Below are 144,179 nucleotides of genomic sequence, written 5' to 3'. Positions count from 1 at the left end.
TAAATTGCGGGGTGCCTGGGTGGCTCAGTCGGTTAAGCGTCTGCCTTCAGCTCAGGTCATGATCCCGGAGTCCTGGGATCGAGCCCCACATCGGGCTCCTGGCTCGGCGGGGAGCCTGCTTCTCCCTCTCCCTCTGCCTCTCTCCCTGCTCATGCTCTCTCTCTGTCTCTGTATCTCTGTGTCTCAAATGAATAAATAAAATCTTAAAAAAAAAAAAAGTTAAATTGCTTTGCAAATACCTGTACCTCTGATATGATTGGGGGTACATATACCACTTAAGGTATGTACATGCTCCAATTTAAACAAGTATAATTAAATTAACCAAATGAGGGGCGCCTGGGTGGCTCAGTCGGTTAAGCATCAGACTCTTGATTTTGGCTCAGGTCATGATCTCCTGGGTGGTGGGATGCTAGTCTAGTCTAGTCAGCCTCCACGCTCAGTGGGGAGTCTGCTTCTATTCTCCCTCTTCCTCTGCCCCTCTGCACACATGCTCTCTCTCTTAAATAAATAAATAAATCATAAAAAGAAAACTTTATAAATTGACTGAGGCTGATGGTGTGAACTAAACTATCAGAATAAACAGCAGGTGAGGAGACTTGCATTACAATAGCTTTACTCACTGCAGCATGGTCTGAAGTCAAAGAGAATGGGAGGAAGTAAAATAATTGCAGTAATTCATACCGTAACAAGATTGTTGTGATTTTTCACTTGATGATTTCTCATTAATTTTATGGTATTTCTATAATAGTTGGGATTTATAACCAAATACATTATTTGACCCATATTTCCTTAATCATCACTTCTTCCATCCCCTTGGAGGCTACATCTCTGCACTATTTCCCAAACACATTATATACTTTCATGTCTCTCAGCCTTTACTTATGCCTTTCCTTTGTCTAGAATGCCCTCCCCCCAACTTCTTTGTCTGGTAAAACTTCGGTTCATTGTTGAGGATCCAATTCTGATGTCACCTGTTTCTTCCTAGACCATTCCAATCCATTGAGTCACTCTTGTCTATGACCTCCCCTGCTTTTTTTGCTTCAATCTTCTTTTCAGTATTTATCACACTGCGCTGCTATTACCTATTTGCTGGTATTTGTACACTTGTATTTTGTGGATCCCTCTAGGAAGAAACTATGTCTTACTTGGCTTTGGATCCCTGTGCTTAGCAGAGGGCCTTACACACATAGATGCCTGTTGAACTAATCATGAACAATGATTGAATAATTTTTAATGCTGTTCCGGTTAGCTTTTGCTATACAACATGGCACCCCAAAATTTCATGGCTTGAAACATGTTTAATTAGCTCATGATTAGTTGGTTGGGCTATTCTCATCTGGCTTGACTTGGCTTGGTTGGCTCACACATCCATGGTCAGCTGATGGGTCAGCTGGAGGTTAGATGATCTAACAGAGCCTTACTAACATGTCTGGCAGTTGGCGATCTTTGGCTGGTGTAATGGGGATGATTAGGCTACATGTCTCTCATCATCTATCAGGCTAATCCAGGCTTATTTACATGGAATAGCTAGAACAGCAAGAGAGTAAGTCCCAATGTGCAAGCCCACTCCAAGTCACTGCTTGCCATATTTGTTAATGTCCCATTTTCCAAAGCAGTTATATGTCCCAGTCCAGATTCAAGGAATGGAGAAATAGACTCTACTTCAATGGGCGAAGTGGCAAAGTCATGTTGCAAATGAGTGTGTGTATGGGAATGGGGAGAATCGTGCCCATTTTAGTCTACCACAAATGCTTAGGAAACTTCCAAAATTTGGTAGCCCCTCCTTCTCTCTTTAGATTTTTCTTATAAAAACCCTTGAATATTTAAAACTAGGGACAATTAAAAATCAAAATTATCCTCTGCTCTTTTTCTTTCTTTTTTGCAAACCAGAGAGAGTAAGAAAGTATTGAATTTTGTTCTTCAGCAAAATTTCAGAATTTCTTGAGAGTGATGGAGTCAGAATAAAAGAATCACCTTCTTGAAAGGCCTCTATGTTTCACTCCTCTGGGCTCAAGGGAGGACCAGGAAGTTATCAAATCCTATAATTTCCCCATACTGGTCCACTGTGTTGCAGAAATAGTGGCAAGGTTTTCTCTCAAGGATGCTGGAGTAGTATGGGCTAAACATAGAAGGCATAAAGAAAAGATACCAGAACTGGAGAGTGGAGAAAAGTTCGGGAAACTTTGGGGTCCAGAGTACCAGAATGGTACCCGAGATCTGGGGAGGAGAGAAAAGGTTGTTTTGAGAAATGTTAATGTAGCTTATGTTGTGGAATTTGTTGATGTTCTTTGGCAGAGACAAAGTGTGGAATTCATATTCTAAAAACTCTTTGACTCATGAATCATGCTTCCTTGAATGTAACTCAGTGTAATGACTGAGCCACATAGAACACCCATTACGTTCAGTTTACAAAATTAGAATAATAGCCCTGAAGATATAACGTTGATAAATTAGTAGGCTTCAGAAGTATGTTATGAGTTGGGGAATTTATGACCGAAATTCATGTGTGGGGCTAATTCTGAGTAACAGTGCAGTTGGGGCTGGAGGAGACTTCATTCCTGAGGGCTGCCTTAGCAGCTGCAAGTGGTGGAAGACCATGTGTTGTGGGAGCAGGGACAAGCTCTCCTTTGCCCAGGGGAGTTGTGCTAGGAAAGGGACTCCTTATCACACTTGTGTTTACAGGATTTGCAGTCATGGCCCATCTTGCATGGCGGATATTAGTAATTTGTGTATCCTTTTTTTGTTTTTCTTTACCACTTTTGACAGGAGATTATGAATTTATTAATTTTTTCAAAGAACCAACTTTGTCTTTCTTAATTTTCTCCCTTGTTTGTTACATGAGACTGACTTTTGCCTCTTCTCTTTATTTCCTTTGTTTCTACCTTGTGTTTAATTTGCTCTTTTTGCCCTTTTTTAAAAAAGATTTATTTATTTATTCATTTATTTATTTGAGAGAGAGAGAGCACGTGCACGCATATGCAAGTGGGGGAGAGGGGCAGAAGGAAAGAACCTTCGAGCAGACTCCCTGCTGAGTGCGGAGCCTGACTTGGGACTTGCCAGATCCCATGGCCCTGAGATCATGACCTGAGTCAAAAGCAACAGTTGGATGCTTAACTGACTGAGCCACCCAGGTGCCTCTAATTTGCTCTTTATTTCCCAGCTTCTTAGTGTGGAAACTTAGATCATTGATTTTAAGTCTTTTTTCTTTTGTAATATAGGCATCGAAAGATAGTAAATTCCCTCAAATCACTGCTTCAGTTGCATCCCACAAATTTTGATGTTATTTCATTATTATTTAGTTCAAAATACTTTTCGACTTCTCCTTTGATTCCTTCTTTTATTTATTTAGAAGTATGTCATTAAATTTCCAAATCGGGGAATTTTATAGATAATAGTTGTCACTGATTTTCTAATTCCATTGTGTTCAGATTTCAAAATTTTGAAATTTATCATGGCTTTTATTTTACAACCCAGCACATGGCCAATGTTGATGACAATCCATGTGCACTTGGACAGAATGTGTATTCTGCAGTTTGGGCTGTAGCAGTGGGTAAATATCATGCAGATGTTATATTTTCTTACTGATCTCTTTTAGCACTTGCTCTATTAGTGATTGAGAGAGGGGCATTTAAATCTCTGACTGTGACTGTGGATTTATTTCTGTTTTCCGTTCTGTCAGTTTTTGCTTCAGGTATTTTGAAGCTCATCATAGGTGTATACTTTTTTATTATTGTGTCTTCTGATAAATTGACCCTTTTACCTTAATGAAATGTTATGCTTGATCTCTGGTAAAAGATAGCCTATGGAAAGGAAACTCTATGGAAAATAAAAATAGGAGAAAGAAGAAACAGGAAGGAGGGGATGAGAGATTTTGTAATTAAAAAAAAAATGATCAGAGTAAGCCTCCTTAAGAAGACAACATTTGAGCAAAGACTTGAGGAAATGAGCAGAGTGGCTATCTAGGGGAAGAGTGTCCCAGGCAGGTGGTATCGGCAAGGACAGATGCCCCCGAGACCAGTGTGCTAAATAGCTTCAAGGAAGGGCAAGAAAGCCAGTGTGGCTGGGGAGGAGTGAGTGGTGGGGAAATAGCAGGATAGACAAAGAGAGAGGTAATGGTGAATAAGGAAAGGGTTAAGGTATAGGCAGGGAGAGGTGGGGGGGTGGGGGGCCCTGGCTGGGCTCTGAAACTATTCCTGGCAGGCAGAAGCACTAAGATGGAGTGAACAAGAGATAAGAGACTAGGCCTCCTGGCCCCCGATGTGAGGGAGTATTTTTCTTTGGCGGCTACACTGTAATCACAGAAAATGACCAGACCTCAAATAAGTAAGTCATTAAGGATGTTATCAATAGTCCTTGCTCAAACCAAGACGGCCCAAGAATCTCAAGGCCACAAGCTTCCTGGTCAAGTTTTCAATAAAAGACCACCATTAAAAGCCCTCGGTGGCAACCCATTCAGGACCCCTTTCACTTTAGAGAGCTTTTTCTTTCCTTTCTTCTCTCACCTTCACCTAATAAATTTTCACTTCACTTCACCCTTTTGTGTCCACGAGATTCATTCTTGGACTCCGTGAGACAAGGACCCTGTAATCCTGCAACAATGGGAAACCAGATCAAGAGCCTTGGTTTTTGTGAGACTTTGGCTTTGACGTGAAGTGGGGATTCATTACATGGCTTTGAGTCCGACTTACTTCATGCTCTAATGTCCTCTTAAAGGGATCATTCTGGCTGCTGGAAGAGTTTAGGTTATAGTGGAGCGAGGAATAGAAGCAAGATGAACGTAGGGGGGAAAAGAGAGAGAGAGGCAAACCAGAAAATAGTCTCTTTTTTTTTTTTTTAAGATTTTATTTATTTATTTGAGAGAGAGAGAATGAGAGACAGAGAGCACGAGAGGGAAGAGGGCAGAGGGAGAAGCAGACCCCCCGCTGAGCAGGGAGCCCGATGTGGGACTCGATCCCGGGACTCTAGGATCATGACCTGAGCTGAAGGCAGTCGCTTAACCAACTGAGCCACCCAGGCGCCCCTATAGTCTCTTAAATCTAGACAACACACTGGGGGGTGTTGGTGGGGAGGTAGGCTGGGAGATGGGCTAAATGGGTGATCAGTGTCAAGGAGGGCACTTGTGATGAGCACTAAATTCTACTCCTGAAACTAATATTACAGTTGGTTAACTTACTGGAATTTAAATAAAACCTTGAAAAAAAAAAAGAATAGCTGTTATGATGGTTGTGTCTGTGACTCTCAGACAATAAAGGTGCGTCTTTGGTCGAATGCGGTAGAGGCACTGAGGGGCATGCTTTAAATGAAATACTGCGTGATGTGGGCAAAGGAGGCCAAAATGGCTTAAGTGAATTCTTTTTTTTTTAAGTTTATTTATTTATTTATTTGAGAGAGTGAGAGAGCAAGCATGGGGGGTGGGGGGATGGGGAAGGGGCAAAGGGAGAGGGAAAAGCAGACCCTGAGATCATGACCTGAGCTGAACACAGATGCTTAACCAACTGAGCCACCCAGGTGCCCCAGAAATTAAGTGAATTCTTTAGCTAGTAACAAAGATGTCTAATATTATTTGTAAGATTGCCTTAAAATCCATACAGATTATACTACCAAAAAGATAATGAGATTTACAAAGAGTCAGTCTCACTCATGTGCTTTGGAGAAAATATGTCATGCATAATGTAGGTATATTTGTGGGAAGTTTTGAAAGTGAACATCATAAAATACATGTTGTTGGGCGCCTGGGTGGCTCAGATGGTTAAGCGTCTGCCTTCGGCTCAGGTCATGATCTCGGGGTCCTGGGATGGAGTCCCGCATCGGGCTTCCTGCTCCTTGGGAGCCTGCTTCTCCCTTTGCCTCTCTCTCTCTCTGTCTCTCATGAATAAATAAATAAAATCTTTAAAAAAAAAAATACATGTTGTTAATGTGAGAACGTGAGATAAACCTGTTATTCTAAGAGGTAGATGTTTTAAAATGTTAAAAAAATAGTACATGTAAAATATAGGAAAACAGATAATATAGATAAAAATGAGAAATATTAACATCAGATTTCTATCACCCAACAGTAATCATACTTAACATTTTAGTTTTTATATTTCTGGATTTTTCCTAAACATACTTTTAAACCAATTGATACTATACTGTAAATATCATTTTGTGAATTACTTTTCCCAATTAATGATTTCTATTTTCTATTTCAGTAAATTTTTGTCCTACCTACACCCAGGCCATATTCAATAATACCCAAATCTGCAAAATGTTCTTTATAGTTGGTTTGTCCAATGCAGTATCTAATCTAAGCCCACATATTACATCTGGTTGTTATATATTATAAGTGTCTTTTTAAACTAGCACAATCCCTTTTTGTGACACTGACTTATTGAAAAATCCAGGCCAGATTTCTGTGAGAATCATCTCCTGCCTTTGTCTGATTACTTCCTCATTCAGCTTTTTCCAGCATCCCTTGTATTACCTGAAAACTGAAAGTTAAATTGAGTTAACCATTTTTTACAATATCTTAGCAGATATTGTATTTATGATGCCTCTAATCCTTTTTAAAAAAATATGACAATTAACATAAAAAATTACAGATAAAGATAATTCAAATCTCTCATTTAGTCATCAGACTCAACTCTATCTTCATGAAATTCTTTACCACAGCAACCCAGGAAAAGTGAAAGATCAATTTAAGTTTTATATACTTTGCTCTTCTTTTCTTTCTAGTGGAGGTGCACACGAGCAATGAAATGGTACAGTTGAAGAACATGAGAAAAGAGAGAAGAAAAGCAAAGGATCTTTTCATTTACAAATTATGTAATATGTGCTATTAGGTCATAAATTTATTTCATTATTTAAGATTTCAAGATATGAAAATGACATTATTGAGAATATCAGAGTAAGGACCTCTGATATGTAATATCCTCTTCTACATAAGAATAATGAAAATACTGGCAAATAGAGGCAAAATAAACTTTTTTCAGAACTCAGGAAATTAACCAAAGACTTGCAACAATCCAGGGAACATTTATTCAAGAAAAATGGCCGAGTCTCAGTAAAAACAGCAAGCTTTGTGGCATTTTGACCTACCCCAATCCCATCTTCCTCTCCTAAGCTCTATGGAAATCTTGAAAACCAACAGCTTATAATTATGGTGAGAACTGGCAGCTTAACAGCAATGAGAGGGTCAGAATGGGTTTGGAGGTATTTCAAAGTCCCATTCTCAGAGAAATGTAATTATTTAACCTATCTGGCAGTTCCCTGGAAAATTCCACTTGCAATGTGTATCTTTACTTGATTTGAATGAGCGATCACCCAATGTGAACAGCCTTTACCCAGGGGCATTTATTGGAAATAACCAGTAATAGTTTTAACTTTGTAGCTACGTGAGGCAGTGATAATAGCTGGGGCAAACAATAGTCTAACGAAAAAATGTAAAAGGAAAGGCTGAGGAATGCTATGTCCATGGAGGGTTTTGCAGAGTTCTGATATATTATTGGGAATCTGTAAGTCTATGTGCTCATGTAGCACTGTATGCATGCTCCATAAAGACCTGAGAAGGCCACAAGTCCTTACCTTTGGCTGACTTCGAGGCTTTACATTGAAGGCTGAATATTGAAGTCATGTCCCCCACCCACATGGGGACCTTTGAGAAAGAGTGGACTTCTGAGGAAGACCCTAGACAGTAAATCAAATCCACATGAGGAAATAAAGAACACTAGTAAAAGTAACTATGCAGGTAAATATAAAAGACAGCATAAATGCAATTCTTGCTTGTAAGTTTTTTTTGTCCTAAAAGACAATTGTATAAAGTAATAATTATAAATCTGTTCCTGGGCAGACAATGTATAAAGATATAATTTATATAAAATAACAGCGCAATAGAAGGGGAGGGAAAAGAGATATACAGGAGCATAGTTTTTAATGCTCTTGATACTAAGATGGTATTAACCTGAACTAGCTTCCTAGGGTTTTCACATCAAATTACCGCTGAGTAGCTTAAGAATGTAGGAATTTATTCTCTCATAGTTCTGCCGTCTGGAAGTCTAAAATCAAGGTGTCAGGAGGGCCATGCTCCCTTGAAGGCTCTAGAGAAGACTGCTTCCTTGCTTCATTAATAGCTTTTGGTGACTTCTGACAATCCTTGAAATTTCTTGGCTGTGGTTGCATCACTTCAATCCCTGCCTCTGTCACTACATGGTCTTCTTCCCTGTGTCTGTTTCTGTGGGTCCTCTCTTCTTACAAAGACACCAGTTGTTGAATTTAGGGCCCATCCCAATCGGTCTGATGTCATCTTACCTAGTTGCATCTGCAAAGACTCTATTTTCTGATATTCTGGGTTCTGGGTAGACATTCAACCTAATGTTAATTGTAATCCATAGGGTAACATTTTAGTTGAAAAAAAAAACCCCTAAAATATAATAAAAGAGACAAAAATGGAATAGAAATGGTACACTGGAAAATTGCTCATATAAACAAAGGCAGTAATGGAGAAATAGAGAAACATATAAGACATTTAGAAAACAAATAATGAAATGGCAGACACAAATAGTCAGAAAAGAGAAATTGACAAAATCAATAGAATCCAGTGATACGCTGTTTACAAGAAGTACCTTTAGATTTAAAGAAATACATAAATTAAAGATAAGAATGCAAAAAAAAAAAAAAGATATATCATGGAAACAGTAACCAAAAGATAGCTGAGTGCCTATCAGACAAAATAGACTTAAAAAATTGTCACTAGATACAAAGAGGGAAATTTTATAATGATAAAACGGGCAGTCCATCAAGAAGATATGACAATAATAAGCATATATGCATTTAACAAGGGAAGCACAAAATAAAGGAAGCAAAAACTGTCAGAATTAAAGGGAGAAATACACAATTCAACAATAATAGTTAAACCTTCAAAAATCTATTTTCAATACTAGATGAAACAAGTATTCAGAAAATTAAGGATATAGAATACTTGATTAATATTATTAATCAACTAGACCTAAAAGACCCTTACAGAACATTCCACCTGGCAACAGCAGAATACCTATTCTTCTCAAGTGTATAGGGAGCATTGTCCAATGGAGATATATCAAGCAATACATTTAAAGATGTGAAGCATACATAATATATTCTGTGACTACAATAGAATGAAATTAGAAATCAATAATAGAAGAACATTTGGGAAATTCACAAATATGGGGAAATCAAGCATCACACTCCTAAATGAATGAAAGAAATCACATAAGAAATTAGAAAATACTTTGAAATGAATAAAAATGGAAAAAAAATATTAAAACATGGGATGCAGCTAAAGTAGGGCTAAAAAAAATGTATAGCTGTAAATGTCTACATGAAAAAAGAAGAAATATCTCAAATTGATAAACTACTTTAAGAATCTCAAAAAAAAAAAAAAGAACAAACTAAACTCAAAGAGTTTATAAGGAAATAATAAAGACTGGAGGGTAAATAAGGAAATGGCAAAGAAATAAAAAAACAGGCAATATCAACCAACCCAAAAGTTAGTTCTTTAAAAAGATCGACAATATTGATACACCTTTAGCTAGACTGACCAAGAGAAACAGAGATGAGTCAAATTACCAGAATAAGGAATGTAAGAAAGGACATAGCTACCTCCCTTACAGAAACAAAAACAATTATATTGGGAACACTGTGAACAATTTTATGGCAACAAATTAGAAAACCTAGATGAAATGGATAAATTCCTAGAAAGACACAAGTTAAAAATGATTGAAGAAGAAATCGGATATCTGAATATATCTATAACAAGTATAAGGGATTGACTTGTTATTTTAAAACTTTCCACAAGGAAAACCCAGCCCAAATGGCTGTGCTGCTGAATTCTACGAAATGTATAGAGAAGAATTGACAATAATCCTTCACAAAGTCTTCCAAAAAATAGAAGAGGGGAGAGCATCATGAGGGCAGCATTACTCTAACACCAAAACCAAATAAAGACATCATAAGAAAACTATAGCCCAATATCCCTTATGAATATAAATGCAAAAATCCTCAGCAAAGTACTAACAAACCAACTCCAGCAACATATGAAAAAAACATGCACCATAGCATGTGAAATTTACCCCAGAAATTCAAGGTTCATTCAACATAAGAAAATTATTTCATGTGATACACCATATTAATAGAATAAAGGACAAAACCCACATGATTAACTCAAAAGCCACAGAAAAAGCTGGATTTGACAAAATCCAGCACTCTTTCATGATAAAACTACTCATCAAACAAAGAATTGAAGGGAACTTTCTCAACCTGTTGAAGGGTGTATACAGAAAATCCACATCTACCATTAAACTAAATGGCAAACACTGAAAGCTTTTCTCCTAAGTTCAGGGACAAGACAAGCATGACTCGTCTCATCCCTTTTATTCAACATTGTATTAGAGGCTCTAACCAGAGCAATTAGGAAAAAAAAGTTTAAAAAAAAAGTTTTAAAAAAGAATTTGAAAGGAGTAAGTAAAACTCTTTATTTGCAGACTGATAAGATCTAGTATATAAAAAATTCTAAGGAGTATACTACAGAACTATTAGAACTAATGAATGAGGTCACCAAGTGTGCAGCATACATAATCAAGTTTAAATAAATTGAATAAAAACTTTAAAAATAAATTGTATTTCTGTAAGTAGCAACAAACAGTCTAAAAATAAAATTAAGAAATCAGTTTAATGTATAGTGGCATTAAAGTAAAAAATATACTTAAGAATAAATTTAACCAAAGACGTTCAGCCTACATGCTAAAAGCTACAAAATATTGTTAAAAGAAATTGAAGATCTAAATAAACAGAAAAACATCCCATGAAGACTTAATATTGTTAAGATGGCAGTAGTCCCCAAACTGATCTATATAATCAATATAATCCCTACCAAATCTCCAAAATGTCTTTTTTTATGGAGATGGACAAGCTGATCCTAACAGAATAGCCAAAACAATCTTGAAAAAAAACAAAGTTTTTTCTCACCTTTTCCAATTTTGAAGTTTACTATAAACCAACATTATCAAGACACTATGGTACTGGCATAACGCTAGACATATAGATCTGTATAACTGAGAGTCCAGAAATCAACTCTTACAACAATGGTTATACATTTTCAACAATCATGCCAAGAAAATTCAATGGGGGTAAAAATAGTTTTTTCAGTGAATGGTTTCGGGACAAGTGGATATTCACATAGTACAGAAGGAAGTTAGAGACTTTCCTTGTACTACACACAAAAATTCACTCAAAATGGACCAACAATCTAAATGTAAGAGCTAAACTATAAAACTTTTAGGAAAAAAAAAAATAACAGCCTAAATATTTGTGCTTTTGGATTAGGCAATGTTTTCTTGTTTATGACACCAAAAACTCAAGCAACAAAATTTAAAACAGATAAATTGGACTTCATCAAAATTAAAAATTTTTCATGTCTTATCTTGACATTTTAGAAGCCAAACATTCCAAAATTATTAAACCATCCTATGCTGGCATTAAATTTTCCAGCTTTAGATTCTTCACCTTCCTTTTACTTAAAGTTGTCATATATTGATTTTGCTTTTTCTAAATCATGTCAGAGTCTATAGGTAAGTCTTTCTTTTCTCTTCATTTTTTTTTTTTTTAAGATTTTATTTATTTATTTGAGACAGAGAGAATACACATGAGAGGGGGGAGGGTCAGAGGCAGAAGCAGGCTCCCTGCCAAGCAGGGAGCCCGATGCGGGACTCGATCCCAGGACTCCAGGATCATGACCTGAGCCGAAGGCAGTCGCTTAAACAACTGAGCCACCCAGGCGCCCTCTCTTCATTTTTAAGTAGGCTCCACACCCATGAAAAAAATTTCATGTCAAAGTATACTATCAAGAGAGAGAAAAAACAATCTACAGAATTGGAGAAAACATTTGCATATTATATATCAGGTATCTGCAGTATCAAGAATATATAAAGAACTCAAAACTCACCTCTAAAAAGACAACCCAAACAAAATATGGGCAACACGTTTGAATAGACACTTCTCCCATGATGATATACAGATGGCCAGTAGCACATGGAAAGCTGCTCAAAATCCTTAGTCATTAGGGACATGCAAATCAAAACCACGAGATAGCACTTCGCACACACTAGGATAGCTATAATTAAAAAGTAGAAAAATAACAAGCATTGGCAAGGAGATGGAGAAATTGGAACACTCATACATTGCTGATGAGAATGGAAAATGCTGCAGTAAAAACTAGTAAAATTCTGTCTTAATTTTAATTTTTTAAAGTTTTTAATTTGAAAAAGTTAAAAAAATAGAGCTACTATATGGCCTAGTAATTCTACTCCTAAGCATATATACCTGAGAGCATTGGGGACACAAAGACTTGTGCACAAATGTTCATGGGAGCTTTATTCGTATTTGCCAAAAAGGGGAAACAACACAAATGTCTGTCAATGAGAGATGTAGAGAAAGAATATGGTATGTCCATACAATGAAGTGTTATTTGGCGATAAAAAGGGATGAATTATTAATACATTCTAAGACTTGGTTGCACCTTGAAACATTGTGTTATGCGAGAGAAGCCACACACAAAGTGCCACATATTGCATTTGTCCATTTATATGAAATGTCCAGAAAAGGCAAATACATAGAGAAGGAAATTTTATTAGTTGTTTCCAAGGGCTGAGGTAAAAAAGGGTGTGGGGACTTACTATTTCTGAGTATTGGATTTGGGGGATAGGGAAGATATTTTGTGAATAAACTGTAAAGCAGTGAATTTTACATTTAAAGAGAATGAATTCTATGGCATATCCTACAAATATGTCTCAATTTAAAATATCCAATATAGGGGTGCCTGGGTGGCTCAGTCGGTTAAGCATCAGACTCTTGATTTCAGCTCAGGTCATGATCTCAGGGTCATGAGATGGAGCCCCGCGTCTGGCTCCATGCTGGGCATGGAGTCTGCTTGGGATTCTCTCTCTCCCTCTCCCTCTGCCTCCCTGCTCCCCCCCCCACTCTCTCTCTCTCAAAAATAAAAACTAAAATATCCAGTATGTAAAATTCACAGGGTTTAATATTGTTAACTTAAAGAGAGTTTTGAAAATTTCACCTGTGCCTTGTTTTGTCTGTTTTTAATTTGATCGACACTGTGTTACAAACAGAAATGTTCACAGCATGAATCTCATTTGTGTGCTGCAGAGTTGATCTACCACTCATAATTTCCTCATTTATCCTTGCTTTTATCTGCATTAAAAAATTTATCCATGTGTAAAATTAAAAATAAAACAAAACTGATTATATCACAACTCATAAGCACTTTCAATAATTCATTAATCCTGCAAAGGAAAAGGTTCAGCAGCCATAGCCACTCATTAATGAGTGGGGCACAGAAATAGACTTTGGCTATTTACCATTCTCTTCATGTTAACTCTAACATCCTCTCCATTCTTGTCCACTCAACAAAACATTTCTGGAAAGCCAGTGAGTGGAAATGATGTTTGTATGGGGATGAACTTTAAACAGTGCATTCCTGTCAAAATTCAGATCTTTGACACTAATAGAAATTATTATAAGAGACGTTGGAGCTGAGAACTTGAGAACAATGCAAATCTTAGGTTACTGAATATTAGCCTCCTAAAATAGCCTCCTAAACTTAGTATCTCTGTTTTGGATATATTCATATTGCCACACTACCATTATTCATCTCTCTTTGACCTTTAATCAATGCTTTCTTGGAGTTACAGTTGCCATCTTAGGGAGTTAAAGGTGGGCCTTTAGAAGTCCTGATATCAAAGGGTGTGCGGGGACTTATATCTCATTGTTCTCATTGCGTGCTGTCAGGGTGCTAAGACTGAATGCCAAAAAAGTATTTTCTAGACAAAACACTAAAAGGAATGCAGAGTCACCCAGCCACTCTGTGTTCCTGAACTGTCTGGAGCATCTCCATCTCTTCTTTCTCAGCAGGGAAACTTGGTTCTAACGTCACAGATAATAGAAGACTCCATAAGACGACCCAGCATTTTCCTACCCATATTTATTCCAACCTTTTCTGTGTGTGTATTCATCTTTATTCCTCTTCCCTTTTTTTTTTCCTCCTTAAAACACTCATTCCTACTCTATGACAAAGTAAATCCCCTGTACCAGTGCTTGGGATTCCATCTTTCTCTCTTACCCCTTAGTGGGAACGTGCTCCATTGACCAGCATTTATTGCTCTGTACAATCAAATTCTGTCTCCATACTAACTTTCCCCCAGCGTGAAAATATGATTATCTTCTCCATCTTATTTTATTTTATTTTTTTTATTAGCATATAATGTATTATTTGTTTCAGGGGTACAAGTCTGTGATTCATCAGTCTTACACAATTCACAGCGCTCACCATAGCATATACCCATCTTATTTTAAAGCAGAAACCTCCACCTGTGCTTCACTCTCCTCCTCACTTCTGTCCATCCCAATCCATCTCCCGACTTTCTGTCGAGCCTCTTGAAAGAGCAGTTGGCTCTTACTGTGCCTTAGCTCATGTCTTATTCATTAACCACCTTGAACAATTTGATTTCCCTTCAACCCAGGCAAATAAATCATTCTCAGCAAAAACATTTTGAATTGCCAATTCCATTAGGATATTTTCATGTTCTTATCTTACTCAAATTCTCTGTGACACTTGACACTCTTGCTCCTATATCTTCCTTTATGCTACACCCTCCTACTTTTCCTTGTATTTATTTTGGCTGCTCTTAGCTGGACTTCTTAATGGCATGGACCACATCTTATTTGTCTTCCCATTATCATGCTCAGTGCATCAGACAGAGCAGACACACAAATATTTGTCAAATAAATGAATAAATGCTCCTTCTCCATCTCAAGGCTCTTCTCTAATACCAGGGCACACCAGAGCTTCATCCTTGGTCCTCTTCTTCACTCATTCTGCCCCTTTAACTGGGTAATCCCATTTACTTTTCACCTTCAGGTATACCAGGTTTGGTAACTCTTAAAGAGGTTTACTCTTCGAAACTCCATAGTGATTGACCCAGTTGTCTTTCAGTTAACATCTTCTGGATGGCTGCAAATACCACAGTTCAACATGTACAAAGCCTTCCTCATCTTTTCTGCCAAAAGCACTTCTTAATAAGAGTATTGATCAGTTGTTAGCAGCATGGATGCTGAGGCCAGACTACCTCTGTTCCTATTTAGTTGCTCCCTAGGTGGGGCTGCTTTGCTTCGTTTAGTTGTCAAAGAGAAACATTCATGAGAGAAAGCTTTTTCTTACCAATAGACTGCTTTTTTATAGTATAACATGAATGGGTCTCTGAATCTTTTCTCTTTGCCAAAGCCTTAGATTCCCTCTTTGATTATTCCAGTTTGGGATGGACTAGAGCCTGAAGGAATCAGTGGGAAGAGGGCGTGTGTGTGTGCGCATGCATGCATGTGTGTCTGTATGAGACCCATTATGTGAAAAAATTTGATAAGAAAAAATTCCATTTTGCCACATATGTAAAATAAATATCTTTAAAAATCTTTTTATTTACTTAGAGATAGATATTGAGCACCAAAAAATTTTAAAATCTTTCAAGCACAAATGTAGTAAGTTTATCTTATAATCACATTAGTAGCTCCTGACAATTGACAGTTGCTAAGTAATTTCATTTTCTAAAACCTATTCAGCTGCATGTCATTGACCTATCTGCTTGTCTAGAATTGCCTTAGATATTGATTATAAATAACCACTGATTTAATACTGATAAACCCAAAGTTTTTGCCACTTACTTGTTTAAGTAAAAAGTAAATTTGTTCAGGGGTGTCTGGGTGGCTTAGTCAGTTAAGCATCTGACTTGGTTTCCGCTCAGGTCATGATCTCATGGGTCCTGGAATTGAGCCTTGTGTGGGGCTCTGTGCTCAGTGGGGAGTCTGCTTGAAAGCTTCTCTCCCTCTGGCCTCCCCAGTAAATCAATCAATCAATCAATCAATCAATCAATCAATCTTTAAAAAAAGTAAATTTGTTCACGGTTTATAGATTTGTACAATGAACAGTTGAAATGTATCATTGGTCCTAGAATATTTTACTAGTTACAGCATTTTAGTTTATTCAATGGCTTTTTGCTTTGATACTAAACCATCAAAGTGTTAAAAATGAAAAGATCAGTAATTCTAAGACCACATTTATTTCGTGTGAAATATATTTATAATGATGCAATAGATGGTTATGTGATTTGGAAGTCAAGATCAATGAAGAACAAAATGAGTCTTACGGCTGGGAATCAGCGTCTATTCATCATGCTGTGAGGCAGGCAGTACAAGTACCATGCTGCTGCCATTGTCCCTGCATTAAAGATGATGCGGCCGAGCCAATATTACAGAAGATGAGAATTCTTTGGGAGGAAGTCTCATGAGTAAGGAGTACTCCCCGAAGTACTTCAAAGGTATTCAGCCATTCTCTGGCTTCCATCTTTGTTGAGAGAAAACACCTGTCAGTCATTACCTTTCTTTCCTATTTGCCTTTTTTCTTCTCTGCCTGCTTTTAAGATAAACTCTTTGTCACTGGTGTTCTTTGTTTTCATTATGAAAGATCTAGGTATGGATTATTCATTTATCCCATTTGGGATTCATCATAATTCTTGAATCTGAAGATTTAGATCTCTCAAGAAGACATACTATAAATGGTATCAAAAATATGTGAACAGCAAATAGAAGGAGATGGAGAGAGAGGTTTAGTTAGTTTGTTTTGAAATGAGAGACATAGTAGCATAAATGTTACTGATGGAAAGATCCAGTAAAGGAAGAGAAATTGGTGGCGCCATGGGGAAGGGCTGTTGTCATGCCCTTGAGTAGCTGAGAGGAGCTGAGATCATGCAGGGTTGGAGTTAGCCTTAGCTGGGAGGACTGACATGTACCGTGAGAGTGTTTGAGTCCACGTATGTTTTATTGGGTAGAAAAGGTAGAAGCAAGAGCATGTAGTCCTTTTCCATTATTTCTATATTTTCAATAAAATTTCTTCAAATTGGCTTTTTCACATGTCGCTATGCAAGTCAACATGAAAGAACAATTTATGTCAGAAACTTGTAGGGAATTTAGAAAAGGATACTTGTCTAGAGTCCTGGTTCTCCATCAGGGGTGTTATTACACCCCGGGGGACATTTGGGGACATCTGGAGACATTTTGGTTGACACAACTGCAGATGTGCTGCAGGTGTCTGGGGGTAGAGGCCACAGATGCTGCTAAACATCCTACAGTGCAAAGAAAGCCCCCGAAATAAAGAATTATGTGGGCCCAAAGGTCAATAGTGCTGAGGCAGAGAATAGCGCTGGTGTAGAGCAGTGGTGGACAAGCTTTTCTGGAAAGGGAAAGATAGTATACATTTCAGGCTTGGAGGCATTTTGGTCTCTGCTGCATGTATCCTCTGCCAGGATAGTGTGAAAGTAGCTGAGGACAATATGCAAACGAGTGAACCTTCCTGCGTTCCAACAAACATCATTTACAAAAACAGGTGAGTGTCCCATTGACCAGTTTCCTGAACCATGATCTAGCAGAAGCCTTTTCTTTTTCTGCAAACACCTAAAACATAGAAGCAGAGTTTGGACTAATCATCGTTGGCAACCATGATGAGAGCCTCTGCATTCCTGCTGAATATTGGTGCTGTGATACGTTGGCGCTGTACCTAGTTGGGCTTAGTGAATGCTTTCAAATCCAGACAAATAATTGTAAGTCGGTAAGTTACCTATCTTTTTATTTTAAACATTAAATATCTTCCTATCACTATTTTTCCCCTGAGATGATCTCCTACTAGCCACTGTTCATATCCACATCCTTGTGATTTGGGGCTTCTCATATCTGCTTTTCCCGACTAGAGGGATCTCTCTCCTCTATCCCCAGACCCATTAGTGCTCACTCACACACACACACACACACACACACACACACACACACACACAGCTGAACTACATTGAAAGGTGATGATTTATTATTTACTCATTACTCATCTAATGGTTTAGTTTTCTTCTAATGTTATTAATCAGCACACACATACATGCTAAACAGATACAGTTTTTCATTTTATTGACAAAGACTCACTAATTCCCTTTAGGATTTGCCAATCCCAAACATTATGATATTATAGTTTAACCAAATCTTTAAGTCATTCAAAGTCAAATCTTCACTGATCAGGCATTGAAATGATATTCCTTATAGAACTATACAATTAAATGTACTTTTTACTTTATAATTTTAGAAATCAAGAAAAATGCATGCTATCTTTTATCTTTTTTTAAAGTCATATAAGTTTCATAGAAATCTATCATTCTTGGGCGCCTGGGTGGCTCAGTTGGTTAAGCGACTGCCTTCGGCTCAGGTCATGATCCTGGAGTCCCTGGATCGAGTCCCGCATCGGGCTCCCTGCTCGGCAGGGAGCCTGCTTCTGCCTCTGACCCTCCCTTCTCTCATGTGCTCTCTCTCTCTCATTCTCTCTGTCTCAAATAAATAAATAAATAAAATCTTAAAAAAAAAAAAAAAAGAAAGAAATCTATCATTCTTGATTTTGAGACACTAAGTTACAATTATTGTCCAGAGTATTCTTCGTATGTTATCTTTAGCTTAGCTAGCAATAAAAGAATCCCATTTAGATAGCGAGTAGAAGAGTTATCCTGACATTTTTAATATTTTCCACTGAAGATGTGGCTTGTATTATGTTTGGGAACTTATATGTAATTCTACAATTGAAAACTTTTTTCCTCATACCATAGTAATTACTTTTGTATTTATTCTCAGCAAGACTAAAGTTCATAATACATATAGATCTTTAAAGTATGACCTTTTTTTCTAATAAAAGATTGTTCCTAATAAAGGATCACTTTTAATGTATTGTGAAGGAAGAAAGACAACTAACACAGTTCAGGCATTTCAACAGAGTTTGTTAGAAGTTAAAAACTAAGATAAATAAAAGAAGGTAGGCCAGAGGGTAAGAAGATTAGAGGAAAATAGTGATTAACTTATGGAAATTAGATGGAAGATAAAATAAAAAACACATAGAATTCCTATGCATGATGGGCAATGAAAACCATCAGAAAGAATACTTTTTAAATCTTCTACTTTCGGTATATCTTGAAAAGGTTAGTTTGCACAGGAGCATTACTCCAAAGATTTCAAGTTTTCTGCTTCAGAATAATGTCAAACTCATACAAGATAGGTTAAAAATTTCTCCACCAAAGTGTACTTTTATCATAGCAAAAAGTGGATAGACTTGAGAAGCAAACAGAAAATACCTTACCTCAATGAATTTGGAGGTTAAATTCCTCCTACTTGATTATCTACATTATTGTACTAATTAATACATATTGCTCCCCTAAACTGACGTTGCTTAAATTGACTTCCAAGAATGTGGAATTCAACATTAAAAAAATAGGGTTTTTTTTATACTTCTTAGATTAAGTCAACTTCTTTAGTGTTTAAATATTAATAATTACTTTTTTTAGCTTAGAAATACATTTTCAAGGAAGGCATAGCTTCTATTTTTTAAAGTGGGCCCCCAAATCTCTACTTATATCATTTTGAATTGTTTTTACAACATAATAGCCTCACATCTCAGTACTATATTTGCTGTGACAATTAATTTAATATCATTTGAACTGTAGCATTTTTTATGAGGTAGCAATAAAATCGAAACCTCCAAATATTTTATAAAAAGTGTAAGGCCTTTGGAGTCAAAAACTTTGGATTCAAATATTGACTCAGCCACTTGCTAACTTGTAACAGACAAAAATTTAAGTAACCAGTTAAGTTTCAGTGTCTTAACCAGCAAAATGGAATCCTAATTTCTAGTTAAGGGGATTTTATTTATTTTTTATTTTTTTAAAGATTTTATTTATTTATTTGACAGAGAGAGAGATAGCAAGAGCAGGAACACAAGCAGGGGGAGTGGGAGAGGGAGAAGCAGGCTCCCCGCCCAGCAGGGAGCCCGATGCGGGGCTCAACCCCAGGACCCTGGGATCATGACCTGAGCCGAAGGCAGACGCTTAACGACTGAGCCACCCAGGCGCCCAAGGGGCTTTTATTAGATAATATAACCAAAGTCTGAAACTCAGTGACTACCACAACATAGCTCCCACTAAATGATCACTTCTATTATTACCAAACTATTAGAGAACATCCAAGTATTTTGAAGCAATTAGACTTTTTCCTAAATACTTTGCATTTTTATTCAGATGTTTTGCTTATCTAAACAATGAGTTGCATTATAGACTGTTTTGTATAAACAAATAGAACCCTGTGAAATTTCTTGATGCCTAAAATAGTTTCGTTTTGCATATTTCTGCTTGTAGAAAAATGTCACACTTTCAGTTTTCCAAGTACAAATTGTCAAACAGGTCCTATCTAAAAGAGAGCTGTTTTCTGAAGCCAGTAAATACAAGGGAATTTGGTAAAACTTTCCCGATTTTACCATTTTTCCACTGTTACTTAGCAACCAGCTAATACTTTAGAAAAATCTCCTTTTTGTACTAAATTACCATTGAGATTTGTGTCTATTGCCAAACTGAAAATCAAATATGCAATCATAATTTCCCTGAAGGACACAGTAGAAACCTAGCTGATATTACCTCATCGCCACTAAGAGCCCAGTGTTTTACCCTTCCTGTTTAGAAATATCATTATGTGTTGTTATTTATGCATAATAAATTCATAATAAAGTCTCTAGGCTGGGGCTATAAGTGGGAACACGTCATGTAGCCATCCACGCCTCTTTAATACTTAATATGTGCCCATCCTCCAGAAGCATTCCTTATTTGCTTTGAGAACACATTAAATAAAGTGTAATATGAGTAAGGTAACAGTTCATTCTGGTTTGCCTAGGATGAATCTAGTTTACATCTGTTGTAAATCAATTAACACTGTTAATTATTTTAACACCTCTTTTCAGTCTCAAAATTTATCTGCTTTGGACAACAAATTCCATGGTCACCCTGGATTTGAAAAATTTGGAGGCAGTTCAGAAGAGAGCAATGGAAATAATTAGAGGCATAAGAAAAGCTTCTATGAAGAAATGACTAAAGGAGTTGGATTTATTTATTGGTTGAAAAAAGGGTAAACTTAGGGAGATTACACTCTTCAAGGAGAAAATCCAGGAGAAGGTACTCTAAGAGGAATCAAAAGCTTCAGCCTGCCTTCCAACTCAGTTCTGCATAGAATTAAAACTCTTACATTGAAGATATGCTGTGTAGAAAGTATTGAATCAGAAGATGTACATACTGGATTGCACCCAGTAAAGGTTATTGTTTCCTATTTTGAATGTTATTTAAAGAACGAATAGAATATGAGCATACTCTATGGTTTAGCAATTCTACTTTTACAGAACTACTTATATAGTGATAGGTCCTAGAGAAACTTGTGCAAATGTACATCAGGAAGTACATACCAGACTGTTAGTAGCTTTATGTTTGTAATAAGGCCATACTGAAAATAATTCACCTATCTATTAACAATAACATTTATAAGGTATGGGATATTCAAACAATGAAGTATGCTGTACAAGAACAAAAATAATTAAGCTATACTTAACATGCCACAGTATGTACGTGTTTCAAAACCATAGTGTTGAGCAAAAGACTTCAGTTACACAAGAAAACATGCAGTATAGTTTCATTTATATGAAATTAAAAAAAAAATAGGTGAAACTTAGTTTCTCTGTATGGGTGCCCTAGAAGCAAATCCTAAAGCAAGGATTCAGGTTCAAGGATTAATTTGAAACTTATGAAACTACTGATACTTAAGTGTTTGTGACTTACACAGATGGGAAATATGGTTCAGTGAAATAGTTTATTTGGGAAAGAAAGAAAAAGAGCAGTAGAGGTGGGGAAATAGACAAGGAAAATGTCAAGATTGCTCTTGGACATAACCCAGGACAATACAGCTTCCTGGAAAATCTCAAGGGAGGGAGTAGGTTTAAAATGCGGATGATGTATGGAAACATTACCTTTAAAGACTAGTAGAAGATATTCTAAAAAAGCCCTATAATTATATTGTTCACAAAACCAAAATATCACTAATATTTATTTTCTTGAGGAAAATCACTTTTCTCAATCATGGGATTGTGTATGTTCTGGTGGATGTATCATCGACACTTGAAGTGACCACATGGAGTAAGAGGAAGGGCATGGAAACAAAAGGAAGTGTGTCTCTCTGATAATCCTTTATGTTTTGGAAATTTATTTATTATTTTTTTTTTTTAAAGATTTTGACAGAGAGAGAGAGAGCGAGCACAAGCAGGGGAGCAGCAGAGGGAGAGGGAGAAGCAGGCTTCCTGCGGAGCAGGGAGCCCGATGCGGGGCTCGATCCCAGGACCCTGGGATCATGACCTAAGCCGAAGGCAGCCGCTTAACGACTGAGCCACCCAGGCACCCCATGTTTTGGAAATTTAGATGTATAGATGAAAACAAATAAATGAGAGATATAAAGATGTTTTTATAAGCGTCCCGGTTTCCTCATATATCAAACAAAGGAACTTGGTGCTCCTCTGGTTCTTAAAACTCTGCTGTTCCAACGCCAATTGTTCTTTCTTTGAATTTTCTAACTCAGGGCAATGTGGGAAACCAACTATATTAAACTGACTGACCACTAAAGGCATTAATCTGGTGAAATAAACTATGTTTTCATTTATTCTATGGAGGTGTTTCTAAATTGATCATAGAATCAATTGCTCCTCCACCTGGGACAAACGAACTTAATTAAAGCACAGTATTTTTCTTCCAGGTGAATTTACTGGCCCTGCAATGACTATGTCAGAGCTGGACATTTATTGGAAATGAAAGATTCTGGAAAATCAATCCTTTCTTCAAAGTGATAATAAATCACACTTTCTAAAAGGAATGTTACTGCATCCCAAAGATATTTACTTAAAAAATGCAATCACATGTACCTAACGTAATACTTCAGGAAGTTTGATAGCTAAATGAGATTATTAAATATATATTAGCCTTGCCATGATTAATACTGTTTGCCTGGTAAGCTTGTGGGTGGTGTACTCACATACTCACTGGCAACGGTAATAGCAAATAGATTATATAACAACTTACAATATACTAATTTTTGCTATCATGAAATAGCATAATTGAACTCATGTCTTCATATTGAACTAAAGTGTATGAAATGGTTCACCTCTTGATTTTAATAAGTTTGATATTCTTTCTTAGGACAGTAAACACCCAAGACATTTTTTCTCTACTTCCCATTTCTTCATTATAGAACTATCATAATATGCTTGTTTCTTTATTATTATTTTTTTTTTTACAAATTTTATTTATTCATTTGAGACACAGAGATACAGAGAGAGAGAGAACATGAGCAGGGGGAGAGGCAGAAGGAGAGGGAGAAGCAGGCTCCCCGCCGAGCCAGGAGCCCGATGTGGGGCTCGATCCTAGGATCCTGGGATCACACCTGAGCCGAAAGCAGACGCTTAACCATCTGAGCCACCAGGTGCCCCGTTTCTTTATTATTTTTAATAAATATTGTGAAACATATAAGTGAGAGCGAAGAGCTAGTCTAACATGTAATTGATTATTGCAGAATATGTCATATAGTTATCTAAGAAAAAATATTTCTGGGATCTGTATCCTTTGTTAATCTAACATCACTTTACATTAAACATGCTTTGAGATTTTCTGCGTCTCTGCTTTTATTGCTGTGGTTACCTGACGTGGAATACCAGTGTCCCTTCACCCCTACCTCTTTCTTGTTTTCTGTCCCTTCCAAGCTCTGGTTGCAAGTCCTTCATGACCTGCTATCAGACCCAACCCGCCCAGGTCCTTGGTGCTTCAATCCTCTTGTGACCTTTATAATGCCTGTCGCTTGTTGTTAGTAGCTGCTTGGTGACAAGTAATTTAGTATTGTTAAATTTGAAAAAATTAATTTTTGTGCTGTAACAGTTTTTCATGTGTATTTATTTCCAGCAACTATACCGATGAACTCTTTGAGAGCAAGAATCACATTTTATTATTTGTTAGTGAGTTCCAAGTCACCTACCCAATGCTGTATACTTCAAAAGTATTTGTATATTGGGGTGCCTGGGTGGCGGAGTTGGTTGAAGAGACCAACTCTTGGTTCAGCTCAGGTCGTGACCTCAGGGTCGTGAGATCAGGCCCCATGTCGGGCTCTGCGCTCAGCTTGGAGTCTGCTTAAGACTCTCTCCTTCTCCCTCTGCCCCCCACCCCGTGCTCATACTCTCTTTCTCTCTCAAATAAATAAATATTCAAAAGTATTTGTATATAGATTGTCTCTTGTGAAATAGTTACCTTTTTTAGAAGAAGTTGAAAAAATAAAAAGATTATTCTTCCTATCTACCACTGCAAATCAGCACCTTAATGTATGCTGGAGGGAGCAAATCCTCCTCTTCCAGATTCTTAGGAATCAGGTTTATGTGCATTTTCTTTTGAAAAACAGGGGTTCGGGGCACCTGGGTGGCTCAGTCAGTTAAACGTCTGCCTTTGGTGCAGGTCATGATCCCAGGGTCTCGGGATGGAGCCTGTGTTGGGCTCCTGCTCAGTAGGGGAGTCTGCTTCTCCCTCTCCCTCTGCCCCTGCTCGTGTGCTGTCTCTCTTGTTCACTCTCTCTCTCTCTCAAATATATAAATAAAATCTTTAAAAACAAAAGCCAAAAACTCCCCCAAGCCCCCCAGGGGTTCAAAACCCCAATGACTTCAAGAGGCCCACAGCTGGTAATAGTTGACTTGCTGTTTTTGGTAACAGTTTTACTGAGATATTATTCATATAAGCCATCTATTTAAAGTGTACAATTCAGTGGTTCTTAGTATAATCACAGATTTGTGCAACTATCACCACAATCACTTTTAGAATCTTTTTAACACTCTCTCTCCCAAACCCCATACCTTTATCAGTCACTCCTCATTTCCCCCTATCCTTCCTATAGCTTCTGACCTGAGACAACCACTAATCTCCTTTCCGTCTCTGTAGACTTGCCTATTCAGGACATTTCATATAAATGGGATCACACAATATGTGATCTTTTTTGACTGGCCTTTTGACTCAGCATACCATTTTCAAAATCAAGCCATGTTATAACATACATCAGTACTTTATTCCTTTTTATGGCCAAATCCAGCACATTTTGTTGATTTAGTCATCAGTTGGTAGAAATTTGAGTTGTGTTCAATTTAGGGCTATTAGCAATAATGTTGCTATGTACATTCACTTGCAGAGTTCTGAATGGACATATTTTTTCGTGTCTCGTGAAGGAGTAGGATTGCTAGGTCATATGGTAACACTATGTTTGACCTTTGGAGGAACTGTCAAATTGTTTTCCAAAGTGGCTGCACTATTTTGCATTTTCATCAACAATAAATGAAGGTTCCAGTATCTCCACATCCTCGCTCCTTCCTTTTTAATGCTATTGTGAAAACTAACAAACACTCCTGGAGTATCAGGATAAACAGCAACTTGGCCCCAATTTCCGGGAGACGATGAGGGCGTGGCAGAGACTGGAGTGTCAGGGGTTCAAGCCCATCCAAAGGGGAGGAGGGGAGTCCCTTCTCAGCTCCAGCCCAGTGTGCCTTGGAAGCTGTGGCCCCTTCTTGCCAAATCTGGTTTTTCAAGAGAAGAGAAAAATTTGTATATTCCTGTGAAATTTTCCAATATTTATATTTCCGCAAGGAATTAAATAAAAGCTCATGTTTGAGCTGCTCTTTTGTGCCCTCTGCTGTAGAGAGTGGTTGCTAAGATTGCAGACCAATGATGTTGCAGCCACTGTGTTATTTCCCTCAGAGGAGACAGCAGTTGCTGTTGTTACAATTTCTCCATCCAGAGGAACTCCTCCCTACCCTCCCCCATCCCCACCTCCCTCCCTGGGGCTTTATAAATTCTACAAGCCCTTTTTTGTGTAGAGGTATAGAGAGAATAACACCTCACTCTATTTGGTCACATTTCTACCTGAAATCGAAGGGAAATGTGCCAAGTCAGGTTAAGAGAACTGTTTCTCCCATAATAGCAGTCTCTGGCCTCCTTCCAAGGAAGGATTAGAATTTTTGTTTCCTGTTTCATTCATCTCTTGGAGTTCCCTGAGCTACAGAAGGGCTGTGGAGTTTCTGGTGAAGTTCCTGCAAAACTAAGTCTTAGCGGAGAATGCAGACTCTCCCACAGGGCAGACCCGAAAGGCACATGATATTGACATAGTGAATGTATATAAAGTCTAGGCTACTGTTCTAAATCTAATTAGATACATCTGTATTTGTCCAGGCTGATGCATATAATCTGTTTACAGCTGTAATTTTACTAAGGATCTGTCCCAATGTGTAAAAATATTGAGGTTTGCAAATGTATCTAAACAGCTGTAAATCTTTTTTCTTTTCCTTTCTTTCTTTCTTTCTTTCTTTCTTTCTTTCTTTCTTTCTTTCTTTCTTTCTTTCTTTCTTTCTTTCTTTCTTTTCTTTCTTTCTTTCTTTCTTTCTTTCTTTCTTTCTTTCTTTCTTTCTTTCTTTCTTTCTTTCTTTCCTTCCTTCCTTCCTTCTTTCTCTTTCTTTCTTTCTTTCTTTCTTTCTTTCTTTCTTTCTTTCTTTCTTTCTTTCTTTCTTTTCTTTCTTTCTTTTTTTATTTTTTACACTTTTAGAGTAGGGCTTTAGCTTATATATGCTTTTGTGAGAATTGGAAAAATTCCCTGCCAGAAGGAAGTAGTGAAATGTGTTAGCCCTGAGCAATTGCAGCCCCCAAGGCTTTATATATAGATTTGCCTCGTGGCACTACGCTTACCCAGGAGCAGATATCTTATGGGAGGAAAATGGCACCCAGAACAAAAGGCTTTGCAAGTGGAGCATGGACTGAGTTTCAGCACCGCCGCCCAACCCCCCATCCCTTCAGCCTAGTGCTACTCTGCAGTATATGAGCTGCACAACCATGTGCCGAGTCCTTGCCTGGAGAGGCTACTGGGTCAGGCATTCCTGGGTGCAATTCCTAGCTCCGTCATTTATTAGCTGTACGGCCTTAGGCAAATCAGTTAATGCTCAAACAACTTGTTTCCTTTTCTGGATAATGGAGATCATAACTACATCATGGAAATGTGGACAGGATTAAATAAGGTGCCCACACAGTGCCCAGCCCATGGTAGATAGGAGTTCAATCATCGGGATGTTACTATTGTTCTTATTATACATTGTACAGAGAAAGTATCCAGAACCTAGAACTGAGGTGTAAGGGTGACAGCCTGCCTTGCATGCTGGAGCAGTGCCCTCAGAGTTATTTCATTCTCTACAAGATTATTTGTGCCTGGTTTATGGTGCTATTTACTATTGGTTAGGGCCCTCTCCCCAGAAGCTATATATTCAATGTTGTAGATGTTTATCTGTCTAAAATGCAAGTGATTTCTGTGTGGTAGAATAGATAAATCCAAAGGTTACAGTTCTATTGCCCAATAGGAAATTAATCAGTTTTCTATCTAACCTAGCAATCTTCTAGCAGTCTTTCCGAGTCTATATACATTAGGTCTGGAATTCTTTTTGAACCATTTTTACCATTCTGCTGGTTCTCTCATTAATTCTCATTTTGGAAAACTATACTTTGACAGTGTCCATATGCATGCTTGGACAAGTATATAATTTTGAATGAGCAGTTAGTTCCACTAATTAAAGCATGAGTACACCTCCTCCTCCCCAACGATTTCTGCATTTCTGGGAATCCCTGAGTTCCTAGTATGAACTAGAGATTAGGGGGGAAGCCTGTGGTCTTTACTCAGCTACTGCTTTACCCTTTCTTTCCTATTGAAGGTCAGTGCGGTTTCACTTCAGGCTTCTCCTTTCCAGTTACCACCAACCCTTGCTTTCCTTTCTGGGGTCCTCAGCTTTGTCCAGTTGATGGTGACATAAAGCAATGTTTCCAAACCAACCTTCTGTTTGTCTTCCTTTCCCCATGCCAGAAATAAGCATCCTAAACAGTGACACGTTTAAAATACTTTTACTCTTGATATCAACACATACAATGATTAGGAAAAATAAGCAAAGGGTGAATTACAGAGTGTTCAAATTCTTAAAAAGTACTTGTCAGGCTTGTACCACTCTTATTCTAGGGGTTGAGTTATCAAGCCCTCTACCTTTTTTTTTTTTTTTTTTTAAGATTTTATTTGTTTATTTGACAGAGAGAGAGACAGCAAGAGAGGGAACACAAGTAGGGGGGAGTGGGAGAGGGAGAAGTGGGCTCCCCGTTGAGGGGCTTGATCCCAGGACCCTGGGATCATGACCTGAGCTGAAGGGCAGCCCCTTAACTGGCTGAGCCACCCAGGCGCTTGCTTGGCCCTCTACCCCTTTTTGAGAAAGGTGTTAATTAGCCTGCCATTCAAATTACCCCAGACCTAGAAGGATCTTTTTCAATCTGAAAGAGGCTCTAAACTGGTGTCTCTAAACTCAAGGTCCAGCTATCTGGCCTGGCCCTCTGCTTTCCTTAGGAAAAGCCAGTTGAGGTCATTGCTTGACAGAATCCAGGCTTGACCGACCTGTTGAGAAGAGGCACTCAGTTGAGAAGTGCTGAGAGGAGGTGTGGGTTTTACAATGCTGACAGGAGCGGGGGGAGGGGTGAGTGTGCCAGGGAAGGGGCCAGTCAATGTCTTTTGAAAAGGCATATGCTTCACTGTAATTTTATACTTGGACCACTTAAAAAAAATCAATATTTCTGGGACACCTGGGTGGCTCAGTCGGTTGAGCATCTGCCTTCGGCTCAGGTCATGATCCCAGGGTCCTGGGATTGAGTCCTGCATCAGTCTCCCTGCTCAGCGGGGAGCCTGCTTCTCCCTCTGCCTGCCTCTCTCTCTCTCTCTCTCTGATAGATAAATAAATAAATAAATAAATAAATAAATAAATAAATAAATAAATAAAATAAAATAAATAAATCAATATTTCTATAGCATAAATGGCATAAAAATGCATGACTAAACTGACTGTTGGTGATGCACTAAAAATGCAGTTCTTGTCTATCTGGTGGGATGGGGTGGGAAGTGGAATTATTGGAATCTCCTGCAGATAGGAGATTTTTATATGTATCAGAAAGGGGCATGGATTTTTTAAATAGTTGAGAAATATTTTGGAATTTTTGGACAAAGCCTTGGTTAGCTCAAATCTCTCTATTGCTCCAGATCCTCAAAGGGATTTCAAGTAGCTTAACCTACAATTTTCCAACCCAGAAAAAAGTGAGCTGCAATATGCAAAATTTCCAAGCTATAATCACATTCTTTCAGGAAGGTTTTGTTTGTTTTTATTTATTTTTTTAAGCCACAAAATTGGAAATAGTATATGTGGCACATTTAACTCTTAGTATGTTCTGACAAGTAATAAACTAATGCTTATAACGGTCCCTGAACTATTTGGGTGAAATATGGTTTGCATCAGTGAGTGAGTGTGTGTATACATATACAATATTATAAAGGAAGATTTATAACTCACTGACTAGTGAAAGATTGCTTCAGAAAACATAAATTACCATAGTTCCAAATAATAGCTTTCCCTGAGGGAGCTTTGAAAGAATTTACATTTGAATTGGATCCTGAAACTCTAAATGTGAATTTATCACCCATTCTTCAGGAAATATTGTGGTTATATATGATAGCACTATAGAAATGAAATTCAATGACAACAAATTAGTTTGGTCTTTTAAAAATTATTATCAGAATTATGTTACTTTACTGAGCTGATTCTCTAAATTCAGCTTGTCTTTATAGCATCAAGAATCTGATCTCAAATGGATTCCATAAATAATCACTTCTAATAAACACCACAATTCTTTGAAATGTAAAAAGAAATCTCACATGGAGAACTCAACCAGGAAAAAAAGCTGGGAATAACACAGCTTAATAACCGGCAAAATTCTTCACCTTGACTTTTCTTTTTCTTTCTTTCTTTCTTTCTTTCTTTCTTTCTTTCTTTCTTTCTTTCTTTCTTTCTTTCTTTCTTTCTTTCTTTCTTTCTTTCTTTCTTTCTTTCTTTCTTCCTTCCTTCCTTTCTTTCTTTCTTTTTCTTCTTTCTTTCTTTCTTTCTTTTCTTTCTTTTTCTTCTTTCTTGCTTTCGTCTTCACCTTGACTTTTCTTTTTTTCTTTATTTTTCTTTCTCTTTCTTCTTTCTTTCTTTCTCTTTCCTTCTTTCTTTCTTTCTTTCTTTCTTGCTTTCGTCTTCACCTTGACTTTTCTTTTTTTCTTTCTTTCTTTCTCTTTCTCTCTTTCTTTCTTTCTTTCTCTTTCCTTCCTTCCCTCTTTCTTTCTTTCTTCCTTTCTTTCTTTCTTTTCAAGATTTTATTTATTTATTTGAGAGAGAGAGCGCACAGGAGCAGGGTTGGGGGGGCAGAGGGAGAGGAAGAAGCAGACTCCCTGCTGAGCAGGGAACAAGACACGGGGCTCAATCCCAGGACCCTGAGATCATGACCTGAACCAAAGGCAGACGTTTAACCAACTGAGCCACCCAGGCATGCCTTCACCTTGACTTTCCAAATCTGTATTTCCATTGTCAACAAGATTAGTTTAGATTCATCTGTTTCATCATTCCTAAGGATGAAATTGGTTGTAGGAAATAATTATAGGAAGTTAATTTTTCATTAAGAGCTAGTGGAGAATAACACATTTAAATATGCTGGGATTTAAAGGCAGTTTGTAAATGATTTTCCTAGAAATCAAATTATACATATAATGTATGTAATATATATCTTTAACTGTAAGCTGAACGGATGACTTTTAGCACTGGCCCTGTCCCTTCCTAGCTGTGAGCTGCTTACTGAAACTTTCTGTACCTTTTCCTCACATATAAAAATGGAGATACGATATTAGTTACTTCATAGGATTGGTGAGAGAATTAAATGAGATAATATGAGTTTGAAAACCACATGCTTAGTTCATAATAAGGGCTCAATGGCTATTATAAATTTTATGGTTAATAAGTTCAAATGATTGATGAAGTATGATTGAGGCTTTGGAATATGTCCTTTTGGTCTTGTTCTTTCCAATTGCATTTTACTTAGTGCATAATGTAGCCATCATATTTGTACTATATTTCAATCTATGCCATAAAATATTACATATTTTGTTTGGGGATTAAAGCAGTACTTCCAACTGTTAAAATTACTCAACTTCTTTTTTTTTTTTTAAGATTTTTATTTATTTGAGAAAGAGAGAACGAGAGAGAGAGCGAGAGCATATGGGGGGGAGAGTCAGAGAGAGAAGCAGACTCCCTGCTGAGCAGGGAGCCCAATGTGGGACTCAATTCTGGGACTCCAGGATCATGACCTGAGCCGAAGGCAGTCGCTCAACCAACTGAGCCACCCAGGCGCCCAAGATTAGTCAACTTCTTTATGATGAGAGAAAATGAAAGGAAATAATGCCTCTTGAACAAATATATTGTCCTCTTTCTTTCTTCTTTCTTTCCCCTCCCTCCCTCCCTCCCTCCCTCCCTCCCTCCCTCCCTCCCTTCCTTCCTTCCTTCCTTCCTTTCCTCCCTCTCCCCCTCCTTCTTCTCCTTGTTTTATCTAGGGAATGGACAGTACTCACTTTGAAAGAGCTGGTGGGAATAATGCCATTTGGAAAGTTTACACACAGGCTGCGTAGCACAACACAAGATAGTCCTGAACTGTCAGCTCCTAGGGTCCTTGCATGGCCAAATGACTCTTAATTTCCTAAAATTAGTCTAAGAGTATTTTGTTAACAGCAATTTGAATAAACTGACTCACATGCCACCGTGATTTAATGTCTGCTTTGCTGCTGAATCAGCCATGTTTGGCCAGCCTTGCTGTCTTAACATTTTTCTTTGTGTTTATCCTTAAGCCTAGCAACCAACCAAACACCGAACGGAATATCAGTATTTAAGAGGAAAGCATATTACTTTACTAACTGTTCCACTGAGAGACTGAGTTTGTAGGGTTTACATTTTTGTACTTCTTTTTGTTTTACTTATGATATTCTTAATGCATGAAATTTTGGCTCCCTCCTCCCCATTTTTCACAAGCTTTCAAATACTGGTAAAAACGTGAACTAGAGATATTTTATGTGTCTCTGGTTCGCATAAAAGATTGTTGTGTTAAGTGGTGAATATACAAATATAAGAACAGGAGAACAATTTTATTAAAGAATAAAAAAATAACAAATATGTAAACAGGAGGGATGGTGGTTACCTTACAGCTGTGACAAAAATTAAAGCCTTCTCCCCAACCATGTAAATAGGGTTTTTTTTTTTTTGACCAAACGGCTATAAATCTGTATTTCTCGACACAAAAGCGTTTTGTTTACTGAAGGCAAATTTTAAACAACAGGTTTTATTTTTATGCCACCAAAAAAATTGTCACACCTTTGTAATCATAGAATTATGGTCTTTGTTTTACCTCGAAAAGGACTTGAAAGTATTTACTCCAAACCCGCTTTACATATACTAAAAATAACATTTTTTGAAAAAATGTAAGCGATCCTGTTATTTCAGGCATCGAATTGGACTAGACAAGGGAAAAGTAACCAGCGTTTTTTGCATCAGCTCTGGGTTCTGAATGGCGTCTCTTCCACCAGTCAGAGAAACCTTTAGAGTTAGCAGGGTCTTTCAAGCTGGTTATTCTGTACCCTCACTTCACAGATAAAGAACCGGAGGCCTAGAGTAAGGGGCCTGTTTAAGGGCCGGGGCTCTTGCAGATGCCGCGGCCACGATCTTCCCCCAACTTCACGATTCCGCAGGCTGCGGTCTACCTGTCACGCCTTGTTCGTTCACGACCCACAGAAACATAATTTCGAGTCTTAGGGAAAGCTGACGGGAAACTCGCGGGGCTCCCTTCTCTCCCCTCCGCCGCGTCCCCAGCCTCCCCGCGGAGCCGCGCTGCGGAAGAGGCGGCCGGCGCGAGCAAGCGGCCTTCTCCACGAGAGGACACCTCGCCCGCGACCGCCGCCCGGCGCCACAGGCCCCCGGCGGGGCCAGTCCCGGCTCCGGGGCCGCGTGATGCAGCCCCAAAGGGGTGCGGCCTCGCACGTGTCCCCGCCGGCGCCCCGCCCTCCGGCGACCAGGCCTCCCGCGCCGCCGCCCAATCGCCGCGGCCGCCTCGCGCTCGGGCCACGTCCGCCGGCCGCGGGGGCACCGGCGCCCGGAGCTGCGCCGCCCGCCGCCATGCGGTTCCGGTTCGGGGTGGTGGTGCCGCCCGCGGTGGCCGGGGCCGCGCCGGAGCTGCTGGTCGTGGGGTCGCGGCCCGAGCTGGGGCGCTGGGAGCCGCGCGGGGCCGTGCGCCTGAGGCCGGCGGGCACCGCGGCGGGCGCGGGGGCGCTGGCGCTGCAGGAGCCGGGCCTGTGGCTCGGGGAGGTGGAGCTGGCGCCCGAGGAGGCGCTGCAGGACGGGGCGGAGCCGGGCCGCGTGGACCCGTTCTGGTACAAGTTCCTGAAGCGGGAGCCGGGCGGAGAGCTCTCCTGGGAAGGTACTGGGCGCTGGCGTCCGCCCCGAGCGCGCACCGGGGGCTCCGGCCTCGGCCTGCGGCGGCCCGCCCGTGCCCGCTCCCCGGGCGCTTTGCCCGCTCCCCCGGCTTCGAAAGCCGCCCCGAGCTCCCCGGGCGCTCCGGGCTGACCCTGGGCTGCGGGCCGGACTGCCGCCGCCCGCCGCGCCTCGGGCTCGGGAGGCGTCCCTGGATTCGTGCTGGGTCCCGGCGCGCCTGCCCGCGCCTTCGCTTTGTGACCCTCCGCCTCTTTCCCACACGCCGGGTTCCCGGGGCGTTTCCTGGCGTGCTGGCTTCGGGGCCCACGTCCTAAGTCTCCCCAGGCCCCCTGCCCCGGGTCCCCCCCGCGCCGGTCGGCGGCCGCCTGGCACGCCCCGCGGCTCGCGGGTTCACGCCTGAGCTCTGCCTTAGTGGTTTCTGGGTCCGCATTTCCACCCCCAGCTCGTTCACTAAGGAACGACCCAACCGGTGAAGCCAGCCTGTTCTCTAATCCACGTGCCACCTAGTGTGTGGTGTTTCTTTTCCTCCTTAGATTTGAGAGTGAACCGGTGCAAAGACCTTGAGTGTTTCTCTTTTTGGATTTTTGAATGTATTGAGATATACTCTTATTTCCTAAGATTTTTATAAAAATAATATGTGCTAGTTGTAAAAAAAAAACAAATCAAATTTCAAGGTAAAAAGTTGTTTCCTCCATACACCTTAAGCCCACTGCCTTCTGCCCAATATATGTATGTCTGTCTCTACCTATCATGTATGTATGTATCTCACACACAGATTTGTAATATATTATTCTGTATCTTGCCGTTTCTCGCTTAACGATATGTTGCGGGTTCTTTTTAGTGTCACTCCATATAGATGTATTTTATTTTATTTTAAAGATTTTTTTATTTATTTGAGAGAGAATGAGATAGAGCATGAGAGGGGGGAGGGTCAGAGGGTCAGCAGGGAGCCCGACGCGGGACTCGATCCCGGGACTCCAGGATCATGACCTGGGCCGAAGGCAGTCGCTTAACTAACTGAGCCACCCAGGTGCCCTAGATGTATTTTATTTTTTAAAAGGCAACAAATTATTCTGTGTCTAACTAGTGCGCATTTAGGTTGTTTTCGTTTTCCTCTGTTATAGACTGTAGTAAGTAGCTTGACTGAAAGTCCCTGTATGGAGTTATCTTTGAGTATTTGGGAGTGTTGCTGTAGGGTAGATTCTGAGAAGTGAAATTGTTAGGTCAGAGTGTGACCGTATTTTACATTTCAATAAGGACTGCCAAATTACACTCTGAAAAGGTTATACCAATGTAGACGCCCCCAGCGATGTGTGAATTTAGACAGCTCTTTCTTAAATGTGGTGTACAAAGCAGAGGATTGGAATATATGTAATTCAATTGTTGTCTAAAGCTGATGAACGTCTCTTTAGAAGTATGTGCTATGGTGAGCGCTGTGAATTGTGTAAGACTGTTGAATCGCAGACCTCTACCTCTGAAACAAATAATACATTATATGTTAAAAAAAAAAAAAAAGAAGAAGAAGAAGATAGTAGAAAGGGAAAAATGAAGGGGGGGAAAGGAGGGGGAGATGAACCATGAGAGACTATGGACTTTGAGAAACAAACTGAGGGTTCTAGAGGGGAGGGGGGTGGAGGGATGGGTTAGCCTGGTGATGGGTATTAAAGAGGGCATGTACTGAATGGAGCACTGGGTGTTATACACAAACAATTAATCATGGAACACTACATCTAAAACTAATGATGCAATGTATGGGGATAATATAAGAATAAAAAAAAACTAATGATGTATGGTGGTTAACATAACATAATAAAATTAAAAAAAATAAAATGAAAGTAAGTAAAAAAAAAAAGTTTATATGACAAAATGAGCCATTTAGTCCATAACAATGTGGAAACAAAGAATCAGTAAAGAACATGAGTATTCTGTAATACGTTCATATATTATCCTTGTCCCACTGGGTTTTATGGACAGGTGGCATTTATTGTCATCTTGTATTACCATGCCTGAATGGAAAGATATCCTCACCAGTTTATGCCCTTCTTTACAGGATACGACTTTTATTAATAATATTATATAACATTTTTTCACAATAAAATATCTAATAATTTTAATAAAAATTAAGGACTTCCCCCTCTCTAGTCCCCCTCCTTTTCTATTTTTAGCTTTTCTGATATTCCTCCCAAAGTTCTAAATAATTTGCTTATATTGCTATTTCTTAATGTATCAAGTTTAACTTTTCTTAGATTTTCTGAGTTACTATGTAAGTTATATATAACATTCTAAAATTAAAATTAGACAATATCTACTGACAGCAGCTGTGTATCCATAAATTTAACCATCATACTTGCTGTGAAATATGAGGAATTTAAGTTCATTATCTCTCTCCTCCCTGCTGATTTTTATATTATTACTTTATATAAAAATTGTATATGTATATAATTGTTGACTTTGCTATTATGTAGAAAGTTCTGTGTTACAATAAAACTGTTATGTAGGAAGTTACTCCTGTATAAGATAAGAAAAATAGCTGACACACATTCTTCTCCTTCTCCTTACTTTGGCTAATTATTTTCTCTACATCGGTAAGTTTTATATAATTTATATTTTGTTTTATAATTGTTACTGTTCCTTCTTGTTTTAGATTGATAGGTTGGTTCTAAGAATGGTAAATTAACAGGGGCGCCTGGGTGGCTCAGTTGGTTAAGCGACTGCCTTCGGCCCAGGTCATGATCCTGGACTCCCAGGATCGAGTCCCGCATCGCGCTCCCTGCTGAGCAGGGAGTCTGCTTCTCCCTCTGACCCTTCCCCCTCTCCTGCTCTATCTCATTCTCTCTCTCAAATAAATAAATAAAATCTTAAAAAAAAAAAATGGTAAATTAACAAAGAGTATTATGAGAAGAGTCATAGTCAGTATTTAAGAGTAAGGATTCTGGAGCCAGAATGCCTGGGTTCACCAACCCATGTATGACCTTGGGCAAGTTACTTAACCTTACTGTGCTATTGTTGAAAGAACTAAGCTGGCTAATAAATCTAAAAGAATTAGAATAGGGCTTCTATTAAGTGTTAAATAAGTGTTAGTGATCGTTATCTTTACTGTTACAATTAGGAAATAATTATTGCAGAACCAAGTAGTGCAATTCGACTCATAAAAAAGGAAATGTAATTCTGTGACGTGGAACAGAAGGAAGGAATTCTCTTACACTATAAATCATGATCAGATTTTACTTAAGATGATACCAGGGTTTGTTTTACTTTGTATTTGGGTGGTGATGTTCTTCTACAACTTGTTTAAAAATTTCTAGTTAATTATTTTTTTTTTACCAGAAGCAAGCAGCACAGTGATCATCAAAATTTCCTAGCTTGCTTGCAGTATTGGATGAATGCAAATTTCTCATTTTTTGAAAATTTTTTTGCCTTGAAAAATTGGGATTCTTGTTCTAATTTTCACTGATGTGCTTTCAGAGCACAGCTATCTGGGACTTTTTTTTTTTTTTTTAATTGAACTGTGTTAGTTACATTGTTTTGGATTGAACTCTTGTGTTAGTTACATTGTTTGGATTATGTCTTCCTTTTTCTTAAATATCTTAGTCATTTGGTTGAAGTGCATCCTAAAATAATTTTGAAGAAACAGTAAATGGGAGATAAAATATCCGAATTCTTAGTTCCTTGAAAATGTCTTTATTTTGCCCTCACACTTGACTGCTCCTTTGGTATTCTAGTCTCAAATTAATTTTCCATTTGAAAGCTTTGCCTCAGTACCTTGTAGTACCCATTGTAATGGATAATTGTGTTGTCAAACTAAGCCCATTCCTCGATAGGCAATCTGTTTTTTTCTTCCCTCTTTGGAAGCTTTACCACCTTTCCTTAAATTATTTTACCAGGATGTATCTGAGTCTCTTTTGTTTATGTCACTTGACAGTGAGTTGGCTCTTTCAATTTCAGGAATTGTTTCTTTCAACTCAGTGAATTTTTTTATTTCATTTCTTTCCCTGTTTTCTCTGTTCTTTCCTCTGAAATGGCTTTTTAGCCATGTAAAGTCTAGGTTCTTCTTTTTTTTTTTTTTGTGGGCATCTAATTGTTCCAGCACCATTTGTTGAAAATTCTTTCCTTCCTTTTTTGATGTGCCTTTATTAAAATTCAGTTGCCTGTATTTGCACTGATCTATGGGCCCATTCTTTTACCCATGTCACACCGTGTTGATTACTGTAGCTTTATGCGAATCTTGAAATATTAGTAGTATGAGTCCTCCATCTTTGATTTCTTCAGTATCGTGTTGGCTCTTTTTGGTGTTTTGCCTTTTCATTTACATTTTAGAATCAATTTGTTGATATTACAAAATAGCTTGCTATGATTTGATTGGGATTGCTTTGAATCCATATATCAAGTTCAGAAAAATTGACATCTTCATCATATCGAGTCTTTCAATCTCTGAATGTAGAATACATCTCCATTTAATTAGGTCTTCTTTGATTTCTTTCATTAGTGTTTTGTAGTTCTCCACATACAGATCCTGTACGTGTTTTGTTAAATTTATACATTTTGGGTGTGTGTGTGCTATTTTAAATGGCATATTTAAAAACTTTTTTTAGTTATAGATTTCAATTGTTCATTGCTGATACATAGGAAAGAAATTGACTTTCATATCTATTGATTTTTGTTTGGATGCTGGATATTGTAGTTTTTCATTATTTTAGAGTTTGGAATTTTTTTTCCTGGCAGTTAAGTTATTTGTGGATTAGTTTGTTATTTTTGAAGTTTATCTTGAAGGTTTATAAGGGCAGGTCTATAGTAGCTTTTACTGTAGGGCTAATTTAGCCCTACTACTAAGCAATGACCCTTCTATGTTCTCTTTTGAATGCCCCATGTATTAAATAAGATCTCCTCACTCTGATAGAAATGCAAATGTTTCCCAGTTCTCTGTGAACTCTGCCAGTTCTTTGGAATACAATATTCAGAAATTTATTCTGTTTGTTTTTTGTATGGCTTGCCATTTGTTCTTTGTATGGCTCTATCAGATTTCATCTTATGCATCCACAGATTGGCATGAAGCCAAAGAATCTAAGAGAACTTTATGCAGATTTATGGAACTTTCTCTTCAAGGCTTTCTCATTTCTGGAATTTGGTCCTACAAATTCCAATCACCCTGTTCTCCCCAAACTTGGATTTCTATTTCCTTAATCACTGAGACCATTGAGTTCTGTTGAATCCCCTTCCTGTGTCATGGTTCAGAAATTCTCTAGGGGCAGAAATCCATGGCATTCATATTGTTCACCTTGTTTCTTTTTCTTCTCTCAGAGATTAAAGTCCTGTGCTGCCTTTTGTTCGACATTTAAAAACAATTGTTTCATACATTGTGCCATTTTTTTAGTTGTTACTTTTATAAGCAGGAGAAGAAATCTTGGACTGATTTTTGAAAGTTTGCAGGTAGGTACTTTTCCAGCATATTTTTAAAATTTTGCAAAAGAATTCCTGATTTTGTTTATTTCTAATATAATTATGTATATGTGTGTATATATATGTACATGTATTCATACACAGAGACACATACATACACAGTCTAAAATCTATATCTTTCTTGTTAGAATTAGATTGTTTTCCTTGGGAGTATCTTCTAAAGGAATGATTAATAACTACACTAGGGTTGTTAGGAGGACTAGTTTATAAAGTGCCTAGAACAAAGTAGTAGCTATGACTTTAAGATAGCCAACAATTTATAGCAGCTGAATTTCCTCAGTCTTTCCATTTTCAAGATGAAATTTATTGATCTTAAAGGTAGTTTATGTTTATAGAAGCAACAGCAGTTATATATAATATTGGACTAATCCATACACTGACCCCAAACTATACCAGCATTGCCAGGATATTCTAGATTATGCTGCAACCTCCCAATAATTATTTGCCTTACCCATTTCTACTTGTGCTTTCTATTCCAGCTGTGCTATACCTTGGTGAAGACTGGGTTTGAGTGGAGGATAGATGGACATGTACTGCATAAGGGATGTCATTCATATTCCAGCTGAATTTGGTGGATAGAGTGCACTCAACTTTTTTTCTTCATCTAATTGCACAATTCTTTTATATCTTTAATTTTTTAAATTTAAATTCAATTTAATTAACATATACTGCATTATTAGTTTCAGAGTTAGAATTTAATGATTCATCAGTTGTATACAACTCCCAGTGCTTACACTTCAAGTGCCCTCCTTAATGCTCATCACCCAATCACGCCATCCCCCCACCCACCTCCCCTCCTGCAACCCTCAGTTTGTTTCTTATAGTTCAGAGTCTCTAATGGTTCAGTGCACTCAATTTTAATTGGATAAACTTTGACTAGAAGAATAATCTCCTAAATATAATCTTAGTCCTTTGTTTCATCTATTATGAGGTGAGAGTCTTTTTAAGAACATAGCTATGCTTACTACACTCAAAGGAACCATCAAAGCCATCATTAAAAAGGCAATACAGAGGGACCTGGTAGAGAGTTACATGAGAATAACTTAATGAGATATGAATGGCAAGTATAAAGGAAACTTTGAAGAGTGACATATGACATGGTCAAGAAAGAAAGATTTATTTTAGTAATAGTTTATTACTGTTGAATGAAAAATTCTAACTAAAAATTACGATAAGTGAAATTTAACTGTTTCTTGGTCAGCTGAAATTATTGTATGATGATTTCATTTTAGGATGGAGAAAGTGGGGCCCAGAGAGGTTTAGCAAATATCCTAAGCCCACACTCTGCTAGCTTGTGGGAAACACTGGCTGTGGGAAACTCTTTCTTTAGGCAGGTGTCCTGATTTGGCACTAGGCAGGGCATGGAAATTCGGTGAGTGAATTTTAATATTCCATACACAGACTCTAACTCTAGGACTTCATAGATGAGAAGGAGTTCCTGCGGGCTGCATAAGATCTGGGATAGCTCTGGATTATCAGTGAGAAGGGAATTGACAGAGAATGAGAAAAAATGGAGAGGTGAATTGAGACTCTATTTACTCCAAAGGCTCCCTTCTCTTGATAGCCTCTCATCCCTCCTCCCCACTCCTTTCTCTTCAGAGCATTCACTGAATGTGTTCTATCAGCCAGAATGACCTGAAGTTTTAACAACATCAAGAAGGATATTCAAACCAAAACGAAAAGCATTCTTTTCCACTCTTGGATCAAAACCAGTTGTTATCAGACAGAGGAGAATAATCCAGGAACAGATATTACTGCAGTTTCTTATCCTGTCTCCCCCCGTACCTGATCCTCCATCATTTGCCAGAGAGTTAATGGGAGCTGAAATGAAAATGCTTGCTGCTTTTAGGTGATTTGTTCATGTCCTCTAGAAGCAGAATGAGGTTCTAATTTTAGGAAAAGTTAAAGAAAATATTGTTGCATGCTCACACAGTGGGGAAGGAGAAAGTTATGAACATTTTTTTTTCAAAAGGTGGTAAAGCAACTACGATCTTAACAATGCTCTTTGGTGCTCCTGTGGAGACAGACTAATCAGTTGGATAAAGCGTTAGTTTAAACAAGTATAACGCATTTTATGGTGTTTAATTTGGGGAGATAAAATGCATATAGTGGAGATTTTATACTTCATTAAGTGTGTTTCTTTGTGTAAAGATAATGCTCATGTATTTGGGATGTGAGTGTGAATGAGGGAGAGATTTACAAATTGGATTTGTAGAAAGCCAGAGAATGGATGGATAGCTTAATGAGATGAGAAAAGTCTGAGGACATTTCACCTTTCTGTGAACAAGATGGGCTGAGCTGGCAGGTCAGGTCCGACTCACTGGGCTCCCACTAGGCGTGAGCGATGGCTCTGTGTCTCTGGGTCGGCACCGGCGCTGGGGCTTCTGAGCAGGAAAGCTCATTAAAGTGTTTTATTATTCCAAGATCATTGTCAACTTGAATATCATTATCTGGAAAATGTTCTGTTTTCCGCTCCGATGGTGAGATCCTGGGCTGTGTCCAGCTAGCTCAGGTCTGTAATACAGCCAGTATACACTGAGTGAGAAGCTTGACATTTTCAGTTCTATGACCTTCATGTTTTTAAATGTTAAATCATAATGTCACATTAACATAACACAGAGCTTGATCCTGAATTTTCGTTAATTAAACCATAGAGAATTAGCGGAATGGTTACTATGAAATCATTTTCTTTTCAGTTTAGTTGTAAAAGGCTCTATATTATGTCTATGAGCAAAGAAAAATTTTATCAACATTTCACCTATGATTGCCAAAATTTCTGGACATTATAGTTATAGATTTTATGAACTGTTAGTGCCTTTGGAAAAAGTTAATATGACATTTAAATTCATGTCTTTTGTCATAAATTACCAGTTTATCACTTTCTTCATTGAAATCATTAAAAATCTGTATGTTTGATGAGCATAACAACCATTACCCAGAACAATTCTAGAGCTGGAGAAATTTTGAACTCCCATACACATGAGACTGTATTTGAGGGTTACACTGTTAATTTCCATGATCTTAGATTCGGAACTATTCTAAATATCATCTGTTGCATTCTGAGGTTGTGCAGATTCTGAATGTTGAATACAAGAAGACATTGGTTTAAAGTGTTGCTTTAACACTTACTAGTTCAGAATAATGAGGAAGCACTGAGCTAATACATGTGAACATTCTTTGTAAATGGAAGTAATAATTATTTTGTGCTAAAAATATTGACAAGATTTTGTCATTGGCTTATTTATGTTTATCTTTTTTTTTTTTTTGGTGATACTTCACATTTACTTGCAATGAAGGAGTATCCCATAAAAATTTTATTAGAAAAGCACTTTACCCCTGAGCTGTGTATACATTTTTGCAAAGGCTTCAGTCTTCACTTACTTAATCTGTTTAGAAATTTGAATCTGCAATTTTCACTTGATGATGTCTTTTGATTGTGGTTTAAGAGGTTTTATTATTTTTCAGAGAGATGTGCTTAGAATTCATTAGTGAATCAATCTAATTAGGTGTGAGGAATGTAGAGAGATATAGCCCAAATCAAACTTTAAAAAAGGGAACTCTTTTAGGTACTCTGCTATTATAAAGGTGAAAAAAATGCCGTGAAAATAAAAAAAATATTAATTTCATTAAACCTCACATTTTAGTATTGTTTAAAACCTTATTTTGGTATTAGCCATTGAGAAAGGATGTCTATAACTTTCCTTTCCTCAGGAAAAAACCCTAACAAATCAGAATAGGTATTTGATTCATTTATTCAACTCATTTTACACACAATTTTGAGGCTCAGTTACCCACCTGGCATTGTGGTAAGTGCTGGGAAACAACGATGAAAAATTCACAGCTCTTGAGTTTAAGAGGTTTACATTCTAGCTGAGAAAAAAAGGCTTATCATCAAGGAAGGACTGTAACAGAAATCTGAAAATCTATATGCAGTGTAGTGGAGGAAGTTCATCCCCATAATCAGGAATGGGAGAGAGATTGCGGAAGTCTTTATGGAGGCAATAGAATTTTAAGCTTGGTATTTAAAGAAAAACAGGATCTTCCCTCATTATTTTTTCTGTAATTATGAAAATAAAAGCAACACAATTATTCTTAAAGATCTGTCTGATGTGACTCCAAGAGGAAGTTGGTGCTCTGACATGATCTTCTATGAGTGAGAATCCTGGTTTTATTAAAGTGACAAGGGAAAAGCCAGAGTCTGGGGGTTCAAAGGCATTAAGTGTTTAAGCCTTTTGTGGTAGGACTCCCTTGGACTCTTGTGATGTGTGGCTGAGCTGTAGGGTTTTTGGTGAAGGAATGCTGAGGGAGGGTGCTGGGGGGCAGCTGGTGAGGAAGGTGGGAATGGGGACAATAGGAGGCAGAGGGGCAGCACTTATGGGGTGGTGAGCAGGGCCTTCTTTCTTGAGGCCTAGAGGACTGAGGCAGGGTCAGCCTCTCTCACTGCTTTGTTCACTTGGATCACTGCTGTTCGCATCTTTTCTTTTTCTTCAAATGTAGCTCAGGTAACTCTAGCGAATTTTCTAGATACACCAGTGATTCCCTAACCTGGTGAACTTTTTAAACATACAGATTCTTGGGTCAATCACAGACTTACAGAATCTCGAAAAATGGAGCCTGGAAATTCCATATTTTTAAAAAGTTTTATTGAGATATAATTCACATATCATAAAATTCACCCCTTTAAGCGTAAAACTGAGAGGTTTTTAGTATATTCACAAAGTCAACATGAATTATCCAACATTTTCACCACTCCAAAAGAAAATGTTGTACTCATTAATAATCAATCTCCATTTCTCCCTCCCCCATCCTCTGGCAAATGTAGTAATGGACTTTCAGTCTATGAATTTGTCTATTCTGAATATTTCATATAGATGGAACCATACAACATGTGGCTCCTTGTAACTGACTATATGTGCTTCATTCATACTTTTATTGCTGAGTAATAATCCATTGTATGGATATACCACATTCCATTTATTCACTCATCAGTTGATGGACATATGGGTTGTTTTCACTTTTTGAATAATACTGCTATGAACGTTTGCATAGTCATGTTTTCACTTCTTTTTATTTGTTTGTTTATTTTCACTTCTTTTGGGTATATATCCAGAAGTGGAATTGCTGAGTCATGGTAACTCCGTGGTTTACAATTTGAAGAGCTGTCAAACTGTTTTCCAAAGTGACTGTATCATTTTATGTTCCCACCAACATTGCATGAGAGTTTCAGTTTCTCCATATCCTTCATAGCACTTGTTATTGCCTGTATTTTTAATTTTAACCATCCCAGGGTGGGTGAAGTATCTCATTATGGTTTTGAATCGCATTTCTCTAATAACTGATAGATAGTGTTGAACATCTTTTCATGTTCTTATTGGCCACATGTCAACCAGAGGATACTCATTTGTGAGTGTATCTTCTTGGAAAAATATCTGTTTATATCACTGTCCATCTTTAATTGGGTTATTTGCCTTTCAATTGTTGCGTTGTAAGAGTCCATGTTTTTTAAAAATCTACCTCTGGTGGCTATACAGATAATACTTGGATGGACAATAGGAAACTAGGGTTGGCAACTGACATACCTAACTTGGGCTGAACATTGAAGCCTTTACCTTGAGATGCATGAATTAGTTTTGTATAGTACTTTATTTTGTTGTTTAGTAAACAAGTAAGGCAATATGATTTAATGGAATTATCTGTTAGGTACATTTATCTTCCTTGGCCAGCTGTTACCAAGTTCATCTTTCTGTGCACTACCATTAAGTGTAAGTGCTTTGTGAGCCTCTTTCCTCAGATCACCTCTTATCTTAAGCTACATTCTTCCTTTGAAGGATTATCTTCAATCTTGTGATGATATAGCCCTAGCTCTCATCTCTTTTCTGGACTAATATATTCTATTGTCTATAAGACTTTCTCATTTGGATGTCCTGTAAGTACTATAAACTCAATATATCAAAACCTCAACTACTGATCAACCTTCACAAAGCTTTTTTTTTCAGTGTTCCTGATTTAAAGACACTAGCTCAGTCACTTAAGTATGTGGAAGCATAACTTCTTAGGCTGAGCTGATTGCATGATGAACCCCTGAGGTATGCCAAGCATTTCCTAGTCCACATCCTTAAGAGATTTTGATTTAATAGTTCTGGGAATTGGGCCAGGGAATAAGAATTTTACAGTTTCCCCAGGTGCTTTTGATAACCAGCTGGTTTGGGAGGTCACTGTAAGAGATTCTGTAAATTGAAATATCTCAGTACCCCCCCCCCCCCCCCCCCCCGCCAGCTACCTTTTTATTTTCATCCTGCTGCCTCAGTTATGGTTTGGTTCCTTGGTATTTCAGTGGCCTTTTACATGATCTAACTACTTTGTGTCCTTTCTCTATTCAATCTTTCCTCCACCCTGCTACCAGAATTATCTTTCTAAAATACAGATTGGATGATGTCACATGTGCAATTAAAAATTATTTGATGAGTTCTTGTTTCCTATAAAATAAATCTAAACTTCTTACTGTGCCATTTGAGGCTCCTCACTATTACCTACTTCTGTCTGCACTTCTTCCACTTCCTGAAAACTGTCTAAGTTTCAGCCACCCAGACTCTTATTTTCTCCCACCATTTCATGCAACTCTTTGATAGTGCTCCGCCCTTTCCTTCAGTTTCTGTCACAACGTGGCAGTCTTAGGTCTGCAGTGAACCATGCTACATTGTTCCATTGGCTTTGGTGGAATAATGAAAACCAATCAGAGGTAGTTTCTTCAAATAATTTATATTTATTATACAATTTTTAAATACAATAAATGATTATATAATGTAGAGTTACTGGATCTTTCTAAACCAAACCTGATTAATGCACAATACTCACACATGCACATGCACATACCTGTTTCTTTAGATTAGGGATACAGGGGATTAGTATCTTAATCTCCATGGGGTGTCTGTCAGGGTCCATTAGCGGCATTGTAGGAAAGATCCCTTTCTTTTTCTCTGGCAGCTGCCCGAGGCCATCAGTGTTGATTGGATTCAGCATGAAGGCTTTCATTAGAGCCACTGGTCAGAGACTTAAGCTTCCAGCATTAGCAGAGTGGGGAGGAATAGTATTCACTCCCCCAGCTGGAGTATTTCTTACTGAGCTATGAAAATAGCATAGAGTTCAGTGAACTCACATGGTTTGGTCATATATATGATTAGTACATATGCTGCTTCTATTGCCCCCACTCAACTGGTTGTGAATTTTATATCGATTTAAGTTAGGTAACTCTGATATGTTGATCCTAGATATAATTTGTATACGTTTGGCTCTGATGGCCCCACCTAGGTGGCTGTAGTTTTATTTATATGTACATTAAGCAACCCTGACATGTTGCTTCTGATCAGATGTGGTATCCTTCATTGGACACAGGCCACTTTCATGAGTTTTTATTGATAAAATGCTATGTCAGTACTGGGACTTAGAGCATAATTCAAAGTTATAAACATTCTAAGTACTTTCTGTCTACTTGTTTAATACATACTCATGGTATATCTGACATGTCTGATGCCTACACATTCCAAGTCCTCCTAGCCTTCTATGATAACCCTTTCTTTTAACATCCAAGTAAAATTGCTTGAGTTCCCATCTGACATACTGAAAGATGTTACCTCTTTCCTCTATGTTACCCGGAACCACCTTTCCTCAGCAGATTTGGAAAAGTTGGGGTGTGACATACTGCTATTATTTACCAATGTCCACATCCTCTCCCTGTGGGTGGATTATTCTTCTTTGCCCTGTTGAAGAAGAATATCTTTGTCATATGGCTTATTTTGGTCAATAAAATATAAGAGGAAATGATGTATGTCACTTCCTGTTGCTTTGCTGCACTGTTTTCTCTGCCAAGAGATTACTATTGATGTTTCAAAAGGGACTGCTCTGTCTGATGGTCCCAGCATGAAGATGATAAAAATGAGAAGAATGGTCCTTAGCCAGTCTACAGTGAACTCTAGCGTGGGCAAGAAGTAAACCTTTGCTGTTCTCTGCCATCTGATAACTTGGGTGTTTATTATCATAGCATGTCCTATGATCTAAAACAATGCCCAGCATTTGGCAGGTGTTCATTAAAATACTTGATGAATGAATGAACTTGAGCAAGGCACTTTCCAATTGTCTCAGACTGGTATATTCATACCCTCTGTGTTCCCATCTTTAGTGTGGTTCTGGACTAGTGACTTTGTAGCCCAGGATAGAAATGCACCACTGTCTTAAAGCACCATTTTTTTCTAAAAGACATTTGAGGAAAAAACCACATTATTTCAAATTGAAAGAGACATGTCATATAGAATAGAACACAAACCTCACAGGAGTTTTTATTTGTTTATTTTTATTTTTTTAGATTTTATTTATTTGACAGAGAGAGAGAGTGATCACAAGCAGGGTGGGGGGCGCCAGGCAGAGGGAGAGGGAGAAGCAGGCTCCTTGCGGAGCAGGGAGCCTGATGCAGGGCTGGATCCCAGGACCCTGGGATTATGACCTGAGCCAAAGCAGACGCTTAACTGAGCCACCCAGGTGCCCTCTCACAGGAATTTTTAAAAAAAAAAAATACAAGTCTTCAAAGAATTTTCATGACAGTAGGGTTCTGCATCAAGCTATGTTCCCGAGACCCCTTGGAAATGTTTGAGAAGCCTTGATAATCTTTGAGTCTCAGTTTTCTCTGAAATACGGTGTTAATCAAAGGCTCCTTAGGAGGGGCTACCTGGTGTAAGCAGCAGTGAACTGGGAGCCAGCAGCCTTGGGCTCCTGTGTTTGCTTTGCTGCTAAATATGCGCAGGACTCTGTCAAGTCATTTAATTGACTAGAACCTCAGACTCGGGAAAAGATGTACTCACACAATGCTATCTGTACCACTGGATTTTATTTTTGAGGAATGATATATTTGAAAGGACTTTGAGAATTATTAAGCTCTATCATTCCAATTGAAAATGGATAGGAAATTCTTAAAATCTTTCCGAATTTGAGGATTTTATTTATAATTCCACTGGGTGGCAGTATTTCACTTGTACTCTACTATCATTCTATAGTTTGTATGTAATCTCAAAGAAAAGAGTTTAATCACAATCTCATTCTCTCCCAAATTTATCTTCCCACTTTCTCATCCTATGCACTCCCTGTCTCCCAGAACAATTCTGAAAAACAGTTACCATCCGTTTAAAAAAGATTTAATGACATAAATATGAAGATAATCACCCTAAGACAGCAGTTTATCCAGAACTTCTGCTTCATTTGGGAAGAAGTGTTAGATAGCTTAATTTTGCTCAGATGTAGGCAAATTACTTTAATGTAGGTAATTAAAACCAGTTAAAAATCACCTACAAAAATCTTGCTGTTGGCTTTTTGGGTGAACGTTTTAACAATTATTTTTTTCAATAAACTCATGTAGACATTTTTGACTGATAATACCATGGATGCTTATTTTATCCTATGTATCATAAGATCATAAAGCTGTTGTGTTGATTCTTTTGATATCTATGATATGACAGAACACCTTGTCGTGGTTCAGTATCAGTTAATTGAGCCAGATTTTCTTAGAGAATTAAATCTACAAGGTGAGTTTAAGACAAGTACCCATATAAAGCTTGGTAAGTGATTCCTTGCTGACTTCTCTTGAGATTGAGGCTTCAATGTAAGTGGTGGGCTAGATCTACTAGAGTAGTCTTGTCCTGTAGCCTGGAAAAAATAAAAATTCCTTAGCAACGTAATGGAATGCTAGTTTTCACTTATAAGGAGACCATTGATGCAATTTTTAAATGGCTGAAATTACTACATTCTATACAAGAGAAAGTAGCTGCTTTGAAAAAATTAGGCTGTTTATAAAACTTCATGTAGATAGAGAAATCTTCATAAATGGTGATGTTTGAAAGCAAATTTTAATTTTGTGCCAAGTAAGTCTGCTGTTTTCAGGGAGGAAAAAAAAAAGTTAAAATAAAAGAGATGGTTATCTAAATTTGAATTGATAAGTTAATGAAAATTTCATCTCTTTCTCTGATGGCTGTAATTATAAAGCACAATTCCTTTTTTCTAGTATACATCTTAATGATAAGCTATATGTACTGTGTGCATGAGCATTTAAACAATTTTTTTGAGGAAGGTTATCCATAGCCTTGCACTGATTCTCAAAGGGACTTATGACCCACAAAAAGTAAAAAAGAACCCTGATATTTCACCATCATTACATATCTTAAAGTAGCTTTAAATTGCTTTAGAAGTCTTACCTCATCAGACAACAATCCTGATTTATATAAGGGGAAAAAATGGAGGAACAGTGCATCTTGGTTTCAGTAAAGAATTTTAGAAAAATCTCCCAATTTTTTTGGTTTACAGATTAGAAAGTGACAGCTGGCTAATAGATTAGTTAGGTGGATTCATGCAAGTTGAACAACTGAGCCTAATGTGCCCAGACTGATGAACCAGTAGAACATGAGGGTGAGTGCAAGTGGCTTTTTACAAGTCACTTTATTCTAGATCCTTTCCTGTTAAATCTTCTGATCAGTAATTTAGGAAGCATGCTTATCAAATTTCCTGATAAAAGATACCCAGGAGAGATAATGGCTGTTTTGTTTGAGAGAAGCAGTATTCAAAATATGGAGTCCCCAAAGTAGGAATAAACCAAGAAGAAAATAAAAGTCGTCTTAATATTTGCATTAATAAGTTATTGTATTAAAATAGAGAACTAGAGAAGTTTGCCTTGAGAACAATTCAAAGTGAAAAGATTTGGGAGTTTCAGTTGGTTTTAGGGAGAAACCGGCATGGTTTGGGCACAAATTGGTCAGAATTTATAAAGTAGGTGAGTTGCCAGAAAAACCAGGGTTCCAACTTGTCTTTGGAACATGAGCCCACGTGGAGTTACTGTTATTGTAGTCTTGTCTGGAAACATACAGGTCTGAACGAAGCTGTTGTTGAAACAGTTTGAGCTCATTTGGGGATATACCTGTTTTGTAAGTTAGTGTACAGTTTGCAAAAGACAAGAAGGACTGGGAGAGATACAAGAGAGGAGTAATAGTAGTTAAGAGTTCTTATTGAACACCAGCTGTGGTAGGCCCTCTGTTAAATCCTTTAAATGGATTATCTAAGAGACTTCCCTCACAACAACCCTGTGAAGTAGATAGTACTAGGATTTCTTTTTCAGAAATGAGACAGTGGAGGCACAGATTGCTTAAATGAATTTCTCATTACTATTTACAGACAGTAAGTAGTAGAGCTTGGAATGGAGTCCCAGTCTGGATCATGAGCCCATGCATTTAATTGCTCTACTAGACTGCCTTCTAGAAGAGGAGTATTACGGAGCCAACAGGAGAAAGATTTAACAGAGAGCGGTCACTATCTTTAAATGCTGCAGGCAGGTAAAGAAAGATAAAAAATGAATCTGACAGGAGATGACTTCACGTTTTTTCAGTGGAGTGTTGAGGGCAGATGTCAGATTTTAGTGCCCTGAAGAATAAATATCGAAGGAGGATATATCTGGTGAGGACAGGGCGGGTCAGGGGAAAGATGAGTTATAAGAGATGATGGCGGGGCAGCCCACAGGAAAACTGGAAGTGGAGGCGTGGGGGAGGTTTATGGCTAGAAATGGAAGGAGGAGATTTTCTGTACAGTAAAGAGGTTCTACAAACCAAACATACCAGGAACTAGACAAATAATCTGTTGTCTTTTGTGCAATTTTCAAGAGTGTAAAGTACATTAAAATGCTTTTAGTTTTGGGGCGCCTGGGTGGCTCAGTGGGTTAAGCACTTGACTCTTGGTTTCGGCTCTGCTCATGATCTCAGGGTTGTGAGATCAAGCCTGAGTTGGGCTCTGTGCTCAATGGTGAAGTCCCCTTGGGATTCTCACCCTCTTACTCTGCCCCTCCCCATGTGCACGCACACACATGCACACACACACTCTCTCTGTCATAAATAGATACATAAATCTTTTAAAAATTTTAGGGGCGCCTGGGTGGTTCAGTCGTTTAAGTGTCTGCCTTCGGCTCAGGTCATGATCCCAGCGTCCTGGGATTGAGCCCCACATCAGGCTCCCTGCTCAGTGGGGGAGCCTGCTTCTCCCTCTCCCTCTGCCTGCTGCTCCCCCACCCCCACTTGTGTTCTCTGTCTCTCCCTATCAAATAAATAAATAAAATCTTTAAAAAAATGCTTTTAGTTTTACTGTTGATTTCTTTAAAAACACTTTACAATTCACATTTAATGCATTGGATACTTTTGAATGAAATCAGTTTTGAATGAATGAAATGTGGTTTCTCCTGTAAAGTGGTTTGCTGGAGAAAGATGACTTGCTTAGACCCATCACAATCACCATCAGTGGCCTAATTAGCATTTGTTTCCCCCTTACTTTCCTTGTCTAAAAGAATCCTGATTTGTCTTGGTAGCACTGGGGATGGGTCATTATTGTGTTAATATGTGTGGTGCTCTTATTCCGCCCCCTCCACCCCCCAGCAGTTGGTTTAAGGATAGCTGTGTCACCTAGTTCTGGCTAATGAGATGTAAGAAGTCTTTTAGGTGAGGTTCCCAGGAAAGCTTTCACTTTTCTCATGAAGAGGAACAGAGATTCTTTGTCCTTTTTCATGGCTAGGAAGTGAAGTATCCAGACATGATGCCTAGAGGTCACCCTTTGAACATGAGGTGACAAGTTTGACAACAAGGTCAATGTGTGAAGGATGGCAAAGCAGACATTTAGAAAGCACTTAGTATTACATCAGTTCTGGGCGGCCTGGCTTTACACTTCTCCTTGTGTGAGAGATAGACCTGTATTCATTGAAGTCACTGTTGGTCAGATTTTGTGTGGCTTGCATCAAAGTCCTGAGACAAGCAAAGTCCTTCTTCAGCTGTTTCTTGTACAGATGTAGCTTATGGCTATGGTAACTTTTAAGATAATCTTTCTGATTGACCCTCTTTTTTTTTTTACAGCCTACAATGTCTCATTAAAAGGGTTGAAAACAATATGGCTTATCAATTTCAGAAACAATTTAGTCTTTAAAATTTAGTCTTTAGTCTTTATGTCTGACCACTCTATTCTCTATTTTAATTAGCTGTGCATTTCTAATTTCTTTCCAGTAACTAGAGTAGTGCCTACATGATATTTGCATCAACTCTATCATATCAGAAGATATTTGTGCTGTGGAAGAAACCAAGTCATAAAGCCACTAAAGATCGTTTTCATTTCAGAACTAGGTCAGTTCAAGGGAATGTTTTATTAAACCATTTGTTTCACATTCTAGATAATCTTAATTAAAGAGAGATTTTATGCCAAAACATTTACTTACTATGAAACTGCTGAAATGTTTGTCTGCTTGGTTAAGAAGAGGTTAAATGTAAAATAATCCTCAGTGTTCTTAAGAGTTCCTGGGATGAATAGGATTATTTTGTGTTCTTTGCATCGAAATGTTCACACTCTTGAGATATGGCGGTTAGGGAAGGTTATCAACTTCTGTCTCCACATTATTTGGCTTAAAGTACACAAAGACAGGCAACATGGGAGCTTTTGTAGTGGGTGTGAAGGTATGAAAAATGAAGTAGTGAAATCTGGTTGGAAGCATTTTCTTCATATAGTGAGTCTAATATTAATATAGATGCTTTATCTATTTTTAGAGTATGACTTGGATTTGTGTTCAGACGATGAAACACAGTTTCTAATCAATTCTAGGAGCGCTATGGAGAGAAAGATTGACCTGCCTATATAAAACAGCAAAAGTCTAGACACTACCATAAAAATTGTTTAAGTGACAGTGGGAAAATCAACATTAAAAATTATTAGAGCAATTAAACAAAAATTTATTAAACACATGAATAAACATCTCTGCATGTGACATAGAAAGGAAATGCAGTATCCAGCAAATATATCCAATTATGCAGAGATGGAGCATTTTAATATGCCGATCTTGTTTAATCCCTTGAGTCATGGCATAATTAGCTACCAAAAGATTTGATCACTTCAAATCAGATGGTCAAATCTTTTGCCTTTGCTCTTAACTATCATCACATTGAATGAATTATTAATAATTCATTCTTGGTGCTTTGAGTCAAGCCTAATAAGAACAATCTAAGTTTCAGGTTTTCTCTAAAAATTATATAAGGAGAGCTCTGTTATTGTGTTTAATTTTAAATAGAAGTATAATTTCCTGGTTATGCCATTGTTTGGGATACTTTTCAAGTGAAGCCTCAATCCTTGAGATGCTTCCCATTTTGAGATGTGTGTATCATCATGAATCACTAGTTAATGTAAATCTTCCACATTAAAAAAAAAATATCTGTCTTCTTAAATAATGGCTAGAGAAGTGGTAACTCTCTTCTCTGCTTTGGCAAGTCAGTTGTTTTACAGTGCTTGCTTAGCATTTGTTAAGTAATAAGAACCCACAATGACTCTATATTAGGTTGTCTCTCTACCCACAGGAATAAACAGATTTGTTGCTATTATCTATTTCCTGCTTTGAATCATACTCATTCATACGTTGCTGTGCCCTCTGTTATGTATCCAAAGCATACCCTGTTGTCAGTCACACCTTGAGAGCCATCCCCTCCATCACAAATCCTTTCTTGGTAATTGTGGCTCACACTGATCCAACCATCCCCGGTTTTCAGTCTTCTACATCCATGGACACGTTGTTATCTATCCTAGTTTTCTTTCCAGTAAGCTGGGTGCTCCTTACAGTACATTTCAACATAACATTCCAGTCACCATACGTTGAAAGTGGCGTCGGAAAGGAAGCCTATTTGGCATTCTTGAATATTCTGTTTGTGTGTTAGTATTTTATCATATGGTTTTACAATTATTTTCATCGGTTAAAGCAGCTTTGTTTCATTCACTGATTGCTTTGTGTAACCTTTGTCTGATGAACAAGGGTTCATTCATGGTGGGAGTCATGTTTTAAATTTCATTTGTCAACCTCACTTTACCACAGGACTGGATACATAAGCTCTCAATAATACTTGGATATGAACTGGATTAAACTCCAGAATATTTCATGTATATATGAGAGCATTAGTCTTCTTGGGCTGCTATAGCAAAATATTATAGACTGGTGACATATGACAAACATTTATTTTCTCATAGATCTGCAAGCTGGATGTCCCCGATCAGAGAGCCATCAAATTTGGTTTCTGGTGAGAACTCTTTCTGGCTTGCCGATGGCTGCCTTCTCACTGTGTCCTCCTGCGGTCTTTCCTCTAGGCCTTCATGGAGAGACATCTCTGGTGTCCCTTCCCCTTTTTGTAAAGACACCAGTCCTATTGGATTAGGGCCTCACCCTTATAATCTCATTTAACCTTAATTACCTCCCCAAATGCCGTATATGTAGATACAATCCACATCGGTGTTTAGAGCTTCAATGTATAAATTTGGGGGAAACATAATTTAGTTCATAACAATGAAGACATGACATATTGTAAATCTTTTAAGAAAAGAGCTATTGAATTTTTCTTTTTCTATAAGTTCTTTTTCCCCCCTCTTATGTGTTTTCAACCTAACTTGATGTAAGCCTCCATTTCACCCATGTCTTTCTGTAATCATGGAAATTTCTCCTTCTAATGTTTTGTGCTCTGTATGATTTGGCAGGTGTTAATTTTTTTTTCTTAAAATACTTAGCTAGAACTCATTAAGTTTCTTCTAGGAGTTTTACTTAAAAGATCTCCTCTGGAAGCTTGACAGAGAGTGGGTCCAAGGTTAAGCTTTATTAATCACTTCTGCTGTTCCCCTTTTTTGCACACCACAAAGCTCACCTTTGAGAGGGCCAACACATCATAGCTGCCTACCAAACAACTGTCTCAAGGACTTTTGTTGATTATCTCATAGAATTTGAAGCATATATGAATGGTCTTAAGTCTGATTATTAATGAGAACAAATGAGGCCAGGACTATTATGTACAAAGGTATGAGCCTGCTGACTTGGAATTCCATCAAATAATTGTCTTAGGCTGAGTGGCTCATTTTTGACTAAAAGGGTTAGAGAAGTTTCTATGTCCAGATGTACTGAAAGGATGATGTTTATGTATCCCACATTTCAACTTCTTATTTGCCATAACAATAGCAATCACCATTTATCATATATCAGATCTTCTACTTTAGAAGACAATCACACAGACTCATACACATATATACACAAGTACATGTGCACTTGTGGGTCCACACACACACATACACACACCTGAGCCAGGTGTTTGATTCATTACCATAATCACCCTGTCACATTTGATATTTTCTTTCTTGGTCTTCCAAACTCTAGCCTCCTTCACAAGTAATATTTTCATATCCACCATAGAAAAACCTTGTTATTGCGAAGTCTAATTCCTGTTTTTTTGTTTGTTTGTTTGTTTTTTAAAGATTTTATTTATTTATTTGACAGAGAGAGACACGGCGAGAGAGGGAACACAAGCAGGGGGAGTGGGAGAGGGAGAAGCAGGCTTCCCGCTGAGCAGGGAGCCCGATGTGGGGCTCGATCCCAGGACTCTGAGATCATGACCTGAGCTGAAGGCAGACACTTAATGACTGAGCCCCATCCTCCTATTATTTTAGGGCAGTCCTGTTACGCAGGAATGGGGCTTTGTCCACCTGTCCAAGTTAGTATAGAATTTTCTTCATATCCCCGTGTAGTTATTGATTTCCTAGTTTTCATTAGCCAAATAACATTGTTTTTGCCATTAGCAGGAAGTCTTGTCTACTTACATTTTTCATTTAAGATTTGTGCATTTCTTTAATGAAATTAGATAAAAATCTTGTAAATGAAAATGTTCTATGTAAGTCTTGTATTATTTGTATTTTCTTATTAGAGCTCATTGTTTTATTTCTTAACACTTCATTCTGTTGTGTGTGTGCAGAATATATATATATTCTACTTATTCCACTATATATATGTAATTAGTCCCTATTCCTATAGATTTGGGAGATTGGAATCTCTCTAGGATGCCTGTGTAAGCAACGAAGGTTTACATCCTCATCGTCATCCTTGACTTTGCTTTCTTGCTTCTGCTCTGCTTAGCAGATGCACCTTCTTGTAGCCCTGCTTAGGCTACCTTGTTCTACATCAAGTCAGTGTAGGCAAGGAATCAAGTTTTTAAATAAATTTTTATTAGTGGACTGTCTTCTCTCTCTCCACACAAGAAATTTGTGTGAGTGTAGTAGGTTATACTGGTAGGTGGGGAAGAGAGGAAGAGAGGATATAACAGAAGGGCAGACAACTTCAAATTAAGTATTAAAATGTTTGACTTTACCTGATCTTTGGTGTTCTCCTGACCAGCTTGTTTTGATTATCTGCTTCACCTTATGTAGTTTACTACCTGAATCCTCCTTCTCTTTCCTCTTTCTCCATCTTACCTTTCCTTCTTCTTAATCTTCACATCCTTTTTCCCCATCCTCTCCTTCCTTGATTGCATCTGAGTACCCTAGTCTACAAAGCAGTTCCGCTGTCTCCCATCACTAACCCCAGCTATTTTCTACCATTGCATATTGCAATTTATCAAAGTGCTCAACTGGAACAAGATCCACTCTTTTAAAGAGGCAGTTGGTTGAACAAAAAGATTTTTTTGTGTGTTTTATTTTGTTTTGCTTTTGCCATTAGAAAGGAATACCAAAATGCCAAAGAGTTGGTAATGATTATACCATGTTTGTACAACTTTATGCACCAATAGCTTCTGAGGTAGTTAACAGATGAGGCGTGAGAGAAATTTGATTTGGGTGAGTTACTAGCTAAAATTAGAGATTAATGTGTTAGGTTCAGATTTTATGTTCATGTGCTAGAAACAAAAACTTCAAAGTAATTAAACTCCAAAGAGGATAGATTCAAATAAAATAACATGAATAATAATTAGAATTTTATTTTAAGTGGACTGTACTACCCAGTAGATTTTGTTTATTTAATATAACTTTAAAACTTCCTTGTAAAAAATAAACTTAATTTAACCCGAACTTTCAAACTTGTAGAATTATTTGAAGTAATGTGTTGGTTCTGATTTTAAATTCTGAGGTTTCTTACTTCTCTGGTTTTTTTGGTGTGTCAGGAAGCAGGCCTCTTATTCCTTCACATTTATTCACTTTATTTAAATTTACCTAATTTGCCTTGATGAACAAATAACATGATGGCCAAATTTGCTCTAAGGAAATAGGTGTTTATTGTTAATTAAATCAGTCCTTTTCCACTTTTCTGCCAATGACAGATTAGTTTATTCTACCTTAGTGAGCTGTTTATTTATTTATTTATTTTAAATTAATGCTAATGAATAATTGGCATTGGCCAGCTCCAATCTGGACAGATAATTCACTTGTACCTGCTCTCTTGCCCCACCCATTCCCCTGTCACAAAGTTACTCCTTTAACCTTGTTATAGCCAACTGGCCCTTTGATAAGGTGGATGAGATCTGGAAAAGTTAACTGAGCTTCTAGGCATTAAATGATCACTGTGGTATTAAACAATGTGTTATATATATTGTATTCTTAGGCCAGTCTTATGGAACAGAAAATGAATTAGAAGCCTAAAAGTTTTCCAGTCAATTTGGAAAAAACAAAACACAACAAACACCGAAGGTTTATTTTGTTTTTTTAAAGATTTTATTTATTTATGTGTGAGAGAGAGAATGAGAGAGAGAGCAGGAGAGCAGGGAGGCTCAGAGGGAGAAGCAGACTCTCTGCTGAGCAGGGAGCCTGATGTGGGACTCGATCCTGGGACTCCAGGATCATGACCTGAGCTGAAGGCAGTCGCTTAACCAACTGAGCCACCCAGGCGCCCACAAACACCCAAGTTTTATTTGTTTATTAAACTTTTTATTTTGAGGTAATTGTATATTCACATGCAGTTGTTAGAAGTAATATGGAAAGATCCTGTGTAGCTTTTATTGTTTCCCTCAGTGGTAACATTTTCATTACCACAAGTAACCTCCATGTTACTCTTTTATAGCCATGCCCACTTTCCCCCTCCCCCACACCCCAGAACCCCAGGTAACCACTAATCTGTTCTCTATCTCTATAAATGTTTTAATTTTAAGAATGTTATATACATGGAATCCTAGAGTATGTAACTTTTTGAGATTGGTGTTTTTTCACTTAGCATAATTTGTTCAAGATTCACCTAGGTTGTTGCACATATCAATAGGTCCTTCATTTTTATGGCTAAATCATTGGTGTTGATGTATCATAATTTGTTAAAACAAATGGTGTTGATGTATAATAATTTGTTAAAACATTCACACACTAAAGGACATCTGGGTTGTTTCTAGGTTTTGACTACAATGAATAAAACTACTGTAAAAATTCTTCCACAGATTTTTGTGTGAATAAAAGTTTAGTTTCTCCGAGATAAATGCCTGGAGTAGAGTTGGGTTGTATAGTTCTTGCAAGTTTAATTTTTAAAAGAAATTGCCAAACATTGCCCCAGAGTGGTTGTACTGTTTTACATTCCTATTAGCAGTATATGAATTATCCAGTTTTTCCCAGCCTTGAATCCAGCATTTGGTGGTGTCACTATTTTTTTTATTTTGTAAAAATAAAAAAATTTTATAGGTGTGTAATGCTATCTCATTGTGGTTTTAATTTGTATTTTTCTTAAGGCTAGTGATATTGAACATCTTTTCAAGTACTTATTTGCCATCTGTATATCCTTTTTGGTGAAATGCCACTTCATATCTTTTTCCCATATGCTGATTGGATTGTTGGTTTACTTATTGTTGAGTTTTGAGAGTTCTTTAATATTCTAGATACTAGTCCTTTGTTGGGGTATATGATTTGCCAGTATTTCATTCTAATCTGTAACTTGTTTTTCTCCCAAGAAGGTCTTTTGCAGAATAAAAGTTTGTAATTTTGATAAAATCAGATTTATAAATTTTTCCTTTTTGGATTGTACTTTTAGTGTGAAGTCTTAGAACTCTGAATACTGAATTTTTTCCCTATTTGCTTTTCTAAAAGTTTTATAGTTTCACCTTTTATATTTAAGTCCATGATCCATTTTCAGTTAATTTTTGTATAAGATGTAGAGGTTGAGGCATCCAATCCATTAACATGGTATGTTTCTCCATTTATTAGATCTTCTTTTATTTCTTTTATCACATTTTATGGTTTTAAGCATACAAGTTGTGTACATGTTTTTCTTAGATTTATGACTATGTAGATGGTATTTTATTTAATTATAATGGCCAAATCTTCATTGCTAGTATATAGAAATACAATTTATTTTGCATGCTTATCTTTATCTTGTGGCCTTGCTAAACTCTTATTTTAGGAGATTTTAAAAAATTATTATTGATTCCTTGGGATTTTCTTCATAGACAGTCATGTCATCTGCAAATAAAGTACAGTTTTCTTTATTTCTTTTATCTTTATGCCTATGTACTATGTTGAAGAGATTGTATAGCATTGGTATGGATTCTTCTTTAAGCATTTGGTAGAATTCTTCATTGAAACCACATGGGCTTTGAGATTTCTTTTTTGGGGGGTTTTAAAATTATCCAATATCCTTAAGAGTTATGTGGATATTCAATCTGTATTTCATATTAAATGAGTTGTGGTAATTTGTGTTTTGAGGATGGTCCATTTCATTTAAGTTGTTAAATTTATGTGTGTTTTGTTGTTTATATTGTTGTCTTATACTTTTGATGCCTGCAAGGTCTATAGTGATATCCCTTCTTTTCTCTCTTTTCCTTCCTTCCTTTCTTCCTTTCTTTCATAATTTGTGCCTTTTCTCACTTTTCTTTGCCAGTCTTGTTAGAGGTTTGCCAGTTTTAATGATCTTTTCAACAAATCAGCTCTTTATTTCATTGATTTTCTCTAATGTTTTTCTGTTTTTAATTTCATTGATTTCCATTCTTTATTATTTCTTTCCTTCTGTTTGCCTTGGATTTATTTTGCTCTTCTTTTTCTAATTTCTTGAAGTGGAGCTAGATTGATTTGAAACTTTTCCTATTTTTACTGTATATATTTAGTACTATAAATTTCCCTCACAGCACTGTTTTAGCTGTGTCCCACATATTTTGACACATATTATTTTGATTTTCATTCATTGCAATGTATTTTTAATAGCTTTGAGACTTCCTTTTTGACCCACAGATTATTTAGAAGTATGTGTATTAGTTTCCAAGTATTTGAATATTTTCCTATTATGTTATTGATTTCCAGTTTGATTCAGTTGAGATCAGGGAAAACACTTTGTGTGATTTAATTCTAAAGTTTTGATATTGTCTTATGGTCCAGGATATGATTTAGCTTGGTATATGTTCTGTGCACACTTGAAAATGTACATTCTGCTATTGTTGGGTAGTGTGTCTATAAATGTCAATTAGATTCCATTGGTTGACAGTGATGTTATTTTATTCCTTGCTGATTTTTTGTCTAGTTGTTCTATGAATTGTTGAGAGAGAGGTGTTGAAATTTCCAACTTTAATTCCAGACTTGTCTGTTCTCCACTCAGTTGTCTTACTTTTTAGTTTCACATATTTTGCAGCTCTATTTTTTGTTGTGTACACATTTAGAATTCTTATAGCTTCTTGATAGATTGATACTTTTAACATCATATACTTTCCCTCTCTATCTCTAGTAATTTTCTTTGCTCTGAAGGTTCTACTTTATATGATATTAACATAACCACCTGTTCTTTCTTTTGATTAATGTTTGCATGGTATATCTTTTTCTTCACTTTTACTTTCCACCTGCCTATAATTTGAAGTGAGTTTCTTTTAGACATCATACACTTGATTCATTTTTTAAAAATGAGTTGTTGGGGCGCCTGGGTGGTTCAGTTGGTTAAATGGCTGCCTTTGGCTCAGGTCATGATCCCAGGGTCCTGGGATGGAGCCTCGTGTTGGACTGTCTGCTCAGCGGAGAGCCTGCTTCTCTCTCTCTACCTGCCACTCTGCCTACTTATGTTCTCTATCTCTGTCAAATAAATAAAATCTTTAAAAAAATTAAAAAAATAAATGGGTTGTTGAAGCTTTTTCAGATAATTTTTTTTTCAGATAATTCTTTTTCAGATAATTCTAACATCTCTGTCATCTTGATGTTGGCATCTTGCAAACATTTTTAATTTTTATTCAGTTTGAGATCTTTGTGATTTTTGATATAAGAAGTGACTCTATTGAAACCTGGACATTTTGAGTATTTTATAATGTGACCCTGGATCTTATTCCAATCTTTTGGTTTAACTGGATTCCTCTAGCACTGCTCCAGTAGGAGGGTGGGGGTACCTCCCCACCCATTGACAACAGAAGGGATTGACTTTATTACTACTGAGTGGGGTGGGAGTTCTGGCTCTCCATTAGACCTCCACTGATACCTCCCTGGCTGAAAGAAATAGAAGTGTTTTGTTACTTCTAAAACATGTATGTGTAAAAATGAGTAATTCAAAAAACTAATTCCAGGAATGAAGAATTCTTAGGAAGTTGATGTTATGTAAATAATTTTTCTTTCTTTTTTTTTTTTTTAAAGATTTTATTTATTTATTTGAGAGAGAGAATGAGAGAGAGAGAGCACATGAGAGGGGGGAGGGTCAAAGGGAGAAGCAGACCCCCTGCTGAGCAAGGAACCCGATATGGGACTCGATCCCGGGACTCCAGGATCATGACCTGAGCCGAAGGCAGTCGCTTAACCAACTGAGCCACCCAGGCGCCCTTATGTAAATAATTTTTCTTAAACTTTGTAATTTATGTACATTTGAGCTCCTTAATAATTGTACTTAAGTTGTAACATTTAAATTGTCATAAGTCTCGGGGTACATGGGTGGTTCAGTCGGTTAAGCGTCCAATTCTTGGTTTTGGCTCAGGTCATGATCTCAGGAATGTGAGATCAAGCCCCCCTCCCCCCGCCCAAGTCAGGCTCTGTGCTCAGCATGGAGTCTGCTTAGTTTTCTGTCTCTCCCTCTCCCTCTGCTCCTCTTCTTGCTTACACTTGCTGTCTCTCTCTAAAATAAATAAATAAATAAATAAATAAATAAATAAATAAATAAATAAATAAATAAATAAATAAATAAAATCTTTAAATTGTCATAAGTCTAGGGGCACCTGGCTGGCTCAGTCAGTAGAGCACCTGACTCTTGATCTCAGGGTCAGGAGTTCAAGCCCCACATTAGGCAGGGAGTCTACTTAAAATAAAAAGTAAATAAATAAATTGTTGTAAGTCTATTGTACTGAACAGTGGGAACCACAGATATTATTCTTTTATTAAACCAAAAAGTAATACTTGTGCTTTGTGACAAATCCAACAAATTCAGAATAGTTTAGAGTAAAATGGTCCTCTTCATCCCAATTCCATTCTCCAGATGTAACTATTAACAATCGGACATGCATTCACTCAGTTTTTAGGATCTATTTACACTTTCAATCATGTTCCCCCACCTCACTTACTCACTCCTAGTCTTCCTCTTCACCTTCTCTTTCTATGCCTTCTTTGTAAGCTCATCCTTCTTTATCCAGCTATTAAATATTGGGATGCTTTCAGACTTGGCTCTAGAAACCTTTTCTTTTGCATCAGTATTGTTTTTCTTTGTGACCATCTAAGTCCTTGCCTCAATTGCCATTTACACTTAGATGACTCATAAATTTATTTTTCTACTTCAGATCTCTGGCCTGAGTGTCAAACCAATAATGCCAACTCTGTACTTAACATCTCTTTTTGTATACAAATGGCACTTCAAGTCCAAAAACCAGACTGGTGGTCTTCCCTTCCAACCTCTTACAGATTTCACATCTTAGTGAATGGTACTACCATATATTGAGTTATATTTGCCAGAAGCCTAGAGTCATTGTTGCCTCCCTTTCTCCTGTACCTCCCATATCCGCCCTGTGGTTTTTCCTTCCTGAATCTGCCCACTCGTTTCCATTTCTACCTCCAGGCTTTCATCATCTTCTGCCTGGGCTAGACCAGTAGTTTCTTAAATGGACTTTTTGCTTAATCTTATTGCATCTGAATTAAATTTTTACTCTGTGACCAGAGAGATACTTTTTTTTTTTTTAAAGATTTTATTTATTTATTTATTAGAGAGCGAGCGAGAGAGAAACAGCATGAGAGAGGAGAGGGTCAGAGGGAGAAGCAGGCTCCCCGCCGAGCCGGGAGCCCGATGTGGGACTCGATTCCAGGACCCTGGGATCATGACCTGAGCCGAAGGCAGTCGTTTAACCAACTGAGCCACCTAGGCGCCCCGAGAGATACTTTTTTTTTTTTTAAAGATTTTATTTTATTTATTTGACAGAGACACAGCGAGAGAGGGAACACAAGCAGGGGGAGTGGGAGAGGGAGAAGCAGGCTCCCCGCAGAGCAGGGAGCCCGATGCGGGACTCGATCCCAGGACCCTGGGATCATGACCTGAGCTGAAGGCAGTCACTTAACCAACTGAGCCACCCAGGCGCCCCCGAGAGATACTTTTAAAATAAAAATTTGGTCATGTTAACTGCTTGTTCCTATGGTAAATACCAAAATCCTTAACATGACTTAGCACAGTGTAGATCATGTAGATGACATTTAATAAGTATTTGTGGAAAAATGAATAGATGAATTTATATAGTTGAGTGTGTGCTATTAAAATAGTATTGTTCACACATGTATCTCTATGTATCTCTTCTATTCTTGCTATATTTCTATTTGATATGTTTCTAGAAGTGGGGTGCTAGTATAGTTTGGTTTTCATCTATTAAATATCAAGGGAAAAGGATCACTTGGTGTAGTGCCTTGTAGCCATCAAAAGAAAAAGGGAAGTCTGATCTAGGGAGATCAGTGGTGATTTATTAAGGGAGCCATCTTTTTTTTTTTTTTTTTAAAGATTTTATTTATTTATTTGAGAGAGAGAGAGAGAGAAAGAGCACAAGAGGGGTGAGCGGGAGAGGGAGAAGCAGACTCCCCGCCGAGCAGGGAGCCCGACGCGGGACTCGATCCCGGGACTCCAGGATCATGACCTGAGCCGAAGGCAGTCGCTTAACCAACTGAGCCACCCAGGCGCCCTAAGGGAGGCATCTTGTTCCTCCTACCTGATGGAAGGGAGTTATATCCTAAAGAATTGCCCAATGACTTAAGGATTTCTTTGTTTTTGAGATTTTATGCCAAATAACTTTAGGTAAAATATTTTATAAGATAGAGCAAGGGACAAATGAGTCAGATTTTTATATTTGTAGCAAACGTGACCTACTCCTATTTTTAACTTGCTTACTTTTTTTGTGTGTGTGTTAAAGACGGTATAGGAAATTAGGTAGTTTAAGGAAGGGAATGATTTGAAATGGGGTGGTCCATAAAGATGAATAGAAATAATATATGAATTATAATTTCATAGAAGTAAAAGATCTGTGTACTAGTGTAGTTGATACTGGGCAGAATGTGATGTAGGCAAAAAGTATTTTCAGAGACATGTTCTTCCATTTCTCTCTCTTTTGGTTCACTCCATGGAGGGAGGATGGTGTGTACTGGTGCTTGTGAAGTAGGCGGAAAACAGCATGAAGGTACCAGGTGCCTGAAAGATGGGGATCTAGGTATCAGTTTGCCACTAGCTTGGCACTTGCTGGTTTTGTGACCTTGGGCAACGTAGCTGATCTCTGTGATAATTTCCCATCTGAAAATAGTACTAACCACTGATTTACATGCAGACTAGGTTGGATGTGATCATTTGTTTCATTATTTATTAATGTATTTATTTTAAAAATTCATTTGTCTGAGCAGATACTAAAACACTTTATTACTGATTCTTTTTTGTTACTGATTTTAGTTATGAATTTGCATACCAGAAAGATAAAAAGGCTGCAAAATGACTCACAATGGGTAGTTAGGGCACTGAGAGGTACCATTAAACTCTGAGAGTTAATATGCTTTTGCAAATATGCATGTATTCCAAGGGAGCACAGAACTCTATGAAATTCATATGTAATTACAAATTTTTTCTGTTTTTCCCCTCTAGTCTATTTTTGTTCATACTGAAATGTGTGGATTAAGCAGCTTTATATTTATTTTCTTCTTCCTATTAATTTCGCATCAGCTACTCTGTGGCTGCTTAAGCAAAACATTGATTTAATTGCTCTGTTTGTCATTTCTTCTCGTTCCAGGCAATGGACCTCACCATGACCGTTGCTATGCTTATAATGAAAACAACTTGGTGGATGGTGTTTATTGTCTCCCAATAGGACACTGGATTGAGTCAACTGGGCACACCAATGAGATGAAGCATACCACGGACTTCTATTTTAATATTGCAGGCCACCAAGCCATGCATTACTCAAGGTAAAAATAGTGCCATGTTTATAAGCATAGAGATAGGACGAGAGGTAGTATTAGGACAATGGACATGTTTACTGTGTCCAAAACAGCAACATCTCCCTTTGGAGGGGCATATAGGCCTGCAGTACTTTAAGGAGAAAAATTACAGTGAATCACTGTGTGAACTTTTCTGGTTCTAGATGTGAAGGATCCTTTGTATAGAGTTCTTTTATTAATTACATACTCTGGGGCGCCTGGGTGGCTCAGTTGGTTAAGCGACTGCCTTCGGCTCAGGTCATGATCCTGGAGTCCCGGGATCGAGTCCCGCATCGGGTTCCCTGCTCGGCAGGGAGTCTGCTTCTCCCTCTGACCCTCCTCCCCCTCATGCTCTCTGTCTCTCATTCTCTCTCTCTCAAATAAATAAATAAAATCTTTAAAAAAAAAAAATTACATACTCTGGCATCAACATATTTTGACCAGATTGTACTTAGCTAGTCTTTGTACTTTCATAGTGGTTCTCAGATCAGCATTTATCTTTTATTTTACCAACCAACACTGAAACAAAAACTGGTGTCTCTTTATAAACTTTTATTCAGATAAATGTGTGAAAATGTAGACGTAAAACTAGATTAGGTGTGATCATTTGCTCTGTTATTAATATATTTATTTATTTAATTATTATGCCAGCAATATGTGCCATAATAAAAATTCAAACACTGAAGAGGATGCTAACTGAAAAGGAAGGTTCGATACACTCTCCTTCATTACCACTCATCGGAAGTAATTATTTCCAATGATTTTATGGTTAGTTTTTCTGGAGTTTAATTCCAAGTCTTAAATAATATTCATGCACTTTATTTGTTAATGTATCAATTTAAAAATAGTTATTGTTTCCCATCTGTAGCATGAAGGATGTCAAGTTCACTTACACTTGTCTTCTTTCCCCACTCCCACTTCCTGCCAGCTCATTTAAAAAATTCTTTTGTTATTTAACTTCATAAAAATTCCATTTCTTGATAGTTTTTGACAGTGCTTCTTGATTTCCTACTGGGTAAGTCAGAGATTTATTGTCCTTGTATTTTCCTCCACATCTACTTCCACCTGTTAACTCCTGTTTTGCATTACTTTCACATTTTCAAGGTTTACAGAATTTACAATTAATTTAGCAAATTAAGTCTTTTATAGTTTGATAATTTGGAAATGGAAACCCATATTCAACATTTAAAATACCATGTAAATATTATTTACTGTAGAACATGCAGTGTTTGTGCCATAGACAAAGAGAGGCATTCTCATGCTCTTAAAAACTGCATTGCTTTGAATGCGAGATGTATTTAGTACAAACAGGGTAGTGAATGGTAGGAGAGAGGATGAAACTTCATCATAGTGTTAGGGAATTCATGTTCTTCTTGGACATACCATTCTTGGAAATCCATGCTAGATGTTGACCTTGCTGATGGATTGGAGGCAGAACATGAGCAAGAGAGGTGTTAAGCATGACCTGTGATTCTATAGCCTGAGCAACTAGATTAATGGTGTCCTGTTTATTGAGATGGGGAAGACAAGGAGATGAGCAGTTTGGAGTATGGATCGAGATGATAACTCTATTGTAGACATAATGTATTTGAAATGTAGGTTAGATTGCAGAAAGGAATCAATTTGATGTCTAGAGTTTTGTGGAGAGATTGTGAATGGACAGATAAAATTTGGGTTATCAATGTATAGATAAAATTCAAAGTAATGAGTTCATTATTTATTTATTTTTAAAGATTTATTTATGTTTTTAGAAAGAGAGAGAGCACGAGTGGGGTGAAGGGCAGAGGGAGAGAGAAAGAATCCTCAAGCAGACTCTCAGTGTGGAGCCTGACGGGGGGCTCAATATCATGACCCTGAAATCATGACCTGAGCTGAAATTAAGGGTCAGATGTTTAGCCGACTGAGCCACCCACACACCCCTCAAAATGATAAGTTTAGATGAGATCATTTAGTGAATGAGTGAAATATAGCAGAGACAAAGAAGTGAAAATAACAAGCCCTCATGTACATACAATTTAGAGATCAAAGAGAAGAGGATCCAGAGAAAAGAATTGAAAAGAGGCACCCATTGAGATGTACTGACCTTTAGTGAGGTCGTGTTCCTGAATTATTTTTCATTTTTGCTGAACCACAATTGCTGAAGAGTCGTGTTTTAGGCTCTAGGGATTTTCTTCTACATTTGATTATTTCTCCTCCTTTGTTCTTTGTTCTGTTGTTAAAGATCCTCCTTAGATGGATATTGGACCTCGTGGATTTATATCTTTTTTTTTTAAATTTAATTTTATTATGTTATGTTAGTCACCATACATTACATCATTAGTTTTTGATGTGGTGATCCACGATTCATTGTTTTCATATAACACCCAGTGCTCCATGCAGTACGTGCCCTCCTTAATACCCATCACTGGGCTAACCAATCCCCCCACCCCCCTCCCCTCTAAAACCCTCAGTTTGTTTCTCAGAGTCCATAGTCTCTCATGGTTCATTCTCCCTTCGATTCCCCCCTTCATTTTTCCCTTCCTTCTTCTAATGTCCTCCATGCTATTCCTTATGTTCCACAAATAAGTGAAACCATATGATAATGGACTTTCTCTGCTTGACTTATTTCACTTAGTATAATCTACTCCAGTCCCATCCATGTTGATGTGAAAGTTGGGTATTCATCCTTTCTGATGGCTGAGTAATAGTCCATTGTATATATGGACCACATCTTCTTTATCCATTCATCTGTTGAAGGGCATCTCAGCTCTTTCCACAGTTTGGCTATTATGGACATTGATGTTATGAACATTGGGGTGCATATGGCCCTTCTTTTTACTACATCTGTGTCTTTGGGGTAAATACCCAGTAGTGCAATTGCTGGTCATAGGATAGCTCTATTTTTAATTTTTTGAGGCACCTCCACACTGTTTTCCAAAATGGCTGTACCAACTTGCATTCCCACCAACAGTGTAAGAGGGTTCCCCTTTCTCCACAACCTCTCCAACATTTGTTGTTTCTTTCCCTGTCCATTGTTGCCATTCTAACTGGTGTAAGGTGGTATCTCAGTGTGGTTTTAATTTGAATTTCCCGGATGGCTAATGATGATGAACATTTTTTCATGTGTCTGTTAGCCATTTGTATGTCTTCTTCAGAGAAGTGTCCGTTCATGTCTTCTGCCCATTTTTTGACTTGATTATTTGTTTTTTGAGTGTTGAGTTTGAGAAGTTCTTTATAGATCTTGGATACCAGCCCTTTATCTGTAGTGTCATTTGCAAATATCTTCTATTATGTGGGTTGCCTCTTTGTTTTGTTGACTGTTTCCTTTGCTGTGCAGAAGCTTTTTATCTTGATGAAGTCCCAAAAGTTCATTTTTGCTTTTGTTTCACTAGCCTTTGGAGATGTATCTTGAAAGAAGTTGCTGTGGCTGATGTCAGAGAGGTTATTGCCTATGTTCTTCTCTAGGATTTTGATGGATTTCTGTCTCGCATTGAGGTCTTTCATCCATTTTGAGTTTATCTTTGTGTATGGTGTTAGAGAATGGTCTAGTTTCATTCTTCTGCGTGTGGCTGTCCAATTTTCCCAGCGCCACTTATTGAAGAGACTGTCTTTTTTCCATTGCATGTTTTTTCCTGCTTTGTTGAAGATTATTTGACCATAGAGTTGAGGGTCCATATCTGGGCTCTCTATTCTGTTCCATTGGTCTATATGTCTGTTTTTGTGCCAGTACCATGCTGTCTTGGTGATCACTGCTTTGTAACATAGCTTGAAATCAGGCAACGTGATGCCCCCAGCTTTGTTTTTCTTTTTCAACATTTCCTTGGTGATTCAGGGTCTTTTCTGATTCCATACAAATTTTTGGATTGTTTGTTCCAGCACTTTGAAAAATGTCATTGGAATTTTGATCGGGATGGCATTGAAGGTATAGATTGCTCTGGGTAGCATAGACATTTTCACAATGTTTATTCTTCTGATCCATGAGCATGGAATATTTTTCCATCTTTTTGTGGGTTTGTATCTTATTCTTGACTTTAAAAAAAGATATTTTCACCTCTGGGTTTTATTGCTTTACATATTGGGAGACTTCGTTTTTTTTTCTTCCAACTCAACTAATTTTTTCCCTTAATTTTGATAATTGCATCCTTATGTTTCATGGATTCTTACTTATTTTGTTATTCCCTTTTTGCATATTAGCTTATTCTAGTTTGTAAATGGATATATTTTCGAGTCTTTCTTATAATACTAATGAGAATGATTTTGAAGTCCTCCTCTCTTACCGCAACTATCTTGTTTCCTCCAGAATCAATTGTTCTCTACTCATTTTGACCTTTCTCTTTATTGTTGTTTGTTTTAAATATGGAAATTCTCAGTTGTTCACATTTATTATTATTATTATTATTATTATTATTATTATTAACATATAATGTATTATTTGTTTCAGAGGTACAGGTCTGTGATTCATCAGTCTTACACAATTCACAGCGCTCACCATAGCACATACCCTCCCAAAGGTCCATCACCCAGCCACCCCATCCCTTCCACCCCCCTCCCCTCCAGCAACCCTCAGTTGTTTCCTGAGATTAAGAGTCTCTTACGGTTTGTCTCCCTCTCTGGTTTTGTCTTGTTTCATTTTTCCCTCCCTTCCCCTATGATCCTCTGTCTTGTTTCTCAAATTCCTCATATCAGTGAGATCATATGATAATAGTCTTTCTCTGATCGACTTATTTCACTTACCATAATACCCTCTAGTTCCAACCATGTCATTGTAAATGGCAAGATTTAATTTTTTTAAAAGATTTTATTTATTTATTTGACAGAGAGAGACACAGTGAGAGAGGGAACGCAAGCAGGGGGAGTGGGAGAGGGAGAAGCAGGCTCCCAATGAGCAGGGAACCTGACACAGGGCTTGATCCCAGGACCCCGGGATCATGACCTGAGCCGAAGGCAGACGCTTAACGACTGAGCCACCCAGGTGCCCCAAGGTTTCATTTTTTTGATAGCTGTATAATATTCCATTGTATATATAGACCACATCTTCTTTATCCATTCATTTGTTGATGGACATCTTGGCTCTTTCCATAGTTTGGCTGTTGTGGACATTGCTGCTATAAACATTGGGGTGCACCTACCCCTTTGGATCACTACATTTGTATCTTTGAGGTAAATACCCAGTAGTGCAATTGCTGGGTCATAGGGTAGCTCTATTTTCAACTTTTTGAGGAACCTCCATACTGTTTTCCAGAGTGGCTACACCAGCTTGCATTCCCACCATCAGTGTAGGAGGGTTCCCCTTTTTCTGCATCCTCACCAACATCTGTCGTTTCCTGACTTGTTAATTTTAGCCATTCTGACTGGTGTGAGGTGGTATCTCATGGAAGTTTTGATTTGGATTTCCCTGATGCTGAGCGATGGTGAGCACTTTTTCATGTGTCTGTTGGCCATTTGGATGTATTCTTTGCAGAAATGTCTGTTCATGTCTTGTGCCCATTTCTTGATTGGATTGCTTGTTCTTTGGTGTTGAGTTTGATAAATTCTTTATAGATTTTGGATACTAGCCCTTTATCTGATATGTCATTTGCAAATATCTTCTCCCATTCTGTCGATTGTCTTTTGGTTTTGTTGACTGTTTCCTTTGCTGTGCAAAAGCTTTTTATCTTGATGAAGTCCCAATAGTTCATTTTTGCCCTTGCTTCCCTTGCCTTTGGCGATGTTTCTAAGAAGTTGCTGCAGCTGAGGTCGAAGAAGTTGCTGCAGCTGAGGTCAAAGAAGTTGCTGTGGCTGAGGTTGAAGAGGTTGCTGTCTATGTTCTCCTCAAGGATTTTGATGGATTCCTGTCTCACATTTAGGTCTTTCATCCATTTTGAGTCTATTTTTGTGTGTGGTGTAAGGAAATGGTCCAGTTTCATTCTTCTGCATGTGGCTGTCCAATCTTCCCAACACCATTTGTTGAAGAGACTGTCTTTTTTCCATTGGACATTCTTTACTGCTTTGTCGAAGATTAGTTGACCATAGAGTTGAGGGTCCATTTCTGGGCTCTCTATTCTGTTCCTTTGATCTATGTGTCTGTTTTTGTACCAGTACCATACTGTCTTGATGATTACAGCTTTGTAATAGAGTTTGAAGTCTGTAATTGTGATGCCACCACTTTGCTTTTCTTTTTCAACATTCCTCTGGCTATTTGGGGTCTTTCCTGGTTCCATATAAATTTTAGGATTATTTGTCCCAACTCTGTGAAAAAAGTAGATGGTGTTTTGATAGGGATTGCACTGAATGTGTAGATTGCTCTAGGTAGCATAGACATTTTCACAATCTTTGTTCTTCCAATCCATGAACATGGAATGTTTTTCCATTTCTTTGTTTCTTCCTCAATTTCTTTCATGAGAATTTTATAGTTTTCTGAGTACAGATTCTTTGCCTCTTTGGTTAGAATTGTTCCTAGGTATCTTATGGTTTTGGGTGCAGTTGTAAATGGGATCAACTCGTTAATTTCTCTTTCTTCTGTCTTGTTGGTGTATAGAAATGCACCTGATTTCTGTGCATTGATTTTATATCCTGCCACTTTACTGAATTCCTGTATGAGTTCTAGAAGTTTTGGGGTGGAGTCTTTCAAGTTTTCCACATAAAGTATCATATTATCTGCAAAGAGTGAGAGTTTGACTTTGCTGATTCGGATGCCTTTTGTTTCTTTTTGTTGTCTGATTGCTGAGACTAGGACTTCCAGTACTATGTTGAACAGCAGTGGTGATGGTGGATATCCCTGCCATGTTCCTGACCTTAGGGGAAAAGCTCTCAGTCTTTCTCCATTGAGAATGACACATTTATTATTGAAAAGAGGAGGTTGATTATTAAATTCTGTGAGCATGAGTGTCCTCTGCATTTACTAGCTTCTGTACCTCTAACAGTGTTGCCATGGGGGCAGAACATGTCTCCCTGGGGAGAACAGAAGCAGACAGTCAGCCTGGGCACTACTGCTACCCCATCCTGAATCGAAAGACGAGGAGGACCTGTGTGGGGCACACCTCTCACTCTGAGAGCCTTCGCTCCCCATGTAGGTTTCAATTTTTAGTGACGGTATTTCTTCAGGTTCATATATAGTATCATAGCTGTATGTAGGGTGAGTATGAATCATGTACTCATAGTTCATTCACAGTCATACAAAAAAGGTTAAATTAAAAAATTTTCTTTAAAGCAACTTAGTTTTGCATCTAAGTCTCTATTCTACTGGATTCTCAGATAATTTAACCTGTTATTATCCTTCTCAGGTGTATTGTGTATATATATATAGATATATATATCTTTGTGTATCTCTATATGTGTACATGTATATATTATATATATGTCTTTTTGTATGTATATATATATGTGTGTATATAATACCCATTTGTTGAGAGTTATCATAAATGGATGATGAGTTTAGTCATGCCTTTTTATATTATATATATAATACAAATATAGATATTACACACCCACACAAATACATATATTTATACCTGAGAAGGATAATAATAGGTTGAAATGATATATAATATGTATGAAAATATATAATATCTAAGTAATACATACAACATATAATAAACATATGTTTATACCTGAGGTATAATATCTATATAACATAGAAATGCATACCTGTGTGAATGGGATATATTTATAATGGGATAAAATCTCAGATTTATCAGTTTTGGACTTAGTAGTATCCTTTGTTCCATTATTTATCTCTATAACATAGATAACTGGGAACTTGGTAATAAATAACATTGTTTATAGTGGTCCTGGAGCCATATGTTTACTTTTAAGGTGTCCTATTAACTTCCAAGGTTTCTCACAGTTCAGTCTCATCAGTTGGGTTGTGTGATTTTTAAAAATTTTTAAATTGAGGTATAATTGACATATAACATTATATTACTTTCAGGTATATAACAATGATTCAATATTGGTATACACTGTGAAATGATCACCACAATAAGTCTAGTTTCCCTTGTTACTATATAAAGTTACATAATATACATATGGTATTATTGACTATAGTCCCCATGCTGTATATTACATCCCTATGATTTATGTATTTTATGACTATAAGTTTGCACCCTTTAACCCTTTTCTCCCCAAATACCCCACCTCTCAACCCCCTCCTATCTGGCAACCATCAATCTGTTCTCTTCATCTATCAGTTGTGTTGTGTTTTGTTTGTTTTGTTTTTTAGATTCCACATATAAGTGAAATCATATGGTGTTTGTCTTTTTCTCTGTCTTACTTATTTCACTCAGCATATTCTCAAGTTCTATCCATGTTATTGCAAATGAAGATTTGATTTTTTTAAAGGCTGAATAGTGTTCCATTGTGTGTGTGTGTGTGTGTGATATTACATCTTTATTCATCCATCCATCAAACAGACACTGGTTGTTTCCATATCTTGGCTATTGTGAATAATACTGCAATGAACATAGAGATGCATATATGTTCTTGAATTAGTGTTTTCATTTTTCTTTAGATAAATAACCAGAAGTGGAATTGCTGGATCATATGGTGGTTCTATTTTTAATTTTGTGAGTAATTTCCATACTGTTTTCCACCGTGGCTACACAAATTTGCATTCCCACCAACAGTGATGAGGGTTCCCTTTTCTCTATATCCTCACCAACACTTGTTATTTCTTGTCTTTTTGATAGCAACCATTCTGACAGATGTTGGCATGATATCTTGTTGAGATTTTGATTTACATTTCCCTGGTGTTAGTGATGTTGAGCATCTTTTCATGTACCTGTTGGTCATTTATATGTCTTCTTTGGAGAAATGTTTATTCAGATCCTCTGCCCATTTTTTAATTAGATTGTATGAGTTCTGTATATATTTTGGATATTAACTCCTTGTCAGATATATGATTTGCAGATATCTTCTTCCATTCAGTAAGTTGCCCTTTTATTTTGCTGATGGTTTCCTCTGTTGTGCAGAGGTTTTTAGTTTGATGTAAGCACATTTGTTTATTTTTGCTTTTGTTGACATTACCTTGGAGTCGGATCCAAAAAAAATTTTGCCAATAGCAATGACAAGGAGCTTATTGCCTGTCTTTTCTTGTAGGAATTTTATGGTTTCAGGTCTTACATTCAAGTCTTTAATCCATTTTGAGTTAATTTTTGTGTATGATGTAGATTGTGGTCCAGTTTCATTCTTTTGCATAAGTCAGTCCAGTTCTCCTAGTATCATTTATTGAAGAGACTCTCCTATCCCCATTGTATATTCTTCACTCCTTTGTCATAAATTAATTGGCCATACATGCAAAAGTTTATTTCTGGACTTTCTGTTTTGTCCTATTGATCTATGTATCTGTCTTTATGCCAATACCATACTATTTTGGTTACTATAGCTTTGTAATATAGTTTGAAATCAAGGAGTGTAATTTTGCTTTGTTCTTCTTTCTCAAGATTGCTTTGGCTATTTGGGCTCTTTTGTGGTTCCATAGAAATTTTAGGATTGTTCTATTTTTGTGAAAAATGCCTTTGGGATTTTGAAGAGATTTCATTGAATTTATAGATTCCTTTGGATAATATGGACATTTTAATAATTAATTTTTAAATCCATGAGCACAGAATATTTTTCCATTTATTTGTGTATTCTTCAATTTCTTTCATCAGTGTCTTATAGGTTTTTAGTGTGCAGGTCTTTTACCTTCTTGATTAAGCTTCTTCCTAGGTATTTTATTCTTTTTGATGCAACTGTAAATGGGATTGTTTTCTTGACTTCTCTTTTGGATAGTTTGTTGTTAGTGTATAAAACCAACAGATATTAGTATGTTGATTTTGTATCCTGCAAGTTTACTGAATTTGTTAATCAGTCCTAACAGGGTTGTGTGTGTGTGTGTGTGTGTGTGTAGTCTTTAGAGTTTTCTCTCTATAAAATCATGTTGTTTGCAAATAGTGACAGTTTTACTTTTTCCTTTCCAATTTGGATGCTTTTTATTTCTTTTTCTTGCCTAATTGTCCTGGCTAGGATTTTCAATACTCTGTTGAATAAAAGTGGCAAGAGTTGGAAATCCTTGTCCTGTTCTTGATCTTAGAGAAAAAGCTTTTAGCTTTTCACTGTTGAGTATAATGTTAGGTGTAAGTGTGTCATATATGGCCTTTAAGATGTACAATATTAATATGTACATTCCCTTTATATCCACTTTGTTGAGAGTTTTTATCATAAATGGATGTTGAATTTAGTCAAATTCTTCTCAAATATCTATTGAGATGATCATATGATTTTTATTTTTTGTTAATGTGGTATAAATAATGTTTGACTGATTTGCAGATACTGAGCCATCCTTTCAAGCCCAAAACAAATCCCACTTGATCATGGTATATGATCTTTTTACTGTATTGTTGAATTTGGGCTGCTAATATATATATATTTTATTTTTATTTGAGAGAGAGCAAGAGTGAGAGCGTGCGAGAGAGAGAGCAACAAGTGGGGTGAGGGGCGGAGGGAGAAGCAGACTCCCCACCCAGCGGGGAGCAAGATGTGGGGCTCGATCCCAGCACTCTAGGATCATGACCTGAGCTGAGGGCAGATGCTTAACCAACTGAGCCACCCAGGCACCCCTGGGCTGCTAATATTTTATTGAGGATTTTTTGTGTCTGTGTTCATCAGAGATGTTGGCCTGTAATTCTCTTTTTTTGCGGTGTTCTTGTTTGGTTTTGGTACTAAGATAATGCTGGCCTTGTAAAATGCTTTTGGAAGCATTCCTTCATATTCAATTTTTTAGAAGAGTTTGAGAAGGATAGATATTGAAACTTCTTTGTGGGGCGCCTGGGTGGCTCAGTCAGTCAGTTAAGCATCTGCCTTCTGCTCAGGTCATGATCCTGGGGTCCTGGGATTGAGCCCCACATTGGACTTCCTGCTCCGTGGGGAGTCTACTTCTCCCTCTCCCTCTGCCCCTTCCACCCTGCTTGTGCTCTGCCTCTCTCAAATAAATAAATAAAATCTTAAAAAAAAACCAAAAAACTTCTTTGAATGTTTGGTAGAATTCATTGGTGAAGCCTCTGGTCCTGGAATTTGTTGGGAGGTTTTTGATTACTGATTCAATCTCCTTGCTAGTAATCAATCTATTCAGATTTTCTATTTCTTCATGATTCAGTCTTAAGATTCTGTTTCTAGGAATTTACCCATTTTTTCTAGGTTGTTCAATTTGTTGGCATTTAATTTTTCATAATAGTCCTTTATGATATTTTTTGGTATTTCTTTGCTATCAGTTGTAACTTCCCCTCTTTCATTTCAGATGTTATTTATTTGAGCCTTCTCTCTCTTTTTTAAACTGAGTCTAGCTAAAAGTTTATCAATTAAAAAAATTTTTTTCAAAGAACCAGTTCTTAGTTTATTTTTTTCTGTTGTCTTTTTAGGCTTTATTTCATTGATTTTTGTTCTGAGCATTATTTCCTTCCTTCTATAATTGGGGCTTCATTTTTTTCCCTCTTTTCCTAAGTTATTTAGGTGTAATGTTTGATTATTTGAGGTTTTTCTTGTTTCTTGAGGGTGGCCTTTACATATATAGGTGCTCCTATGTTAAGTGTATATGTATTTATAAATGTTATATATTCTTGCCAGATTTATCCCTTTATCTTTATGTAATGCCCATCCTTGTCTTTAATTTTGTTCTTTGTTCTAAGGTTTATTTGTCTGCTATAAGCAGAGCTATCCCAGGTTTCTTTGGGTTTCCATTTGCATGAAATGGAAAAGATGAAATATCTTTTTCTATCCTTTCAGTTTCAGTATGTGTGTGTCCTTATATCTGAGGCGAGTCACTCGTAGGCAACAAATAGATGGGTCTTGGTTTTTTTTTTTAATCCATTCAGCTACTCTGTGTCTTTTTGTTAGAGAATTTATTTTTAAGTAATTATAGATAGGTATGTACTTGTTGTCTTTGTTAATAATTTTCTGGCTGTTTTATAGTTTCTTTCTATTCCTTTCTTCTTTTCTTGCTCTCCTCCCTTGTGGTTTGATGACTTTCCATAGTGTTATGTTTAGATTCCCTTCTTATTGTCTTTTGTGTATTTGCTATTGGTTTTTGCTTTGTGGCTACAATGAGGCTTACATATATCAATCTATCTGTTATCTATACCAGTCTAAGTTGATAGCCAGGTAAGTTTGAATGCATTCTAAAACTCTACATTTTCCTACCCCCTCTGTTTTATGTTTTTGATGTCACACTTGACATCTTTTTATTTTGTATGTCCCTTAACTAATTTTTCATTACTTTTCCTGACTTTGTCTTTTTAACTTTATGCTAGCTTTTTAAGTGATTAGTCCACTTCTTTTACTCTGTATTTATTTTTAATAGTCAGATTTTTGCCTTCAGATGTTTTCTTACTACTAATTAGTATCCTTTATTTTAAGCCTAAAGAAGTCCCTTTAACATTTCTTATAAGGCTGGTTTAGTTTTTGCTTGTCTGGGAAACTTTTTATCTTTTTTAAAAATTCTGAATGATAATCTTGCCAGGTAGAGTATTCTTGGTTGGAAGTTTTTTGCTTTTAGCACTTTAAATATATCATGCCACTTTCTACTGCCTTGCAGGTTTCTGTTGAAAAATCTGCTGATAGTTGTGTGTGTGTGTGTGTGTGTGGTTTCCCTTGTATGTAACAAGTTATTTTTCTCTTGCTGCTTTTAAGATTCTCTTTTTGTCTTTAACTTTTATTTGATTAAAGTTAATTAACATTTTAATTATAATATGTCTTGGTATGGATCTCTTTGTGTTCCTCTTAGTTGGATATTTCTGGACTTCCTGGATCTGGATTTTTGTTTCCTTCCCCAGGTTAAGGAAGTTTTCAGCCATTATTTCTTCAGATAGGTATTCTGTCCCTTTCTTTTCCTTCTGGGACTACTATAAAAAGAATACTGTTCCACTTGATGTTTTCCTATAGGTACCATAAGCTGTCTTCACCTTTTCAAATTCTTTTTTCTTTTTGCTGCTGTCTTTGGGTAAGTCCCACAGCCCTGTTTTCCATGTCAGTGGTCCTTCCTTCTACTTCATCTAGTTTGTTGTTGAACCACTCTATTGTATTTTTCATTTCAGTTATTGTATTCTGCAGCTCTATGACTTTTGTTTTGTACTTTCTTCTGTTTTCCATCACTTACTTGAAGTTCTCTGTGTTCATCCATTCTTCTTCCAAGACTGGTGATCATCTTTATGACCTCTTTATCAGGTACTTTACTTACCTTTGTTTCAGTAAGGTTTTTTCCTGGGATTTTATCTTGTTCTTTTGTTTGGAACATTCTCCTCTGTTTCTTCAGTTTGCTTAACTCTGCTTCATTTTTTAAAAAGATTTTATTTATTTATTTTAGAGAGAGAGTGTGTATGTGTGAGCAGGGGGAGAGGCTGAGGGGGAGGGAGAAAAAGAGAATCTCAGACAGACTCCACGCTGAGCACAGAGCCCAATGCAGGCTTGATCCCAGACCCTGAGATCATGACCTGAGCTGAAATCAAGAGTTGTCCACTTAACGGACTGAGCCACCTAGGAGCCCTGACTCTGTTTCATTTTTATGTATTAGGTGAAACAGATACCTTTTTCAGTCTTGAAGGAATGGTCACAGGAAGACTGGTGGTGTGTTTCAGTATGCTGTCTGTATAGTTACCTGTAGGTGGTAGCCTGCCAAGAACTATCTCTCTGAGGTTTCATCTCTGTGGGGCCCAGAAGCATAAGCCCTGCTGGCCATGAGTTCCAGGCATTCAGAGAGTCCTCTGTGTGGTCTGGACATACTTGCTGGCTTTGGCAGGACTGTGGGGGAGCACTGTGTTGGGGTTACCCACCTGCCAGGTTTAGCAGGGCAGAGTTGTGCGGGAGCACTGGGCCAGGGCAAGCCTGCCAACCGGGTTTAGTGGGGCAGGGTCACAGGGTCCAGCAAGTGGTGCTAGGGAGGTAGAGAAGGAGTACAAAAATTGTGCCTGCCAGGGCCAGGACTATCGAGGTTGAAGGAAAATGCACGAATGATGCCTGCTAGCACCTCTGTCCCCAGAGAGAGTTCTAATAGACCACTGCCCCTTTGGCAGCTGCTTTAAGATTAGCCAATGAATCTCCTTCACATATGTTCTAGATTTGTTTCAACCTGAGCTTTTGCACTAGGGGCTCAGGGTGAGTGAGTCTATGCATGACCACTTTAAGAATTTCATTTTCCAACACCCCTTTGGGTCTCCTGGATGTAACCCTTGGTTTCAAAGCTGGATGTTTGTCAGACTCCTCTCTCTAGTGCAGATCCCAAGAGTTGGGGTAACTGAGGTGGGGCTTGAACCCATCACTTCTCAGGGATGTGCTAGGTATTTGTGAAATCCCATCTGCTTGTGGGTTGCTGTGCAGGGGTGTGGTTCCTGCAAGACTGTGTCTCTGCCTCTCTTACCCATATCAGTTTGGCTTTTTTATCCTTTGTTGTAGAAGAGCTGCTCAGCTAGTTTTCAGGTCTTTTTCAGAGAAAGTTGTTGTATATGTAGCTGTAGATTTGATGTGTCTGTAGGAGGAGGTGAGCTCAGGGTCTTCTTACACTGCCATCCTGAACCTACCTCATGATTTTTAAAAATACAGATTTGTGGGTCCCACTGAGTCCTAGGAATCTTTTTTCCCCAATGTCTCCCTATGATTCTTATGGGCATAAAACCTTGAGAATATGTGTGATTAGTCCAATAATGATAGTAACTTAGAATTTAAAAAACGACGATTTTATGTATCTTCAGTCATTTTAGTTCAACTCCCCTTATGAATTAATTCCAGCCACAATTCATCCTCACGTGAACCTGGACAAGATAAAAATATGAGTTCAGTTTATAAGAAAAGAGTTGTAAAGACATTCATATATTTCATTAACTTGAAGACCTCTAATTATTTGCTTGCTATATTCATCTGACTATAATGCTAAAATAATTTGTGAATTTATTGTAGCTGTTGAAATAGACACACATGATGTGTTATATGTTTGAACATATGTAATAGTAGAGATCTTCAAACTCACCTAGTAATTTTGTAATCTCATATTATCATACTTTAGTTTGAATATGGAAGTGGAATTATGCCTGCACTTTTTTCTAATGGTTAGGATAAATCTTATCAGAGCTGAGTTGTCACTCTCCTTCATAATGACAAGACTTTCAAGAATACAAATATCTAAAAATTAAATTTTATATAATGTGGCAAATTCACTCAGTGAGAATTGTGTGGGTTACTCTGTGTAGGTCCTATGTTCAGTGCTTGACAGTCAAAGCTGGAGAGCCAATGATCCCTGCTCTTATAAACTCATGTTCGTATGAAAACTTAAGTAGCTGCAAAATGGTGAGAAGCTTGTTACACTGCAGTTGCATATGTGGTGTAATGAGGGATAGGAGAAGTCTGTAGTTCAAGGAAATCTTTATGAATTAAACTTGAATGGAAATGTAAAGGAGGACATTTAGGGGAGGGAAGTCAAGTAAGGACAATAGCAAGTGCAAATGTATGGAGGTGTGAGAGTAATATTCAGCTGACCAAATAATTTTGTCCAATTGGGATAATTTGAGAGTAAAAAGAGGTAATTTTAATAATTAGCCTGCACAACACATTAAAATAGGACTGTTCTGGGCACACCAGAACATAGGGCAACCTAAAGAACACGTCATCCAGAAGAGAACCTTCTGGTACCTCTTAATATTCAGATCCAGAGAGATACACTGATAACCACTAGGGATATTCTTTTATAGAAATCCACACCCATTATGTAACAAAACTGTGTTTAGGGGGTTTATGTGGTACATTTTGGTTTTAAAATTTAGCCAAGTTGTACACATATTTAACAAATTTGGTAGATCTACAAGGTTTATTATGAAAAGAAGAAGTCTGCCTACATCCCTACATCTCCCTCAATTTGGTCTTTACACAGGCAACCATTTTCACATCTTTAAGCTGATTATATGCTAATTGCCTTCAGGTAAATGATAAATAATGTCATTGTATTTCTACTTCTTGGTTTTAGTTTTAGGTATTACCTATTGATCTCACACCACAAAATATGAAGATTTAGCTCTTTTTTTTTTCACTTCCCCCTACAAAAACCTTAGTGACATCCCTTCTACCTTCTATTGTTCAATCTTCCCAATATAGTTATACAGTAATTTTGATGAAATCATTATTTTACATGTTTATTTGTATGCCTGTGTAAAGGCTATTTAACACCCCTAACTCTTCACAGATGTCTACATTTCCTTTGAAGAATGTATAGCTTTCAGGGTTGCTATTGAGAAGTTCAAGTCATTATGGTTCTTGATCCTTTATGTTTGAATTGCCTCCCTCCCACCCCTGAGAAGCCTATAGAATCTTTTCATTTCCAATATTATGAAATTTCATGATGGTATGTCTTGATGTAGGCCTATTTTTATCTATTTTGCTGAGCTGTCAGTGACTAGGCTTTTTAATTCTGCAAACTCAGGTACTTCTTTGAAAGTAAATTTCTTGAGTTTTTTCTTGGATGATTTCTTTTCCTTTCTTTTTGGAACTCCTATCATTCAGATATTGGAACCCTGGCCTGAGTCATTTATATTTTGGATATCTTTGTCTGTTTTTTTTTTTTTCTCTTATAACATAGTTTTTTCAATCCATTTTATTTTCTATCACTGCTGTTTAGTTTTTATTTATTTATTTTTTTTAGGAGCTCTTCATTTAATTATGAGAGACTTGTTTAACTTTCCCCATAGAACAAACTTCCAGTATTATTCAGGACTGGGGAGGGAAAGTTTTTCAGCTGAGGAAAGTTGGAAAATGAATCTAAGGGTTCGGCTGCTTCTTTAACAACTTGCAACCAGTTTTCCTTATTCCTTTCAGCTGCATCCAGAATGCCTGGCGATACGTATCCAATGTCTGAGCCTGTTGGGGATTCTGTATTGTAATTTCAGTCTGTTCTTAGCTTATTCCACTCTTGGCTATAGGATTTAGTTTTTTCTGACCTGCTAAATTGTTCAGTAATCAATTGTTTGCAGCTTCCAGAATTTTGATCCTGTCATTTTTTCTCCTGTTCTCTTCTTTCTTGTGGCTTTATGTGTTTAATTTTTCATAAAATCTCTTTAGATTCTTTTTTAAAAGGGATTTGGTGAGAGTGTCACATTAAATATGTGGAACCAATTTGTCTAACATAAAACTTGGTAAATAGTAGCTCAATAAATGTTAAATTCATTCATTATTTCTCACATTTAGCTTGTATTCTATTCTTCTGATTCAGATTAAGGTTCTACTGTGCTAGAATAAGATTTTAAAAATCAGCCACATTCAGGCTATACTTGGTACCAAGCTATATCTCCCTTTTCGATAGATTTTTTTTTAATGCAAAAGAATGAATGTTTGCATTAAAGACACAGATAACTGATTTAATGAAGCTTTAGTGGAAAGAGATTGTAATTTCTGTGTCTTGAAAAGTCTTATTGTCAAACACATTTCACGAGACATAAATTAGACTTTATGAAAATCACTTTATATGCTTTTAAAAAATTATAGTTCAGAATATGTATTATGAAAACATATTTTTACTTTGTAGCTCCTATGGCTTATAAAGAAAAGATATACCATAATTTTCAAAACTCAAAATTATTTTAAACACTGTAGAACAATAGTTTTGCACCTTTAAAAATGCTGTTGTATCTAGCACATTTTCTAAAATGAATGAAATTAATTACTTTGAAGAGAGAGTGAGGAACTTGGGTACCAGCCCAGCTCTTTCATTCATTGCTGGGTAACCTTAGGGCAATCCTATAACAATTGTGGATTTCAGTTTCCTGATTTGCAAAGTGAGCTGGTTGAACTAGATGACTGTTAAAGGTAAGTCTGCAAATAAACAAAGATTAAAAATAATTAAAAAAACTAAGGCTTCTGCAACATTTTGCCAATATGTTACATTGGCCTAACAATGACTACATTCCATATAAGCTTCTCTGGTTTCAGATCCAGGGGCCAAATGCCTGCAACATAGTGCTGCTCTAGATGGTACTTTCTCTCATTTTTTATTATTTTTTTATTTTTTATTTATTTTTTAAAGATTTTATTTATTTATTTGACAGAGAGAGACACAGCGAGAGAGGGGACCCAAGCAGAGGGAGAGGAAGAAGCGGAGGGAGAGGGAGAAGCAGGCTTCCTGCTGAGCAGGGAGCCCAATGCGGGGCTGGATTCTAGGACCCCGGGATCATGACCTGAGCCGAAGGCAGACGCTAAATGACTGAGCCACCCAGGTGGCCCATTTTCTCTCATTTTTTAGCCCAGGATGTACATTCAGTTCAACTCCGGAAGCTATATTTAGAAATACACATATTTTATAGCCTGTATACAAATAATCATTAGTATGTATATACTTATATAGTAATATTTTTATATTGCTTATATTTGTAATCAAATTTTGACAAGAAATCTCTTTTGGAGTAAATAAAGAATAGCCACAAAATTTGGTGTGTAGTAGGACCAATCACATTGTCCTACTTCTGTAGTTCATAATCAAGACATTATTGGTTACAGGAAGAATCTAATTTCAATTGGCATTTACATCTGATTGGATGATTTGAGATTTTTCTAAACATTGAAGCCAAGATTGTAATTGTTCATCCTATTAAGAGAAGAAAACAGCATAATCCTCCTTCCTGATCAGGCAAAGATTTTTATTGAGTATTAACTGAATGTGTGAGATTGCTTAAAGAATTCCTTTTTCCTATATAAATAAAGTTGTTCATATTTTTATAAGTTCAAATTAATTCATGGATGTCCTCTTTTGCTTATGATTAAAATATATTTTATATGAAGCATATTTAAATATGTCAAATAAAATAGACATTTTATATTACATATATACTTATATTGGAATGATTTATTGTCAACATTGTATCAAAAATATTAGTGAGAGATAATAGCATTCTAATGGTAGTATGACCAATGCAAACATACGCCTTTATTTTTGTTTCTTAGGAGTCACTTAAAATATATCTTTGTGCAGAAATAAGCTCTTGTTGGTGTGTTGTTGTGGAATCATACAAGTATAAAAAAAGTAGCTGAATTCTTTGCTGCCTTGAATATTATCAACAGCATTGTTATTTAAATTATGATTAAAATGTCTTGGGCACTGCCCAATGAGAGAGAAGCTTGATCGAAGGAAGAAACTTGATTATCAGATCTCAGCTTGTGTTTGAATGGTAGGAATCATAGTAAGAAAGAGGGAATATCCCATCATATAAATTAAGCAAATTGGATTCCCAAGTCATTATGTAGGTAAAATGTGAAAACTTTACTCTAAAAATATGGATTTTTTACTACCAAAGAGAGCAGAGAAATGAGAATATATAGGGTATAGGAGGGTAGCTTATTTTATTTTTTTTAAGATTTTATTTATTTATTTGAGAGAGAGAGAGGGAGAGAGCGAGCAGGGGGAGGAGCAGAGGGAGAAGGACAAGCAGACTCCGTGCTGAGCGCAGAGCCTGATGCTGGGCTTGATCTCACAATCCTGAGATCATGACATGAGCTAAAATCAAGAGTCAGATGCTTAACCAACTGAGCCACCCAGGTGCCCCTGGGAAGGGTAATTTATTAGATGGGAGCTCCTGCAGAATGTTTTAATGTTAAAGAGTATCCCATAGATGTTTGAGAAAAATTAATGATTAAGAAAAAGGAGAGCTGTAGGCACAAAGTCTTTGTGTAAGCAAGGAATGAACTGAATTCAGAATAAACAGTTCATCCATGGTCATGGGAAGAAGGCAGAGTATTTGGGCATGGGTGCAGGTAGGTCAGTGTGATAGTGAGAACATGTGGAAGTTCAATTTTTCATTGCTTCTTTTTTCTTAGTAAAATAAGAAGCAAGGTCATTGGATGACAATGACAAGAGAGAAGAATTTGGCTTTGAATGAGATATATACACCAGGTAACTAATGGAATGTAAATGTACTGACTCATGAATTTTAATTTTTACAAGACTCTCCCAATTCCAATATTGTAGTGGCCATGACAACCAAGGAAGAGTTATTCTCTCATAATAAATGAATACAGAAGACAGACGGAATATTTTTGACAAGCTGAGGTAGATAGGCTTTTTCTATGGTAATCTGCGTGACTCTAGCTGGATCAGAAAGGAGTGTAAGTAACACATTAAAATGGAGTCTTGGCAGGTTGGGGGTTATATTCCATGTTTTTCCGAGCTAGAATTAAATTGGTTATGTTAGCCATTATGGAAGGTCCACTTTAGGAAGACCAGTGAATGTATTTATATTAGAATCAGTGAATACATGAGGGAACTGTGTCTTGTTTTCAGAGGGTTGAAATATTTAGATCCCATTGTCAATCATTGATTATGACCATAACGGACTAGTTTCTCAGATCACAGCCTCATCTTCACCGAACAGAATAGAAGGGTTATCAAACCCATGGAGGAGGGATCAATTAAGAAATAGTAGTCAAAATATGTATGTTACTATATATGAGAATCAATTTTGCTGTTGGTATTTTCATATCGTAGAGACTCTATCATGACTTTTCTGTGCACAGACTTTTTGAAAAATGAGGTCTTTATTTTCACACTTTGAAAAATTATAAAATGCCTCCCTCATCCTTCTTTTCCTGTCTTTTAAAGTTTTTCTTTGCATGTCATATAGATTTATTGTTTTTGATAAATGAATCAATAGCAATAAACATAAACATTAGCATGTGTAAACATTACTCTGAAAAAATACAGAGCATATCAAAACACACACACATACACACACACAATGTGTACTTGTAAAGGCTCTTCACAAGGATTGCATGGAGCAAGTAAGACCATCGTAACGCTTTCTAAGCCTTGGCTACTTCTGAGTATGAGAGAACAGGAACCTTACACCGCACCCTTTCATGTTAGGGAGAAGCATAGTGGAAACCAAAGTTGCATAGCAGCTGACTCACTCCCAGAATCTCCTCCAGGTGCCTGTTTTCTCCTCATTAGACAGGGCCTCCATTTTCTTGTCCCACAGCATTTTATGGTCAACTTCTGATCAAAACATATTTCTGAATGCAAACAAATGACCAAAAAAAGCCCACTTATTTTCGCTAATCAAATTTTATTTTATTTTTCTGAAATCTTTTATCTATTTATTTATTTTAGAGAGAGAGAGCGAGCATGCAAGCAAGGGGGGAGGGGCACAGGGAGAGAGAGGGAGAGAGAATCTCAAGCAGGCTCCTCACTCAGCACAGAGCCCAACTTGGGGCTCAGCCCCGTGACCCCGAGATCACGACCTGAGCTGAAAACAAGAGTCAGATGCTTAACCAACTGAGTCACCCATTGCTAATCAAAATTTAAAGTTTATAAAGTCCATATAAGTCTAGATAAGTTAAATTAATTATAAGAACCTGGAGCCTTTTCCTTTCTCTCAGCACCTTCATGACAGTTTTTGAAAAGTGATATTTATTCAGCTCTTCGCCTTGTAGTTTAACTCACTTGCTTATCCTTTCCCACCTTATAATCCTGAAGTATTGTGCCAGTTGCTTGTCTTGCTTCCTCTTTTCTTAGATTGCAGATCCTGTCCCTACACCCCTTTCTTCCATAAGATTCCTTTGTTTGGCCTCTTTTGTTTTTCTCTGGCAATTATTAATCTTCTAAAGTTTGTTGCTGGCATTTCCATAGCTACACCCTTTCCTCAGAATGTTTATTGCGTTTGCTGTTATGAATAGGCGTATTGGTTTTAGAGGGAGGCATTTTATGAGAGGATCTTCCAGTATAAACTATGTCACATTGTTTTTCTACTGCTACTCCAACTTTGTTGAGGTCTGATTCCTCATGCTCAGTTTTATGGGAGCTGAGTATATAAAGTCCCAGAGCTCAAAGGGACATATTTGCATTCAATAGGCAGTCACCAGAAAATTTATTTAAATGGTAACCTCCCCAAGGATTTAAGAGCTTATTTCCAGATCTTTTTTTGGGGGGGGGGGGTCTAGTTTTAGGAGGGAAGAGAAACCTAAAGCCAAAATTAATGATCAATCAGGAGTGAAACTTAACTCAAAAATGACAAATCAATAATAAGGGTGGTCAAGTTGTTATAAAAATAATAGGTTCACACATGTGAGGAGCCATTTTGTTGTGCAAAGTGAATTATATCTGCATCTGTAAAGCTACTTGTATGTTTAGTTATATCCTAGAAAAATTAGAAAAGAAGAAAAAAGAAGGAAGGCCAGAGAAGACAGTGGGAAGGAAGAAGGAATATAGACTTTTTTTGGAGGGGAGAGGGTAACGGCTACTTTTCATTCCATTTTTCTGGGATAGCAGGTGGTAACGTGGATAATTTTTTCAATCCCATTTCCTTCTGAAGCATGCTCTGTCCCTTGAATGTTCACTCTGAATAACCTGTTGTTTCTGGTGTTACCAGAGCTTTGGGCATAGAGCTTCTCATGTGCCTCACTGCTTACAGCCATGGTGGTGAGTTTTTATTACTTCAGGTCTTTTCAAAGAAAACAAAGCCCAGGGATGCAGTGAAAGAAAAAGAAGCATTTTCAGGGAGATCAGCAATGGATTGATCAATGGTCCTCAGCCAGAATCATCACTATTTACAGTTGCTGGGGTTTTGAGAGCTGTTCTTTAATTTGGGATATTCAAATCAGATGTTGTTAATTGAGTCAGGGCAGAGTCAATAAAAATGGTATCACAAAAGTTGGACATACGTGTGGTTAATTGATTATAGAAATAGATTTGGACATCAGAACAGCAAATTTTAAAATACCTTTTTTTATGAGCTTGTTTAACATTATCCCCTACTTGAAAACAAACAAACCTAAAAAGCTGAATTTAGAAGTGTCATTTTGATTCTTTACCATGTACCCTGTATCGTGTTCTGTACTGTTAAAACATTTTCCACTTAATAATGATGTTATATGGCGTTTATTTCTATCACAGAAGATTCCCTTACGTTTAGTTGAGTCAACATTCCCAGGATAGAGCTGAGGGAATGATCACTCCCTGGCCTGAATTTTAAGCACCTGAGGAATGTTTATGTCCTGGTCACTGTCACTATGGGAGAAATTAAGAAAGAAAGAAAAGAAACCTTCAAAACTGTAAAGTCCATATACAATGGAATATTACTCAGCCATCAGAAAGGATGAATACCCACCATTTGCATCGACATGGATGGAGCTGGAGGGGATTATGCTGAGTGAAATAAGTCAAGCAGAGAAAGACAATTATCATATGGTTTCACGGAACATAAGGAATAGCATGGAGGACATTAGGAGAAGGAAGGGAAGAATGAAGGGAGGAAATCGGAGGGGGAGATGAACCATGAAAGACTATGGACTCTGGGAATCAAACAGGGTTTTAGAGGGGAGGGGGGTGGGGAGATGGGTTAGCCTGGTGATGGGTATTGAGGAGGGCATGCACTGCATGGAGCACTGGGTGTTATATGCAAACAATGAATCATGGAACACTACATCAAAAAGTAATGATGTAATGTATGGTGACTAACATAACATAATAAAATAAAATAAAATTTAAAAAAAGTAATTAGCCAGCTCGTTCACATTTCAAAGATGAGTAAGGAGAAGTTTAAGCTGAAATTCAGTCCCAGGTGAACTGCAGATTGAGGGATGGCATTTATAAAACTTTACATACGCACCTACCTTTGTCTATCAGATTTTGCCCTTATTCTCTGCCTCCTTTTCTATTTCTCTTCCATCTTCTGTATTTCCAGTCTGCTGCTCTCCTGTTCCCCACCCACTTTGCCTTCCACTGTCTTGTCTCTTCTGCTGTGCCTCTCTTTCCCTGTTTGTCTCTTACCCTTCCTCGGTTTTCTATCTAACATCCTCCTGTTCATTTTTCTTCTTGCTACTGGCCACACACAACAGGGGATCAAAGTCCATCTTTATTTATTTATTTGTTTGTTTATTATTTTTAGTCGGGGGAGGGCTGGAGGGCAAGGAGAGAGAGAATCTTAAGCAGGCTCCACACCCAGTGTTGGAGCCCAACACAGGGCTCATTCTCACAACCCTGAGATCATGACCTGAGCCGAAATCAAGTCAGATGCTTAACCGACTGAGCCACCCAGGTGCCCCTAAACACATACTTAAAACATTTTCTACATCTTGTTTTTCGTATGGTAATCAGGTGACTTTGGTCTGTTTTTGTTCCATTCATGCATTCAGCTATTTTTTAGTGCCTTGTTTTGCCAGAAGCTAAATACTAGGGAAGCAAAGTTAAACATGACGTTGTGTCTCTCCTTCAGAAGCTAGTACCATGATAGAGAGAAAATATGTATTACTATGAAGGTATTAATCCAATTAACTTACCTTTACTTATCTGTGATTTTTCCACTTATTTTCTTTAAGTAGCTTTGAGTAAAGTAAGATCTTGAATTCCTGTTAAAATCTCTCTATATTTAAAATGAGGCTTTGCTTACAAAATCTTAATTTTTTTAATAAAGGAAGAGACTATGGTTTTTAACATTTTATGAATTAAGGAAGTTAATAGCAGTTTTATTTACCTCATCCTAATGAAATCTTTTCAATAATTACACTGCTGAGTTAGAGAAAACCCCTTCTGGATAAAGCACAATGCTGCCTTTAAAATTGTGCTTTCAATTTTTATCATTATTAAAAAATAAAACTTCATAGAGGGTTGGGTAGAGGACCATTGCCTTGTACTACTGCAGAGCATGTGATTCATATCATAGTCTATGTGACATCCCTTTCTCACCCCACTTGCTCCATGCAGTGCGAAGGCTACTTTGCTGTGTGTGAAGGGCTTGGTCGGGTAATAATTTTAGACACCATATAGAAATCTAGTTGGTGGGCCTTATCAGTCTTTTGGGTTGATATGTATTTTAAAATTTTATAGTAGATTTGGAGCCCAAGATATAATAAGTTCTAAGAAGTTACCTATAATTAATCTTTTTTAGTTTATTAGTCAAGTGATTGATACTCCATCATATCTCCTTTGAGACTCTGCTTGAACTAATGCCTCTTATGTTATTTAATCTTTAGGCATATCCAACTTCACATTGCTGAGGTTTAGAACATGCTATCCCAAAATATAGCACCGTGGGATATTGAATATTTTAAGCTGAAAGAATTTGAGAAACAGCATATACAGAAAGGATTTTCTGATCTTCCTCCCAAGTAGATAGTAAGACCCTCTGTGTGAGAGGTGATTTCCTTACATCTGGAGGAAAGGAGCATCTGTATCTCTAAAGACTGAGAGGACTCCAAATGCACAGGCCTTGCTAAGTTTCTCCCAGTTACCGCCTTGAGCTCATATCCTTTTGCCCTATCACATTTTCCTACAACTTTTCACTCTTCATCAAACCGAGTATAAAAATGCTCAGGTATAATCTCTTCTTTAGGTCCTCATTTCCTGTTGAAGGCTTTCATGTCATGAAAACCATATTAAATTTTATATTAAATATATAACTTTATATATTTAATATAAATATGTTTGTATGCTTTTCTCTTGTGAATCTGTCTTTTGTCAGCCTAATTTACAGAGCCCCAGCCAGAGAACCTAGAAGGGTAGTAGGAAAAATAATTTTTTCCTCTATGATAACAGTCTGAAAAATCTTTCTGGATTTTGATAGGGAAAAGTATCTAAACCTAGAAATGTCTAGAAAATATTTGGAAAATATTTCTAAATATAGTAGGAAAGTTGAAATTAAAAAATTGTATTAAGGCCTCAATCTATTGACAAGATTAATGGTTAACATTAATTTCATAAAAAATCAAAACCACTTCTGGATTTTGAATTTAGAAAGCCGTTACAAAATAGATTTTTCTACATATTTAGGTTTTTGAAATAACCTTATAATGCCTGTGTCATCCCAGAGTAAATTTTTTATTGCTTAATTATGAATTGAATTTTAATGGAAACAACATAACTTTCATTTGGAATTCAGTGAACTGTGCCATTATAGAATAAGATTGAAATGAGATCTTTTATTTGTATTTTAAATGAAAAGAATAGGAAAGGCATCTGCTGGGATTTGTTCTTTTAGAAAGAAAAGTAAGCTCCTTTGGTAACAGCACCATAACCATGTCAACTATTTTCCATCATGTTGACATTATGTCATCATACGGACATATCCTGGTATTGGCCAGGTCCTTTCTCTGATGCCACCTCCCACAGATCCTTCCCTGGTAAAGAGCGTAGAGACCTTGTCTATTTCACCCACTATTGTCTTCCCAGCCTTGCTTGTATTCCCTACCCTTTGGTTATGTATGCTTATTGATCACTTTTTTTTTTTTTTATTGCTTCTTATCTTACTGGAAAGTTATTTAAAAATGCATCCTAACAAGAAGGCTCCTTCAGTGCAGGATATGTCTGAATTCAGCTTCACATTTATTCACTGCTTTTAACATAATGCCTTCCACATAACTGATGGTTATATGTGTAGATTGAATGATGAACTTCATGAACTTTACTGGATCATTATTATTTGCCATCTAGGAGCTTACCCAAACTTTGGGAACTCATAGATAGGTCTTGTGTGGTCCCAGAGGGTGGGGTGGAGGGGAAAACAACTGAATTGCTACAAAGTTCTAGCTTGGCCACCATCAGGCACAATGCCTTCTTCTCTCTTTGATTCTCGACAGTGCCGGAGAGTCTGCCCTTGTGTTGTTGGAATTCAGAGGGGATCTTTTTCAGAAGTAACTTATTTATGATGAATACAAATTTCAGTGGATAGAGTGGGCCGGTGGGCATAGAGAAAGGTGAAGAAACCTAAATTATAAGAAAATTATAAGTAAAGAATTGTAGAATTTATAGGGGAAATATTACATGGTCAGAAAGGGAAACTCAGATCAAGGTGGTTAAGTGTTTCATGTTCACTGTGCAGAAAAAAAGTAGAGTAGGCCTGAGATTGCCTGTTCTTAGAAAAGCCTGCTTGCAAGGTTGGCCCTTCCGGTGTTCTGTGGAATTTGGCTAGTGATGGTACCCTGGACTGATTGAAAACTTTCCCTAAATAAAAATGGTGGCTCACTGTGCCTAAAAGATGCAAAGAATGTGTTTATGCCTGCTTTCTGGAAGTCCAGAATTTTGGTACATGCTATGCAGGGAGTGCCTACATAGCAGCCCCCGGTAAAGACCATTGGCAGCGTCTCTAATGAGCTCCCCTGGTAGATAACACTTCTTATTTATTGTCACAACTTGTTGCTAGAGGAATTAAGCACATCCTGGGAGGGTCCTCTTGGAATCTTGTACCTGGTTTGACCCAAACTTCTCGCATGCACTTTTTCCCTTTGCTGATTTTGTTTTGTATCCTTTCACTGCAATAAATCTCAGCTGTGAGTACACTATATGCTGAGTCCTATGAGATCTTCTAGCATATTGTAGAACCTGGGGTGGTCCTAAGTGGCACATCCACTCTGTAGGACCCAGTCCAGCTAATGTCTTGAGCCGATCCTGGCCAGGACCGTGGGCTATCAGAAGGCTCATCACCACCAATCAGTAGGGATGCAGTTAGCCTTTTTGCCTTAGACTAGTATCTGGTCAGCTAGTATGAATCCAAGGTACAGGTGTGCCTATAATGTGTGGGTTGGTTTTTTCACTATATTTTAAAGTTAATTACTGCTTATATAATGTAATCATTAAAAGCATGTGCTCTGAGTTGGGCTGCCATGGTTTGAATTCCAGGTTGGCCACTTCCTAGCAGTGGGACTTTGGGTACCTTACTTAACTGTTGTGCATCATTTGTAAGATAATGATAATAATAAAACTTACTTTGATAGACTGTTGCCAGGCTTACATGAGATAAAGTAATGTGCTGATTCTTTTGACTTGGTTCAGTGGTTTTACATTTTGACCTTTTCCTGAGGTTAGTAGTATAAGGTTGGGCTCTTCTATTAGTTGCAGACCTGGTGATATATTCTTCACTCTGTTGACTTTGGGTTAGTTTTTTTGGGGGAGGCAGGTTTTGTAAGCCTGTGTCCATGCTGCCATTTTTCCTGGAAATAAATTTACTTTTAAATGTTCAAAATTGATACCATAAATGGAGCTCCAAGATGCTGATATTTAGTCTTTTTTTTTTTTCAGAGACAATTTTTATTTCATTTCATTAATTAATTTATTTATTTTTATTATGTTCAGTTGGCCAGCATATAGTACGTCATTAATTTTTGATGTAATGTTCAATGATTCATTAGTTGTGTATAACACCCAGTGCTCATCACATTCCTTATGTATTTTTCTAAGTTCATGAGTAGCAGGAAAACACTTGAAAACAGTAGAAAACACCAACATTGCAAGTAAGTAAGTAAATAAAATTTTACTGAGCACCTACTACCTACTATTATATTGGTAACTACTTGCACTAATTCATCTTATTCTTCCAACACTTTAGAATATGGGTATTAATATCCACATTTTAATGATGAGGACCCTAAGCCATAGGGAAGTTAACCCATTAACCACATTAATGTATCCACTAAGTTGCAGAACTGGGATTCAAACACAGGACTTTTGGTTTTAAGGACTACTGTCCAAGTATTATGCTGTCTTATGAAAAACCATAGTGAAAGTAAGTACTAATTATCAGAAATGAAAATTAGGGGACAGGGAAGAAGACTCCTATGTTTACTAGAGATGCTTCTTTAAAAGCATATTTGGCCACGTGAACATGGCCAAATTAGTCATACTTTTTGAGATTTCTGTAGCAGAATTTATTATGGCTTCTGTGGCTTCATTTTTATCATCATCATAGACTTTTAAAACTAACATCTTAACTGATAACCTCCCTACCGTTTTGCATATTAGTAGATTTCTGGATTTGCTCTGAACATTTCCTTTTCAATTAATTGCAGGAAAAATAGGTCTTACCTGTATCCTCAGACTGCATTTTTGGCTCAAAAACCTAAAGAGATCTAGCAGTAGCAACTCTTTTTTATTTTTATTTTTTTAAGATTTTATTTTATTTATTTGACAGAGAGAGACAGACAGTGAGAGAGGGAACACAAGCAGGGGGAGTTGGGGAGGGAGAAGTAGGCTTCCGGCGGAGCAGGGAGCCCGATGCGGGGCTCGATCCCAGGACCCCGGGATCACGACCTGAGCCGAAGGCAGATGCTTAACGACTGAGCCACCCTAGCAGTAGCAACTCTTAAAAACATCTTCCCAACACTAAGGACTAAGCTGGTTTTCTGCTTTATGATATAGTTAATTTTAATGAGATAAATTTATATATTTCTAACTTAACTTAAAAAACAATTTTTGGGGATGCCTGGGTGGCTCAGTCGGTTAAGCGTCTGCCTTTGGCTCAGGTCATGATCCCAGGGTCCTGGGATCGAGCCCCACATCAGGCTCCTTGCTCAGCAGGGAGCCTGCTTCTCCCTCTCCTTGTGCCTGCGCTCCCCCTGCTTGTGCTCTCTCTCTCTGACAAATAAATAAATAAAATCTTTAAAAAAAACAATTTTTGAATTAGTAAATGCCGATGTTCTGTTCTTTTCCTTTTTTTTTTTTTTTAAGTAGTGTTTTTGGTTTCAACAGAACCATCTCAATAGACATACCAACCAAAAGACTTACCTATGCCAATCCCTGAAGAAATTCTCTTTTAAAGAAATTCTCTTTTAGGTGGAGCTAAAGCCTAACAAGCAACATCTTCATCAAGTAGCATATATCTTGCAAATTTGAGTCCTTCAGATTTCAAGTTATTATTATTTTTAAAGTAACTTTGTTTTGTAAACTTGAAAATAAATTATGATCTCCACCTCTCAAATATTATTTTAGAGGATTGGTGTCACGATTTTGAGAGTATTTTCATGTTAAGAACTATATCTTATTTACATCTATATTCTTGCAACCTATTTCAATGACTGGGTGCTGAGTGCATAGTCTAAAATACTAAGCGGTTCCTTGGATTGTTTTTTTTTTTTTTTTTTTTAACGTTTTATTTATTTATTCTTGAGAGTCAGAGAGACAGAGAGGCAGAGGCAGAGAGAGAGAAGCAGGCTCCCCGCCTAGCAGGGAGCCCGATGCGGGACTCGATCCTAGGACCCTGGGATTATGACCTGAGCCGAAGGCAGACGCTTAACCATCTGAGCCACCCAAGCGCCCAGGATTGTGTTTTTCTTGATCATTGTAGCTATACCTAAGTAGCTTTTACTTAATAGCTGTTTTGCACTTCTCTAGCTATTTTGGACAGTTTCTAGTATGTACAATAATCGATGTTTAGGCATTTAAACACATATGATATGATAGAATATAATGGTAATAAACCATTAGGAAGGCCAGTCCTCGTTTCACTTCACAGTAAAACATTGCTGTTTGAAATGCCAGGTTCCTGGGACTTCCAGAAGTCCAGATTTGCTTTCGTGTCAACATAGCATGCATGTGTGTTTGCTTGTGTCCACGCATACACACATACACACAGATAGATGCACGCAATCAAACCAAATAAACCAAACAATCCATCCAATCTTGGGCAGTGACAAAGTAACTGACAAAGGTAAGTAAGAATGTTACCCTCAAGGAGCTGACAGTCTAGAGGGGGAAATAAACTTCCAAACAGATCCAATCATTGGTGGCAAAAGTCTAACATTATACAAGTAATGTAAGGGATTTTGGAAAAAGGAAGATTGCCCAAAACTTCAGGAACTTTAGAAAACAATTCTATTGAATATGAGACTCAAACTAAGTGGAAATTGGTTTTAATATTAGTAACTCAGTGGCTAGTTAACAAACTATAAGCCAAATCCTCTTCACTTTATTCTTAAACTTTGAGTAACCAGGAAGTGTTATCAGTGAGAACAGATCACTCATACCTTCCAGTGTCACCTACTACCTACTATTATATTGGTAACTACTTGCACTAATTCATCTTATTCTTCCAACACTTTAGAATATGGGTATTAATATCCACATTTTAATGATGAGGACCCTAAACCATAGGGAAGTTAAATCCATTAACCACATTAATGAAGCCACTAAGTTGCAGAACTGGGATTTAAATACAAGACTTTTGGTTTTAAGGACTACTGTCCAAGTATTATGCTGTCTTATTATGAAAAACCATAGTGAAAGTAAGTACTAATTATCAGAAATGAAAATTAGGGGATGAGGAAGAAGACTCCTATGTTTACTATAGATTCTTCTTTAAAATATCCACATTTTAATGATGAGGACCCTCATTTCCTTTGTTCATTTGTTTTGTTTCTTAAATTCTACATATGAGTGGAATCATATGGTATTTTTTTTCCTTTAGCTTATTTCACTTAGCATATTTTCTAGATCCATTCATGTTGTTGCAAATGGCGAGGTTCATTTATTGATGGATACTTGGCCTGCTTCCATAATTTGGCTGTTGTTTTTATTTACTTGTTTATTTATTATTTATTTATATATTTTTAAAAGATTTTATTTATTTATTTGAGAGAAAGAGAAGGAGAGAGAGCACAAGCAGGTGGAGGGGCAGAGGGAGAGGGAGAAGCAGACTCCCTGCTGAGCAGGGAGCCTGATGTGGGACTCAATCCCAGGATCCTGAGGTCATAACCTGAACTGAAAGCAGATGCTTAACCAACTGAGCTGCTCCTGTTTTTCTTTTTTCTTTTTTAAGATTTTATTTTTAAGTAATCTCTACACGCAACATGTGGCTCGAACTCACAGCCCCGAGATCAAGAATCTCACTCTCTACTGACCGAGCCAGCCAGGTGCCTCTAATTTGGCTATTGTAAATAGTGCTACAATAACCACAGAGATGCATATAGCCTTTGAATTAGTGCTTTCATATTCTTAGCATAAATACCTAATAGTGCAATTATTGGATCATAGGGTAGCTCTATTTTTAACTTCTTTTTTTTTTAAAGATTTTATTTATTTATTTGACAGAGAGATACACAGCGAGAGCAGGAACACAAGCAGGGGGAGTGGGAGAGGGAGAAGCAGGCTTCCTGCCAAGCAGGGAGCCCAACGTGGGACTCGATCCCAGGACCCTGGGATCATGACCTGAGTCGAAGGCAGACGCTTAACGACTGAGCCACCCAGGCACCCTATTTTTAACTTTTTAAGGAAACTCCATACTGTCTTCCATAATGGTTGCACCTATTTTCATTTCCACCACCAGTGCAAGAGGGTTCCTTTTTCTCCACATCCTTGCCTACACTTGTGTTTTGTATTTTTGATTTTAGCTATTCTTATAGGTGTGAGGTGATATCTCACTGTGGTTTTCATTTGCATTTTCCTGGTGATGGGTGATGTTGAGCTTCTTTTCATGTGTTGGCTGTCTGTATATCTTCTTTGAAGAGATGTCTGTTCATGTCTTCTGCCCATTTTTAAATTGGATGGTTTGGGTTTTTGGTGTTGAGTTGTATAAGTTTTTTTTTTTTCTTTTTTTTTTTTTAGAGAGAGAAAGAGAGAGAGCGAAATCATGAGCAGGGGGAAGGGCAGAGGGAGAGGGAGAAAATCTTAAGCAGGCTTCACTCTCAGCGCAGAGCCTGATGCTGGGCTTGATCCCAGGACACTGAGATCATGACCTGAGCTGAAATTAACAGTCAGACACTTGACCAACTGAGCCACCCAAGTGCCCCTTTTATAAGTTCCTCATATATTTTGGATATTAACCCTTTATTGAATATATCATTTGCATATATCTTCTCCCATTCAGTAGATTGTCTTTTAATTTTGTTGGTGGTTTCCTTTGCTGTGCAGAAACTTTTTATTTTGATGTAGTCTCAATAGTTTATCTTTGTTTTTGTTTCCCTTGCCTCAGGAGATATATCTAGAAAGATGTTATGGCCAATGTCAGAGAAATTATTCCCTGTGCTGTCTTCTAGGACCTTTATGGTTTTAGGTCTTACATTTAAGTCTTTAATCCATCTTGAGTTTATTTTTGTGTGTGGTGTAAGAAAGTGGTCCAGTTTCATTCTTTTGCATGTAGCTGTCCAGTCTCCCCAACACTTTGTTGAAGAGACTTTCTTTTTCCTATTACATGTCCTTGGCTCCTTTGTAGAAGATTAATTGACCATATAATTGTGGGTTTATTTCTGGGCTTTCTATTCTGTTCTATTGATCCGTGTGTCTCTTTTTGTGCCAGTACCATACTGTTTTGATTACTACAGCTTTGTAATATAATTTGAAGTCTGGAAGTGTGATGCCTCAGCTTTGCTTTTCTTTTTCAAGATTACTTTGGCTATTCAGGGTCTCTTGTGGTGCCATACAAATTTTAGGATTGTTTGTTCTAGTTTTATGAAAAATGCTGTTGGTATTTTGATAAGGATTGCTTTAAATGTGTAGATTGCTGTAGGTAATATAGACATTTTAACAATATTTGTACTTTCAACCCATAAGCATGGAATGCCTTTCTGTTTCTTTGTGTCCTCTTCAGTTTCTTTCATCAGTGTTTTAGAGTTTTCAGAGTACAGGTCTTTCACCTCTTTGGTTAAGTTTATTCGTAGGAATTTTATTATTTTTGGTACAATTGTAAATGGGATTGTTTTCTTAATTTCTCTTTCTGCTGCTTCATTATTGGTGTATAGAAATGCAGTGGATTTCTGTACATTGAATTTTGTATCCTGCAACCTTACTGAATTCATTTATCAGTTCTAGTAGTTTTTTGGTGGTCTTTAGTGTTTTCTATATATATATATATAGTATCATGTCACCTACAAATAGTGAAAGTTTTACTTCTTTCTTACCTATCTGGATGTCTTTTATTTCCTTCTCTTGTCTAGGACTTCCAATACTATGTTGAATAAAAGTGGTGAGAGTGGACATCCTTGTCTTCTTGTTCCTGACCTCAGGGGGAAAGCTCTCAGTTTTTCACCATTGAGTATGGTGTTAGCTGTGGGTTTTCCATATAAGGCCTTTATTATGTTGAGGTATATTCCCTTTAAACATACTTTGTTGAGAGTTTTTATTATGAATGGATGTTGTGCCTTGTCAAATGCTTTCTCTGCATCTATTGAAATGATCATATGGTTTTAAAAAAAATTTTAAATTCAATTTAATTAACATATACTGTATTATTAATTTCAGAAGTAGAATTCAGTGATTCATCAGTTGCATACAATACCCAGTGCTCATTACTTCAAGTGCCCTTTATAATGCCCTTCACCCAGTTACCCCATCCTCCCACCCACCTCCCCTCCAGCAACCCTCAGTTTGTTTTCTGTAGTTAAGAGTCTCTTATGGTTTGTCTCCCTCTCTGTTTTCTTCTTATTTTATTTTTCCTTCCCTTCCCCTGTGTTCATCTGTTTTGTTTCTTAAATTCCACATATGAGTGAAATCATATGGTATTTGTCTTTCTCTGACTGACTTATTTTGCCTAGCATAATACCCTCTAGTTCCACCCACGTCATGGCAAATAGCAAGACTTCATTCTTTTTGATTGCGGAATAATATTCCATTGTATATATGCACCACATCTTCTTTATCCATTCATCTGTGGATGGACATCTGGGCTCTTTCCATATTTTGACAATTGTGGACATTGCCGCTATAAACATTGGGGTGCAAGTGCCCCTTCGAATCACTTGATCAATCATATGGTTTTTATCCTTTCTTTTATGATGTATCATGTTGATTGATTTATGAATATGGAACTACCCTTGTATTCCAAGAATAAATCCCATTTGATCATGATGAATGATTTTTTAAATTTATTGTTGGATTTGGTTTGCTAATGTTTTGTGGAGGATTTTTGCATCTATGTTCATCAGAGATATTGGCCTGTAGTGCTCTTTTTTTTGGTGTGTGTGTTTTTGTCTGGTTTTGGAATCAGGGTGATGCTGGCCTCATAGAATGAATTTGGAAGTTTTCTTTCCTCTTCTAGTTTTTGGAAAAGTTTGATAGAATTTGCCTATGAAGCCATCTGGTCCTGGACTTTGGTTTCTTGGGAGTTTTTTGATCACTGATTCAATTTCATTGCTGGTAATCAGTCTGTTCACATTTTCTATTTCTCACTGCTTTAGTTTTGTAGGTTATATGTTTTTAGGAATTTATCCATTTCTTTTAGGTTGTTCAATTTATTGGCATGTAATTTTTCATAATCTCTTACAATCCTTTGTATATCTGTGGTATTGGTTGTTATTTCTCCTCTTTCATTTGTGATTTTGTTTATTTGATTCCTGTCTCTTTCTTTTCTCTTTTGTTTGATGCATGTAGCTAGAGGTTTATTAATTTTGTTGATTTTTTTTTTAAGATTTTTATTTATTTGTCAATGAGAGAGAGCGAGAGAGTACAAGTAGGGGGAGCGGCAGGCATAGGGAGAAGCAGGCTCCTAGCTGAGCAAGGAGCCTGATGCAGGACTCGATCCCAGGACCATGGGATCACGACCCAAGACGAAGGCAGACACTTAACTGACTGAGCCATCCAGGCGTCCTGTTGGTCTTTTAAAAGAACCAGCTTCTAGTTTCATTGATATGTTCTATTGTTGTTTTTTTTTTTTTGAGTTTCAAATAATTTATTTCTGCTCTAATCTTTATTATTTCCTTTCTTCTGCTGGCTTTGGTTTTTGTGTGTTTTTCCTTTTCTAACTCCTGTAAGTGTAAGATTAGATTGAGATTTTTCTTGCTTCTTGAGGTAGGCATGTATTGCTATAAACTTCAGTCTTAGAACTGCTTTGGCTGCATCCCAAATATTTTGGATTGTTGTGTTTTCATTTTCATTTGTTTCCATGTATTTTTAATTTCCTCTTCGATTTCTTGGTTGACCATTCACTGTCTAGTAGCATGTTATTTAATCTCCAAGTGTGTATGCCCTTTCCAGATTTCTTATTACAGCTGAATTTTAGTTTCAAAGCATTGTGGTCAGAAAAGATGCATGGTATGACTTTGATCTTTTTGAATGTGTTGAGACTTGTTTTGTGGACTAATATATGATCTATTCTTGAGGATGTTCTATGTGTACTTGAAAAGAATGTGTAGTTTGCTGTTTTAGGGTGGAATGTTCTGAATTTATCTGTTAAATCCATCTGGTCCAGTGTGTCATTCAAAGCTAGTTTCCTTGTTGATTTTCTGTTTGGATGATCTGTCCATTGATGTAAGTGGGGTGTTAAAGTCCCCTACTATTATTATATTACTATCCATTAGTTCCTCTATGTTTGTTATTAACTTTTATGTATTTGGGTGTTCCCATGTTGGGTGCATAAATATTTATAATTGTTATATCTTCTTGTTGGATTGTCCTCTTTATTATTACATAGCATCCTTCTTTGTCTCTTGTTACAGTCTTTGTTTTAAAGTCTATTTTATCCAATATAAGTATTGCTACTCCAGCTTTCTTTTGATATCCATTTGCATAATATTGTTTCTCCCATCCCCTCACTTTCACTCTGCATATACCTTTAGGTCTGAAATGAGTTTCTTGAAGGTAGCATGTAGATGGGTCTTGTTTTTTTATCCCTTCCAGCACCTTGTGTCTTTTGATTAGAGCATTTAGTCCATTTACATTACTTTGGATGGACTAAATGCCATTCACATTCAAAGTAATTATTGATAGGTATTTATGGACATTTTCTTACTTGTTTTGTGGTTGTTTTTATAGTTCTGCTCTCATCCTTTCTTTTCTTGCTCTTTTCTCTGATGGTTTGCTGGCATTCTTTAGTGATATACTTGTATTTCTTTCTCTTTATTTTTTGAGTGTCTATTACTGGTTTTTGATTTGTGGTTACCCTTAGGTTTGTATATAACATCTTCTGTCTGTATTAAGTTGATGGTCACTTAAGTTTGAACCTATTCTTTACTTCTCTCCCCTCTGCATTTTAGGTATATGGTGTCTTACCTTACATCCTTTTATTTTGTGAGTTCTTTGGCTGATTTTTATAGATGTACTTATTTTTTCTGCTTTTGTGCTTCCTACTTTTCTTTATTTTTACTTATGGTCTTTCCTTTCCACTCAAAGAGTCCCTTTTAACATTTCTTATAGGGCTGGTTTAGTGGTCATGAACTCCTTTAGCTTTTGTTTGTCTGGTAAACTCCTTATCTCTCTTATTCTGAAAGATAGGATAGTGGCTATCCTTGTAAGGATTAGAAAGGATTAAGAGGAGAGTTTTCTAGGGTTTGTAGAAGTTCTGTTTCTGGATTTGGGTGCTGGCTATATGTTATATTCAGTTTGTAAAAAGATTTATTGAGCAGTCCACTTATGTGTATTTTTAATGTATATTATTTTCAATAGAAAGTTTTTAAAAGTTCATGTACTCCATCTTGCAAATACTTAAAAATTGACAGAGTGAAAAAAATCCTAATGTGTTACAAAGATAAACAACCAAAATGACTTACTGCAATGTTTCTCTTCAGTAGTTTCCATCAGAAAGTTAGATTCCTATTCAAAGTAAACAAGTAAGGATGGTAAAATAAAAGGCAGAGAAAAACAACTGTTTTTGAAGTCCATAACTGATTTTCAGTAGACCCACTTAAATTGTGTTTCAGATCTTTGGTACTGTACTTATTTTATTTGTTGATGTTTATCTCAAGAATGTGATAGGCTAGGGCGCCTGGGTCGCTCAGTTGGTTAAGCGACTGCCTTCGGCTCAGGTCATGATCCTGGAGTCCTGGGATCAAGTCCCACGTCGGGCTCCCTGCTCAGCAGGGAGTCTGCTTCTCTCTCTGACCCTCCCCCCTCTCATGCTCTCTATCTCATTCTCTCTCTCAAATAAATAAATAAAATCTTTAAAAAAAAAATTAAAAAAACAAAAAAAAGAATGTGATAGGCTAAATGGCTGTATTTGTGAAAGTGCTTTCCGATGTTTGCTAAAACACATTGGAAAAGCCAACATAATAGCACTATAGCTTTTTATAGATCATAAAAGAAACAAATAAAGCCTTGGGGCGCCTGGGTGGCTCATTCGTTAAGTGTCTGCCTTCAGCTCAGGTCATGATCCCAGGGTCCTGGGATTGAGCCCTGCATCAGGCTCCCTGCTCAGCAGGAAGCCTGCTTCTCCCTCTCCCATTCCCCCTGCTTATGTTCCCTCGCGCTGTGTCTCTCTCCCTCAAATAAATAAAACCTTAAAAAAAAAAAAAAGAAACAAAGCCTCCTAAAAGTATATTTGAAGCTTCATAGATCCTAGTCAGGAAATGGAATTATTTAATGTTTCAATAATGCCATAGGACCATCCTCCTTTTATGTACCATAAGTATCACGCCAGCTGCCTACTTTTAATATCAATGAGAAGAGGATGGATAGAATTTTCACACCTGTAATTTGTGTTGGAAACAATAAAAGATACATGAACATTTTCGACAGATCCCTTTGACCTATTTAATAAAATAACAGAATCCGAAATTATGAAAATTTTTAAGAAAGCTCTTGAGTAACTGAGGGGCATACTGTGGCAGGTGTGTTGGTCAATAGGGTGGGCATCAGTATTACTCAGGGTTCTCAATGCCTGCCAAACTCCCTCTTCTCTTGTGGTTATTTTATATTCATGACCATTCTTCTTCCTTTCCTTATGTAATATAAAAAACCCGCCACTTAATTCCTGATTCTGTTTGCTGGATAGAGAAGGCAGTTCATTAATACATCACTCAATGTTTCTCACTGCAGATGGGCTATGCATTGCTAGGCAGAGGTAAGGGCTCTCAGGAAAGCTTCCTTTACATTGATAGAAACAGGTGTTCTCTTTTAGCTGTCAAGTCAGCTCCCTTCCGAGAATCTCGGATAAGTGGTCCAAATTACATCTAAGAGGAAAATTCGCCCAAGCATAATTACTTTTCATCAGGGTGCCACAAATAACGAAAAGAACAGACCACTGGAAGTATATTGTAGTCTACTTAATCACCATCATTTTAAAAAGCTGATGTTGAATTCCTTACTTCAAGGCAAATTGTATAGCTTTGGTGGAAAATTAGGCATATTTTCTAAACACTAAATTATGTTTCTTCTAATTCACATTTGGCTAAGAAAAGCTGGCTAGTCTTTGTAGCAACGGAATATAGGAGATAAGGTTTGCAGCTGCCATTTCAAACGGTGCGGTTTTTTGTCTATTCTTTAATAGCTTCCTGTGTTTTTATTCATATTGAATGAATCTCCTTCTTTATCTTTCTTGGTAGGATAAATTTCATCAGGGCTGCTGTCTATGCAGGATGTAGGCAGATGCCTTATATCACCTTGCCCCTCCATCTCCTATTGTCCCTCACCCCCACCAAGAGCGGAACTTGTGGAGAGCAAGAGATTATTAATATGGGTAGAAATAGTAAAGCTCTGCCCAGTGATAAACAATTATCTAGCACCATGCCTAAGAAATCCTGGTCATCAGAATTTTAGATAGCATCTCTCTGCACTTAAGAGAAGTTCTAGAACTGAAAATCTTGGTTGAGGCATGATGGAAAATCTGAGACCAAAAAACCTGCTGTGTGACTACAAGCTCAATCATTGATTAGATATGGGGAAGTTGCTTAAACTGTGCATGGCTTGGTTTATTCATCCATAAAATTAGGATAATAATACCTATCCTATAAGAATCAAAGAGCCTAAGAAAAACATTTTTCCCCCTAGGATTGTACTTGATTAATAGTAGTAATTATAAACAAAAGCTAATATTTTGGGGAGGGTGTGTAGACTTTTGGGGAGATGTTGGGAGAAAGTGCCTGTCATACATTAGCACCTTCAACCAGGGTGAAGGGCTTCAAGTCACCTTCTGTTTTCCCAGTTGCATTCTGTTTGTTCCCCATCAGCAGCTCTTCTTCTGTGATCCTTGCTGTTTATCCTTTCCAGCCAATTATGGAGAGCCTCCCACCCTCATAGCCGCTCTCTCTTTCCTTCCCACATTGATGAATGTTTCCTTTGGTTTGATGGACCAGAAATCCCATTCATAAAATCAGATTTGTCTTGATGATTAAGTTACTCTGGGCAGAGCTATTGGCTCCCCAATACATTACATATATAAGGCGGGATCGGCAGGCTTTTCTGTAAAGGGTTGGGCAGTATGCATTTTAGGCTTGCTGGGTCATATGGTTTCTGTTGCAGGTAGTCAGCTCTTTTGTTGTAATGTGAAAGTAGATATAGACAATATGTTATCAAATGAGCATGGCAGTGTTCCACTGAAACTGTATTTACAAACAGATGGTGAGCTGGGTTTGGTCCATGGGCCATAGTTTTCTATGTCCCTAAGACATAGAGATGGGTCACCCTGTACCAGCGTTTAAGGGACACAACAATCATGCAGTGAGGCTTTCCTGAAAATGTGCTCTATAGAGCATCAAACCTTACCTGGCCAAATATATTTCTGAAATGCTCCATGATTTTTCCCCTTCTTAGAGGTTCACCAATGCCTTAATACACTAAAGGCCCTGACTTTTTTCAGGGGTGTACCACGAGTAATAGGAATGATAACTAATGCCTTCATAGTGCTTAGTATGTGCCTGGAATGGTTCTAAATGCTCTGACATGTATTATTTCAACTAATCTCCCTGTGAGATGTAGAGTATTGTTAATGCCGTTTTGTAGTTGATGAAACTGAGGCACTGGCAGGTTAATAATCTGCCCAAGGTATAACAGAATTAGTGGAGCTGGGGTTCAAAGATAGGCAGCCTGGCTCCAGAGTCTGTGCCCTTGGCCACCGTCATCTCCATGTAACATCTGGGCATCGATGTGCAGTAAGTACCATGTGAGCTGGGAAGGTGCTTCTTTACTCTAGTTCTCTCAGTTTACACATTAGAAAATTGAGGTCTAGAGAGATTCCAGTGACTTTGCAGGGTCACAAGCATAATTAATAACTGAGATAAGTTTACAAATCAATTAAATCACTGCTTGTCACTTGAAGAAATGCTTAAATTAATCCTTTATAAAGACAGAAAATCCTTTTAAAAATGAGTAATCACCTCTAATTTTCTTTTTCCAATTCAGGTTTTTATAGCCAGTCCCATTTCAGTGGGGTAAATGTTTGATTTTTAAAAGGTGGAATTATTTCCACTTAAAAAAATAGGATAGACAGATCTTAATCTCCAACTCTCACCTCTCTCTCAGGCTCTGAATCAGTGTTCCCAAGACTCTGAGCACATCAAAATCACTTGGGGTCCTTGGAAAAAATGATGCTGAGCCCCACACCACCACCTTAGAAATCCTGTTTTTTTTTTTTTTTTAAAGATTTATTTATTTATTTTAGAGAGACAGAGAAAGAGAGCGAGCGAGCAGGGGAGGGTGTTGGGGAGGGACAGGGGGAGAGAATCTTCAAGCAGACTCCCCGCTGAGTGCAGAGCCTGCCGTGGGGCTCGATCCCACCACCCTGAGATCATGACCTGAGCTGAAGGTGGCCACTTAACCGACTGAGTCACCCAGGTGCCCCCAAAATTCTGTTTTAATTGAGGATCTGGTCTAAGTATTTCTAAAGATGTCTCCAAGAGATTCTAGTATGTATCCAGGCTTGCGAATCACTGCTCTAGAATCACATTTGTTATTGTCTGCTAAATTTGTCTACCTACATTAACAGCTAACATTTAAAATACTACATGGAATAAAACAAAACTTATGTGGGCCATGGCTTATAATTTATAAAGTTGTGACCACATTCCAGGCATGAGTGGAACTTTATTATTGCAGATAATTTGTGCTGGCGGCTATAATATTCAATCAGTTTTGTGTGAGTGGGACCTTTAGATTGACATGCATAACTGCAGAACCAGACTAACTCAAGACTCAAGGATTCTGGTAGGTTGCTACAAGTCTGTATGGCTCGTATAGAGGCTGTTCTCTACCTTTTATGTGGATGTTTAATGCCTGGGACTTATGGTAGAAGAAACAAGTATTTTGGAGGATTAGGTTTCGCCACCATTCTTCAACTACTTACAAATATAATCATTTATGATAGAAGACTTTAGAAAAGAAATCATGTGTAGTAGAGGAGTTTAGCATAGACATAGACCATCTATGAGATCAAATGGGATTGAAATTATCAGGATTTGAGATGGTCTAACTACTATCAAACACTAGATTTGTCTTTAAGTTTTCTGGCAGTAAAGGCAAAAAAGGTAACAATGTTAAGGGACATAGTTTTATATTTTGGCTAAAAACAGCTTCCACAGTACAGAGAAAATTGTTATTTTTGAACTGATTTCAACCAGTAATTTAATACATATATTTTTGGGATAACACAGTTAAAATATCTTTACCACAGTTTTGCAAAAGTCATAGAAACGCTGATCAATTGATGATAGTTGAATAAATCCTCATATAGTTGAATGAACCAAATATCGTAAATAAAGACATTTCTATAGTTGTTCATTCACTCATTTATTTATTCTTTCAGTCACCTGTTTGCTTTTAATTGCTAACAGTGTACTGGGTACACTGTTAAGTTCTGGGAATACGGTACTCAATAAGATCATTCTTGTTCTCAAGCAGCTCACAGTATAGAGGAGGAAATGCTCAGTACAACCAACATTTCAGAGTGAGAGTCCAGAGCTGGAAATAGAGGTGTGTGTTCATTTATGTTATGGGGACACAAAGAAGGAGAACCTAAGTGAGATTATGGGCAATCAGAGAAGACTGAATAGGCTTAATCAGATAGATGAGCACTGAAAATGCATTTTAAAAGGAAGAACATCAGGTTAAGCAGCAGCGAAAGAATACAGGGCATTCAGGAGAATTACAAATATCTCTCCTAAATTGGAGGGTGGGGTTCACTTGGGGATGTGGAATCAGAGATGTATGTAGGGTCAGATTCCAAATATCAGACCAAAGGCTTATAGACTTTATATAAAAGTGATGGGTAGGCATCTGACTATTTTAGGTAGGAGAGTCACATGATCAGATTTCTGTTTTAGCAAGATTACTGTAGCTACAGTGTGGAAGGGAGACAGACTGGGAGGTCACTTAGGAGGCTGTTGGTGTAATTCACTTCGTAAGTGTTGAAGATCTGAAGGGAAGCAATGCTAATGTAGACTAGGGGATAATGTAGACTAGCTAATATAGACAGCTATTTAGGAGATTGACTTCTATGGGTTAATGACTGTAAGAAGGGGAAGAGAGAAGAATTAAGTGAAGTTTCCTGGCTTAGATGATTGGGCAGCTGTGGGATAATTTACAGAGACCAAGAACACCAGAGGAAAATTAGGTTTTTGGGTAGGGAGCAAAGAGTGAAAGATGGTGAAGATGAGTTCATTTGGTACTTAATGGGACATTGAATGGAGAATTCCAGTAGGACATTGAGGTCTGAGCTGGAGGCAATAGTTTTGGAATTTACCAGCATGTAGATGACAGTTATAGGTGGCAGTGTATATTTGGGAGATGACTTACAGTCTGGAACTCTGAGAAACACTCACACTTAAGAGAGCTTACGAAGGAGACAGAAACATTAGTAAAAATAAACTGGGTGTATGTGTGGTAATGGAAGTGATCAATAGGATACATGCTATCACCTAGGGATATAATCTGGAACAGAGATGGAACTGAGATAGGAATACATTAAACTGTCTGTTGAGTATCAGTTGTGCTGGATGCGACTTGATAGGTGTTGGCTCTCTGACACTAGACTGAATTCTCTTAATGGGAGCCTATGGTTGGTTCATATTGTTTAAGGGACATATGCTTTAGATATCAGATATGTTTAAAAAGTTTGAGATCCTAACATTTCTCCATACACTTAAGCCCAGTTGTGAGTACAGAATAAATATCTTCAAAAGTCTTGAAGAAATTGAAACACTTGCATAGCACCAGATGGAAATGACAATGTCCTGGGCTATGAAACACAGAAGAGGCAATTTTAGCTTAAAAAAATTAAGGCTGATTTCTACCAACTGAGCACTTCAATGAGTGGTCAGTGGAATGGATGATCTTAAATAAAACTCTATTGGGAAGGTCTTTTTTTTTTTTTTTAAAGATTTTATTGATTTATTTGACAGAGAGAGACACAGCGAGAGAGGGAACACAAGCAGGGGGAGTGGGAGAGGGAGAAGGAGAAGCAGGCTTCCCGCCGAACAGGGAGCCCGATGCGGGGCTCGATCCCAGGACCCTGGGATCATGACCTGAGCCGAAGGCAGATGCTTAACCGACTGAGCCACCCAGGCGCCCCTGGGAAGGTCTTGCCAGAACAAATTAGCTGCCGATAAGAGCACCATTTAACTGCATGCACTCTCTCCATGACTGGGGTTGTTGAAGATTACCAATTTAAATATGACAGTTTGGTTGGGGTATGATTGGGACTTAGCCTGTTTGTGAATTGTATTAGATTACATGTCTGTTTAAGACCTCTCCTAGTTAGGGATAACATAAGGAGATGAAGTATCACTAATTCCTGGCCTCTTTTCCCATAGCTCTGGGTCTTCAGGATCTGTGGGTAATTTAAAAGAGGCCTTTTCGATTTGCATTATCTTTAGGAGGGTTTACTGGCTACCATGACTTCTCTCTGTACATTGTGAAATATACTGTATGTGCCCTGACTTCAGGCTGAATGAAAGAAGCAAAATGTCCCAGGGCTTTGGTAGGTCTCAGTATTAGAATATTTGTGGTTTAACATCTCTCCTGGTCTTACCATCCTAACTACTAACGTCTCGAAGGGGAAGAGGAGGGGTTTCTTGTTGGTCCTTCTGGAACCTTACCTAATTTCTAACACCCCTTGCTGCAACACGGCTGATGGCATCAGAGTTTTCAACCATTTAATTCCCTTGATGCCCTCCCTAGACATTTCAAGTCTTATGTGAGTTTTCCCTGATTTTCAGCATCTACATGTAAAAAAATCCCCAACTACATTTTAAAAAGATGACACAAAAGGAAATTTTAGGTCTCTATCATGAAGCCGATGAGCACTATAAAAAAGGAGAAAGGAGGAATGTTTTAGAGCCAAGGAGGGTTGTTACATAAGACAGTCATTTGGCTTCTTGCAGGTTCTTCCCTGGAAAATCAAGAAAGAGGACTGAAGAGATTTTAAAATGTTCCGTAATTAGAATTAAAAAAAATAACGTTCTCTTTGCATGGTTAATATTAGGCCTCTAATACTAGCATCAGTAGTAGAGATAAAATGCTTGTCTTCCTGTTTGTTCTAGCAGGATGATCTTCTTTTACTCATCAGTGTGCCTGAGTACTGAAGTACTGAGTACTGAACTATAGTGAACTGTTGTGATGTATAATAAAATAATGATAGTATTTAGGTCGAATACCATCAGAGGACTCCTTGCTACAAGGGCCAGCGGCCTTGGTACTACAGGGGAGCTTGTAAAAATGCAGAATCTTAGGCTCCATCCCAGATTTACCGAATCACTATCTGCATCTTGAGATGATCCCTAGATGATGTGTCTCCACATTAATATTTGAGAAGCTCTGGTTTAGATGGATAATAATTGTACAACTATCCCACACTTTTTTTTGGCCAAGAAAACTATAGCGAAAACACCTATTGTGTTCCAAGTACTGAATAGAATTTTTTTTTCATACTAGAAATTTCTTGTATTTTAATTAATCAGATGATTGGTTGGCATTGAAGAATTACTGTAAAAAAGAAGAAAAATGCGTTTTTTTCATTTGCTGTCATGCGTTTTAAGTTCCTTTTTTGTTGTTGTTCTAGAGCTGAAATAAAGACCCACAGGTATAAAAAATAAATTTTAATAATATCTCTTTAGTGAATTGATTAAATAAATAAATCAGTTTCCTGTGTACCACTTGGTCTACAGTGGATATTTCCTTGAAATGAGATAAATCTAGTTGATAGTCAACTTATCCTGCATACAAAGTTCTTACATCAATAAAACCCCTATGTTATTAACATTTCTATAACGGATATAATGATTTGTGTGGAAAACTGAAAAGAAGTTTGAATAGTTTGATATCATTAAGCCTTTAAGCATATGGATGCCATAAGCATGATGCCTGGTGTATAAAATGTTGATTACTCTGAAACTTGTAAAAATACATAGTAAATAAACTTAGAGAGCGCCAGGCTTCACTGAAGGCAGACCTGGTTAAGAAACTGTAGATTATAGTATCACATTAGTAAACTTAGAGTCATTTTTGAATTTTCACTTTCTCTCTACTCTTTCGTCTAATTAATGTGCAAATCCTGCTGGTTCCACCACTAAAGTACATTTTGAGTTAATCCACTTTTCTCTATCTGCACCAATAACTATCCCAAGCCATCACTCTCCCAAAGGTCTTCCCTTTTCCTCGATAGTTTCCTGCTCTAGCTTCTGCCCAATCCATTTTCCACTAACAGCTAGAGTCACCCTTTAAAAATGCTAAAACAAGTCCATGTAACTCCTCCACTTAACAACCTCTCACTGCTTTTTCATTGCATTTGTGGTGTTATGCAAATTCCCTAGCAGGTCAGTGAGGCCCGACAGGGTCTTCTCAATCTAAGTCATGCCATGCCCCTCTCTTGCCCTTTCTGGGCTTCTCTCAGTTCCTAAAGTCTACCTCACTCTTTCTCACCATAGGAATGTTGAATGTCTCACTCTTTTTCCCACATCAGGTCTCGGTTTTAATGTCACCTTTTCGGGGAGGACCTTCCTCACTGTCTTATCTGAAGTCTGGCTTTCCTGTGATTTTCTATTTTAACTCCCTGTTTGTGTCCTCAATAGCACATTACAAATAAATATTATACATTTTGCATGTTCATTTGCTCACTGCCTGTCTTCCTCCAAGAATGCAGGCTTGCGTGAGGGCATATACCTTGACTGTCTTGCTCACCGTTGGCTGTTGACTGCCTGGCAAAAAGGAGGCATCGTTACCTATTTGTTAAATGGACGGAATGATTTTAAAACAAATACAGGAAAAAATCTTACATTTAATTTTTAATTACTTCCTTGATCTTCAGTGGTTACTAGTTCATTATGCAAGTGATTAATTTTAAACAAATCCTTTCAAGTTCAGTATGTGAGAACGTATTAAACATGACATTTTACTCTTTCAAGGAGTGCTCAGCATTGGAAGCAAAATTAACATGCCAAGAGACAGAACATTTTGTTGAACTTTGTATCACAGTAACCAACTGAGGCTGCTTAGCCTAGTTATTTGCCTCAATCTTTGTATTACCTTGACTGACTAAGAAAGTGAAGTGTGACAGTTGCCTTATTTATTGCTATAATCTGTCAGTGTGGCATATAAACCAAATTTCAGGGCAACAAAGCCTCAAAACCAAGAAAGCCAAAGTCTCTTGGACTCAGAATCTTCTTTTTTTTTTTTGTTAAAGACTTTATTTATTTATTTATTTATTTATTTATTTATTTATTTATTATTTATTGGCAAGAGAACGAGACAGAGAGCATGAGTGGGGTGAGGGGCAGAGGGAGAAGCAGACCCCCCACGGAGCAGGGAGCCTGATGAGGGACTTGATCCTGGGACTCTGGGATCATGACCTGAGCCTAAGGCAGATGTTTAACTGACTGAGCCACCCTTGGACTCAGAATCTTAACAAGTTGTGAGTCCAAAGACTGTGCTCTTATACATTTCAGGTGATTTTCCATTGAGATCCATTCTCTGAAAGCCAAGCAAACAGGCCCAAGACTGTACTGTATTTATGAAAACTAGGTACCTAGTTCTAAAGTTCAGAACTTTAGAACTGAGCTATTAGATTAAGAAGGAAACCCAAATAGCACAACCAGGGGCCTGATGATCTTATCTGCCATGTTGGAGATGCTCAAGTGATGGACTGAAGGACATGAGTCAAGGAATGAGAATGGGTAGTACTATTGTATAAGAGGACAACTGGGATGCCACAATCAAAAGCTAATTGTAGAATTTCAAAGATCAGAATGAAAGGTGAAAAATATCTATTAAAATGTTTTACTTTAAGTATACCTCATTTATGGATATTTGAAGAATTTGGATGGTTGAATGTATATATTTTAAGTCTGAATGTTTAGACTTTGTATTAGTTTTCTGGGGCTGCTCTAACAAAGTACCATGAACTGTGATGGTTTTTAAACAACAGAAAATTTTTGTTTCAGTTCTGGAGGCTAAAAGTTCAGGATCACTGTGTCTATAGGGTTGATTCATTCTGAGGGCTTTGAGAGAAGGATCTATTCTAAGCCCTTCTCCTTGCCTTGTAGACAGCTGTCTTCTTTTATCTTCACATCATCTCTCTGTATGTGTTTGTGTCCAAATTTCCCCTTATAAGAATAACAGGTGTACTGGATTAGAGTGTACCCTAATGGCTTCATTTTAACTTGATTACCTCTGTAGGGACCCTATCTCCAAGTGAGGTGACATCTAAGGTGCTGGGGTTAGGACTTCAACATGGAAATTTTGGGGAGACTCAAGTCAATCCATAACAACCTTAATAATTATTATATGGCATTTTAAATATAGAAAATAAAAACATATGACAAAAATATTTGCTTCATGTGGCTATAAACTACATAGCACATCCAAAAAAAAATCTAAGAAACTAAGTGTACCTGTAGAAATTAGCATGTGCTCTCTATATACTATAGTCTATAACCTATAAGCAAACTATAATAAAACTATTTTTTAAATAAAGAAGTTAGTATCACTCTCTAAATTGAAATTTGTCTTTTTGCAGTCATTCAGCCTTAACTGGAGTCTTTGGGGTAGAAGTTTGTTATTAATAACGTAACACTTAACACTAGAGGGCAGATTTTTAGCAGAAGGAGTTACATGTGCTAATGAAGCTTGGAGCTTACTGGAGGTTGATTTTAACGTTTCTCTTGCTTTCCCAGTAATGAGATCTAAATGATAGGACTGATAGACTTTTTTTTCTTTACCCATTATTTAAAAGCCAGATCACATTTTAATTTCACGTTGAATTGCCCATAAAATATTAAATAAGGTAAATGCAACAAAATTATCCAACTTAGAAAATGTGCTAATCATTTTTTTTTTTTTAAACTCCTGAATCATTAGCTGGGTTTTATGAAGAACCTCAGCAAAATCCATTTTCTCCCTCTTTGAAATGGTGCTGTGTTTTTATGGCTTAGAAGAAGGCACTGCTTTTAATAGTTGTGGTCTCTTGGGGTGATAAAAAATAAACATATTCTATGTTCACACATTGATCTCATCATCCCGTGTTTCCTAACTTTTTTTTCTTATGGACAAAATATAATGCTAATTTTCACCTTCAGGAAGAGGTTATTCTGCCATTTTTCAAGGCCATTAGTGATGGAACTTGAGATGTGGAGTTCATACAACTGGCTTATTTGCTGATACCTTCTGTTTTTCCTATGCCCCCTCCTCCTGTCAAAACCCGGTGGTATTTTCTGCAAAGTGCTTGGATGCTGATTCTGTCTGATGTACTCATTTTTGCCAGTAAGGCCCCCTTTGACTGACAGCAGAGATGGAACAAGCGGGCTCTGATTCATACGTTTCACTAGCTGTTGTAACAGGGGCCCCGCCTGACAGGTGAAGCGAACATTGTAGTATTGTGATGTGATTACCTGGAACCACAAATCCAGATTCCCCCAAATGAGCGAAATTGATTTTGATTTGCAGTCCAACAAAATAAGGTTCCAGAATGTCAGCTATCCATCTACTCCCGAAACCCTCACCCCCACCGCCCCCCATCCCCGGTCTTTAGCTAAGTTGTAACATTACTAGGATGGATTTTATTTAAATAAAATTTTGTTGAATCATGGTGGCAGTAGTCAAAACTCAAATGAATAAATCTTTTATCTTCAAAAGTACATTCGTTTTTTTGGCCAAAGTACGTTCTTAATGAATGTTGCTGTATTAAATACTTGTCATGACTCAGAAGTAGATTTAGTTTTGACTTTTTAGAAGATGCTACCTATTAAACACATAGACACACATCCTCATAGCTACTCTTTCCTAACAGTTTCCCATTCCCCACTTTCTGTCTGGGGATCATTTTTAGTCTTGAAAGTATTTTTGGAGAATGGTAAGGACTTAACTCTTATATGCGTGTGTAGGGCTGAGCAATCCATGCCCTTTCATTGCTGTATTTTTTGGTGCTATTAAAAGGTATTGAGATCTCTATACTAACTTCCTACATATTTATTGGGATTGGCCAGGCTAGTGGTTTTGGAATCGGGCTGCATATGTAATATATATAACCTGGTTAATTTCTTGAAAAAAAATCCACAGAATCATAGACCTCACTCCACAGACACTTAATGACTGATGACCTCTGGACTAGATGTTGGTAATACAAGTTTTTATAAAAACTCATGTGGCTTGAATGCAAAGTCAGGTTTGGGAACTTCTGGGTTGATTGTCAATACCCGTTAGGTGCAGTGGTTTCCTCCGACCTTTTCAGATGATCTATAGTTGAGCTGCCAGAAATCTGATGTAACTCATGACCAATAGTGAGCTATTCATAAAGTAGTAATTCTCTGGAAGTTTTACAGTATAATTTATAATATAATTGTGATCTATTTATTTTTTAATTTCATTATTATATCTTTGAAGTTTTGTATGTCTTGCATCAAAACTACCTTTACAGAGGATTTTTATTCCCTAAATCCCATATTTCTTTTTACCTTAAAAAATCCTGATTTTTAAAATTATTTAAAGTGCCATTGATGCCAAGAGAAGATTAAAAGATGAGATGAGTAAAAATTGATTTTTAATGGTGTCAAATCATTCTCTTGAGTGTATAAGCAAAAGTCTAATTACTGTTTAGAAAGTACATCATGCATCCTATTACCTCCAATGTATCATGTAACTAGAAGTATACCACCTATTATTAGAGACAACAAGCTGAAATAAGACGCATATAAAGGGCACTTTGGCTAAGGAAGCAGGATCCATTACATAGGGATGATTGATTAAATCATTGGCCATTGGTGATTGGTTCAACCTTCAGCTCTCTCTTCTCCCAGAAGCCGAGGGGTGGGTGGAAGGTCTGTCCTCTAGTCACAAAGTTGGTTCCCCTGCCAACCAGCCCAGGGTGGGTGCTGTCCAAAGTTACCTCATTAACATAACAAAAGACAGCTTTATGGCTTTTATCACTCAGGAAACTGTGATGAAGACCAAATACATATTTCTTATTATAAATCATAATATCACAGTATGTCTACCTATTGTTTTTTTTCTTAATGTCCAATAAAATTTCATAAATCTTTCTGGTTAAATGTATTCCTAGATGTTTTACAATTTTCTTTCTATTTTTGAATGAGATTCACCTCCACTTCCCCATTTCTACCTGGCTATTGCGAATAGAGAAGAGCTGTTTGATTTTTGTACATTTTCCCTCATCCAGATGTCTTAATACTTTTAATATTTGCATAGCTTTTGTAATTGAATCTTTTAGGGAGTGCTTCTCAAGGTTTTGCACTGAACGAGCAGCATCAGTGTTGCCTGGGGACTTGTTAGAAGTCCAAAAATTCTTGGACTCTCAACCCAGATCTACTGACTCAGAAACTTTGAGGGCGGGGTCCAGCCTTTGGGATATTAGATAGAGAAACATGCTTGAAAAAATATGAACATTTTCTTTTCTTTTTTTCCAGATAGTTCTATTTCTTCTTATAGCATTAGATGAAACATATAGGACAATGTTGGGTACTAATGGATATAAGCTTGACTTTGATTTTGTTTAAAAGAAGATTGTTGTTTGTTAGCTTCTGGTGTTTAAAAGTTTTCCTACTATTTGAAATTTTTTCTTTTTTAAAGATTTTATTTATTTATTTGACAGAGAGAGAGAGACAGCGAGAGAGGGAACACAAGCAGGGGGAGTGGGAGGGGGAGAAGCAGGCTTCCTGCTGAGCAGAGAGCCTGATGTGGGGCTCGATCCCAGGACCCCGGGATCATGACCTGAGGCGATGGCAGGTGCTTAACGACTGAGCCACCCAGGCGCCTCTGTACTATTTGAAATTTTTATGTAGAGTTTTAAACAGGAATAATGGCCGATTTTGGCAAATGTTTTCCAGAATTTACTGATATAATCATTGAAGTTTTGCCTTTAACTTGTTAGTGTTTCAAATATGTTGATGAGTTTCCTAATGTTGAACCACATATACATTCAAAGAATAAATACAACTTAGTGGGCTTATTTTAATATGTTGCAAGATTTGGCTTGCTAATGCTTATTTCCTAGCATTTTAGTTAATAGAATTATTTCCCTAAAAATGACACCACCAGTATTTTTTCTTTCAATAGTATTATTATATCACTAATATTATTATACCATCTAATATTGTTACGGCAGCTTTTCCTGTGCCAGATGTAAAGGTTAATTGCATTTTATTACACCGTGTTTTCTGCAGCTCCTCAGAGTTCAAGCCATGACAATAACAATAGTAATAGTTGCCTCTATATATTCTCATTAGAATTCTACCAAATATCTGGCTGGGTAGCTGCCCTCGTCAAGTGGAACATATAACCATCAAACTGAAGCATGAATTGGGGATTACAGCTGTAATGAATTTCCAGACTGAATGGGATATTGTACAGAATTCCTCGGGCTGTAACCGCTACCCAGAACCCATGACACCAGACACCATGATTAAGCTCTATAGGGAAGAAGGCTTGGTCTACATCTGGATGCCGACACCAGATATGAGCACCGAAGGTAAGCATCAGAAGAATCTTTCTGGCTTCTTGTTGAATGTGTTTCAGGGAAGCCCTTGCTGTCTGTCTGTCTATCTGCCTACCTACATACCTTTCTGTCTATAATTGAATGACTTAAATATGAATGATAGAAATGGAATCAGTATAAGATTTTAGATTTAATATATTTAACGGATTTTTGCACCTTGGCTAAGATTCTGTTTAACATGGCTCCTTTGATTTATTTATTAAACGTATATTTATCGTGTATCTAATGTATATGTGGCATTATGCTGGCAGCTAGGAATACAATGGTGAGGAAAAGCAGGTGTAGCCCCTGTCCCCATGGAGCTTCTAGTCCTTTTTTTTTTTTTTCCATGCAGCCCCAAAGGGGCGGAGCTTCTAGTCCTAAGGGAAGACATGCATTCATCAAAGGACCAGAAATAGAAATTTACAGCTATGATGACATTTTTGTTAGGAAGATACTGCTATGAGGGCATGCACAGGCAAATCAGATGTAGGAAGAGGGTCAAGGAAGGTTTGTTTGGGTATGTTTGAGCTTAAGTCCGAAGGTTAGAGGAGGAGGTGGGAGAGAGGCTCCCAGCAAGTGGGCTGCCAACTTGGGAAGTCTCTGGTGCAGGAGAATGTAGAGTGTTACCTAAAAGTTGGCACTGTGGATAATGGATGGGAGATGGGCCCAGAGTGGATCTGGGGACCCCAGTTAGGGGGCTACTGCGATAGTTGGAGCGGGAGATCATGGGAGATGACACAGCTGCGGGCTGTGTGGCAATCGCAAGGCTGCAGTTCCAGCACGAGTACCGGCCGAGCATGTCTCTGTGAAGGAGCTTTATGACATGCGTGCTACTGGGGCGATGAGAGACAAGTAAGGCATAGTTTTGACCTCCTAGCAAGAGGCGGTAAGAGAAGTTCAAAACTTATTACAATACAGAGAAGAACGTGATGTGAGGAAGGAGTCAAGTGCTGCTGGTGGGTTAGGGGGTGCTGGTGGGGGGAGCACAGGGAGGCTGTGTCCGTCTCATGGCATTTGAGGTGGGCCTGGTTTTGACAGGTCAATGGGGAGGAAGGAAGGGCATGCCAGATGGAAGAAACAGCATAGATCAAGGCCCAAGGCATGGGGTTTTACAGGAATGCTCCGTGTTTCAGCTTGGTGGTCCAGTAGAGTGCTTGCGGGGCAAGGAATGGAAGAGCTAGAACCGTTACGCTACTTGTATCAACCAGATGTCAGCAGGGGGCAGCAGAGAGCTGCGGGAATGGCTCAGGCTCGGGGAGTTTGGTGAACTGCTGTTCTGGGGGAAAGAAGGAAGGCAGTTGTGCCTAGTAAGAAACGGCTCTACCATCAGTCCTCTTCCTCCCAAAGTACATAATGTATCAGACACTCTCTTCAGCGATTTCATACCTTACCTCATTTAATTCTGACAACACTCCAGGCAGATGCAATCTTGTCCATCTTGCAGAGGAAGAGACAGGTACAAAAATGTGAAGTAATGTGGTCAGGGTCATCGGAAAAGAGACACAGCCTGGATTTAAGCACAGGCAGTCAGACTCAGAACATTGCTGCAGACACCTCTCCCTGCACGCTCCCCCGGGCTCTCCGTGCACATTCTACAGACCACCGCACTTGTAGTCCCTTGTAGTCATGATCACCTGGAGTTAGACAAAGTCATGAGTGGCCAGGGAGGTAGCTGGTCTCCGCAGAGTCAACAGTCCAAGATGCAGGTGGGCACAGAAGATCTCAAGGATCCTAGAGAGACTGCACGTCGGCCACCTTGACTCTTTATGAATCTCAGGTGGTTCCCAGGCTGGACTGAACCCTCACTGGGGAGGAGGTATAATTTTTATTCATGAAGGAAGAGATAGTTTGGTTATTCCTGTTGGTAACGCTGATCCAAAGAAACTTGATGTAGCCATAAGAGCTCTGCCCGTTTCCAAGGAAAAAAAAATCACTTTACTTGCATGGAAGATCATTGGTTGAACCTAGGCCCTCTGTAGTTGTGTTAAAGTCTTTTTGGGGTCTCATCACAGCCACAACCGTGGAGCACCTTCCACACTGAGGAAGTTTGGCAGCACCTGTGACAGCAGAAGGAAAGTTCCCGGGTAGCTGTGTGATATCGAGCAGGCTAGTTCCTGCATTTGGAAGATGGGGTAATCATTTCTGCCCTACAGGATCAAAACAATAGAGTAAGATGATTGATAGGAAAGTGCTTTGTTTTTCCGGTTTCAAAACAGACAAGATTGTTAGGTTCATGTGCCTGTAGCTTCCAGAGAGCATTCTGATTTTTGCTTTCTTGCTTCTGATTTTATAGCATTGTTACCCGGTAGGGTATAATGTGAGCCAAAGCTCAGCACAGCTGACCTGCTATGGCATGCATCCCTCTCCATCCCTGTCCCGATAACCTCAGGGCCCTGATGACCAATAGGCATTTGCTCGATAGCTTGGGATATGCAGAAGCCTGAGGGAAAACTCCATCCCCAAAGGCACACCGTAGTGGTGTTAAAACCTTTTTGGGGGTCCCAGGGTCACCAGGTCCCATCCCGGTCACAACCGTGGAGCACCTTCCACATTGAGGCAGTCTGGCAACCGCCAGGACAGCAGAAGGAAAGCTCCCACCTGCAAAAGGCCAAACGCTAAGACTAAATGAAGGCTTCCTTTGGTTCAGCATGACTGGGGGAGTAATCAAAGGGTTAATGACCATTCCTGAGTCGCAGGGGAAGTTCTGACCAATAGATTAATCTGTGTGGCTGACAATATTAGCACAATGAACATATAGATTACTTCAGCTGACTATTTTTGGAACGCTAGAGAAAAACCCATCTGGAAGTGTTTTGAGCTGTAGCATAATGCTGTCAGATGAAGTCTGAGAGAGAAGACAGTTTGTTAGGCCTGACTGTCACCACCAGTTGTCACAGACCTGTTATAATCCATTGTGCTATCGATCCTTACTCTTGTACATTTTGTCACATGCAGAGGAGTTAGTTAGGTTTTTTCTTTCCTTTTTTTTTTTTTTTTAAATTTTGGTCTGTACCCTTCACCTGAGACATGAAAATCTCCCAAATCTAGCACTCATCTGAAAAAAACCAAATCTGTTCATTAAAATTCCATTTTCCTTCATAGGAAGTACTCAGATTGTGTTTTGACCTCTGTCAGGGCAGTGCTGGTGATAACGAATGGTCTGCCCTTGCCTCCCAAGCGAGGGCACGTGCTTCCCAGAGTCCTCAGCTACCCCTTTGTTGTCACACTCAGTTCTTCTCTGACTCAACACCGCGTTCAGCTCTGCCATGATGCCGACACTGACCTTGGAGCCAAGGCCCGTGGGCTTGAGCCTCGTTGCCACCGCCTAGCTGTGTGATATCGAGTGGGCTAATTCCTGCATTTGGAAAATGGGGTAATCATTTCTGCCTTACAGGATTATAACAATAGAATAAGATGATTGATATGCAAGGGCTTTGAAAATCACAAAGTTGGGACTATATTTTTAGTCCCAAGTTCTTAAGTTTCTACTGAAGGACGTACTAGATGATATTTATCTATATTACATTGCAAAGGTGGAAAAGGAGATATGCTCAAATAAAATAATAATATATTCAGCCATAAATCTGCCTGGAGTAAAAAAGGAAGGGGTGTGTGTGTGTATGTGCATGTGTGTGCACACGCACATATGTGTATGTTGGAAAGGCTGAAAGTCGGTCCAGAAATAATTTCTTTCAAGGTCAACCTTAGGTAAAGGGCATCTTCAGGGCCTTTTCCACTCCTCTCCCTGATTTCAGGTCCTAATGCCACAGGCTGTTCCCAGCATTTCCTTGTCCCTCTTCTCCCAATCTTTGTTTGCTCAATGCATGCTTTCAAGAAGCTTTTAATCTATTCAGAGTTGGATTAGGCTGGAGTAGGTATGGGCCACAAGTTAGATTAGAGGACTCTAGTAGTGTCTCAGATCTAATCAGTATTATTGGATTTTGTTTCGTTTTATTTTTTATTCATGCACTTAATGAATGCTCACTGAGCATCTACTGAGAGCTGAGGCCTGTTTTAAATTCCAAAGTAAGAATCACAGACAGTGAACCCCTGCACGGGGTTGAAAATTTTCAACCTAGCTGTCAGCAGTTAAAATTTGGAATATTTTATACAGAGATTCTGGATTTCTGTCTTGCCTTTAGGTATTACCATTTTTTTATGAATGGAAACTTTTTATCTAATTAAATTCTAAATGGAGCCTAAATATATGAAACATAAAAAATTAGGGGCTCTTGTTGACATTGTGCAAGCTCTGATTCTGGGTACCCTCTTCTTATTCCTCGGTGGGTTGTGTATTAGCTCAGGCTCCCTAGAATGGGTTTTCTAGCAGAGGCACGTGGCCCATTGGGCACAGAGAGCCCCTCTAGGGCAGGGCAGAGGGGCTAACCCCCAGGGAAGATGTTGCTCTCACCTGGACTAAGAGCAACAGTGTGACGGGGTAGGTGGGGGGCGGAGACTGACTAAGAACTCATCTTGAGAGCATGGCGGCCAGCAGGTGCCCCTGGCCGGGCAGGTTAGGGAAGGGCATTAGTGTAGTGGTTAAGACCAGAGGCTTTGGAGTTGGGCTGGCTGGGTTTCAGTGGCCATGGGGGAATAACCTTGGGCAGATCTCCTTGCCTCAGTTCCCTCAGATATAAACTGAGGATAAAAATAGTACCAACCTCATAGTTGTTAAAAGGTGATTGCAAATGAACTATTACCTGCATGGTGCTTAGAACAGCACTTGGCAGGTAGAAAGGACTCAGTAAATGTGAGCTGTCATCAATCAAAGCAGAGTGATTTGTAGTCCCTAGAAATCAAAATAAGCAAGAGCTCCAGTGGCGGCCAGGCTGATCCTGGACCCCGTCCTTGTCCGGCATCCTTTTTATGTTATTTAAGTATTTGTTTGACAGTTCTTAAGGGGGGTGGCCAAGTGATTCTAGGAGAAGACCACTGCGGGGTGAAACCTGTGTTTAAACTGGGAGCCTTCTGGAGCTTCCCAGAGGCAGCTGTCACTTACCTTCCAGGATCGCATGGCTGAGGTCACAGAATTCCAAGCTCACACATACCCCTTTTCAAACTTTTCAACTTCTAAACTGTGTGCATGCCTCTTGAAGAATCTTTTACAGATAAAAAGGAAAGGGAGAGATAGTTCATCATTTGGGCCATTTGATGCAGACCCTTCCTCAGGGAATCTCTGGCCGGAGAGCAGGTAGGGGGGAATGGATCCTGACGGGTCCATGTGAACCCCGGTTTGGGCAGGTCGGTGACACTGAGGTTGCAGAAGCGGAGCCCCGGGGCCTGGGACTCTGCTTCCAGAAGCTCCTACTGCACATGGCCACTGTGGTCTGTTTGTACACTGGGCATTTAGTGAAACCCCATGTTAAAAATACTTCTCGGAGATAAAAAGTACAGCACAGGGAGTAGAGTCCGTAACCTTGTACTAACGTTGTACGGTGACAGAGGGTAACTACCTTACTGTGCTGAGCAGAGCGTACAGTATAGAATTGTCAGATCACTGTGTCATAACATTGTATGTCCACTATATTTCAATAAAATTGAAATTGTTACATTTCAATAAAATTGTAGTTTTTTCCTGCTCATGTCCTGGAAATGTACATGGTAGGAGGAGAGGCATCTGTCACAGCGAACTTGGCCAGTGATGCCAGCCATGGCAGGAATAACCTGGCTGCCCAGGTTGATCGGGGGTCATTCCCTTCCCAGCCGGTATTAGTGGGGCTACACCTCTAACACCCCTTCAGCAGAACAACAACCTTGCACATGGGCAGTCCTCACCCGTGTTGGCAGGATTGCCAACATACTTTGGAAGTTTTGCCTCCTCTGATCTCCCAGCTCAAATGGTGCATCAACTACACAGGACTCTCCCTGGGACAGACGGTGAGACGTCTCTCTGGTACATAGGACCTTCTACACTTCGTTCCTTTTCTGGTGATATTTTACTGCCCCTGAAGGAGTGCCATGAGCAACTGACTGTGTGGCATGCCCATCTAGCTCTACCCTCAGAGTACCCCGAAACCTAGTGAAGAAGAACAAATCAATGGTGGTTTATGGCTGAGTTTGGACTTTGAGAAATCAAGCGGCACAGGGGAGCTGGTGGGGCTCCCCTTAGCTGCCCTCAGAGGTCAGGCAGGGAACATGAACGTAGGGCGATAGGCAGCAGGGAGAGATGGAGCCTGATGAATTGCAGTGTGTCCTGACCAAAGGCATTCCAATTAAAAATGTCTCTACTCTGCCGTGTGGGACCTGTAGCTTGAGATGCCTTGGTAAGATGGATGGATAGAGCACTGGCAGCAAAATTAGAATCTTATCTTGGCCTCCATGTAGATTTTCTGCTCCTAAGTCAGAGCAGGGTGAGCCTGAAGCTAAGGAAGATCCACCCCGGATGGAATGGTAACTGAGAGGGCCTTCAAACCATGATGGGGTCTTGTAACGTCTGTCCTTCTAAGGTGCTGATACCTGATTGCCATGTGTTGTGTTAGCCCTTAAGAGGCACTTGGCATTTTAGAAGAGGATATCTAAAGAGGGAAGTCTCAACTTCCGTGAGTGGCTCTCATGACCTCCTGGCTCCATTCCACCATGAAATTCTAGGCCTCAGGATCTGCAGTAAAATCATTTGAGGGGGGAGTTTTCCCCACCTCTCCCATCATCCAGTGGGATGGCAATGTGAAGTGCCATTGTGCCCCTGTGTGGTCTAGAATACAGATTAGCTAGTGAATGTCAAGTCACGGGTGCGTAATCCAGGACTCTCTACAGTTTCCCTCTTTCATCCTCTTTGAAGTAATTTGACCATCGTCCACACCCCCCACCAAATCCACTAACTGTCTTTGCTCTGAGAACCTGTGTGCAGAAGAAATTCCAGGCATCTAGGCATTTGATGGCTTTCGGAAGATCTCTGCCTCATGAGACAGGAGTCTGGCAGGGCTGAGCAGAGCATTACATATCCTATCAGGGTATAAATGAGACATTTGATCACCTAATAATCAAAATAGTAGTCATGAGGTAATAATAACCATAATCACAATTGACCAGTAAAGGAGAAATGGAATCATTTCAACACTCACTGTATCATGAAGGAATAAATGAATGATCGGTTATCGCATGTGGGTCAATTAATGTTCGCCATCCCATTGGCCAAATGAAAATTGGCATATGTTGAGTGAATAAGATTGACTCCTTTAACCAATATGGACTAATTCTGTGTTTTGCATTGATCTTGAAGATCTGTTTGGATTAAAGAAAGTCAGGGTGAAATCCTGTAAATCTCTGCCCAATCTGAGCAAGCCCTTCTGATGGATGTAAAAATCCGTTCTTCTGACCATAGGCAACGGTTAAGTTTTCTTTGAAAGGAAATTTGTCCTGATGCAGAAGTCACTCAAAGCAAAAGCCAGGGAAGGTTCAGAGCTGACCCACTGCCTCTGGAGTGTTCTTTCTACTTTATTATTGTCTTACCTTTTCCGTCAAAACAAAGGAATGGAGCAAGCTCTGCTATCCCTGCCTCTCCTTGCATGGCACTCATCTCACCAGGCACTGAAGAGTTGTCATGAGTGAGATATTGGGGTTTCATTATTCATGTGTCTGTGCTGTGCTTTCTCAATCCCAGGCCGAGTGCAGATGCTGCCCCAGGCGGTCTGTCTCCTGCACGCGCTGCTCGAGAATGGACACACCGTATACGTTCACTGCAACGCCGGGGTCGGCAGGTCCACGGCGGCCGTCTGCGGCTGGCTCCAGTACGTGATGGGCTGGAATCTGAGGAAGGTGCAGTACTTCCTCATGGCCAGAAGGCCAGCTGTGTACATTGATGAAGACGCACTGGCCCGGGCAGAAGAAGACTTTTTTCAGAAATTTGGGAAGGTTCGTTCTTCCATATGTGGTGTGTAGGTGGCCCATCTGCCTCCCCAACCTCCCAATTTCCTTAGGAACCCAGTTTCCTTAGGTGATGTTAGTAGAGTGACCTAGAAACAAAGATTCCACCAGAACTGAAAAGACCGGTCACTTGGCTTTGCCCGCAGCCTGCCCCCTTTCGTCTGGGGCTTTCTGTTAATGCTTTGGCTGGGCTGTATTTTCTTTGAAGTATTTTTGCAGAGGAAGCTGTGACTGACTGACACGTGAGAAAAAGCCACAAGCAAATTGGACTGTGCAGTGTTCTAGCATCAGACGGAAAAGGAAAGTGTGCATTTGTTGTATGGCGGCTTAACGAGCGCACCTTCTCATGGCATTGTAATGTGACCTGCGGAACAAAAGTTGGGGGATCCGTAGATGTGACCACTTGTGTGTTGATGCATGCATGCACACGTGCACAGCTTTTCTGCTCAATTGAACTGAAGTGATACAATGAGAGCTGGCCAGTTGCCAAAGAAGGGAATATGGGTAGAAGCGTGGACCATGACAGAGGAGGAGCTCCCATGACTGAGAAGTGATGGCTTTCTAGACTTGGTGTTGGCATCCTGCTTCCCCAGTGTTCCAGTCGGTTCCAGGGCATGACCTTCTGTACCCACAACCCTGTGTGACAACCACAGTGGAGTTATTGTCTCTCCCTTTGGTTTAATTGAGGCTCAACGAGCGTAGACAGCTTGCCCAAGGTCTCACGGCTAGTCAGGGACCAGCTGGTGTTTAAAACCCACACTTATGTGACTCAGTGCTTTCAACACAACTTGTTGATTTTCCAGCACAGTGTAGTGGATTCTGTTTCTCTCTCTCAGAGTAAGGTCAATTTTTTTGCAATAGTTTCTACAGTGAGAAATGGAACAGCCTTCTGATTAGTTGCCAAGGAATTTAGGAAAGTAGCTCTATTTTGTGCAACCTAATTTAAAACATGGTGGGCTGTCTCAACACCCAAGAGGCCTGAGCCACAGCTCACCATACCAGAAGAGCCCCAATCCGTAGATAATTGTTGCACAGCTTAGGAGTGGTCCTGTTTCAGCCCTCAGTTTTTTTTTTTTTTAAAGATTTTATTTATTTGACAGAGAGAGACACAGCGAGAGAGGGAACACAAGCAGGGGGAGTGGGAGAGGGAGAAGCAGGCTTCCCGCTGAGTAGGGAGCCCGATGCGGGGCTCGATCCCAGGACCCTGGGATCATGACCTGAGCTGAAGGCAGACGCTTAACGACTGAGCCACCCAGGCACCCCTCAGCCCTCAGTTTAAAACAGTACACAGTTACCGCGCCTCCAGAATATGTAGCTCACTACCCTAGGTTCCATAGGAAATACAAAGATGAACAAGACTCTGCCTTCAAAAAGCTCACAGCCCAGAAACAGCTCGGTGTTCAATCAGGATTTTCTGTGATGCCACAGGATTGCTCTATGAATGATATGCCAGAATAGGGGAGGGAGAAGTACCTTTTATCGCGTGTCTTGTATGTGCCAGGTGCTTTTCAATTTTAATTGAACCTTCATGGTACGAGGGCAGTTAATTACCTCTGCTATATAGCCGAGAAAACGAAGGCTCAGATAGTTCAGTCAGCTGCCCAGGATCACATGGTGAAGAAATAGATGAAATGAGATACAAAGCTAGGTTTGTCTAATTCAACACCCATGCTTTTTCGATTAAACTGCAATGCCTGCTTATTTTTCTGCTCCTTTTTTCTTCGTAATTATTTATTGATAGATACGAGAGACTCTGAATTAGGAAGTATGGGAGATAAGGACAACACAAGGTAACTTCCACTGGAGTTCAGAGGAGGCAGACATGTCTGTACTGTGGGACTCAGGAGGGATGGCTTTTGATTTGTCAGAGAATGCTAGACAGCTCACATTCCTCCTGCAAGTTTACCAAGTTAAATTTATAAGCCAGGATTGAATATTATGAAATCTAGCTCCCTTGCTAAAAATAGAGATAACTATTATATCCAAGTAACCCATTTATGGTCATAATGTGTTGTGTAAAACTTAATCCTGAAATGGAATATTTCTAACCAATTATATACGTGTGTGTGTGTGTTTGTGTGTGAATTAGTTTAATGCCTAAGAAGCTCAGCTATGTAACCTCCACTATAAAAAGACTTTTCCGGGTGGATTTTCCTTTTTCTTCTGATAGGAAAAATCAGTTTAGGGCTATTAAAGAATGTTTTGAAATAACCTCTCTTGTCCTCAATAAATGGATGTCCAATGTATTTCAAAATTACCTGGAATTTTGCTGAATAAAAGCATTAAAAATGACCTCTGATTATAGGATTAAAATGTTTTTTTTATAAACTTAGTCTGAAATCTAAAAAAACAGTTTCCTTGAAAAAACAGTCAGCTGAGCCAAATTGTTTTTCCTTGCACTCTTATTTTCTCAATCGCTGATGAAAATTGGCAGTTACAGGGCAAAAGGAAGACAAAGGTGAGGGCCCTGCAAAGAAGTGAGGATGAAAACCTCAAAAGTGTGTCACAGAAAATCAAAGCAGAAATGATGCCACCATTAGCTGCTTGTCACTGGCATTAACGAAACTTTCCAGTCATAGATTTCTTAAAGAAAATCATGAAATCTCACTCATGGTTAAGAAACGTCCAAATAAGGTTGTTTCTTTAAACTTGAATCATGGTCCCTCAAATATTTTGTGTGCAACGTTAGGAAATATCTAGAAAAATAAACACATTCTTTTGATCAACTTAAGGTGTGGGTGAAAGCCATTTCGCTTTGCCTAAGAAATAATGATGAGGGGCACGTGGGTGGCTCAGATGGTTAAGCGTCTGCCTTTGGCTCGGGTCATGATCTCAGGGTCCTGGGATTGAGCTCCGTGTTGGGCTCCCGGCTCAGCAGAGAGTCTGCTTCTCCCTCTCCCTCTGCTTATGCTCTCTCTGTCCCTGTCTCTCTCAAATGAATAAATAAAATCTTAAAAAAAAAAAAGAAATAATGATGAAAAAAATGTGCTTGGGACCTTGGTAATAAGAGAGTAATAAAAGGCAGGCTCTGAAGACGACTTAGATAGAAGGAAGAACTTGCCACACAGGAAAAACACCTAGTCAGTGTGTTCAAAAGTTACAACTGAGGATCTTTGCAGATAACCTGGTTAGTTCCTTTATTGTACAGAGGAGCAAACTGAGCCCGAGAGACACCAAGCAACAATTCCTGTAGCAAGAGTTTTAGTTGAGGCCCAGAGGGAAAGGAGAAGTGAGGAAGACAGGTCAGGGGATTTATTCAGATTTACTGAGGGGTCCCAGCAGAATTCATGAGCGAGAACAGCCAGTACTGGGAGTGGGGAAGAATTGGTGCAAGGATTAATGGAAATTGGAGTAAGTGGAAGAAAAATGGCTAAAATGAGAAAAAGCAAAGGGCAGTGAAATTTCCAAAGGGAGAAAAGTCAGGGGTTTCCTTTCACAAAGACAGTCTTGGGAGATCGAGAAGGAAGATGTGACCGTAGGAACAGGGGTGAGTCAAGTTATGTTCCCAAGAGACAGGGGCATGCTCTGTAGCCACTGACTTCCCTTTGGGACTAGATTACAGCGGGAAGAAGGAGCAGCTGTAAATAAGTAAAATCTTTAAAAAAGGTGGGGGTGCGCCTGGGGGCTCAATTGGTTAAGCGTGTCTGACTTTGATTCTGTCATGATCTCGGGGTCCTGGGATCGAGCCAGGTGTTGGGCTCTGCACTCAGCGGGGAGTCTGCTCTTCCCCCGCTGGTGCTCTCTCTCTCAAATAAATAAAATCTTTTTTTTTTTTTTTAAGATTTTATTTATTTATTTGACAGAGAGACAGCAAGAGCAGGAACACAAGCAGGGGGAGTGGGGAGGGAGAAGCAGGCTCCTTGCTGAGCAGGGAGCCCCATGCAGGACTTGATCCCAGGACCCTGGGATCATGACCTGAGCCGAGGGCAGACACTTAACAACTGAGCCACCCAGGCACCCCAAATAAATAAAATCTTAAAAAAAAAAAAAGGAAAAAGAAAAAGGAGCAGCTGGGTGGAATGTGCTGACCCCAAAGTGGCTTGTTACCTGTAAGGAAAAAAGAAGGTCCCATAGAAGATGGGATTGAGAATAAACAGAAAAGGGTGCATTAAGTCACCTCTCACTTTAATAACAATAATGGCTCAGTTGGTTAAGCGACTGCCTTCGGCTCAGGTCATGATCCTGGAGTCCCGGGATCGAGTCCCGCATCGGGCTCCCTGCTCAGCAGGGAGTCTGCTTCTCCCTCTCCCACTCCCCGTTTGTGTTCCCTCTCTCGCTGTGTCTTTCTCTGTCAAATAAATAAATAAAATCTTAAAAAAAAAAAAAATAATGGCAGTACCAGTAACAGGAAGAGGAAGGACAATATTAGCAACTACTTCGTTCATTCTAACAATAAAGGCAAAATACTAAAGGTAAGAGGCAGGACACTGGTAATAACAACTTTATTCTCTCCTTCCCTAACCCATTGCTCCATAAATCTTCCCTAATTCGGTTGATGGAAACATACTTACTGTTGCTCAGGTTCGAACCTCAGAGCAATTCATAACTCTTCTCTTTCATTCAGACATCACATTCAGTCCATCAGGAAAACATGTCCCTTTTCTTGTCAGAGCATCTAGAACCTAATTATGTTTTACCTCCTCCACTGACTGGACTCCAGAAACAGCATCCTAACTGGGTCTGTCTGTTCTCTTCTTCCTCATACCTACTCTCACCTCATGGCCAGGGTGATTCTATAAAAATGCATGGTCATTCCTATGCACAAAACCTCCACTGACTTGCAATGTCATTCAGGGTGCAAGCCTAAGCCCTCCCAGGACACATCCCCTTGTCCCTGATTACGTCTCTGACCTCCTCCTCTCCCACCGCTTCCCACCTCATTTTGCTGTAGCCACACTGGCCTTCCCGCCCTGTGAGTATACAGGCCGACTCCTACCACAGGCCACTTGCACTTGCTGTTATGTCTGCCTGGTGTGCACCAGCTCAGTTTCTAACCTCCTCCATGATGCCTCTCTGGGCCGGCCTATCAACCACTGCCCTCCCCAACCCGTCCTCCCCTTCCTCCTTCTCTGATTCATTTCTGTTCATAGAACTTAGTACTGGCCAATATGTTACATAAGTTGCTTATTTGTCTTATTGTCTGCATCCTCTCGCTATAATGTAAACTTCAGAAAGCCCCAAATTTGTATCTGTTTGGTTTGGTAAGGTACCTAGAGTGCCTGGCATATAGTCCAATGAGTGCAGGACAAGAATAGCTAATAACTATGAGAGCGTACATGTTCCGTGTACCATGCTCTAATCTTTACATCTATCAGCTTACTTCATCTTCCCCACAATGCTATGATAAATATCATTATTACCCCTATTTTGCAGATAAGAAAAGAGGCATAGAGAAAACGCTAACTTATTCTCAGGCAAGTAAGACAATTTCACCCCTGGTTTGGGGGAGTAAGCTCCTAATGACCTCCCTGTATAAACTCTGGGCATCGTGTGGTGCATAGTTGGTTTGCTAGGACAACCTTAAAATACCACAAATTGGGTGACTTAAACAGCAGAGATTTACTCTTTTAGTCTTGGAGGCTACAGGTGTGAGATCAAGGTATCAGCAGGGTTGGTTCCCTCTGAGGAATGTGGGGGAGGATCTATTCTAGGCCCTCTCTGCTAGTTTGCTGGCAACCTTTGGCCTTCCTTGGTTGGTAGAAGCATCACCCCTACCTCTGCCTTCATCTTCACATTGGTGTTGTCCGTGTCTATATGTCTGTGTCCAAATTTCCCCTTTTTATAAGGATACAAGTCACTTTGGATTAGGGGTCCACCCTACTCCAGTTGACATCTTAACTAGTTACATCTGCAAGGACCTTCTTTCTGAATAAGGTCACATTCTGAGGTATTGGAAGTTAGGCCTTCAGTATATGAATTTGGGTGGGGAGCATAATTCAAACCATAAAACTATGGACAATGACTACCCGAAGTTTATGGAGGGTGAAAAACCCAAGAAGTTTGGAGGACAGTGGCAATTTGGAGGAAGGGACCAGAATGGCTTGAGTTTCCTTTTTTACAGGTTTAGCCTGATGTCAGGCCACATTTATAGTGTTGCTAAAACAGCAAAACAACACTGACAGAAAACCTACTCGTTTTTAGTTCAGGAACCCAGACTCGAGCAAAAAAAATAAACCTTTCCTTGGTGACAGAGTTTAGTTGTAGAAAAAACATGTGTTCTCTCATAGGCCCCTGAGATGCTGGATGAATTTCTGAGGGCTTCTGGGTAAAGTTTTCTCACTCTGGAGAAAGAACTATAGGAAGAGACGCTCTTCCTTCCTTTGGTGGTGATTGTGTGTGGATGTGTGATCCCCACTGGTGGAACCATCTTCCTACCAGCTTGGGCATGCGCCAACACAGCAGGACGGAGGAAAGGGGCTGACGAAGCTGGAGCTACTCGCTAAGTTAACCCTGAAGTCTGCCCACATTCCTGACTTTCGGTTGTGTATGACAATGCATTTCTTTGTGTTTGAGCAGAGTGGCGTTTTCTGTTGCTTACAGTGGAAGGCATTGTGGTTGGTATACGACCAGTACATATATTCTGGTTTTAAAAACAGTATCTGTTTTTGTCATAACTTGTAGCATTAAAACACATTTTGATTTCTGGTATCACTTAAACAGCTTATGTTTTACATTTTGCTTCTACTGGGGGCAGTCCCTAAAGGTGGGTTTCAGGGGATAGTTCTTGAAAGGAAGATGGAAGCTCTTGAATGATGACCCGCAAATTCAAATTTTGTGACAGAGTAGTTTGTAGTGGATTTATTAGACTTCAGAACCTGCATATATTTGTGATTTCCTGTTATTATCCTTTAAGCAGTGGTTCTTATCTAGCTAGCTGAAAGCTAACCCCAAGTGGAAGATATTGAGAAAACTCTCTCCATTTTTGCTTGGCAGTAAACAAATACACTCCACAGAATTACACCTCCAGGTAATCTCCAAGGCCAATCTGACACAGGTAATCTTAACATCTATCCAAGTAGCTAACAAAAAATGAAATGGATGGGGCTGGCTTTATGTTTATGACTTCTTTTCCCTACCTTTAGACAGAAATTATACTGAGTTTATATAAAGATTTTTTTTAAAGAGGTAGAAGAAGGAAAAAAAAAAAAAGGTACCGTGCAGAGGAAGAAACAGTAAAAATAATAGACTTTTCAGAAATGGAATACTTATCCGCTGAGCATATGAATTGGCTTTTCACGTTTAAAAGTAGAATTCTCAAGCAGAAATTTAAATGAGAGAAACTTAAGATGATTGCTATGACAATGTTCAGTGTTTCCAGTTGTATGCTTACATCATAAACTCAGAACAAGTTCTTACCTAATAAAACTTATATTCAAAATCCAGTACAACTCACATTCAAAACATTCTTTGGTTGAATAATTAGCTGTTTTTTCTCATGTAAGGTCATTCAGAGTGTGGTAAAAATGTATTTGTATGTTTCATATCATTGATCTTATACCGAGGACCTCTTTTATCACCTTTAAAAGATGTCCTCTTAATCATTTTTGTTTGTTTATCTTTGATTCCTCAGCATTAATTTAGTGTTGACATAAAATATACATTATAGCAGGAATGGAGTAAACAGTTAAACATTGGGCTACTGTAGCTAGAGGATCTGATAGGATTTCCAGGAATCTGTCCATGGGGGAAAGCCTTTAGGCTTAATACAATCTAGAAGTTATCATTAGACCAAAGGACAGAAACCCAAGAATAAATTGCAGACAGCCGAAAGAGTAGTCCAAGGCAGACAGAAAATGTGGGGCTATTCAAATAAAAGACAGAATGAATTCCTATACTGTAATTGTATCAAGCATTATGCCAATATTACTACAGGAAATAATACTTAGCATTCAGTGAATAGGATTGCTGTCATTTAAAACCTGAACTGTAAACAATTAGTATTAAATGATCTGGCATAGCATTGGAATGGTATGGATTACAAAGGAGAAATTCAGAAGAAAATGGGTGGTTAAAGAATAGATAACCGGACCTTGAACAGAATAGAGTAGATAATTGTCATTGTCACACCTATCAAGGCTTTTATCAGTTCTTAGTGAGAGAAAACTCAGAATTCACTGAATGCAATTTAGTTTGTTTTATATGGTTGTGGAAGAAAATGAAATATATTTTCATTCAATAGAGATCCTACTGTTGCCTTCTTAAAGTTATGACAGATCCAAAAGTGGATTTATGGTCCAGACAATTTCAGTGAAGATTTTGTACCCATTGTGGACAAACAAGGTAAGCATCCCCTATTTCTTACAGAATGGTATTCAAACAAAGCTTATATCTACCCAGCACCTCCCAGTTTCTAGAGACTTAGGCCATTTCTGTTTATTGTGATTACTGATGTATTTGAGCTTATTTCTATTTGCTTAGTTGTTATTTAAAAATTATTTTTGTTTTTTCTGTTTTTCTCCTGTCTTTTTATTTCTGATTTTAATTATTTCTTTTCCCTTAGAAGAAAGAACTTTGACATTGGCTTATATCCACTGGTCTTTACCTTCCTTCATGTTGACATTATTACAATGATAATTATGGGATGTTTTTGATATACTTTCTCTTTTCTGTTGTTAGCTTTAAAAAAAAAATCTGTTAGGGATGACAAAGAAAATGTTTGTGAGGACATACTCTTCATTGCCTCACTTAAAATTACCACACCATCCCATTTTTGATTTCTTATGTCTCCCAAATTCCATTGTAATTGAGAATTTAAAGCCCAGTCACTCTGAGCATATTATTATCCACCTCCCCTGGGGTTCTGCATCTCCTCATTAGCCACAGCCTTCTTTCCTTTAGTTAGTTCATCCATCAGTACACTTCCAAAAGCTTTCTTTCATGCTAAAATATCTTATCTTCTGGGTAATCCTTCTTACCTTTCTCTTCATTGTTGCAGGTGGATTTCTGTCTTCAAATTTTACATTGTAATTTCCATTCAGATGTCAGGAAGAATAGTGTGTTTGCCATTTTAAATCAGAATTTTCTCAATCATCATCTATACCAGTGACACCCAAATCTCAATCTCAATTCTAAAGCTCTTTCTTGAGGGCTAGGGCTATATATCAAAATTCTTTTCTGAACATTTTTATTTGGACATCTCCCAGTCAGTATGCCACAAACTGAAGTTTTCTTTCTTTTGCCAAATCTCTCATATTTTTGTTGTTGTTCTTGGGCAGACTGTGGCAGCACCTTCTCCCCAGTTGCTCAAGTCAGAAAACTGAATGTCATTTTTGCCACCTCCTTCCCATCCCCACCCCCTTCTAATCACTCAACAAGTTCTCTCAATTATACCTCTTAAATGTGTTCATTCCCAACTATCAACTCTGACAGTGTATTAAAGGATCCTGACTTCTCTTTCTATTGCTATTCTTACCCATTTCTGGGCCATTCTTTACATTGCCACCAGAGAAACCATTCTAAAACTCCACTATGATACTATCTCTTCCTTGCTCAACACTTCTTAATGGCTCCTCATTGTTCTTGGGAAAAAGTATAAGCATTCTTATTGTGACATATAAGGCACTTTATGATCTAGACCACTCCTTTCCTTCCAGTCTCTCTTGTCATTCCTAAATCCCCCATGAATACTCTTCAGTGATAGCAAATTACTTAAACGCTCTGTGACCTTTGTACCCTCTGGTGTTTGCACATACTTTTTCCTCTGCCTGGCGTCCTCTTTCCCCCCATCTGTGGCTGGCCAGCATTTCAACTCCACCTGTGCGTCTCCAAGGTGACCCTCTCTGAGATATCTTCATGAGTCTTCAAGTTTGCTCCTCCCAGGCATTTTCAGAAGACCCCATGTTGGCTGCTTTTGAAGCACTTAACACACTGCACTATAACATCTTTAGGGAGGACTTGTAAATCGTGCTGAGCAACATAGGCTTTTGCATACTCTCATATTATTTAAGCCAAACACTTCTTTGGATCCTGCACCCAGATCTAATCTGTATTTTATCTAAGAGAAATGTGAGGAATACATTTCATGAAAACTTTTTTAAAATGTAAGTTAATGATTGGGGTACTTTATTTAATGAGAATACTATCAAAGGCTTGGTTTTGTTCTTTTTTTGTGTGTTAAGCATTTTAATAACTATTTGTCTATATACTACTAGTATTTAATGATATTAAATCACAACAAATATCACATATCAACCTCTGAAAGCATGATCCTATGAAATACTCTATTGCATTTTCAACCCAGTCTCTGGCTGACAATTGCGTGTATTCAATTCCTCTTGGTTTGCCATCATAGGCTAATACCGATGGCCTTCCGAAAAGAACATTCTTAGGAAATGCATTACTATATGCACTAAGAATATTGTTGCTTGTATTACACTGCACAGTATTCTCCCAGTGAGTGATCTCACAGAAGAAATTTCCTTCTGGTCAAGGAATTAAGCAGAGTTGTTATTTTCCTGAGCAATAAAAGACAATACTTTATGCAACTGTGAAGCTTACTAATAATTAGGTTTTCCTCTTCTCGGTAACAATTAATTATGTAGTATAAGTTTTGAACTAACTTTACTCCTGGGCCTGCCTTGTATTTCTACACATGTTTACCCCATTGCCTCATTTTCTTATTTCAAATTTTATTTTCATTTTGCTATATTGTTTGATCCATTATAAAATGTCATATTTAGTTCCTTTAGGAGAAAGAGAGGTACAAATCAATACACAAATAAAATTGTTGCCATGCAATCTATAGATTCAATACAATCTCTCTGAAAATACCAATAGTATTTTTCACAGGCCTAGAACAAATAATCCTAAAATTTGTGTGGAACCACAAAAGACCCCATATAGCCAAAGCCACCTTGAGAAAGAAGAACACAGCTAGAGGCATCATAATCCCAGATATTAAGATATATGCAAAGCTGTTGTAATCAAAATAGTATGATAATAGCACAAAAATAGGCACATAGGTCAATTAATAGTATAGAGACCCCAGAAACAAACCCATGTTTATGTGGTCAGTTAATCTATGACAAAGGAGGTAAGAATATACAAGGGGGGAAAACAGTCTTTACAAATAAATTGTATTGGGAAAACTGGACAACTATGTGCGAAGAATGAAACTGAATCACTTTCTAACACCATACAAAATAAGAAACTCAAAATGGGTTAAAGACCTAAACATGACACCATAAAACTCCTAAAAGAAAGCATAGGCAGTAATTTCTTTGACATCCGCCATAGGAACATTTTTCTGGATGTCTCCTCAAGCAAGAGAAAAGCAAAAATAAACTGTTGGGATTGCAACAAAATAAAAAGCTTTTTCACAGCAAAGGAAACCACCAACAAATGAAAAGGCACCCTACCGACTGGGAGAGGATAATTTGCAAATGATATATCTGATAAGGGGTTAACATCCCAAATATATAGAGAGCTTATATAACGCAACACTAAAAAACTGAACAATCCAATTTAAAAAGTGGGCAGACGACCTGAGTAGACATTCTTTCAAAGAAGACATACAGATGGCCAAAAGACACATGAAAAGATGCTTAACATCACTAATCATCAGGGAAATGCATATCAAAACTACAATGAGATGTTGTTTCACACCAGTCAGAATGGCTAAAATCAAAATGACAAGAAATAACAAGTGTTGGCAAGGATGTGGAGAAAAGGGAACATTTGTGTACTCTTGGTGGGAATATAAATTGGTGCAGTCACTGTGGAAAACAGTATGGAGGTTCCTCAAAAAACTAAAAATAGAAATGCCATATGATCCAGTAATGCCACGACTGGGTATTTGCCCAAAGAAACCAAAAACGCTAATTCAAAAAGATATATGCACCCCTGTGTTTACTGCAGCCTTATTTTCAATAGCCAAGATATAAAAGTGACCTAAGTGTCCATCGATAGATGTATGGGTGGAGAAGATGTGGTATATATACAGATTGGAATATTACTCAACAACAAAAAAAGAATGAGATCTTACCATTTATGACAACATGGACGGACCCAGAGCATATTATGTTAAGTGAAATAAGTCAGAGAAAGACACATACCATATGATTTCACTTATATATGGAATCTAAAAAAACCAAAACAAATGAACAAAGAAACAGAAACAGACTCATAAACAGAACAAACTGATGGTTGCCAGATGGGAGGGGTGATCTCTGAAACTAATATTTCACTATATGTTAATTAACTGGAATTTAAATAAAACTTAAAAAAAAAGAAGGGGGGATGGGCGATGGGTAAAATAGGTGAAGGGGGGTGCCAGTCATAAAATAAATAAGTCATGAGGCTGGAAAGTACAACCTAAGCAATATAGTCAATAATATTGTGATCCTGTTGAATGGTGACAGATGGTAACTACATTTATTGTGGTGAGCATTGCATAATGGATAGAATTGTCAAGTCACTATGTTGTGCCCCTGAAACTAATATAACATTGTATGTCAACTATATTTCAATAATAAAAATTTTAAAAATCAAAGAAATAACCAAGACAAACACTATTAACATTTTGTCGTATTCTGTCCAACCCTTTGTTTCTATCTGTGGGTGTGGATATATGTATATTTTGCAATATCAAAGTGATATTTTATATAAGAAATAATGCCTTGTTGAAGCACTTGCACACAGAGAGGCTGACATGAATACTATTGGTATAAATGTCAAAAAAAGGTGAAATGTCATAAATGTTTCAGGGTAAAATTCTAACTTTTGGAAATGAAGATACTCTGAAAATAGTATAGTCCTTTATCCTTCACCTCATGGACACAAATATCAGAGCATTTTCTCAAACCTACAGAATGTCTCCATACTTATGTGTTAATTTGATTGATAGATGCATTCTCACGACTAAGCAAGAATGAACTAGAATTTAGGTCATCGTCCTGTTTCCTGCACATCTAGAATTTTACAGATGGAGGAATGTGTTTTCCTTTTCTTTTTCTAAGTAATCCAACAATTTGCCTAGTCTCTATAATTTCTCTTATAGTCAGGGGAGTAAATAATCTGTCGTGACCACCTGTTCGTCCTGCGTATATATGTTGAGCATATAAACATCTGCAGTCTTCAGAAAGTCATAAATAAAGCCCACAACTAAAAGATTAGGTAAACTTTTTTTTTTTTTTAAAGATTTTATTTATTTATTTGACAGAGAGAGAGAGAGAGAGACAGCAAAGAGGGAACACAAGCAGGGGGAGGGGGAGAGGGAGAAGCAGGCCTCCCGCGGAGCAGGGAGCCCGATGCGGGGCTCGATCCCAGGACCTGGAATCATGACCTGAGCCGAAGGCAGACGCGAAGGCAGACGCTTAACGACTGAGCCACCCAGGCGCCCCAAGATTAGGTAAACTTAATGACCTGTTACATTTTAGGTGTCTGAGTAGTGGAATTCTCTCATCCAGAGAAAATTGCAGACTTCATAGTCAGTGTCAATACATTATCAGTATTCCCTTTTAAAGTTAGCACCAAGTTTTAATTTTTTTCCAATTTATAGTACATTATTTTCTCCAAGGATAAGCAAAATTTGTTAACTCATTCCTTAAAAAGATTTATATTTAGGTACACAGAAAAGTTTTGAGTATTTTTAAGTATTTTTTTTTAAAGATTTTATTTATTTATTTGAGAGAGAGAATGAGACAGAGAGAGAGAGCACGAGATGGGGGAGGGTCAGAGGGAGAAGCAGGCTCCCTGCCGAGCAGGGAGCCCGATGCGGGACTCGATCCCGGGACCCCAGGATTATGACCTGAGCCGAAGGCAGTTGCTCAACCAACTGAGCCACCCAGGCGCCCTTTAATTAAGTATTTAGTTTCAAGTTTTTATTTGAATTCCAGTTAGTTAACATATACTGTGTAATATTAGTTTCAGGAGTAGAGTTTAGTGATTCATCACTTACATATAACACCCAGTGAGTTTTTTTTTTTTTTTTTTCCAAGTAGGCTCCATGCCCAGTGAGGAGCCCAACATGGGGGCTTTGATCTCATGACCTTGAGATCAAGACCTGAGTTGAGATCGAGCCAGACACAGACTGAGCCACACAGGCACCCTAAATATTTTCAGTATATTAAGCTGATGATTAGAAAATGGAGCTGACACTTTTTGGAAGATACTGGATCATTACATATACGAAACAAATTGATAAGGGAACCCTGCATATAGCCCCTGACAAGCAGGGATTGGAGCTGTGTGCAAAGAAAATTTATTTTATTGTTTAGATATCTACATAGTCCTGGATATGCATAAGGAATAACAAATGATAAAAACATGTTTCTTCTGCAAGATAATTTTGAAATGTCCTAAGCAAATGTCCTAGTTTAGTTTGAAGCATTTGCCAATTTTCTTTCTCCAAGTATTACTTTCACAAAAATACTTGTGGTTAGTACAGAACATAACTTCTCTCTCAGTGGTCTCTTTTCTTTCAGATCACAAGGAAGGACCTTTTGACCTATGACATATAATTTTTGATTGTCATTTTTAATGACAGAAATAAAGGACACATAAACTAAATCCACATTTTAGTCAGGAGTCAGTCTTCCCACAGCTTATGGTAGAAATGTTATCAATAAGATATTCTGCAAAAACACACAAGGGAGAAACCTGGATTAGTAGTTCAAGTGAAAACAATATAGGGTATTTAAATGAGCCAGCCATTTGTTTTTGCTGCTAAGAAGGCTAACAGAATGACAAGCTGATTCATTATACACAAAAATATACAAACAAGGAATGCTCAGCTCCTGACCACAAAAATTGCAAAACTCTGACTACTAATCAATTGAAGGATTATATTCAGTTCTGTCAAGTTTAAGTAGGATATTGACATTTCAGGTTAGACATTTTTCCAAAAAGGAGGTGGAGAAAACAAGGCTCTGAGATCTTTTTGTACTAGCATTTCCACCTTTTGAACAATCATACAGACGCTTACTGTCTTCCAGGTTTGTGTGGGACTTCCCTCATTTAGCAATCACGGTGGCTTTGTTCAGTGGATGTGATTGTCAAAATATACGGAAAGGAGCTTAGGAAGATTCCCTTGAAGAAAAGGAGACTATGTAAAGAAATGACACTTTTTAAATGTTTGAGGGATTGGTTATATAAATAAGGCAACTAATTACCTTGCACTTGCTGTTCCAGAGAGCAGAAGTAAGATCCAAGGTCAAGAGTTATAGGTGGTAGCTTTCCACTTCCTTTAAGAAAGGACTTTCTAAATAGAATTGGAAGATGGCAAAACAGTTTGCTTTGTGAGATAATGAGCTTCCCATCACTAAATTAGTTTAAACCAGAAGTTGAAAAATTTCCCTCCAAAAATGTTTTAAAGGGGATTGGTTACTGGATGGAAGATTTGATCATATGACTTCTGAGATCCTTTTCATAGTTAACAATCTATGCTTCAGATGATTGATTTAGGCCAACTTTCAATGTCCTCTTTTTCCTTGAACATTGAAAACTACAAATTAACATTTACCAAGGCAACCAAAGGATGGGAGGAAGGTACAAAAGTCCTATGATGCTCAAAGAGAAAACTGAATACTCACTCAGCTCTTGCCACTTCCCAGTGATGTTGGAGAAGACAAGGTAAAGAAAATGTATAGCCTAAATAAATGTGAACATTCTGTAGCTTGGCAGATGGTCTCACATTATGTGTGTAGGGAATACTTCGATAACTTGTCTGGGGCCACATGGAGTGAGCTGAGGGTGGCTTCTCCATAAAGGACAAGGAGGGTCATCGCCTGCAGGAGAGAAGAAATGGCCATCTCTGCCACAGGAGTCAGCCCCTGAAATCAGGTAGGGCTCATATGACTGGCTTGATTGGGTAGAAGTTATTTTCTCCATGTGCTTGCCATGTAAGATTTTTATTCAGAATTCTGGATGAAGATTTCACTTTAAAACAAAAATCCAATCTGGTGTCAGTGAAACAAATTTGAATTTGATCGTTCTTGAACCAGTTTTGGCTTATTGACTGACAATTCTTGGAGTATTGTTAGATGAGGTATATTGACTGGTCAAGTCCTGCTTGTCTATCCATTTATTATTTTACCTTTGAGCCAAGTGTGGAGTCAGATCAAATAAAATTGACTCAGAGCACTACTCGAGGCAAGTGTATTAGACATGCCCGGATTTTACTAGTAACTTAGTCTTCTGGCTAAGTACCACCCCTGCCCTCCCGCTGGAAGACCTTGACTGTTTTGACTGTGTCATAAAACAAGAGCTGTTTGCTGTGATGGTGTCTCAGCCAAGTACATTAAAGAGAAGGATACTTGTGAATATGATCGTATTTCTCAAATAAATAATCTCCTGAGTTGTTTTCTCGCTATTTCCCCTGCTGTTTAATTTCTTCCCTTTGACATAATTTGCTGCCTATTCAGTTAAAGCAATTAGATATTTATGTTAATTAGATACTTGTCGTCTATCCCAAAGTGGAGGTACTTAGCTCGTAAGGGGAGCTGGCCCTCAGATGCTCCTTCTGCAAGTAACTCGTTTTGTTTTGCTGTCTTCTCTGTGGCACACTCCTGTCTACTTCTTCAGCTGTGTATGGCTCTCTCAAAATGCATGAAACTTAAATGAGCCTGCAAAGAAGCATTTCTTCTGTGCCGTCTGTTGTTTAAAAATGTGTTGATTACGCTCTTTTCTGGAAAAGAGGATGACCAACTTAGGAGGCAAAAGGAACACTTCCTCTCATTTAGCAAGATCTTGAACTGCTTGGGAGGGGATACGTGTGAAACGAGTGCAAGGGGTTAACAAAGAGATTTTTCCTGTGAGTAAGTATGGAAAGCAAAGTCATTTTACAAAAGAAACTAACATGAAAAGGTCCTTCAATGAAATGGTTGAGTTCTGATACTTCGTCCCGCTCTGGAAGGCATGTGTGTGTGCGCATGCAGGCCTCACCCTGTGTGTACAGAGGACTCAGAGTCTGAGTCCTGCCCCCTGTGCTCAGGAACAACACCGTAAGTGTCCAGCCACCGGTCGCGACACAGGTCAGGGAGAGGAGAGAAGCAGCAAAAGCTTACGAAAGCCAGTGCTGACCTCACAAGAAAGCAAGAGCTTTGAAGTACACATGGGATTTTCCTTTTATCTGCTCTTCCTCTTGATTTATGTTACCCTGAACACTGGGCAGCTTGGGATGGAGTTGAAGATCGAAGAGCAGTGCCGTGTCCGTCTCCCCACCGCAAACCCTCTGTCCCGCCCCACTGTCCATCCTAGCAGCAGTGCAATCCCCTTTCAAGCCTCAAGCTTTGTCATTTTCACTTCCTCCGTCACCTTCATTCTGTTCACGTACTTTATTGCTAAACCAAATTCCATTTCGTCTCATGCTTCCCCCTTGGGTCCGTCTCACCTTTTCCTCTTGCCCATTGGTGAACGCATCTGTCCCAGATACTTTTTGATTTTGTATCTTGATCAATGTCACTCTCCTCCTGGACTCCCTGCCGCCACCTTTTACGCTCGAATCCTTGTCCTCCTTGCAGTCTGCGTTGTTTTCTCCTCCCATCTCTGAGCCTCTCAACGTTCTTCCTAAAACACCCTTTCCTCTCTTCCCTCAAAGCCTTGTAGTGCGTTGTCACTGGTTATGTTGTCCAGAATTCTAAAATTATACATACAACCTGGCAGGGACAAGCCTGGAACTTCATTTCCTTAGTTTCTATTTGTTGGTTCAGGGGTCTTTTCTCGTGTTAGACAAACCTGTCCCAAACTCCCATGATACAGTCATTCCAGGCCGAATGCCAAGCCTTTAAGGAAACAGCCTCGTAAGCCTAGAGTAGTTCCTTCTCTTAAATCCCCCCAATTGTGTCTCTCCTGTCATTAAACTGTCACGGTCATTGCTCTCCCATGAAACCTTTCTAGATTAACCAGAGGGGACCTGCACTTTGTCTTGTGGAATACAGGATTCCCAGTGACTTCAATGAACATCTCAGCAGTTGGCTTTTTTTTCCTTTTTTACCTTTTGTCTTGTTTCTGATTTCAGCACAGCACATCCATAGATGATGTTCTTAATTGGACATCAGGGAGTTATATGCAGGCCACTCTGTTGCAGGCTGTGTGTGCATGTGTGTGCATGCAAATTTTGAGAGGGCTCAAGCAATGGATTCATGTACATAGTGTCTTGCCAAACAGGTGCTGTGAGCATACAAGTGATTCTTTGGGATGAGGGTGAAAGCAATTCAAGATACTACTCTGGTACTAGACACAACAGTAGCAGTAATAGTTTAAAATGAATTGGGTTTCCTAGCAATTCTTTGATGGAGTTACTTTAGTTGTTCTTACTTGCTGATGAGGAGACTGAGGTACAGAGAGGTTAATACCTTTTGTAAGGTCACACAGCTTGTAAATGTTCTATGCAGAATCAACATCAAGCCATCTGATACCATAAACCCTACTCTCCACTGTTACGCCATGTTGCCTGATAGCTGATTTACTTTTAAATCTGTATTGAAGGCAACCCAAATTCATGGTTTTTCAAATAGAAGAATAACATTTAAAATATTTAATAAAATCAATGAAGCAAATATTTATGTCTTGACATAGCTCAAATAGATTCTGGTTAGTAATTTTTTTTTTTTTGAAGATTTTATTTATTTATTTGACAGAGAGAGACACAGCGAGAGAGGGAACACAAGCAGGGGGAGTGGGAGAGGGGGAAGCAGGCTTCCCGCGGAGCAGGGAGCCCGATGCGGGGCTCGATCCCAGGACCCTGAGATCATGACCTGAGCCGAAGGCAGATGCTTAACGACTGAGCCACCCAGGCGCCCCTAGATTCTGGTTAGTAATTTAGAAATGTTTTCCACATGAAATTTTAATACAATTTATATTTATTTAAATATGAAAAATTAATATAAAAGGTAAATACATGCTTTTAAAAACCTAAGTTTTTTATTTATACCAGGGTGTTGAGGTTATTTTTCTATGTGTACAAAATACAAGTGGGGAAAAAGAATGACGATGTCTAAGAAATTAATTACACAGATATGCCAGATTAAATAATACATGTGTGCTGCGTACAGACGTTCATGCAGCACACTGAAATA

At 38.2% G+C, this 144,179-nt stretch overlaps 1 protein-coding gene across 4 annotated transcripts; it reads left to right on the top strand.

The window, feature by feature from the left end:
• Positions 1-32,999: 32,999 nt before the first annotated feature.
• Positions 33,000-127,455, top strand: EPM2A (EPM2A glucan phosphatase, laforin). Of its 4 annotated transcripts, XM_064598188.1 has the most exons (5): positions 33,229-33,368; positions 51,907-52,023; positions 64,843-65,017; positions 117,050-117,291; positions 124,901-127,455. In XM_064598188.1, exons 3-5 carry the CDS (start codon positions 64,956-64,958, stop codon positions 125,176-125,178), a joined length of 582 nt encoding a protein of 193 aa, XP_064454258.1. In that variant the 5' UTR covers positions 33,229-33,368; positions 51,907-52,023; positions 64,843-64,955; the 3' UTR covers positions 125,179-127,455. The 4 variants fall into 4 exon arrangements, with proteins under 4 accessions (XP_064454260.1, XP_064454257.1, XP_064454259.1 ...); XM_064598187.1 differs by lacking the exon at positions 51,907-52,023 and having other exon boundaries at positions 33,010-33,368; XM_064598189.1 differs by lacking the exon at positions 51,907-52,023 and having other exon boundaries at positions 33,191-33,321.
• Positions 127,456-144,179: the final 16,724 nt, after the last annotated feature.

Source organism: Mirounga angustirostris, unplaced genomic scaffold (genome assembly GCF_029215605.1).
Source record: "Mirounga angustirostris isolate CCGP_5_RB_7025 unplaced genomic scaffold, mMirAng1.0.hap1 SCAF_8, whole genome shotgun sequence".
Lineage (NCBI taxonomy): Eukaryota > Metazoa > Chordata > Mammalia > Carnivora > Phocidae > Mirounga > Mirounga angustirostris.
The sequence above is the reverse complement of the archived record's forward strand: the minus strand, read 5'-3'. Positions and strand labels throughout refer to the sequence as shown.

Coding starts and splice junctions, on each gene's coding strand:
- EPM2A (XM_064598187.1), top strand. CDS start 33,068: ATGCGGTTCCGGTTCGGGGTGGTGGTGCCGCCCGCGGTGGCCGGGGCC. Junction 33,369..64,842: donor CGGAGAGCTCTCCTGGGAAG/GTACTGGGCGCT, acceptor TTCTCGTTCCAG/GCAATGGACCTCACCATGAC. Junction 65,018..117,049: donor CAAGCCATGCATTACTCAAG/GTAAAAATAGTG, acceptor TATTCTCATTAG/AATTCTACCAAATATCTGGC.